At 42.4% G+C, this 124,272-nt stretch overlaps 1 protein-coding gene across 3 annotated transcripts; it reads left to right on the top strand.

Moving 5' to 3' along the window:
* Positions 1–4,894: 4,894 nt before the first annotated feature.
* On the top strand, positions 4,895–85,813 carry ctif (CBP80/20-dependent translation initiation factor). Of its 3 annotated transcripts, XM_023792071.2 has the most exons (14): positions 4,895–5,018; positions 18,677–18,918; positions 22,042–22,113; positions 29,172–29,294; positions 32,710–32,783; positions 34,655–34,759; positions 36,300–36,375; positions 52,354–52,430; positions 57,149–57,217; positions 60,357–60,954; positions 62,355–62,654; positions 70,113–70,268; positions 81,831–81,884; positions 83,672–85,813. In XM_023792071.2, the coding sequence occupies exons 2-14, from the start codon at positions 18,739–18,741 to the stop codon at positions 83,885–83,887; spliced, it is 2,100 nt and encodes a 699-aa protein (XP_023647839.2). In that variant the 5' UTR covers positions 4,895–5,018; positions 18,677–18,738; the 3' UTR covers positions 83,888–85,813. The 3 variants fall into 3 exon arrangements, with proteins under 3 accessions (XP_023647839.2, XP_023647840.2, XP_023647841.2); XM_023792072.2 differs by lacking the exon at positions 57,149–57,217; XM_023792073.2 differs by lacking the exons at positions 4,895–5,018; positions 18,677–18,918; positions 22,042–22,113 and adding an exon at positions 27,889–27,979.
* The last annotated feature ends 38,459 nt before the right edge of the window (positions 85,814–124,272 follow it).

The following is a 124,272-nucleotide window of genomic DNA, read 5'->3' as shown; positions in this document are numbered from 1 at the left end:
ATCAACAAAGAAACAAATAACCCTAAAATTAAAGAAAACAAAAAGTGAGACCTCAGAAAAACACAAATAACGAGAAAACAATTGTGATTAATATTTTGCTGGTTTCTTAGTTTTTGGCTTGTCTTGTCTCACATTTGTGTTAACTGTTTTTGCCTTTTCTTATTGTTTTTGTATTTTCATCATTTTTGTGTTGTCTAAGTGTGTTGTGGTTTTCATTCCAGCACCACGGTAAAAAGGTTGCATAACTGCAATCTTGCCAAAATCTACACTTACCATTTGCCTGAGACTAAACTCTCCATAGATTAATGATTTACATCTGTTTTTTTTTTGTCCGACATGATGTTTATGATAATATGCTATTAATATGCTACAAATTGAATATGCTTTTATAGGTAACAGTATTTCAATTAAAATTATTTCAAATATGTATTTACTTTTGAGTATTTTGTAATTTGTATTTTGCTGGACAGAAAAAATGTCGTTCATAACAAAATACTTTATGAGAATGTATTTTCTGTAGACATATTTATTATATTTAAAATGCTTAATGGGAGGTGGCACGATGGTGCAGTGGTGAGCACTGTCGCCTTACACGTCTGGCATCTGTGTGTTCTAGTTAATTTCAACAGGTTTGCTAAGGCAGTGGCATCTTGTGGATTTATATCTGGATGTATGTCCTGTATCGGGTGGGTGGCACTGCTGTCTCACAGCAAGAAGGTCCTGGGTTTGATCCCTGAGTGGAGTTCGCATGGTCTCCCTGTGTTTGTGTGGGTTTTCACTGGGGTCTCTGGTTTCCTCCCGCAGCCCAAAAGTGTGCAGGGTTGGCTGATTGTCGTGTCTAAACTGGCCTGGTGTGTTGGTGCCTGATGCTCCCAGGATAGGCTCTGGGTCCCCGGCAACCCCAGTGGGGATTAAGTGGTCACAATAATGGATGGATGTCCTATATGGAACATGTCATTAGTGATAAATCTGGCTAGCTACTTTTGTTCCTAAGGACAAAATTAATTTCTATCATATTTTATCATCACTAAGCCTATATAAAAGGGAGAGCCGACTGGTAAACTGAATGTTGCATATTGCATATATTTTTTGATCATATATCTAAAAGACTGTTTCTTTGAGTTTGCACATGTTGGCCACCCCACATCCAGTTAATATGCTTAGCGCACCAAGATGGTGTCCCACAATGAATAACTGTTCTTTTTGCCGCTATTCTCCTCTCTGCTCTTGCATCCAGTGGATCCAGGGTCGGTCCTGTGGCGGAGCTGGCCTTCCTGATCAGTTTTAACTAAAGCTTTTTCCCCAGCATGCTACACCTTGGAGAAGCACATGGCCACTATGGACAGCTATAGCTTAAAGGGCAGATGGCTGCACCATTTATGAGACCTAAACCTCCTCAGAAAGTAGAGTCTGCTCTGGCATTTCTTGTAGAGCTGTGCTGTGTTGTCTGCCCAGTCTAATCTGCTATTGATGTGGACCCCCAGGTGCTGTACCACCTCCACTCTCCCCCCCCTGGATGATGATGCTCTCAGGGGTCCCTCTCATGCCTGCCATCCACCACCATCTACTTTGTCTTGTTGATGTTGAGCTGCAGGTCGCTCTCCCTGCACCACCAGACAAGGTCCTCCTCTACTCCCCAGCACTCTGACTCATCTTCGCTGCTGATGTATCCTACAAACGAGAAGTCATCAGAGAACTTCTGTAGATGGAAAGAGCTGGTGTTGTACTGGAGGTTTGACATGAAGAGGGTAAACTGGAAGGGAGATGCCAAAACTGCTGACTGATGGAGCGACTTGCAGTACTGCAGTACTGACCACAAAACTATCTCAGTACTGTTGAATAGCAGAGCACAGGAACAATCGCTGTTTTATTATTATAAGACTGTGGTTAGGCTTGGATATTAATTGGCAGATATGTTGTATATTCACCAACAAAAGTGCATAAATGCTAAGGTTTTGTGTCATACAGTACTATCGGTTGCAATGTAGGTAATAGTAAATCATGAGAACCTCAGGTCCTGTGACCAGGGGCGCTGCTAAGGATTTTGGGCCCCATGAAAAGAATCTTGACAGGGCCCCCAACACAGCTGAGACTTTTTTCTCTGGGCCCCCTCTCAGTCATGGGCCACGAGAATCGTCATCGTTTACCCCCCCTTTACAGCGCCCCTGCCTGTGACTCTGCATAGGACAAAGGAGTATGGAAAATGGATGGAAGGATGGATGAATGGATGGATAAATGAATTAATGAATGAATGCAGATTCTGCATTTAAGGGTTAGCTAGGATTATTTTCGCATGTTCTTAGTGAGTGGTTCATGTCGGCAATTTTTTTCAGAAATGTACAGATAAACCAGTCACCATATCTTGACCATGTAACCTACTATCTGTGGCAATATTATCTTTATTCTTGTAACTAAATATAGAAACAAACCGTGACCTGTTATTCATAAAAATCACTACCAGATTTTCTAAATATCGAGATATCAACTAAATGGTTGTATCCCTCTGCAAGGATGCCATTACATGCCTACACACTCCAAGACGTCATTTTCCATATGTGTTTTCACTATAATTTCCCTTTACCTTCCTATTTGTGATTCTATCATTAGCCACTAGGTGTCAACGCAAACCCATCATTCATACTCTATTACACATAGCCCTCGATTTACGGTAATTCGGTTTACGTTTGTTCCCCATATAATTTTGATAGCAGAATTTGGATTTACAGAGTGATTTCCTTGATATAATGTATTGAAAATTGTATAAACCTTATTGTATCCTAGACGGGTAAATATTATTGTATTGTGTTACATTGTATCATACATAAATATCCGGGAATCAACTAGACCTATGCCGTTCAGTTCCGAGAAACCTTCTTTCGCCATCTACTGGTGTAATGATATAAAGCGGTCTGAAGGAGTCTGTAGGGCAATATAATAGAAATACACAATATTTTGAATTGTATGTGAAAGGGACCCCAACAGCGGGATTTTGTGGTTGGCTGGAAACATTTTATATACATTTTCTTTTTTTATCATGTATTATATTGCAAAGATTTTTGGATTTCAAAATTCATAACGCAAATAAAGGGAAGGCTGTATTATCATTATATGAGTTTAAGATTTGCATTATAAACATTGCACCTGGACCTGATGAGAACAGGTTGTTGACTGGAAGATCTCATGGACAGACCTCTGATGGATAGAACCACACCACATGGAGTTGCTGGTCCAGGCAGTTTATGAAGTCCTCCCCAGCCCTTCCAGCCTGCACTATTGGGGGGGGTAGTTGAGACACCCCAGTGCCCTCTTTGCTATGGAAGGAGGCCCTGAAACATATCTTGAGCAGCTGTCCAAAGGCCCTGGGAGAAGGTTGATATTGCAGGCAGCATGACCAGGTACATCAGACCATCTGCAGTACCATTACCACCTGCCAGAGGTCCAAACCCTAAAAGCTAGGTGTCAGGGTCGGTGCTCATTTGGCCCTGCCCCTTTTGTTTCGTTCCTGTTTGGCCAGCAGGTGTCGCTGGCCATCCTGGTCCCTTTGTCTTGCAGCCTTTAGCCCCTGGTGTGTTCACCTGGTCCTCAGGCCACTATGTAGCTCAATGGGTTGAGTGAGTGACTATAAAGCTGTCATTCCTCTAGTTGTGGGTTCTGGGCTGGCTTGAGGTTTGCCTCACATTTTGTTTAATTTAGGGGGTTTTATTTTGTCCTTCACTTTTGGTTTTTCCGTAGTGTCTGTTATGGTTTCTTTGTGTTCCTGTTCGGTTTACTCTCTGTGTGCCCTGTTTTATTATGATTCTGCCTGGTCTTTATGTTTGCTTCCTGGTTTAATTCTGTTCTTGTAATTATGTTCCTAGTCTTCCTCAGTGTTAGCCCTCAGTGTTTCAGGTTTCTTAGTTTCTGTGCTTGTTATTTGTAATTTACTCCACCTGTTGCTTGTTGTTCTGTACCATTGCTGATTGGTTATTTTTTGTCAAGTTCTATACCTGCCCCTTGTTAGCCTTTATTAACTGTGTATTTAAGTGCCTGTTCTGATTCTGTTCTGTAATCAGTCATTGCATATGTTAATGTGTGTTGTTGCTTTGCCCCCGTGTTCCCTGTGTCGAGCTGGTCCTTATAGGTGTTACTTTGTTTCTTTAAATTTGTCCCTTATTTTACCTGCTTGTTTTTTGACCCATCGTAGGTCCTTTATTTTATGCTTTTCCTGGTGTGTTCAGTTTAACACCATTGTCTTGGATCTGCTCTGTGGATCATCATTTTTTCCCTGCCTGCATCATGCCCTGCTGTGACACCAGGAATTGCTTCATCAGACCCAGAGAGAAGCCTGCAGCACTATCCATAGCACCATCGGGGCTTCTGAACATGCTACAGGATTGGCAGCTGATGGTAGACTTGGGCAGGCAACATAAAGTTCCCTCAGCATGTTGCCAAGATGACTCTCAGACCTGACATCTTACTGGTAGCAGAACTGACAGAGAGCGTGGTCATATGGCAGCGCACCATGCCAGGGGACGAGCATGCTGAGGAGGCCTTTGATAACGTGATTGCTGATGTGTCCTAGCTCAGTAGCTGGATCACAGAAAAAGCCATTTATTCCATTAATGAATCTGCGTATGCTTTGAAAATGGTTAAAAAATATAAAAGCATTTAATAAATGCTAGTGGTTTGATTTTGTATACAAAAATAAAATTGATCTAGATGGAAAAATTATGTTGGATAGTGTTTTACGTTAACATGCGTAAAATCCGTCTCAGAGTTTTTCCTAGAACTTTCCCAAACCCAGAGCGTTTTCTTGTGCGCCCAGAGAACTACACACCCCAGAATTCCTCCTTTCGCGTGTCCCGATCGTGTCAGCCAATTGGAGCAAACGTCACATTCCTACATTCCGGCTCTACGTGGGTCACGAGCGCAGCCCTTTTTCTCTCTCCAGCACGTTTGCGGTCCGATGACATTGCAATGAGGGATTTAAAACAATCGTAGAATTCCTGATTCATTGTCAGTCTGAGCCGATTCACTGGGTGAGCGTTTACATTTTTATATTCAGCTGGAGTCTGGGAGAATTTCATCGGGTGGGAGTGCCTTCGCCGGTTCTCGGTGTTTAGTATGTGTCGCTAGTTAGCTCGTTAGCAGGCTAGGATGCCTTTGCCTGGATTTTAGGCAACTTGTAATTTCGCTTCACTACCTTATGGTCTGGGTGTATTTAGCTTGCTCTAAGATGGCTAAGAGGATCGATGGCTTAGCCGGCTGCATTCCCCCGTTTAGAAAGAGAGATCGGTGAAACAGTGTGCATTGATGATAAACGAAATAATTTGTAACTAGCTAGTTATGACTTTGCATGTTGACATTAATTTGATCGGGCAGTTCAGCCTTGCTTCTGTTTGATATGGAAGACCCCAGCTGCACAATAAATCTACTATAAGTAGGTAGCTGAGAAATAACTAATGTCTGTCATGCAGTGATTTTTTTAAGCTTACATTTTTTTATGACGTACTGACTGCTTTGTTTGTCATGTCGCAGCACAGGATTAAGAGTTTGTTAGCTAGATAAGTAGCCTGTTAGCTAGCGGTAGCCACGGTTGCATCACCTTTAACTATTCAGATACAGGACAAAATAAAGGGCGTGGGAGCGGTGCAGGGCAGACCGGAGGGCGATACGGGCGTGCAGGATCATCTTCGGCGCATCTGTAACGCGGACGGATTGGAAACACGTAGCAAATGAGAGTAACAGCAACATTTCCCTCGTGTAATATTAAAGTACTCGTCCTTTGAATTCATAGGGAGCTAGTTGCGTTTCCAGATGCCAGTTAGTTGTGTCATTTGTGCCAGGCCATAGCATAGGGCCATTGACTAAGATGTGTCGCCTGTGCATACATGCCTTTTGTGGAAAAGATCGCGTATAAACGGGGAATGCAGTCAGTCAGGTGGCTAGATGGCTGAGAAGCAGCTAACAATGGCTTTACTTCACATAGCAGCAGGCAGTCAAGACAAAGCTGACATCATATGCAAAGGCGAGCGTATCAGTAAATATCCAAGGAGCTGATGCTATTACCATTTGTATTAATTGATTACACTGAGTATTTCATTGGAAATTGTAGTTTTGCTGTACATTATTATTTTCTACCATCTTAATTTTCCAGATATTTACCCGAGATGCTCTTTTTTATAGTTGGGAAATAGTCGTTTTAAGGCTTTTCTTGTCGCTCGGTAATTTGATTTAAAAACATTTAACCTGTATGCCAAAGACAGTATACCATTATTAGGATATGTCCTCGAAATTGCATGGCAGACTAAGTGGACAGGATGTTGCTGTGAAAACGGAACAGCATTTTTAGTTATCTGAAATAATCAATATCTTTTAAGGGAAAATCACATTTTAACGCTGGAAATCTATGGAGTGTAAAATGCGCAAATGAATAATACTCTGCTGACGGTCTGAATTTTTCTTATTCCATTATCAACATTATATTGCTGCTTGTCTTTGACTTCTGAACGATTCTTATTGCGATGTTTATATTTAATATGGATATTTCCCATGTAATAGCATGGCTGATGGCAGACATCCTCGCCATGTATGCAATCACATTTTATTACTGTAATTTGCACGCCAGCAAGTACAGTAAGTTTAGGTGTCAATTACCGATACTCTGAACGTGATAGCAACTTGTGAAATAATCATATTTTGAACATAAAATGTCAACACATTTGCCTGTATTTAAGCTGCGCCACTAGTGCAGCTGTATCATTAATTTTAATTATTTAATAGAAACTCAGCCAGAATAGCTGGAGCGCTACTTTTGCTCCTTATGTCGCGTAATGTTACATAATAACAGTAATAAAAATATGGACGCATAGCATAAGTATGTCATGATGTGTCTACTACAGGCATTTCCTGATTTGTTGGTATTGTATAATGTTTGTAGAATATCTTAATTAAAATGCAGATCATTGTTAAATCTGTGGCTGATTTGATCCAGTTCCCCTATAGGGTCATTATACTAGTACCTGCTTGGGTAACCAGGCATTGATTGAAAGCTCACTGAAAACCCACCCACCACTGAGAAGTCTCCTGAACTGTCAATTGGCTAGATTTTCCATTAGTTAATCATATTTTTCAAGGTTTTTTTTTGTTTTTGTTTTTTTTTTTATGTTATTTAGTTATTTCACAAATGATTTTGCAGCATCTTCTGCTACAGTTACGTACTTGTCTTGGTTATGCTCATCAGTAACTTTTTATAGTATGTTGCTGTGTATGTATTGTCACTGGTATTGCACTGACAGTGTAAAGGCCACTGAATTGGATCCCATCAATGTATAGCTGGGGGGGAGGGGTGGTCCGTGTGGGACAATGGGGTGGCTTTGTACATCAGGCACATTTAGAATAACTGTGCCGTGCTCAAAACGTGTCCCTACAAAATCTCATCCTTACAAAATTCAGCGGCAGGTCAAGCTGAGAATACAGTTTGCCTATTGTCATCCTCAGCCCTTTAAGCGAGGGTGTAATCACAGCTAATGCCTCTGGAATCTTCCTGTGTTCCAGTGCCAGCCCATGTTTTGGTGCAGCCCTTGCATCTCTTTGGAAGCCGTATTTTGTGGTTGTGTGTGATGACAGCATACCGTTTGTCATTACTCAGGGTGACACCCACTGCATTAAAATATCTGTACATGACAACTCAGACAGACAGGGTTAATTCTACAGATTGAAATATTCATAAATGCAAAAAGTAGTTTATTTTTTCATTCTCTGTTATGTTTGTGAAATAAAGAATACACTGTAGTATTATTTTAAGGATATGGTGTGTATCACTGGATTTCTGGCACTCACAAAAGCATACTGCCATGTTCCTTTTGAGGGTCAGGCAGGTGGGATTGCATCAATGGTGTCAGTAGCTGAGATCTGGACAGTGAACTAATATGCAAAGTTAGTTTTTACTTTTATATTGTCATGCGAAGAGCTCTAATTGCGTCAGTTGGCATGCAGTCAGCATTAATCATGCCCATATACCACTCAAAGTCCCAGCAGAGCTGCTGGTACCATCTTCTAATACTGCATTTGTCTTATTCTCTGCTTTTTAGTATAACATTAGTGAAGCTGCCAAACAACAGCACGATTTTGGAGTATTCGATATACACAATTCCGCATGAGGTCCTTTGCGGCCGCTCGTCTTACACAACTGCAGGAAGAGTCCCCGTAGCTAATGAAATATCTTGTGATGGCGTGAACAGCTGATGTAATCAAAGAAGCGCATTGGTGGACATAATAGGTTGTTCTGCAGTGCTGTTCCTACTGCACTGGAAAGTATATTTACTTTTCAAATAAGTGTGTCGAGATTATTGCAATCATTCTTCAGCTATTGATGGTGCCGATTATTGTCATCTGTAAGATAAAGAACAGACCGGTGTTGCTGAATGCATTGTTGTGATTATTATTAATAATTCATAGCTTTGAATCCCAGCAGACCAAACATTACTCTGTATGATATTGTTTCAGTTATTAATTATATACTGCATCATTCATATACTTGGTAGGGCAGTAATATTATATAGCTCATGCATAATAATCACCAGGTTTTCGGTACTATATGTACATTTATTTATGCCCACAATTTAAGCAGATTAGTAGTGCGCTTAAAATATTAATGAGGCATTATATGACACTCAACAGTTAGTAATCAGTATAAATTCGCCATATCCTTATGTTTAATAAACCCGTCAGACTTTAAACTGCAAAAAGTACCACCACACCACCAACATCTTTATACCTTGTTTATCCCCAAGAGCTACTCTTTTAAAAATGTCCTGGCTGCTGAGCTGTCCCTTTCTTCACTGCCATATCACACTAAAGTGTACCAAACCAGAGTATACACCAAAACAATATTATGTGGTGTGCACTGCTAGCCGAATTTAAAAAACATAACGATACTCCAAGTTTATACAGGTTACTAACTCTTGGGTTTCACAAAACGCATCTCATTAATATTTTAGCCATACTACTCCATTTAACAAATTGTGCCTGTATATAAACGTCTGCATAGTGCCGAAAAGCTGGTGTCCAGCCAAATGTTTTGCCCGTCATCCGAAGCCCTGGTGATTATTGCGCATGCGCAATGTAATAGGAATGTGATATCGCTCAGCCCTAATACTCGTACATAGCGTTTCATGCATTTCTAAGGAACTTAGTAACCACATGCTTCTGTCTGTGTGCATCACTGACCTTTAAGCTTAGGTTGACTACTTTTGGATCTGGTAAAATCCTATGCACCCCAAGCAAGCAAGGACAGGGCCCTCAAACTTGAAAACTGTTGCAGAATCGCTGGATATATGGCTGACCATGTGCTCTGACCCCAAACTAAAGTCTCACCTGTGTATGTCTGTGTGTCTCATATAGAAGAAGATGCCAGTACAGTTCCGATAAGTACTTTTGAGGAAAAAACAAGATGTAAAAGACTTAAAATCCCGATAGTATACAGTACTATGCTACACTGATCTATTTTTGTTTGTTTAAAGCAATTTTTCACTGAGATACTAAGGACGTCTACTGAGATGTCCTGCCTGATTCCTGATTCAGAGAGAGAGATTGTGATAATTGTGCAGTATACTGCATGCTCTTTAATTATTTGTCCAGAGGGGGTGCATCTGCAAAAACGTACAGCACTTCAAGTTTAATTTATCACTTAAAATCAAGACACCCCGAACATCATGCAGAGTACGAGAAAGACACGGCGGCGGCTACGGCAACAGCAGCAGCGAAAAGGAAAGTAGCTCCTCCCAGTCCTAGGACACCCACTCCATCTGTGGCTGACTTCTTAGAAAAGGCAAAAAAGTATTTTTGCTTTTTGATTTATTTCTCTGAAAAGCAACACAAAATAGTAAAAAGCAAATTTTTACTATTTAATTATTGTAATGGTGAAAAAATTGGCAAAATAAATGGAAAAAAATGCGAAACACCGCGTTCGGTATTCGGCCTTCGGCCAAGCATTTCATTATTATTCGGCTTCGGCTTCGGCCAAGAATTTCATTTCGGTGCATCCCTAGTTTGTGTATTTTTCTTTAAATTTTAGGTGTATTTTGAGCCATGAAGGTTTGCTTGACAGACTATCTGGATGTTATATAACTGCATGGTTATACATTTAAATACTGCTGAACATGAGAAAAGCAAACGATCATATAAGTAGTTAACAAACTGTCTTCTACAGTTCTACAGTCCTTCTCCACTCTATCACTCAGCAACGTATAACAGCCTAACTCTGTGTGTGACTCAGTCTAGCTGCAATGCACACAGTCTAACTCTGTGTGTGACTCAGCCTAACTGCACTGCACAGTGCCTAACTGTGTACGTGACTCAGCCTAACTGCAATGCACACAGCCTAACTGTGTACGTGACTCAGCCTAACTGCCGTGCACTCTGCCTAACTGTGTACGTGACTCAGCCTAACTGCCGTGCACACTGCCTAACTGTGTACGTGACTCAGCCTAACTGCCGTGCACACTGCCTAACTGTGTACGTGACTCAGCCTAACTGCCGTGCACACTGCCTAACTGTGTACGTGACTCAGCCTAACTGCCGTGCACACTGCCTAACTGTGTACGTGACTCAGCCTAACTGCCGTGCACAATGCCTAACTGTGTACGTGACTCAGCCTAACTGCCGTGCACAATGCCTAACTGTGTACGTGACTCAGCCTAACTGCCGTGCACGCTGCCTAACTGTGTACGTGACTCAGCCTAACTGCCGTGCACAATGCCTAACTGTGTACGTGACTCAGCCTAACTGCCGTGCACACTGCCTAACTGTTTACGTGACTCAATCGAAGTTAGCAGGTTTGTTGTGGGAAGCGAGTCTCTCCTGGCGTGACCCCCTTTCACATACAAAACCCGTCAATGTATCAGGTAAAAACAACATGGAATAGGTAACAAATTTTCATTCCCATCTAGTCTTCCATAATGGTAAAGTAACGGGTGAAGCGCCCCGTCCCCCAACGGGGTTGTCTGTTATGGTTTCGCATTCACACTGGAGCCGTGTCAGAAAGTTACCGCTAATGTTACTATGGTTGCTTCAATAGTAGTATGCCTAAAATATTGATTGTTGCAAATTAGTAGGTAGATTAGTAATAAATTGTGAATGTAAGTTAATGTCCATATAGTACCGAAAAGCTGGCGCCGTCATCTGTATGGGTAAAATGGGCTAAGAAAATGGGTTTACAAATTTGGACTTTTTAGTGTAAGCTAAAATTCCTTTCAGGTGGATGCAACACTTGACATTTCTAAACTATTGAGGTATGACCACCGGACAATCAAAGATTTTGATGCAAATAGCCATTGTAGTTGCAAAAAACATAAGGAGAAGAAAAAGTGCAAATTAATTCTTTTCAAGTCTCTTGCAGTAAAACATGAATCTGCTAGGAACCAATTATCCTCCAGTGACATGTTGCAGAACTGTAACCTGCCTCATTATAATACCTTGCTACATTATGAGCGTTATTGTACACTTTGGGACAAATATAGAGGTAGCTCAATCTGCTTAAAATTTTAACCATATCTTATGTACATGAGGTAGAACATTGTGGTGAAAATCACAAGCATCAATGTCTTGTGGACCCCCCCTTAAGGGGTGCCTACTGGTATGGGCTGCTGTCATTATGGTTGAGCTAGCTGGACATTTTTGGGTTGAAGATGGACTGAAAAATCAGCTTCCTGACGTACTGCCATGGTCTGCAAGGTTACTCTCTTCTTCCTGTACCACTGTATGAAGTCAAAGGCCATGAAGTTTATGTAGGACAATGATCCATCACAGGCATCCAAGCACTCCACTGCTTACCTGACCAGCAAATGGTCCGAAAGATGGCCGAATAATGACCCGGCCCCCCTTGTCACCTGAAAGTCCTGGTTGAGAACATGTGGGTCCTTCTCAAATATGAGATTTACAGTGAGGGACGACAATACACCTCTTTGATCATGAACAGATGTAGAAACTGACAGACAGTGTGGATGGAAGCAGTGGTGGATTAACTAGTTCAGGACCCTCTAGGCTACACTCTGTGGGTCCCTCTTCTGCCCCTCGTATTATAATGACTATATAATAATTTCTACGAAGTCACAGAAAATGTGATCGCTCTCATTTGATACAGCGTCACATCGGAGGAACAACAAACCCGCAAGCTTACACTTCCACATGAGTCACATGCAGCAACCAGAAATGGCTTAACAGAGACCTCATTGAATAAACACATCTCAGTAGCAGTAACCTTAAAACATTACACTCTGATCCAGTGCATGTCAACTGCATCCACAATCTGCGCTCAATACACAACTACCATAGATAGCAAAGACCATAGATAACTGTACAGAGAGGGGCAAATTCCACAAGAATACAAAAACAAGTTCTTACTATCCTTCGTGCTTTCCTGGCATGAAATTTATTGATCAGGCTTGTAAAATCCATTTTACGGAGGAAACAGACTATGCATACCAGAAAATACACAACTGTGTAAAAAAGATCCCCAAAAGGGAGGCATTTAGAATTGGTCTCTCCATTTAGTTTTAACCAATCACCAACTTGCAAACAAGCAAATAGCCAATGAAGGATCAATTTTAAAAATAGTAATTGATCAATCAATCAATTAATTAATTAGTGACTAAGTTTTGTAACTGCAAATTGTAAAAAATGAAATAATGGTTTCGATATTGGTATTGGTGAGTCATCCCTAGTTAGAACGCAAATTATTATAATCAAACCTGGTTATATGTAGACATTCATACAATTAATAAACACACTTGAAGAAAGTAACAAAACATTGTTATATGAGCAGAAATCATAAAAGTAATGCCTAAAACCAAGCAATGTGTCTATGTAACTTCAAATGAAAGTTTTGCTTTTCCTATTGTAGACTTTACCATAAGCAGTAAAACCTTACAGCCTCACACACAGCGACTCATTCTTGTTGGAATGAGTAGTGGTAGCTAATATGTTTGCCCACAATTGCTGGTAAACGATGCTGATTGAAAGGTTTAGCTAGTCTATCGGAAACAAACCTATTTACCCAGAAATCAAGCCTTCTTTAAACAGCATTTTTTCTGATTAAAGGCAGACATTAAATGAAATTTTTATCTGCTGAACTGATCTTCCATCTATCCATGCACCAACCAGTTCTCCAGTTGAAGATTGTGGTGTCAATTTGTCTGTCTGTCTGTCTGTCGGTCGGTCACAGTGATTACAGTGTCAGGTTTTCTAGATGAAGTAAAAAAGACAAAAACCAAAATGTCAATGCTAGGAAAATTTAAAAAATATTCCTTCACATGAGAAGCTGGTCAAGTATTGCTGAAAAACAGTTGGTAATTAGTACATATAAATGCACATGTATACAATTTATAACAATAATTGGAGGGAGGACAAAAATACACAGTACTGTAGATCCATTAACTCATTAGGTTATACGAGTGAATTTTAGGATTTAAAGCTTGTTACATAGATGTTAGACATGGATATCGGTATGGAAAACTCAGTTGCAATTTTTTCTTAAACACCCATGCTGTAAGGTTGACCAGCCAATTATATTATTAGTTCATGTTAAACTCAGTCTGATAGCTAGATGTAAACAAAAAAAAGGAAAACATGACTGGACACAACTTTATGTTGCATTTCTCTCTCTGTCCTAGACTTGTCTGGTCCTAGGTAATATGGTATACTGTGGTAATTTTAAATCTTAGTAATAAAATTTGCCGTGCACATTGGGGGCAGGGGAGTCCCGTGATAACAATTGTTCATAATAGCATTGCTTTCGAAATCCGTCAAAATACACTTTACTGCGGTATGAAGAAGTAGATACTGCCCAACCGTACTCTGTCATATAAAATCAGCTTTTTGTTGTTTTTTCTTCTACCTAAACAGCTGAATTGTCACGACTCTGTTCGGGATACGTACTTCGAAGATGGATGGAGAAACTGTTTTAGCGTAGTTTGCAGGGCTGTGGAGTCGGTAGATAAATGCTCCGACTCTGACTCCTCAGTTTCTAAATCTTCCGACTCCGACTCCCAGACTCCGACTCCTCTGTATGTATATACTATGCTAATGTATTTTCTACATCCATTGAAGGAAAGGAAGGCAACATACATGTCATTTCACCACAGAACTACTGGCTAGGAAGCCAACACTCTACTATAATGCCAGATTAAAGACAAACACAATGAAAACAAGGTTTGAAGGGTAGCGCATAGCGAAGGGGAGCCGACGGAGCTGAGAACACACCAGATGATTTTTCAGGAGTTTGACGCGTGATGACTCGTTGAACGGCCGAAAAATCGGCAGTGCATCTGTAAATGTATGGGGGGCTTTAGGCTAGGTTCACAGTTCCCTGTAACAGTGGAACACGACACAATGGAAAGCGGTGCCGCACCTTACCTGTGCATTACATCCCATATAGTGACGCATACAGTCAATGAAAAGCATGCTTCATGGTTACTTGACATGTTCGTTGTGTGGTAACATTATGCACTGCATGCATTGGGCTTTATTCTTACAGCAGAGAAGTAGTTCATTATGACTGTTTGTGAATTGGGACATTTCAACTTACTTTTTTAATTCCCATTTAAATTTAGTAGGAGTCGGAGTCGGTTAACTTTTTGCTGACTCCGACTCCAGGTACCCAAAATTGTCTCCGACTCCGACTCTGACTCCACAGCCCTGGTAGTTTGTTATAGAGCCATCAGTGGCTGCCTATCTCTGACTTTGCCTGAAAATGCAATTTCATTACTAGGGTTGACCCAAAATTTAAAGCCTATAATATAAAGGAAAGCATGTGTATGGCACCTCCCTGAGTGATAGAGGCATTCAGATTTCTTTCAATGAGGGGTTTGTGAAAAATTTTGTGGTTCTGAGTGTACCTTACCTATTTGCGTTGCACGTTACACAGAAAACTTAATTTCTTGTGGGCACAGACTAAATCACTCACATCGTACTGGTCTAAAAACCTGGGTGTACTGCTGCCAGTCTCACCCTGGCTGTAAAGTGTGCTGGTGCACACTCTGGCCTAGCTGTGTTCAGCAATTAATGCACGTCACACAGGGAGGCACCACACAGGAGAGGATGGGTCCTAATTTAGTGGTCTAGTGGTGTGCCTGACGTCATTTACAGTCTCCTTAAAGATCTGGTCTGCTTGTTAGCATCTCAGAACTCCGATTTCTGTCCTGTTCCAAATGCTGTTGAACGTCTGATTTCCTGCCTGAGAATCTTATTATCAGATACTGATTGTTGCCGGTGGGTTCATTGTAGAAATGAACAAGCAATGAGAATATTTTTGGCTCAGGTTTTGTCAAAGGTGTTTCTCTGCTGGGTAATGGGATAAGACTTTCATTCATGATTTATTAACCGTCAGAGAGACAAAGTGTGGCTGTATCCGGCACATTCTGTCAAGGGCAGAGACTGCAGGGACTGAGGGATTCGATTCCACTGTTTTGCTGCAGTCACGTTTGCGTTACAGTGGTGGCCCTGGTTGGATCGACGCAACTAAAAATCAAAAGAAGTGGTCACTACATGAAATAATGCTTGAAACTATTGACTGTCATATCAATAAGACAATTTATGGTGAAGCAGCCAATGGTGATGGACAAGATTTATATGTAAACCCAAGAGCAATGTTGCACTCCTAGCTGATCTTTGTTCTTACAGCTCGGACACATGCTTTAAGCTGAGATTCAATTTCAATTTCAATTTCAATTTCAAAAAACTTTATTTGTCCCTGAGGGGCAATTTAAAAGGCATAGAGGAGCAATGCACACAAATAACAGTAGTAACATTAAACGCAACCGATGACACACAGACACACAATAAACTATGAACATAATAAATGACTAAAAGTACAGAGGCAATAGTATGCATGATGGAGAAAGTGGGGGGGGAAAAAAAAGTGAGAGACTCAGATCTGAGGAGGTCTGGATTGTAGGGGGGAGGGGCAGATGGGAGTGTGAGGTGATAATGGTGGGTTTGGGAGGGTGTCAGGAGTTCAAAAGAAGGACAGCTTTAGGAACAAAGGTGGCCCTCCTCCTCTGTGTCCTGCAACCAGGACAACGGAGCCGGCGTTTGGAGGGGAGCCACTCAAAGGCAGAGTTCAGCAGGTGTGAAGGGTCTTTAATGGTTTAGAGTGCTAGCCTGTGTGTCTGCTGGTCACAGATGTGTGATAAGGATCTCAAGGGCAGACCAATAATCTTAGAACACACGTTGACAGTGCTCTGTAGCCGATTTCTGTGCTGCGTGCTGGTGGAATGGAACCAGCAGATGATGGAGAATGAGATGACATTCTCTATGAAGGAGTAGTAAAAGGACCGTAAAATGTCTTTCCTGACTCCAAAGGAATTCAGTTTCCTAAGGAGGTATTGCCGCTGATGACACTTCCTGAGAATCTCCTCTGTGTTGGAGGAGAATTTCAGCAGATGGTCAAAGATGGTGCCCAGATATTTATACTCCTGGACTAGCTCCACTGGTTTACCATGGATGAAGGTGGTAACTGCCGCAGCCAGGTCCCTCTGTTTGTTGGTGTAAGTCACCACCATCTCCTTGGTTTTACTGACGTTTAGTTCCAGACATGAGGTGTCACACCAGTCCACAAACTTCTGCAGAGCCTGACCATGGTTGTGTGAGGGGCCTGACAGCAGAGTCAGGAGGACTGTGTCGTCAGCGTACTTCACCAGATGGCAGTTGGGCTGTGTGGTTCTGCAGTCATCCGTGTATAAGATGAAGAGCAGAGGAGACAGCACGCATCCTTGTGGTGACCCGGTAGAGGTATAACGAAGGTCAGAGAGAGTATTGTTTACCAGAACTCTCTGTGATCTGTTGGTCAGAAAGTCCAATATCCACAGGATTAACTGATTGTCCAGATGAAAGTTGAATGAGAGTTTAGCAGCCAGGATGTGGGGTTGTAGAGTGTTGAAAGCTGAGGAAAAGTCAGCAAACAAGAGTCTAACTGATGAGTTAGGCTGCTCCAGATGTTTATGCATGGTGTCTATAATGAATGATTTTGCGTCTTCAACACCTCTGTCTGTGCGATATGCAAATTGAAGAGGGTCCATATGCGGGTTAGTTGTTCTGAAGATGTGCTGTTTTACGACCCTCTCCATGGCTTTCATCACTAGAGAGGTGAGAGCCACGGGCCGAAGATCATTCAGAGCTTTGGTTATACTTTTTTTGGGAATGGGGATGACTGTGGAATGTTTCCAGAGGCGGGGTACTATGCCGCTGTCCGTAGAGCTCTGGAACAAGGTCTGGAATACGCCACCTAGTTGCTGAGCACAGTGCCGCAGGACTCCACTGCAGATGTGGTCAGGGCCGGGTGCGCTTCTCTCTGTGGACGTAGTGAATGCCCTTAAGAGGACTAGAGTGTTGAAGATGAGTGCGGAGTTGTCTGATTTAAGTGAGGATCTTAAACTGTTTCCCTTACCTTAAACTGTTTCAAACAGCCACTCACCATAGAAGAAAATCACATAGGGAGGTAAACGGATGAGTTTAAACTGCTTGTAGCTGTGAAGAGAAGGAAGATGTGTTTCACGATCTGAGGAAGAAGGTTATGCGCATGTTTTGGAGAAGTTTCACGCTGTTGGAGTGAAGCACAGAATTAGCGTTCATGCTCTGTAACTGGGACGGATTACGAGTGATGACTGCTTTTTTTCTCCCCTCTGAAACTACATTGATACCTTTGCGCTGTTCTTTAGTATTGTGACGAAATGTCGCATTGGATTGAATCTTGGCGAGGGCCACGCGGTAGCATGGGACCCGGGTTCGAGTCTCTGCTCTGTCTCTGGGTTCTCTGGTTTCCCCCCACAATCCAAAAACATGCTGATGTTATTTAAAATTGCCAAATTGTAGATAGGCTTGGATGTGTGCGTCCCCTGTGGTAGGTCAGCATGCCTTGCACCTATATAATATTTCCAGGACGGCCTCCGGGCCCTGCGACCTTGCATAGGAAATGCTGATATGGAAAATGGACGAATGAATATTGGCTGGTATTGCTTACGCTGGAGAGGCTGCCTTTAGTGGAATAAATGTCTTATTTTTGATTGTGAAAGCAGGAGTGAATCAGTTCATTCGTATGAGAATAATGAAAGTTGAAATGGTTGCTTGGGATAAGAGAGTTCACCAGTTAACAGGTGAATATGCTCTGTCTGCTGCCTGCAGCGCATGCCAAGCCTCCGTATGTACATTAGGAAGATGGTTGCCGCAACTGCAAATCTTCTTTGGCTTCCCAGCTCTCAGTTGGTGATTATAAAGAGGATTAGCAACTGGCCCTTTCAGACACAAACTGTCAGCCAGCTGTCATGTGATCAGCTGCACCAATATGCATGCCTGAGGAGTACATACTGGGTTATCTGATCAGTAAAGTTCTAACTAAGGCTAAAATATGTGGTCGGCCTACATATAAGGGCATCAGGTACCGTATCGTACCAGAGTTAAATTCAAAGCAGTTTGTTTTAGGTCAGGGTTTAAATGGTTAAAATCTTTACTACTAGCACAAATGTTTCTGTGTTATTAATTCATCTACCTGTGTTTTTATGTGTTGATTTTTATTTTTGCAATGTTTGTCTGGCTGCTAATATCACAAATAACTTGCAGCCATGAAATGAATGCATCCCTTACCTGTCTGATGCCTTCTGACGTGCTTGTTCCCAGCTAACTCTCTGTCCTCTCCCCGTAGGTCACATCTCGTGCCAGCCTCCCCACCCCCTCCCCCCTCCCGGGTGCCAGCGGCAGGTTGCTATGGAGAACTCCTCGGTGGCGTCTGCGTCCTCGGAGGCTGGCAGCACGCGCTCCCAGGAGATCGAGGAGCTAGAGCGCTTTATCGACAGCTACGTGCTGGAATACCAGGTTCAGGGCCTGCTGAGCGACAAGACCGAGGCGGATGTGGATGGGGAGAAGGCCCAGTCTCATGTGTCACAGGTGGGTGTAAGCTTGCGACTCATTCACTCTCCCAGAAAGGGTTTGATTACCTAGTCTCATGTGTCACAGGTGGATGTGAGCTCATGACCTGTTTGCATACCCCGTAAAGGTTTGATCACTCATCTAATTTACAGTAGAATTTGAGGTCAAAATCCACTCACTCTTGCAGTAAGGTTTTGATTGCTTATCCAGTTTTCAGGTTGGTGTGAGCTCAAGACCCACTCACTCATACAGCAAAGGTTTGATTATTCACTCAGTTTTCGGGTGGGTATAAGTTCAAGATCCACTCATTTACCCAGTAAGGGTTTGATTACTCACCTAGTCCCATGTGTTGCAGGTTGGGTGTGAGCTCATGACCCATTCCCTCACCCGTTAAGGGTTGATTACTCATCCAGTTTACAGGTGGATGTGAGCTCAAGACGCACTCACTCATTTAGTAAGGGTTTAATTACTCATTCAATTTTCAGGTGGGTGTGAGCTTGCAACCCACTCACTAGCCCAGTAAGGGTTTCATTGCTTAGCTCAAATTTGGTCTGTAACTTGAACTGAACATAGAGGGAATGTGTGACATACAGCTTGAATGGAGTGTTGTGTGGCTCTATGCCTGTGATCAGATGGTTGTTGGTTCAAATCCCATGGTTGACAGTGATTTTATTGTTGGGCACTTGAGCAAGGCCCTTAATGCCAGTTAGTCCAGGGACTGTCTGATCTTCACTTCTATGTTGCATTGGACAAAAACATCTGATAAATCTGTAAGAACTACGAACATGCAGCCTTTGAGTTAATAACAGAGATAGCTGATAGCACTGAATCCACAGCAGGCATTCCTTAGTCAGAGGTTAAGCCTCTGTGTCTGTGATCAGAAGGTCGCCATTTTAAGCCCGGCCTCAGCAGAATAGTCACATCTGTGAGCCCTAGAGCAAGACCCTTAACCCCCAACTCCACGGGGCCCCTGCAGGCGGCTGCCCTTCGTTGCCAAGCTCGCCCCCACCTATATATGTATCTATGTGTCATGGGGAGCAAAATGGGGTAGGGTGGGAAGAGAATTTCCCCATGGATCAATAACGTTTCATTTCAGTTTTCATTTCAAATTTTTAAAGATGCCTTTATCCTCGGTGGCATATGCAGCTTTTGGGGAGAAGCTGTGTGTTTGTGCTCCGTGGTGGAAAATGGGTAGAGCTGCTAGGAGGGAAGAAGGTGCAACACTGCCCCAGACGATATGGGATGTGCCAATTTGGGATGTGCCGATTTGGGATGTGGCAAAGAATTGAACCTGCAGTGGAGTCCAGCCTTACAGACATGCATATTGTGATATTTTTCTTAATAATGTCCAGAAGTTGTCAAAAATGCCCCATGACCATAATACACAGGGTTTCCGATGTAATGGGGTTTAATTGGAAGCTCAGCCTAGCTGCACTTACACGTGGTCGACTTCCTTACAGCATGAATGTTTGCAACGTGCTATTTGCCTGTCTTGGACAAAATTGTCTGATAAATATGTAAATGTAATAGCTGGAAGAATCTTTACTGTTTTATGAAATGCATGTTGGATAATAAAAATAGCTACAGGTTATTCATACAGATAACCAGTTTGTGAGACTTTGTTCCAACTGGTATGGTGACCGGAACCAGACAGACTGGACTGAGACAGATGAGTTAAATATGGCAAAGAGGCCTCAGTATCCATCAGTGGGTCGAATCTATTGAAAGGTTTATTCATTCCGAGACAGCTGTTCTGCTTCTATTTTAGGGGATTTTTTTTATTTGGACTGCTGGAAACTGTGTGTGTTCTTAAATAATTATCGCTGAATTAAGGCATTATGATGTTTTGATGATCCTTATGGGAGGGGGAGTGAGCAGGGTGGGGGTGTGTTTTTAATAGTGCCACCTGCCTGCCAGCCCTAGAATCGTTGTAAATATTTTATTTTGCCAGCCAGTAATCTCGACTAGGCTTTTTTTTTGTGCTCATGCTTTTTAGACGCTTGAATTTCCTCCCTCAATTCCCTTGTCTGCACTTTTTGCTTTCTTGTGGCACTGACCTCATCCTCGTCCCACCCTGCCCTCAGCCTGGTGCCCTCAGCCTGGTGCCCTCAGTCTGGTGCCCTCAAAGTCTCCCTGCCACGTGGCTCTGTTGTGGTTCCTCACAGATGTGTTTGAGACAAGCCTCTCAATGCTGTAGTGAATAGTTATACCTCTTAAACCCGACAATGGCTGGAATGTTCTAACAGGTTAATGATACACAATTCCTACAATGAAACTGGCTGCTATGCTGTTTGTTTTTTTTTTTTGTTTTTTTTTTTTTAAGAATGTGCCCTGAGTAGTGACGACAGGAACATGTGACATGTCTACACTCGAAAACCAGGTTGTCTGCATAGTTTCTCATGGTATATCTTGATGGTAGTCTTGTTTTTGACAAACATCAAATCAAAAAAGCCGTACTGTTTTTAAATATGTTATTTTCTTGCATTTATTTTGACCGCCTGGTCTCTGACATCTGTATCTCCCTGAAGAATTCACACAAGTGTGTGCCTGTGTACTGCACATTCTCCCCTTTGAAAGTCTGGTAGTTTGTAATTAGTAATTCACATAAATCCCAGGTTTATTATTCTGTGATGGCTTTAAGTCTGATTTATTAGTATGTGTGTTGGAACTAGCATAGCCAAGATCTCAGCCAAGACTGATTAATACTGTGTTTAAAGCATAAAATTATACCACAATTACACCAGAATAAACCCGCATTTAGAAACGACCTATTATGTTGTCCTTAAATTACTGTTTGTATAATTAATTAAACTATTAATATTGCTACACACTATAATTTGTAAAGTCAACTTGGATGAAATATCAAAATGTTTGACACTGCTTATTATCATAATGCAGGGGTAACCTTTACAAATTGTAGGGATTTATATGATATGTGAATTACGGAAATAAATACTTACTTTGGCTCTTGTATTAAAAAAAAATAAAAAAATGCTTTTTTGTGGTTTTTTTTTTCCCCCAAGTTGATTTTTTACACAGAATCCGGTTTGGGCTGCTCTTTCCAAATTGTTGTAAATGACAAGAAGCCTAACTTATCTGTCACTGTCACCCCCTCCCCCCCCACCTCCCCATTTCTCACAGTGGACTGAATACTGCAGTGACAAGATAGATGGGAGCTGGTCGTCGTCTCGAGGGAGGGGATCTACCAAGCCAGTAAGTCCCATTGCTGTGTCCGGGTCGCTGCCCACAGAGCAGATGGCGGGAGATGACCGCCTCCCCTTCATGCCTGCATGCAACTTTCTGAAGATTTCCGTTCTATACCTAACACCACAGGAATCACTCTCATCAGTAGTCCTAACACCACAGGAATCACTCTCATCAGTAGTAAACTTAATGTCTGCATGGACTGTTCATATACTGAACATGAAATAAAGTATAAATATATTATTAATATTTTATGTATGTAAACATGTATCTGTGAGTGTGTGTATTCCTAAAAGCAGGTGACTAGCAGGAAACTCATTCGAATCAGCTAACATAAATGTTATTAGAAAGCATTCAGTTTGGAAGATGTTTCATTTTATCTCAAAATAAGTTCTGATTTCAAGTGACAGACTAAACGTGTTAGTTGCCTTTCTATCCATTGTGAGCTTGCCCTTGGCTTTGCATTTGACTGGTTGCTAGGAGACCAAACTCCCATACAGTCTGGAATGATACTGGCCAGGGCTGGCAAAGCCCTAATTACTGTCTCCCGTCACCCTCAGGGCAGTTAATCATTCAGGCTGTACGAGTCTCCATTCCGACCCGCTGTTTCCCCTGTTTGTTTGGAGGCTTGTGTTTACTGTGGACCGGCTTAGCGCCGCACATACAGGAAGTGTCTTCCCAAGTCCCGCCCCTTCCTGTCACCTGTGTGCTGGCAGCGCTCTGGGCGTGTGAGGCCTCCTCTCGCGTCTCACCCAGCCACATTCCTCCGATTCCTCTACGGATTTTGTTGTTGACGTGCCACTGGGATGGAGAGCTTCCTCGGCTGTTTATTAAAACCCCTGTTAAAAACTCTTTATCAAGACTGCTGAGCTCATTTGGCAACAAAAAATCAAGCTGGAACATTTTATGCTATATAAACATTGTTTGATAAGCAACCAATACAAACTGGTGTCTCTTCTGATACTGAAGGAATGTATTTACGAGTGTCAAATTGAAAGAGATGCAAATGTTGTCTGGTGACCCAGGTGATGAATAATGTAATGCGTCCTTCAGCCTCTCAGGCAGTGCTGTCCTGACACGCCCCATTTCAAAGCTTGTTTGTGTCCTAATTTTATACCGACGTGGTTACATTCTTAAAAACTAAAAGTTTAGTTTTTATAAATTTTACTGATTGGCTGTATTTCTTCTGCTTTTCATACGCCGATTACTTTGATAGCTTTCATCCAGCTTTCTAAATATAATGGCACTAAACCTGCGTTCCTGCTTCCGTCGCATTTCTGCTTCCGTTATGTAGAGGTGATTTGACAACATTGTGAGGTCAGACTGCCACCTGAAGCTCTGGTAAAAGAGAGACAACTTTGTCAGACTGTGGTAATATTTATGTTGTGTTGACAGTTGTGGGGGGGGGTTGTGCACCTGTTTCCTGTGTCCCATGGAAATATAGTTATCAGAAGCCAGCAGGCGGTGCAAAAGGCTGCTTCTAAATCCCGCTGTCTAAAACCGCTCTACTGCTGGGTATTTAATTGAGCATTTCACTATACCGATTCCCCATTCGTGAAAGTGCGATGTCCGAAATTTCCCTTAACCTGGAGAATCAGTGTTCAGAATGTCTTTTTCCTGAGTGCTATTTTCAGCTGTGTAAGCTTCTGTTTTTGTTCTGCTTGCCTTACTTCTCTTTCCCCTCCATGTGATTATATTCTGAGTTTTTTAATGAATTGGTTTACTATTGATTACCTTCTTCCACTGAATTAGGGATGCACGATATTGGATTTTTGCAACTAAGATATAAGACAAGATTCCTTTTATCATCATTACACAGAGTACAATGAAATTGAGTATATTTGAGTAACAAATATCACTTCAAAATAGAAAAATGGTAAAGCTACAAATTAAACTGATTGAAAGTACTAAAAAGAAAATGTTATGCAAATATAAAACATGCTAGTATATTTTTGTGGTTATGTATACAAATAGAACGTGTATTGTTGTAATCTAAACAGCAGCTGAGGTACTGCCCTATCGGATATTGCAAAATGAGGTCCAGGTTACTGTACAAACATGCAAACAGAAGCATAGATGTAAACATGAAAACGAAAGTTGGTGCAGTGTTCTGTAGACGCAGTAATTGTTGTGGTGTTGATGGTCCGTATTTCAATATTTTCAAGCTAATTTTGGCAGCTACTGATACCATTACATAAACACATATTTGTCTTTATGCCGTTCAGTGGCAGTGTTAATAAATGAGTATTGTTTTACCCCTTGTCACATTACTGTTACTTTAGAAGCATTGCAAATAGCATGTTATCTGTTTCAGAAAATACTTTAAAATACTTCCATACAGCTGACATGAAACTTGTTGCATTACGGTGTTGGCCTGGCTCATCGGTAGAAATTTTCGTTTCAGCCGATGTCGATAATGAACTATTTAAGCTTTTGTTGCCCGATACCGATGCCGTGCCAATATCATGGTGCGTCCCCAGTTTTTATGCTTTGTCATTTATTTCTGTAGTCTTCATAAACACAGAATACAGTATTTCACTTTCACTTTCTTCATAAACACAGAATATAGTGTATTTCACTTTCACTGTCTTCATAAACACAGAATACAGTATTTCACTTTCACTTTCTTCATAAACACAGAATACAGTGTCGCTGGCATGGTAGCTCAGCAGGTAGCACTGTTTTGTCACACCTCCAGGGTCGGGAGGCGTTTGTGTGGAGCTCGCATGCTTTCTCCATGTTACACGATTTTCCTCCTGCAATCCAGAGACACGCACTTAGGTTAACTGGCGCCGCTGTATTGCCTGTCATGTATAACTGTGTATGGCTGTCATTTCATCCTGGCTGCACGCTGGACTTACACCCTCTGCTGCCCAGAATAGGCTCCTAGACCTGTAGAATTTTCTTTCGTCACTAGTTACAGATTTAACCACTATTTCTGCAAATCACAAAATGCCCTTCTTAGTCTGCATGTTTTTTGGGGTTCAATCTGTTGATATGAAATGGGCAGGTTCCCCCCCCCCCCCATAATATATAATGAGAACAGTGTTTCTGATTTACTATGGAACAGTCCTGGGTCATATACAGAGTGAGGAGTGTGTCTGATTGGTCTCTCTCCATGGAGTGTGTCTGATTGGTCTCTCTCCATGGAGTGTGTCTGATTGGTCTCTCTCTGCTAGCACTGCTTTTTCCAGTCCTCTGTGCATGACTTTGCATTGATATTGTCTGGAGCAGGGGTGTCAAACTCCAGTCCTGGGGGGCCGGAGCCCTGTGTAGCTTAGTTCTTTCCCTGTTCCACCATAAATGATTCAGCTCTAGAGCTGTGTGGTAATTAGCACGAGGAGTTGAATCAGGTGTGTTAAATGAGGGGTAACCCAAAACTGTGCAGGGCTCCGGCCCCCCCAGGACTGGAGTTTGACACCTGAGGTCTAGACGTTTTTATGTACAGGTCATGATCTGGATAGCTAAACAGCGCAGGATTTACACACAGGAAAAGTTCCTGGTTTACAGTAGATCCCAGGACAGGTGATGAGTTAATTCCTTCACTTCACCTTCTCATTGTCCATAATATACATTGGCAGTGTCTTTCCTCTTGTGGCCCCTAAATGTAACCCGGGGCCCTGATACCCAGTCACACATTCTGTTGTGACCCTTCCCATGACCCATTGCTGTTTTGTTTTCCGCTGTGTTTCCGCTGTGCTGAAACCAAAACACCCGTCCTTTTGGTTGATGTTCCTCTCCACCATTCTGTTAAAGCAACTCTACTCCTCTGCACAAGTAACGTGACTATTCTGTCTGTCCGTCTTTATGGAGCATTGTTCTATTGATATTTGAATTGTAATCTTGAGCCCTGATTAAACGTTACTTAAGTATTTACATTTTTATTTAATTAACATAAAAATAGCTAATGGTCTGTTCATATCTATTAATAAATATTAAAAAGCACAATACAGAACAAGAACCACCACATTGATTTATTAAATGCTTAATTTGGAATTAAATGTATTTTTTTTACATATCTTATATAACAATATACACTTTTTTCTGGTTAAAATGTCTTGGTTTGAAGCAAACTGTAATAGACCGAAAATTGGGAGCAAACCTTTTGTGGTGACGTGGGCATTTTTGTTCTGTCATCTGTTCAGAAATCGATCTTTTCCGATAGTGGAAGCTGTAGCTCAGTTTTAGATAGAGGCATAAAGATGCATTGAGAGAGCTCAGTTTCACCAAGTAGCTCCGACGCTAATTCGACACGCTAATTCAACCAAAACAGGGCTGACGATGACCGATCACTCACCGGCACAATGGGTAATCATCACCTCTAACAGATGTCCTGACAGCTTCCCACGGATACACAATATTTTGCTTAACATATCGATATTGGCCGATATTCATTAAAAATCAATATAGCTGCGTTGGTCGGATGTATCAGTCTTGGCCGATTTATTTAAACTTTACCAATATTCAAAATTAGCAGCAGCAGACCAAAATACACAACTGCTAAAACAATGGAGATGAGAGCACTGGATGGTCAGACATTTTCCGTATTGGAGGAAGAGGGATTTCATCAGCTCATTCACCACTTAGAAGAGATCATCAAGTACCAGCCCACAAAATGTTTATAATTCATTATTTGGCTTAAACTTGGTCGACTTTTGTTTTCCTCAGAGTATAAAACAGCGTACCGTCCTGTGTGTATAGGTGTGTGTGTGTGTGTGTATTCCACCTCTAGTTGGCCTAGGTGAAAGTAGGCAGTTATGTATAAATAACATTATGTTTCTTTTGTACAGTTCACTACTTGGCTTTTTGACAGTTTGCACTGGCTTTTTCTCACGGTTTAATAATAATGAAAACGAATGTTCGGAGATTCTGCTTTCTTTGTATTCCATTAACTTTGTGTAATTAAGTTCTCATGGTCCATATTTGTGAATTCTTTTCAGTGAAGTAAAAGGTTTGAATTTTGGCAATGAAAATAATTGATTAATCGATTCAAGAAAATGAAAGATTTCTAATGTATCGAATTGTTCCCTGAAGATTCATAACTGAATCGAATTGGGGCAGATGGTTTACACTCCTATGTTCAGAAGATAATGTTGCATTTTTAGATACTGATTTTTTGGGGCAAAGACAGGAGGACATTGTAACTGAATCCACCAGAGCGGCATCTGACATGTTATGGAATCCTGTTGGCTTGCCGGTTTATAATACGTAATGTAAATGTTCATTTTTTGCATCTTGGTTGTGAATCAGGCCTGTGGTTTGTACAGGGCATTATGATTGTGATGATTATGCTATGCGGGCAGTGTGGAGCTCAGCAGGTCGGCTCTCTGTGCCTGTGTTCAGAATGTCTCCGGCCCAAATCCCATGTTTACCTTAGTGGACACATCTCTGGTGGCCTTTTGATCAAGGCCCTTAACACTCCAAAACAACACTCCAGGGGACCTGGGTGGACAGCTGACACTGCTCTGACCCCAAGCTTCACTCTTGCCTCTATATCTTAGAAAGGTGAGCAGGATGGGACATGAGAAAATGAGCACTCTGCATTGTAGCTGTTCTCATGCTTGTATAAATGGCAGTTAAAGCTTCCCTTGTTTGACGTGACGCGCGTATCGTGTGCAAGGCAGGACGGGGTCGCTGAGCGGCCGACCTTTGCCCTCCAGTGCCATGCTGGCTTACCTTTACCTTCCTGGATAAACACACCTGCTCCCTAGACACTGCCAAGCCGCGCCCCGCTTATGTGGCACCCCCCCTCCGCAAACAGGCCTCCTCCCCCGTCGCTGGTGTGCCCAGTGCCTTTCAAGGAAGTGAGCCATCCGAAGGGCTTTCCTGTTTTCCCCCTATCCTCCGCTCTACCATGGCCCAGTCAGAGCGTCAGGTAAACCATTTGGGGGTGGGGGGGGGGGTGCTCCTGGCGTGTTCAGCTGCCGCTACACTCCGCTGTGTGTTACTGTGTTACTGCCGCTTTCCTGTTTTATCGCTGGATACGTGCGGTGCTTTTGTCACGCAGGTCACTGTGTCTACGGCTCGGGTTTCAGGTCACGGCAGAGCCGTTACCACGTCTGCTGTCCTGACGCCCTGCCGATTACGGGCTGCTCGCGTCTGTGTTCCGTTTGTAAGGAAGTGACATAATCCCACCGAGGGTACAAATACGCTTGTTTATTTAACAGACGCTTTTGTCCGAAGCGAGGACCAGAGCACAGGGTTAGATGGTGACCCAGGAGCAATTGGGGTTAAGGGCCTCGCTTTACAGCCCAACGGTGATATAACTCTGCCCGTAACGGGATTTGAACCAACGGCCTTCCAATCACCAGTACAGAGCCCTAACTTGCAGGTCCGCACATCACCCCCAGTTAGTAGTAGCAGTTACACTGTTTCACCTGCTGGTTTCTTGTTTAGGATGTCTATCATTTGTCGAAACCATAACGCTGTCTTTCAGTAAAAATGCTTTGCCCTTTGTTTTGTATGTGAATGCAGATGCATGCAGTTTTTAAAAAGCTGAATTACATTTGGATTAATTTTAATCTATGGAAAAAATTATAAAAGTTATGGCCTGAGGTTCTAGGTTAATTTTCTTTTTTTGGGTGGTGGGTGTCTGAAATTGTGAAGAAGCTTAACAGGTGATGGACTACGCTGGTATTTCTGTACTGCTGAGTTTGTGTAAGCCGCAGTTTCAGTAAAACACTCTGTTTGAAATCCAAATTGCCTATGCTGAGCTCATTGAACAGCTGGAATGGAACTCTATGTCATGAGCAATATAGCTGAATTTTTAAATTTTTTACTATCTTAATATGCACTGTTTTAAAGCTTCTTTGTCCTGTTAAATAAGGTGAATTTGTTCAGTCTGTTTTCATTTGCTTTGTTATGGTAACTTGATAAGTCCCTATAGGCTGATTGAAATTTCTCATAATATGATGGTTAATTATAGACTTCCTGCTGAATAACTGAATAACATTGTGTGCCGGGTTCATATAACTTGCTAATTAAATTGTTAGTGCTCTACGACTTTTCATTTGTTTGTTTGTTCGTTTGTTCTTTCTCTTGATTTATTTATAACTGTGTTGTTTCAGGATGACTGGGAGCACAGCAGCAATGGCAGCACTGGATCACGACCCAGTTCAGGGTCCCGGCCCGGGTCTGGATCTAGGTCAGGCAGTCGAGGGCGGAGCAATCAATTCCGAGGCCCTGCAAAGGTAATACATGGCAAATCCGGCACAGTCATCCTCAGCTGAAATTCTACTCTGTCTGCGTTGCCTAGTACTGATACCTGTCTGTAAACAGCCTGTACTGGGATTCAGATGCTTGCAGATTTTAAAGTGAATATTTTAAATGCTGCAGTGTCCTGGTGGGAGAGAACTCATTAGACTGTCATTATTGTTGAGAGTCTCATTGAGTTTGATGCTCATTCTTCTTCTAATCTGTTCCTTTCTGAATGTTTCTTCCTTGTTTATTTTCAAATTAACGTATCTTGATATAAGAAACCTGTAGTTTTACCAGAAGGCAGCTTAATAGCTTGATCCAAGGTACTTCTGTGCAGCTGATTTCTCTTACCTTTAGAACAGCAGAGTGGCAACTTGTGCTGCTGTGTGCCTGACAGGAGCGTGAGCCGCAGTACAGCCGTTACTATGCTCTCTGCCTCCTGCCACATACATACTGTGGAACCCTTTGTTCAAATGGTGCTATTGATACCATTGTCAGACACAGTTAGTTGCCTTATTGAGCAGCTGACGTCACGCACACAAACACATAGACACAGGCGCGCACACAAACACATAGACACAGGCGCGCACACATAGACACAGGCGCGCGCAAACACACACACACACATAGACACAGGCGCGCGCGCGCACACACACATGGACACAAGCGCACACACACAAACACATAGACACAGGCACACGCACACACACATGGACACAAGCGCGCACACACACACACATACACATAGACACAGGCGCGCACACATAGACACAGGCACACGCACACACACACATGGACACAAGCGCGCACACACACACACATACACATAGACACAGGCGCGCACACATAGACACAGGCGCACGCACACACACATGGACACAAGCGCGCACACACACACAAACACATAGACACAGGCACACGCGCACACACACATGGACACAAGCGCGCACAAACACATAGACACAGGCGCGCACACACACACATTGACACAAGCGCGCACACACACACAAACACAGACACAGGCGCGCACACACACACATGGACACAAGCGCGCGCACACACACACACATGGACACAGGCGCGCGCACACACACACACACATGGACACAAGCGCACACACACACACAAACACATAGACACAGGCGCACGCACACACACACACATGGACACAGGCGCGCGCACACACACACACACATGGACACAAGCGCACACACACACACAAACACATAGACACAGGCACACGCGCACACACACATGGACACAAGCGCGCACAAACACATAGACACAGGCGCGCACACACACACATGGACACAAGCGCGCACACACACACAAACACAGACACAGGCGCGCACACACACACATGGACACAAGCGCGCGCACACACACACATGGACACAGGCGCGCGCACACACACACACACATGGACACAAGCGCACACACACACACACACAAACACATAGACACAGGCGCACGCACACACACACACACATGGACACAGGCGCGCGCACACACACACACACATGGACACAAGCGCACACACACACACACATGGACACAAGCGCGCACACACACACACACATGGACACAAGCGCGCACACACACATAGACACAGGCGCACGCACACACACACACACATGGACACAAGCGCACACACACACACAAACACATAGACACAGGCGCACGCACACACACACATGGACACAAGCGCGCACACACACACACACACATGGACACAAGCGCGCACACACACACACACACATGGACACAAGCGCGCACACACACACACACACATGGACACAAGCGCGCACACACACACAAACACATGGACACAGGCGCGCACACACACATAGACACAGGCGCACGCACACACACATGGACACAAGCGCGCACACACACACAAACACATGGACACAGGCGCGCGGGCACACACACACACGGACACAGGCACACGCACACACACACATGGACACAAGCGCGCACACACACACACATACACATAGACACAGGCGCGCACACATAGACACAGGCGCACGCACACACACATGGACACAAGCGCGCACACACACACAAACACATAGACACAGGCACACGCGCACACACACATGGACACAAGCGCGCACAAACACATAGACACAGGCGCGCACACACACACATTGACACAAGCGCGCACACACACACAAACACAGACACAGGCGCGCACACACACACATGGACACAAGCGCGCGCACACACACACACATGGACACAGGCGCGCGCACACACACACACACATGGACACAAGCGCACACACACACACAAACACATAGACACAGGCGCACGCACACACACACACATGGACACAGGCGCACGCACACACACACACATGGACACAGGCGCGCGCACACACACACACACATGGACACAAGCGCACACACACACACAAACACATAGACACAGGCACACGCGCACACACACATGGACACAAGCGCGCACAAACACATAGACACAGGCGCGCACACACACACATGGACACAAGCGCGCACACACACACAAACACAGACACAGGCGCGCACACACACACATGGACACAAGCGCGCGCACACACACACATGGACACAGGCGCGCGCACACACACACACACATGGACACAAGCGCACACACACACACACACAAACACATAGACACAGGCGCACGCACACACACACACACATGGACACAGGCGCGCGCACACACACACACACATGGACACAAGCGCACACACACACACACATGGACACAAGCGCGCACACACACACACACATGGACACAAGCGCGCACACACACATAGACACAGGCGCACGCACACACACAAACACATGGACACAAGCGCACACACACACACAAACACATAGACACAGGCGCACGCACACACACACATGGACACAAGCGCGCACACACACACACACATGGACACAAGCGCGCACACACACACACATGGACACAAGCGCGCACACACACACACACACATGGACACAAGCGCGCACACACACACAAACACATGGACACAGGCGCGCACACACACATAGACACAGGCGCACGCACACACACATGGACACAAGCGCGCACACACACACAAACACATGGACACAGGCGCGCGGGCACACACACACACGGACACACACACAGCATGAATTGGGCCACTTCGATTTTTTTAGCCAGACACAAATGCAAAGCACAAAAAAAATGATATGTAGTTATAGTCACTAAATTTAACAAAAAAACAAACTAAAATATTTTCATACCCACTGATTGAGGTGAATTTTTTAAGATCCTAAATAACGGGGGAAATTTCCATGGAGGTCACTTGTATTTGAATGCCGCCATCTGTTACTCTAAGCTCTTCATTTCTTTGCGTTGCCATTTCTTACGCCTCTCGTCCGTCTGTTGCAGAATGGAAACAGGGAGGGCTCCTTTGATATACTGGGAACTGACATTTGGGCTGCCAACACTTTGGATTCTCACGGGTAAGATGCCTGTGCATGTCATCAGTGTTTCATTCGCAAACTGATGGACCACGAGTATCATGGATATGATCCTATGATCCAGGCCCGGGCCTGATCCTTTGCGGTTTAATATTGTGTAACTCAGGTATAGGAGTATATTTTTTATTTTGTATGTGTTGGACTGCGTTCAGCAATTGTGTGACAAGAGATGTTGTCACTTTCAGCATCATTTTCATTGTTTCCTGAAAAGTATATGCCGGAAGCACCGTGGATATTTCAAATCAAATCACCTTTATTGTCACATCAGTAGAACAAGTGAACTAGTGAGTGAAAATCTTGGGTCACGAGTTTCCTATCAGCAGTGCAGTACGTTAAATAAATGCAAACTGTACATGAAACAGCTGTACAGCAGTATACACTCTATGTATATGCGCAAGGAATCTGTGTAAGACACAGTACAACACAAGACAATGCAATATAAACGCAATACACCATAGTGCAGACAGACACTGTAGGTAAACACCACCCTTAGTGCACCAGAGGCATTCACTAGTGCGGTGGGGTGGTGACCTGGGGGGGGCTGCAGTTCCAGCAGCAGTTACTATATATTCTCTGTTGTTCTGTTGCAAGAAATCGGACTTTCCAGTCAGACAGCTGCTGCAGATGTACTGTGTGAAGTTTCATTTTGCATCCTTTGTAGTTCAGTACCAGCACAGACCTTTTCTTGTCGCTGGGATTGCAGGCAGGTGCTTGTGTCTCCTTCTCCTGCTTACTCCGCTAACCTCAGGATTATTAGCGTTATAGAGTATTAGAAATTGTGCTATAGACAGTTTTCAGTAGCTAATATGCAGCAGACACCTGTATCGGTCTCTGGGAGGGGCGTGTGGCCCAGGGGATTAGGATGTTATCCCTGTCATCAGAAGATCACTGGTTCAAATCCTGCGGTTGGAGTGATGTCACCACTGGGCTATTTAACCCCCAGTTGCTCCAGAGGCGCCTGTCCCTGCTTTTTCAAAATGTATGTCACTCCGGATAAAACCATTGCTAAATAAATAATCCCTGCCTAAGGCATGTCAGTGGAACGGCTAAAGGAGGTTTCCCTGCCTGCGCAGTTACATAGTACAAATACAGTGGCCTTTGCTGACTTGATATCTATGCTTCTATGTCTGTTACACTGCTTAGCGTAGGTACAGTGTATGCTAAGCTGTGACTTGTTGCTCCTAAGACTCACACCTGTTGTCTCTGTTGCAGAGCAGCCAGGAGTCAGAGTGAATTATCTGGAAATTAATTCCCTCCTACAGCTTTGCTGAATGTCAGTGTACAATGTGCCAGATTGTGTGACCCCCGTCATAATAAACACACACAGTTACACACTCCATGATACACTCTATACTTGATAATCAGTATTGTGGGTGGATCCGTGGAATTACGTTTTAACATGATGATCTTCAGATCAAATAACAGATTAAATTTAATTTCTTGGTGAAGAATGGAAGGGAAAAAGACATAATCCCAGTGAGAGGTGCTATATCTGTGGGTGCCTGAGTATTCATTAGCTCTGTTCTCTGTTGTACTGGATTTACTGGTTTTGAAACTGAATTTGGTTCATATCTACCAGGAATTATTTCTTCTTCTTCTTCTTTGAAAGTAATGTGACCAGATTAACTATTCCCCCCACTTATCTAATTGCATGAATATTATTAGCCTAAGTTTATATATTAGCTTGTTTTTCTTTAACAATTCAGCCGTACGTTTTCGCATAAGCATTTACAACGACTCGGGTACTCAGTACTCAGTACTCAGCTCCAGTCTGGCTCCTCCTTATTGCTTTAGTTCAGGACTTGGGGAAATGTGTAACGAACCTCGCAGTGTGTTCTTCATGTTCTTTGCAGAGGAGCGACCTGGGACCTTCAGCCAGAGAAGCTTGATATCTCGCAGTTTCACCGGAAGCCATTCAGGGGGACGCCGAAGCCCCTCCCACACTTTGACCGAGAAGGGTGAGTGTCATGCAGAGGAAACCCACTCAAGTCATTATGCACAAATGCACATTATGCACAAATGCACAACGCACATTATGGAATGCACGCATAAAGAAATTTACATTATCATTGGGATTAATAGTATTGGTATTGTTTTTGAATTTTGTCATCATTATGGGTCGAGTCCGTTCCCTTTGCCTCCTGAGGCTTCAGGATGAAGTACTCATAGTACTCATGATATGTCAGTGATGCTGTTGCCTCACACGTCCTGGATTTGAATCCTGCCCCTACTCTGTTTGTCTGGTGTGTGATTCCTCTGTGTGTTTTGTGGGGTTCCTCTTGCAGTCCAAAGACTAGTATTGGTATCAGATCCGATATAGTGCTCATGTACTCATACTCATCCTGCTGGCAATGCAGTGATACCTGTAACCGATACCACGTGATGATGTATTATCGATATCATTGACAAACAAAATAAACGGGGACACAAAATTTCTGTAGTGTAGAAGTACTTCAAAATGCCAAAAACTGAAAGCATATTGGGGCTGCAAACTGTACTCTACTAAAATATCAAAAGAAGGTACAACACAAGTACATACAACACAAGTACATACAACACAAGTACATACAACACAAGTACATACAACACAAGTAATCTAATTAAACATCTAAAAACTGAGGGGTACGATGAAATTGTCTCCAGCAGCACTTTGAAGCAAATGAACCGTGAGCAAACCACTAGCATGGAGAGAGAAAATATCAAACGCAAACGATTACCCTCATGCAGTGAAAATAACCAACTCTTACCCAGTATATTGTTCATAATGATGAAGAATCATTTCATAATGGTGGTGCGTGGAGAGCGTAATACCTACTGAGGTGGTACACATTGAAAACCCTTGTTAAGCACTACTTTAGACTATTTATGCAACATGCTGTATTTTTTAAAATTATTATTATAATGTAATAATAATTACATTATTATTACATTATAATAATAGTTTTTTAAAATACGACGTTTTAATGCCTGGCGTTTCATCAATTACCCACATATCGCTTTTTCGTACTTTACATTTTTATCTAGCTAAAACTAAAAAGTACAGTAAAATGTCCTGGTTCATGCCATGTGCGAGTGTGCTTGTGAGCGTTTGTGTGTTTGTTTGCTTGTGAGTGTTTGTGTGTTTGTGTGTGCTAGGTTAGACATTTGATATTGGATTGAATTTAAATATCACATTATGTTTTTTAGCACTTATTGGTATTATTATCGGCATTGGTATCGGTTAGTGCCAGACACTGAGCACTGGTACTCATATTTGGTCTGGAAAAAATGGTATTAATGCATCCCTACCAAACACATGTACTGCGGTGAATTGGCTTCCTTGAAATGTGCGTGTATGAGTGTCCTACAGTGGCCTGCTGTCCCATCCAGGGTGTTTCTGGTCCAGGTCTGTGTGCCCTTAGGTGCCTGGGATAGGTTCCATGGCCTACTGTCGCATACGTGGTTAGAAAATGCACGTAGGAACTCTTGTCTACTGAATGCCTTTTTTTCTTGCTTTAGGATGATGAAAGGGAAATTCGATGATGACGATGGTATTGACCTGAATGACATGGAGAAGTTCCTTCCTGGCTTCCCAGTAAGTATCACTTTTTTTCCCCCTCCAACCCCCCCTTAGAAACCAGTGTTGTTAAATCTTTCTCGGTAATATGCACTTTACCGCCACCTTCTGGCTGAATTTAACATGGTGGCAAAGAAACTCCACGATTTGTATAAGAAACGTGGCTTTGAAACCTGCGGTGGGTGGAGTACTTTATATTTATGCTGTCAGCCACTGCTCAGTTAATCCCAGTGGGAAATGAATGAACGCTCACCCTCATTTGGTTACAAATGCAGTCATCTCCAAAATATACCGCTATATGTCATGAAGTCAGAGCCAATGTGTGGCAATTGCACAACCTGCTGGACAAAGTGTGATCCTGCAGCCCCGATTTCTTCCTGGGTCTTTCTTTTTGTGTGTTTAGCTCTTAGAATTTGATAATTCTTTATCATCTGTATAAATTTTGTCCAACTCTTCATCAGTTAAGCTTATTTGCTTTTTAAAAACATTTCTATATCGATAGAATTAAATTGTGGTTCTTGGTTTCAAGCAGTTTGAGATAAGTTAATCTGTGAAACTTGAAAAGTTACAAGCTGTTCACTTTATCTGGAACAGTCCTCTGCAAAAGCTGGTTCTTTGCTTTATAGCTTTGGATTCAGACTGAATGGTTAAAAGCATTCATATTTCTTATCATTATAATTGTATGTAATGAGGGTTTTGTTAATGTGATGCTTGCCAGTGCTAATGTTAGTGGTGCATAACTAAAGATTAGTAAAGTTTTTAATGATTGGTGGAAGCTTTTCAAATGTAACCTTGGCGAGACACAACCACGATGCAGACCACCAGTTGCAGCCGAATGAGTTAAGCATTTTGAAGTAGTGCAACCGGTTTGTACATCAGTCACTTGCAGGTACAATGAAAGCTGGAAAAATGCAGCAAAGTATACAAATTGAAAGTAGGAGAAGAGCGCCCTCTGGAGTAATGCAGTTGAAATGCATCATTGATTTGGCTGTGAGGCACAATGGCAGCATAAATAGTATGGATCCTTATAACAGAATTTTGTGTGTCTTACTAAAGGTTTGTTTTAATTTTAAGTTCTCACATTCAAAGCACAGCCTTTCATGCATTCTCCTTCTGATCACTCATTCCGGACAGGATCGCAGAGTTTATCCCAGATACAGGGCAAGGGGGGGGGGAGGGCAGCCCGGAAATCACTTGGCTGCAAGTTTTTGGCTGCTGGAGGAAATTAAAGTATTTGGCGGAAGCGCACCTGACTTGGGGGCAATGTGTAAACTCCCCAAAACAGAGTGGGGGTGGGATTCGAACCTCCAACCCAGGAGAGGTGATATTCTAGCACTACCTACCAAGCCCGGTTAGGCTGCAATTCAATCACTTAGACACTCTATTGCCGGAATGTTCTGTTTCCGTTTGTGTGGGATTTGTTTTGCTGTACTCCACTATGCTCTTAGAACTTTTACGTGCAGGTCCAGTGAATCATTGATTTTGTCTCCGCTATAAACCCGTATACCTTACCCATGTACTCCAAGCACCTGGATTAGACACCAGTTCGCCATAAACCTGTCTGAGTTAAAAGTGGTAACTGATACTAGATCAGCGGATTGTTGTTATTTTTTCCCCCCGAGACATTTTGTTTTCGCATTGCATTTGTGGAAATGGACGTGTGTGTGAGGAACAGCCGACTGTAATTCTACGCTGTAGTCACTGAAAACTGTAATTTCAGTCAGCAAATCGAAATGAAAAGTTACAGAGCATCGCAAAGTACAGCACACGGATGTTTATTTATAGAGCTGTCCTTAATCTAGCAAGCATGTGGTCAGTCTGGCGCAGTCTGTCCCGCTGTGCAGTGAATGGACTCAAACCTCAGCATCCTCCCAGAATGTTTGAGCTGCAGATTCACTGGTCGCAGTGGCTCGTTCATCCCAAGGCCAAATTCAGCAAATGTTTATTTTGAAATTTTTTTGGTAGCAGTTTTTATTCAGCCCGTAAGCCTGGTGACCACGCAGCTGCTTTCCAAATCATGTGTTACTTGTAAAGAAGACTCACTCTACCGTGTGTGTGTGTGTGTGTGTGTGTGTGTGTGTGTGTGTGTGTACGCGCGCGCGCAGTGCCGTGACAAAGTATTTGCTGATTGCATCTTTTTTTCTTTTCTTATTCATAACACTTAATTGTTTCTGATCTCCAAACAAATTTCAGATAATACAAAGGGCAACCTGAGAAAATGCAATGCAGTTTTCTAGTCATTCAACCAATGAACCAAATCTAAATGATAATGGAATAATTTTAACTAGACACACCCAGGCTGGATTGCTGCCAGTCCTGTAGCACCTACACATCATTAAAATAGCACCATTCCAGCAACGTGGGGTTGCATAAGGGGTCTCGAGAAGCAGCACACTGTACCTCAAAGAACTTGCTGAAGACCTGAGAAAGAAAGTTATGGAAATATAGCAGTTGAGAAATGGCTATAATGCACTCTGTAAAACCACTGGACTCCAGTGAAGCACTGTGATTGCCATCATCTCCAGATGTAAAAAAAAACTTGGAGCACTGGCAGATTTGCCCAGTCCATGCGAGAGCTGCAAGTAAAATCCACTACTAAACGAGGAACATGAAGGCTCATCTAACATTTACTAAAAAACACCTAGATTACCCCCAACATTGGCAGAATGCTCTGTGGCCCGATGAGTCAAACGTGGAGCTATTTGGAAGACATGGATCGTGGTACAACTGGTGTAAAGCTAACATAGGTCCCACAGAGAACATCATGGCCACAGTCAGACATGGCGGCGGGAGCGTGATGCTGTGGGGCCTGGGTGACTTTCCGTAAATGAGGGACACGTGAATTCAGCCGTGTACCAGAACGTCCTGAAGGAGAACGTCCTACTCAAGCGCAGTTGGGTTATGCAGCGGTACAATAATCCAAAGCACAAAAACAAATCTACCTCTGAATGGCAGGAAGAAAAACAAAGGTAAGCGTTTGCAGTGGCCTAGTCAAAGTCCTGACTTGAACCCTAGTGAGATGTTTTGGTGGGACTTTAAATGGGCAGTTCATAGTCAAACCCTCCAATGTGGCTGAATTAAAACAATTCTGAAGAGAATTATGGGCCAAAATTACTACACAGCGATGCTGATCTTCTCTTACCGCAAACGTTTGATTGTAGTTGTTGCTGGTAAAGGTGGCACAAAACCAAGTTTTAAGTTTAGGGGGCAATTACTTTGACACATGGATGATTATGGGTGTTGGTTAATTACTTTCCTTCATTGAATCAAATCCTCATTTAAAAACTGTGTTGTGTTTACTCAGGTTGTCCTTTGTATTATACAAAACTTGTTTGGAGATCAGAAAGAATTAAGCTAAAACATATGGAATGAGGCAGGGGGCAAATACTTTGTCACGGCTTGTATGTATAAGAAAATGATGCTTAAATGATCTTTATGTTGGTGTAAAAGTATAGTAAGCCTGTCAAAGTGTGTTATACATTTCGAAACCTCCGCGTATTTGCAGCAGTCATGTAAACACATTGTATTGCTAATCGATACCTCATTGATTTTAAACCAATGTAATTAATTAAGGGAGCTGGTAGTATAATTTAGCAAATAGATGGAACAGCTGGAGTGCCCCTGAGGAGAGGTTTGGGCCTGAAGCGGTGCTCATCTAACCATCCAACAGCTATTTGGAAAACAGAAGACATTCTTGTTAGTTTTTTATTAATACTCTTCATTTACCTATGTTCTATTTGTTAATTGTTATATGTTCTAATTGTTAACAATGTAAAAAAAAAAAAAATTTCTGAGCAAATATACAGTTACTACCCAGATCAATAGCTTTAACCATTTTTTCGACTCCCTAGGACTTTAGCACAGTACAGTGCAAATATCCTTTTCAGGTTTGACCGTTGGTGTCAGCGGCGTGGTCCCGATGACTCCCTCCCTCCAGAAACTCCCCCGGTAATGAGTGTAGGTGACGTGATGTGGTCCGCTGTGCAGCACCTCCACGGGTAGCTTCAGAATATCGTAGAGCACATGAAAGGAAGCTCATTGGTCTCCTTTAAGAGTGTTTGCAGTGTGTCTGCAGGTTCCTTGTAATCTCAGTGAATTGCTCCCGTTTTTCATAGAAATAAATTATGTGGGTTAAAAAGACATTGGGATGCCCACGAATTGAGCCTGAATGCCTCTGAGAAGACACTTTGGCTTCATTACTTTCTCTTTCTAGAACTTTCCTCAGTCAGCGAGATGTTGTGACTTTTCGACTTTTGGTGCATGGTATGTGTTTTTTTTTTTTCGGGAGAACTTTTTGACCTTTTCCCTCTTCATGAACTCATGCACTTACATAACTAACAGCATATACTATAAATCAGGCCAATATTTTGAATATTAATGATGCTGCATTGAATCCATAACTGCTTGTTGCAGCCTAGAAACCTTCTACAGCACGGGTGTCAAACTCCAGTCCTGGGGGGGCCGGAGCCCTGCACAGTCTTTGGTTTACCCTCCTTTAACACACCTGATTCAACTCCTTGTGCTAATTGCCACACAGCTCTTGATCTCAATCATTTGTGGTGGAACAGCGAAAGAACTAAGCTACACAGGGCTCCGGCCCTGCAGGACTGGAGTTTGACACCCCTGTTGTACAGTATAGAATGGTGTTTCCCAACCCGGTCCTCGGGGACCTATGGACGGCCCACGTTTTTGCTCTCTCCCAGCTCTCTGCCAGACAGTCCACATTTTTGGGAGCTGGGAGGGAGCAAAAACGTGGACTGTCTGCGGGTCTCCGAGGACTGGGTTGGGAAACACTGGTATAGAATATCAGTAACTTGTTTTTTGGAATAATTAACACCTTCCTGATTTGGGAATACTTCCTGAGAAATAGCCTTCAAAAAGAAAGCAGTACCTTCTACCAGCTCATCACTGTGACCCGGTTCAGCATGGAGCTGAAGGAGACCTGTGTGCTGCCCCCTACAGGGTCACGTTTGGAGGTGCTGCTGCATCATGCGGCCAATATCCAGATGCCAGATATGACCGGCAGACAAGGGAGCTGAAGGGTTAATAGCTGCAAGGATGGATATATTTCTGATTTTGCTGACATCATTCACCATTTGGATGTGTTTTTCCTGTTAATATTAAGTTTGGCGACCTTCTGTTGTGCTATCACAGTAGCTAGGCTTATATTATTCATTGTGTGATTGACACCCCTTGAAGAAACACATCTGAAACACAGCCCCATTTCTGTGCACTATGATTGCGGCCCGATTTCATCTCTGCGGTCCTCTCCCTCTCCTGCCTGGTAGCTCATCCAGCTCAGTTGGGTCAGTTCTGCCGACCAGTTCCCATCTTTGAACATCCGTCCGGTGCCTCCCCGCGAGAACTTTCCAGGCACGGTTAATTGATGCTCTTTGCTCCGATATTCTCTGTCATTATCTATGATTCAGACGCGTATGACTCTGCTTTTAGCTGGGGGCTGCTATCGAATCCCTCTCTTAATAGAAAGGAGAGGAAGGACAGAGAAGTTGGCGCCGTATGAATGCGACTCCGCATCCGGAGAGCTGCAAGCTTAGGTGTAAGAACTGTAGGATGTCGAAGTAAGTCATTTATTTGTGGAGCACATTTCTAGACAAAAGTGTACACCAAAGTGCCTTACAAAGCATAATGCAGATCCCTTGCATACAAAGCAAAATACACACAAGAATAGAAGATCTAAGTTGAACTGCAACAAGAATAGTGATAGAAAAATGAAATCTCAGAGCTACATCATACCGGACTGATTGCCTGTCTGTAGTATTATGTCTTAGGAGCAAATGTAAAGGCAGTGGCTGATTTGGCTTGTTTGACGTGGAATTGAGGAAGCGGCATCACCCTTCAGTTTTAGTCGAGACCTTGGAAATGTCTGACAGAAGCTGTGGATTCCATCTCAAGGATCTCAAAGCTATATGAGGTTTGATTAGATCTGATGTGTACTGTAAGTCGGGGCCAAACCCATGCGTAGACTTAAAAACATAAAGTAAACCTTTAAACTTTAAAAATTTCTCTAGTGAACAGGTAGCTATCGTACCGATAAGTTGAGCTGCAGCATTTTGAACAATGGATCTTAAGTGGAAAAAGCAGCTTCTGACCACATAATTAACTTGTTTGTCAAAGCTGAAGTATACTCTACACCAGGGGATCTCAAAGTCCAGACCACCGTCCGGATGTGGACCAAGCAGAAAGTTAATGCAGACCCAGCCGATAAGGCACCTTATCAGTCGATATGGTAACGTAAAAAGGCTTGAAGTGGGAAAGTAGGTTGTGGTACAAAAATACAATGAAGGACCACCAAACTTTGCATGCACATAACTCGTCATAATCCCCCCCCCCACCCCGACAGACAGTCAACAATCAGAGCGCTCTAAAAAGTTCCTGTTTTTCTTATATGTTTATGTCCACAGCAAAGGTTATTGTTAATTCATTAACATTCATGAAACGCTGTTTTGTTCGTGAAAATTCTTCCGAACCTCTGACTTTGAACGAAAATCGGTTGCAGACCTTTGAACAGAGTCTTTGAGAAGCCCTGCTCTTCATCTGTGCTCTAAGTGGGCCGGCAGCATGCAGCTGTACCATAGCTCTGTGAGGGAGAACGGCATTAAAATATGCACATTTTTTAAACTTTTCTCCTATTTATAAATTAATGAAAAACATTGTAAGTATCACAGATCCCGATATACATGAGCTCTGCATTCTCTAGGCCTTGCTAACAGAGCCCAGGGTTTTCTTCTTGTTAATGGCGTGAATGAGCCCTACAGAAAGCTGCTCATTTATAGACAGTGTGAGAAACTTCTCACTCGCACGGCCAGTGACTGTAATCTTGGCCACAGCCAGATGCTTCTCCCGTTAAAAGATCTGAAACCAGCGCTCACAACTGGGCAGAGTTTTAGTTTTTTTGTTTTTTTTTTTGAAGTAAGTGTATTATACCCTTATAGTCCATGCCTGCCTTCATGGGTGTGGGGGGCTGATCTGGTATGATGGTGCTTGGTTCTGCAGGCCTATCGAGTCACAGAGGATGCGTCCGATGTTGGGTGGCGAGAGGGGAAAAAAGGAACAAAAAGAAACCCGGTCCAACTTTCTGGTCCCTGGGCCTACGTGCACAAGAGCAGGAGTCTCCTCAGGTCGCGCCCCCCATGCCGAGCCCCCCCAACACCTTCCCTTCCCCCCTGAGCTAGACAAACATGACTCTGCTCTCTGGGACGGTGCTAAGCAAGGCAGGGCTAGGTGACTCCTGGAGTCTTTGGTGGTTGCCCACCCCCCCCCCCCCCCCACCCCTGCAACCGCCACCTCACTTCACCTCTACCCCTCCCCCTTCCCACGCGCCACAGAACAATTAAGAGGTCAGCAAACCGCAATGCCGGCCCCCTACACCCTTTTCCTGCCATTGTGAGCGCTGTGACTGAGCGCTAAAGAACGTACGCATGGTGGAATGAGGAACACGCCGTCTTGACGGACGCCTCCCCCCTCCGCCCCCAGCGCCGCGTGAATATAGCCGCCGCGTGACATCTTTATGATCTCATCCAAAATAACGAACTTCTGCCTGATGAAAGAAGCCCCTTTCGGCTATTTTAACACACGGCCAGTTACGACAGGCGGTCAGCGCTTCTGCTGTGTACCGGCGGTATATAAGACAGTTGGAATACATTAACGTTCTGCGTAACAGAATATTTCTTTGGTATGAGTCCCAGCTCCTGAGGCATAAATATTCTTGCTTTATTACGAGTACTTTCCCCCATGCAGACTGTGGAATGGATTAAAGATTGCCTGTGTCTAGTTTGATTTTCAAGCATATGTGTATTCTAGAAGTCCCAGATATTTGGAGTACTTTTATAAAATGATGCATCCTCAGGTTAATGTCGTTTTTGAGTTGTGTGTACTGAAGGAAGTCTTGGTTACATCCACTGTCAAACAGTATTGGACTACAAACTATAGAAAACACAACATTTGCAATTATAATAAATGAATAGGAGAATGAGGTAACCATGGTTGATTTAAACAATGAAAAATGCTGTCTGCTCATTGGCTGGGGCATTTTACGTGTTCGGGAACCTTCATGAAACGTGGAGGTGCATGAAACCTCGGACACAGGGCACATGTGCTTTGCTGGTATGTGAGAGTAAGCCATTGTCCCTGTGCTGAGCATATTCCAAATATTTTTTGTGTTTCAGAATGCTCGACAGTGATCAGAAGTTTGAATTTGTTCCTTTTGTCGTTTTTATACAATCCAGCTGCACGGTACTTTGTACTTTGGTGGGGGGGGGGGGGCTGTAAAACAGTGTTATGCTGTTGCCATCTTTGCCTGAGTTGCCTGGCAACATAGAAAATGGAGAGCTGGTAGTGGAAAGACTGAGGAATCTTCCGGTTTTGGAGTCTGAAGTCGAGCAGCTCGTTTGAACAGGAATTTACCTCTAACCGGCATCAGTCTGAATACCCCTGAGAATAATGAGAGATACAGTCTCATGGATTTGTGATTTGAGTTTGGGCTTCGTATACAGAAAATGCTGAATAAATCATTTGTGAGTGACTGTGAAATCAGGTGAGAGTGTCTGTGTCTGTAGCGCAGGTAGTGGCCCGCAACAGAAATAAATGAGGGACCAGCCGCAGATGGCGAGTCGATTAGCTTGCTCATTGTCATAAAAAATGTTAAAAGGCTCATATGCACTACAGAATGTCTCTCTCCAATCCGCACGTTACTGGCTGGAATAAAGCAGTTCTCTGTGTCCCTTGGGCAGCAACATAACAATTTGTTTGTTGTTTTTGCTCTTAATACCGGAGCTTTTCCAGCATGATTGATGTAACGTTTTTCATTGTACTTTTTGATTTCTGTACATATTTGTTTCTTTGTTAAATTTCAATGTTAATATGAGCTTTTGGATACTGATTCCTAGTTGCACATTAGTAACATTTTAATGTTGGAATTATCTGTAGATTTGTTGTATCAGTATGGTCCAGTATGATATTGCTGACTAAGCTGCTTGGGATGGCGCAAACTGGACGACTTTGCTGAACCTCCTACGTTTTAGGGGTCTACCTTGGTGGACGTTAATCTTTATAAGCTTTTCTTAAATGCTTTAATTCCCTATGATAGGCCATTGAGAGCCTTATTCCCAGAAGGGATCTGCAGTCTCCACACACACTGCTGGAACCTGATTTAAGCCCAGAACAATTATGACACACTATTATTAAAGTTTTATTTACACATGCAAGTATAGAAAAACTGAAAATGTGGAAATATGAGAAAGTCCAGGGTTTTCTGACAGACTATCACTTACCTGAAGAGTTTTCTAGTCCTGAGAAAATATATATATATACTGGTATAATGTGATATATACACACACATATTAAATGTCATATACATTTTGTTTATTTTAGTTAAATGCAGTGCCAGACAGGCATAGATATGCTGGTGATGAACAATGGACAGAATATTTTGCGAATGCATGGAGGCCAACAGGATAATGACATGGAGGGGGTTAAAGGAAGTGACCTCGAGCATCTGACTGCCACTTCCTCTTTCTGAAGCGCATCTTTCAGCTCCCCCTGACTCAAGGCCTGCTAACTCTCCAGCCTTCCTTGGAGTTTGCCTCCCGCTCCCCTGCATATTCCATGGAATTCCCCCTGCCCCCTGGGCCTGGTCAAGCCTGGAGCCCAGGAACGTGGCATTCTGCAGGTCTTTCCAATTTAACAGACTTCCTGAAGGATAAAAAAGTAACCCTACTGGCTCATGTATTTGCCTCAAGACCATAGCTTTCTAATAATAATGGAGAACTGCTTTCTCAGTTATATGTCGGTTTGGATAAACGTGTCTGCTAAAGAACTTATTGTAATATCAGTTGTTTTGGAGACTCGTTTGTTGCGTATCCGTAGCAGGAGCCCTGAGTTTAACGTTAGCTTTTAAGCTAAGCTAATTTACTGGCGTCCTTTCAGGTCAACATCTCCCATTAGCGCCTGACCTTCTGGAAGGCAGCCCACTTGGATGTGGGAAGGTCTGACTCGCGGTGCCGTACGTGAGCTTCCTCATCAGCCTTCCACACAGACCCTGTCACGTCCACAGTCGGGTCAGGCTTCGGCTTAATTTCTGGTGAAAGGTCACTGAGGATGTTTGATAATCAGCTCTTTATACATCTAGGTTGTCTTAGTGCTTCGTCTTCTGGGGGATCATAATAAGCGGATGTTTGGAACATTAAAAAAAGAACATTTCCTTTTATGGGAAAGAAATATGTTGTTTTGGCTTCCATATACTCATAAACAGGAGTCACCACCATGATGAATTCTGTCGGATATTTCGATCAGAATGCAAGTCTTACCGTGGACAAAGCGTTTCAAAACCTAGGCTGCATAGCTTTTTTTTTTTTTTTCCCCTCCACCAAAACATTTCACCACGGACACAAACGAGTCTTGCCATGGTCACGTTTTTTGTGTGTATGGACTGGTTGACAGTCCCTGCGCACAAACACAATTATAGTTTAAAAGAATCACATTACACTGATCTTCTGTAGTGGAGGAAAACACACACTTATGATCTGCTGCATGAAGTGGTTTGAGTTTGCTTTTCAGTGTACACACGAGACCCCAACGCTGTCCGCGTTTTCTGGAAGTTATGCTTTTCTTATAGACACACAGGCAGATGTTTTTTTTTTTTTTTACTTTGTCTTTCATAAGAGTGAATACGCTTACAACTGTCGTTCTGTTTTATTTATATCGCACGTCGTCCAGCCCTATAATATACTACAGCCATTTTTCAAATTCAACACAAAATACCCCGCCTCGTGTTATAATGTCATTCGGCACCGGTGCCAGTTTTTATGCCAGTGGAAAACCAACACCCTGAAGTGCCACATTTTTGGTACCTGCTTGAAGTACCAAAAGTACGGTACCTAGTGTGGTGGATAAGTGCCCTTTAATTTAGCTGTGAATTGGACAGCTTTATAGCGCTGTATATCTCGTACGTGCTGTACGTCCTCTGCTATGTTCCAAGCTTCTTCTGTTACTTCTGGGTCAAAGATCAGTGGAGTATGCACTGACCGCCTAGACCAGTTTGAGTTCGATACATGCAGGAGTAATCAACTCCAAATCGCATTACCTGGATGTCTTAGTCCGACTTCAAAAAATTAAATTTAGTACAATTTCAGTCGGACTAACATGTTTACATGTACTTTCAAAGTCCGGTTTTAGTCGGACTAACACAATAATTAAATTGTCTAAGTGCATGTAAACGTACTGAGTCGTGCACACTGCCCTCAAACACCACATGGTGGACACACACACACACACACACACACACACACACACACACACGCACACACACACACACACACACCTCATTATTTACAGCTATTAACATAAAATATTATGCATAACATTAATGTGCATGATAGCAACACAATACTTCACACAGCTATTTATATTAGTTAGACTTGGCATCAGTCCAGTATGCCACATTGCCTGACGGGAGCTCCCAGTGCTACAGTATTATATGGTTATTATGTACTGTATCGTGTACGATTATGTGGTTAAGAGACACGGATAAATTTAAACCATAAACAGTGACACCAAACATGTCATTAACTTGTGTTCCTCCCACATTAAAAACTAATTAGTTACACAACGTAAAGGTGTTAATGATCTCCCTCATTGTTCATGGCTTATATCATCACTTAAATCAGATTTTCCTTGAAAATGGCAAAATCTTCAGCAATAGATAAATTGGGCATGTATCATTGTTCCAGATTTTTAAACAATTTTTAACACAAATTATCCTTCTGTAAAAAGTAATTGACTAATGTGAGCCCTGCATTAAACCATTGGCGTTTGTTTTTGAAGGGGCTTCATGATGAATGCATTTTTTTAATATTGCACCACTATTTTTATCCGATATAGACTGTCAGTGCATTTTCCGTGAGCGAGGAAGTAAATTATCTAATCTTTCAGCGCCTGTGAGCTGTTAAAGATCTGCAAGTTCGGCACTCTCGTAACGCAGAGAGGCACTCTGCCAGGATTGCATTCTTTAAGCTGCCAACCCGCTTTGCTTTCATCAGTCCGTCCATATGTTGGGGTGTTAGCTATTGTTTCAATTATGTTTCAAACAGCTTTACGGCTGATTAAATGTATGCCAGTTGACTAATCTTAATAGTGCTATAATTCTTTATGTTTCAATGGATTGATCCAAAGGAAATGATTTTGTAGCCAAAACAGTTTAACATTTCTTTAGTATCAGTAGCTTTGTAAATATGCAGTCAGTGGCCACTTTATTAATTACCCCCACATGTTACAGTGCTGGACCCCCACTTTTGTCCTGAACCATTTCAAGGGTTGATGAGTCGTGCATTTAGGGAAGCCTTTCCGCACACCGCTGTTGTACTGAGCCATTATTTTTACACTTGTAATCTTCTGGTTCGCTTTAACGAGTCTGGCTATTCTCCTCCATGCTCTCTCATTAACAAGCAACAGAATTGCTGCTGAATGAATATTCCTGTTTATCACACCATTCTTTGTAAGCACGTGAAAAAAAAAAATCTCAGGAGGGTGTCTGTTTTTGAGATGCTGTAACCACCACGTCTGGCACCGACAATCTAGCACATTTAAAATAGGATTCTGCGTCTTCGCTTTTCTTCGCTTAGCCACACAATAACCGGCCCTGTTGACCCTGCCTGTGTGCTGCATATATTCAGCCACATGATTTCTCTGTTTGGAGAGACAGGCTGTTTTCTAATAAACTGGACACTGAATGTGAATAATGCAATTAGCTTAATATCTTTAGACAGTATAATTTGGTCTAATAGTGCGTTATTGCACTTAATTGCACCTAATGGTTTTAGGTTGGGTTTTACAATTGCAATTATGCCATCTTCCCCCCTGGGAATTTTTATGCCGGGTGCCTTAGGAAGTAAGTAGCTTTGGTTAATATCCCAGGCACTTTGGGGTGTCAACTAACAAGCTGCCTGTACCACAATGTACTGAAAAAGGGAACAAAGCTTCTGCTCAAATGCATGTAAATATTTTCTCAGTTTTAATGATGAATAAATATATACGGAATTCAGATTAATGAACTTGTTGCAATTATGCAGCTAAATATTATCTTGAATAGATTAACAAACAGCTAAATCAAACACTTCAGTCTTTCCCCCACTCTTCTTATTCAATTACATATTTTTCTTTGTCTATTGATCTTCAGATGTTTATATAAAATGGATGCCATGCCGTGATATTAGTATCATCCGGTAAATGGTTAACGGGTCGTATCATGTAAAGATTACAAGTATTGCTGAAATCGTTAAACTTTATTTAACGATTGTTATATTCACCCAGTATTTTTTTATTGAATGTGTTTTCACTGGGCTGTTTGTTTTTTTGTTTGCCAGTGTGTAATAGATTTTGATTGGAGCAAGTACTTCGCTTGATTTTGTTTCCACCAATGGGATTTGCTGCCACGAACATCGTGTACAAGTGGCAGCGGGGTTCCAGAAGATGTCTTTTGAACTGCAGTGTCTACAAAGGGGTAAACGGTACGCGGTCCGCCCCGCGCTGCTTGTTCTCTTGGCAGGATACGTGGCTGGCGTTAGTCTCCTGTCTCTCTGCCGTCGAGTCTCACTCAGCCTGCATGCTGGGGTGGCGCCGTGTGTCAAAAATGCTTATTAAGATGCCACTGAGGGCAGGAACTGTATTACATGGGTCCGGTTCCACATCTGTGTCCAATCTGCACTGACCAATCAGGGCAGCCCTTCTGCAGTTACTGAACACTCCTGGAAAAACTGAGTAAGACTGAGAGTGTGTTATGGAGGGAGAAAAAGACCATTTGCCACGCCAGCATATCCTCATCCTAGATTTTGTTTTGTAGCTTTAATCCTCTTCGTAAAAAGGTAAAAAACGTCTCTTAATAAAATCCTTAAAGGAACTTTTTATTAGTGTAGCAAAGGCACCGTTTTACATTTTTTTCCACCAGATTGTTTGTTGAAGTCCAAAGTGCCCCCTGGTGTTTCTGGTAGGATTATTGTTTTATATACATTTTTTTTTCTTTTTTAATATCCACCGTGAAAATGGTGGCAAGATGAAACTGGGTAGGGCTAAAACAATGTGGAGAATGGGAGGCCAAACGAAACAGCAGCAGGTCATGTGGCTTGGCGTCCATGTAAGTTTGAAACAACTACAAAAGTTTGCCCTGAGCAACTGTAACTTTGGCCACATGGGATTTTCTGTCAGGTAGAATTTAGACCAATAACATGATTATTGCCTTTTTAAACCCTGGATCTTTTTTCTGTTGGTATAAGTCTGATAGACATGAAATTTGGTTGTTCAGGTAGAAAAATTCTGAAAATAGGCCAGTCAAGTGTCATATTAAAAGTTTACTTTTATCATTCACACCTGACCCTGCAGTGTCAAAAAAAGGGTACACGCCTGCTACAGTTTTGTACCCCAAAGGTACAAACAACATTAATGTACCCCCAAAGGTACATATGTGTTCCTCAGAGTCCATTTCTGTACCATAAAAGGTACATTTACCTGCAGCTAGGGTACAACTGGCAGGCCCCTGAGGGCACAACTTCAGAGACAAATATTTGTACCCTCAAAAGTAAAAATTGGTACTTTTTTTCTGACAGTGTAGCAGACATTCTAAGCGTCAACTTCTGAATATCTAAGATGTAAATATCATATCATGCTTGATTTCAGTAGACTGGCCCACACTATATTTCTTTGTATCTGTGCACTTTTGTGAACAATAAAATTGTCATTCAGTGCTAAAAGGCAGCTTTCCAGTGTAGTTTCTTCATGAGCCATGCAGGAATAGCCAGTGCAGTAGCTGCGCTTGGTGTCTTTTTGTCCGCAGTGATAAACAGGAAGTTGAAGTCTCACGTTACGTTCCGGCCTGATCGGTGATTTCGTGAATCGATGTTCTGAAGGAGATTCTGCATTCAGACGTCACACAGAAGCAGGATCTACAGGTCTGGGGCCTGGTCAAGGTTCACAGTCAGGAGCATAGTGTGATTCGGCATTTTTGATCATGAAAACTGAGGACAAAATCCCCCACAACGTAAAGTGGGTTTTATAACAGTTTCCTGTCCAGATTTGTCAGACTGGAAATGGCGATGACTTACTACCAGTAGTAGTGAACAAAATATGCATTTGTGACCATGGCAACCAGAGCTAGTGGTTAACCAATCCTGAATCTGACCCTTTGGGCTAAATTGAAAAGTGCTCTGTGCTTTGAAGGCCATATATGCTTCTTTCAAAATTGAGTTTTGATTTTTTATTTTTTTTTGCTGAACTCAAAGCTTGTAAATGCTTATTTTCTTTATTTTTCCTGACCATGCCACGTGCTTTCTTGAAAAGGAGACTTTGCTGGGCTTCTTTTGAAAGACCAAGAGGGGAAACAAATCACATTTGTGTTTTTTTTCTCTTTTATGGTGAGACCAGAGGTGTCAGACTACCTACAAGATTTCGAGATTGTCTTGGCAGCGGCACAAGGGAAATGAGTTTTCTGGCGGCACACTTGGTTAGACATATTAGGGGCAGTCAGCTAGCATGTCCTGTCTGTGCCATCCTGAAAAACCTTTTGTTAACAGGTTTCTTTTTTGGTTGCCTTTCAAAACCCTCTTGGAAATTCAGATATTACCCTCAGCCATGCAATAGAACTAGATGTTTTCTGGTCCTCTTTCCTGTTGTTTCATTTTCAGTAGTTTGATGTATTTCCTTTCTTGATGAATCATCCAGTTGCTTCTTTATCTGACTGCATTCTAAATAAATTCAGCATCATTATTTGCAGAGTACAAACATAGTATAGGTGAAATTACTTCTGCAGTATTCCTTCTGTAAAATGCGTTCCAGGCTCATCAGTATGTGTTAGATACCGCCTCTCCGTTAGTGGCTGCTTGCTATCATGATTTTGTGCCAGTGAGGCATCAGGTGATTTAATTTCCTTTCACTCCACATCGCAGCCTGGACGCAGATGACCAGACAGCTTCTACTGTCATGTCTTTTCAGGTCTACCCTCCGCTCCCGAATGAGGCTGAGATTGCACACGCGAAGAAGCTGTTTCGCCGGAGGAGGACCGGCCGCCGGTGAGTGCGGTGATTACCGTGGGATCTGTGGCTCAACTGTTGTCCTGTTTTTTTTTGTTTTTTTTTTAATAGGACAACAGCTGTTGCAAGAGAAGAAAAGTAGTGTGTGTGCACCTGTCCCTAGGTTAGGACACTGTGCCAATGATCAGAAGGTTGTTGGGTCAAATCCCATTACTGGCAATAATAATAAATCTTCGAGGCAAGACTGAAGCTGAATTGTTTCTCAGAGAATGTGTTGTATGGATGCACATAGGGCAGCATGAGGCTCTGCAGATCAGGACTATGATAGGATGGGGACCAGTTCCAGTCTTGTGGTTGGCAGAGTGATTTCACCATTGAACCCCTGAGAAAGGCCTTTAAACCCCAAATGCTCCAGGCACCAGCTGATTCTGCTCAATCAATTGTACATAGCTTTGAATTAAACCGTCGGTTAAATAAAAAGGAGAAAAATGAAGCTGGCCAGATTCTGGGCTGCTAGTGAAAGAGTTAATACTCCATGACACAACAAAGTTCTTCTCTGGGGTCAGAGTTATGCTCTCAGGTTCTAGAATGTGTCATTTTTAAATGAGGCACACTTTTTTTGATAATGACACCAGCATAACCAGGAGGCATTTTCTATTAGCTTTACTGGTGTGTTTCACTTAAAAGTTACAGTTAATAAGCTTCTAAGCATGGATAATGCTTTCATTTAGTTTAAAAAATCCCCATTTATTGCTTATATTTCTGTAAATTACCTGCAGTCATTATGCTAAATTATGAATATCAAATTGATTTCATCCACCGTTTACGCAAAATTTAATGAAAGCACAAGAAGTTTTAGTTCAAAACACAATGAGTCCCCCTTTTTAACAGAAATACCTCATTTGGATATTCAGGTTAACACTTGGAATTTACCAGAGGTTTTGTCTGATAGTTTCCTGCCTCGACATTCGATACACAAGATCCCGGTGTGTGACAGTCTTCTTTCCATCCCGGCAAGTTGTTTTCCCACATTTCTCTCATAGGACTGAGTTACATTTATTAAATCTCCTGATGCTTTTTTCCACAGCAACTAGAAGCTGAGGAAGGGTTACAAAGTTGTTGTGCCCCCTGGGATTTAAACCCACAACCTTCAGCGTAGTTAGTACAGTGTGCTACTTGTTGAGCGACGGGAGCGCCAGTTGGGTTTTGATGCCGCGTCGGGAGCGGACAGTTTTAGCCGAGCCCGGCTCTCGCTGCACCCTGCAATCATAAAGCCCGTTTCAGGGTTTATTCCTGCTCTCTCTCTGCTCTCTGTCATCCAGATTTTTTATTTTTTTTTTCTCCACCAAAAATTATAGCCCTTCCTTATGAGGGAGAGCCGCCTCGCTGTAGGGTCAGGCCAGGAGTGGAGTCCGTTAGCCGAGCTGTCTAATTACTCCGCCACAGGCCCAGGAGTGATGGCAGGTTCAGCCAAGGGGTGGCTCCATAATCCAGGCCCGTCATTAGTCAGGCGGCCTGGCGCTCCCCTCCAGAGAATTAACACTTCAGACATCCTGGCTGCGGCGAATCGGATCCACGGGATTTGTCGGTCTGTCGCACTCCTGCCCCTCCCCTAAGCCAGGAAAAGTCCCTCTTTGTACTGGTGTGTGGGGCTGAAGAGCAGGATTGATTCTAGGATTTTTTCTTTGGCAGGAGGTGCGGTATAAGGCATACAGAGGGGGCAAAATTTTCATTAGCCAATGATATGCGTTGAATCAGTGAGTGACGGGCGAAGGGAGACTCCAGGGGCCAATTAGCTTTCAGCTGAGGCTAGTGCTCCTGTGTCCCCTCCCCTTTATAGCGCCCTGCTCAGGCGTACACCTCCCACTCCTGGCCCCTTTTCCCCCGACCGTGTTCCAGGAACCGGCCCATGTGGTGAGTCTGCCGCACCCGGGCCCCTCCCCTTCTGTGGCCGCCATTCCCGCAGCATCGCGTGCGGTGTGTGACATCTCGTCCGGCGACGCCGCCCCAGGGTAATACGAAACATGCGTCGGGCTCAGACAAACTATTAAGCGGCGTGTTGGCATTCCATAAATTAAGACGCAGTCAACAGACGGCAGTTAATTTCATTGCTTTGTACCCCTGGGCTAAGCAAAGGGAGCAGAACATGCAATAAAATGCAGAGCTACTGTGACGGCTGCACGTTAACCTTCTGCAGTTGGTGCAGGAGACCAGAGGAGGGCCTAGTGTGGTGCAGACCACGGCTTTACCCTTTTCCGCGTCGTCCTCGCCGCTGCCGCGTCAAGTTCCGTTACAGCTGGAGAGTTGACTGTTTCTGATGACCTGGGGACCAGCCCCCAGCATCTGACTGCCCCCAGTGGGCAGAAGAGTCATTATCCCCCTGCTTCATTAGACGTCTTGATGCAGGAGGAGCCCCAGTGCTGAATTTCTGAATTTGGACCTGCCTTATATTTTATGTGGTCATTAGAAATGTGCTCCTTTATTTTCGTTTAATAAATCACGCTCTGGATGTTCCCAGTGGCTGCTCTCTGGACTTGGCTGACTTCACAGTGCACTGCTCTGAGCTTTCTCATGTTCCTGGCTCCTCGAAGGTCTTCAGATGCTCTTACGGGGGGCTAGGAAGGCGCCTCGCCATCGTTTTGAGATCACTCTACCTCTGCTGTTCCCCGTATGACTGATACTCGTTTCTTATAATCTCAGGCCAAAGTGTTTTATTTCCTTTTCCTTTCTTTCCCGTGGGACAGAGCGTTTTCTCTGGCGGAACACCTTAAAGAGAATCGCATGATGTAATTCTTGATCTTGCACCTCTGTCATTCATTTAAAAGAAAATGGCTATAAAGCTTTGTCCAAAAACCATTAAGCTCAAAAGTTCAAGTTGCCAGCTAGATTTAAACCAGTTCAAAAAGGCTGTTCAATGTTGTTTGTTATGCTCTTTGGTTTATTTATCTAAAAATGTGAATAATTACTGGAATAAAAGACATAATTTCTATGGGAGAATATTGCTGGTGCCAGAATTAGGCCGTATTACTGCCATACTAAGAGCTTCATGCACATTTAAGCCCTAGTCTCATGCACACATTAGCGAAGGAAATACAGGCAAACTCCTGCTTCACCAGTGGCTGCTGGCCACTAGCTGGAACGCAAACACAAACCTGGCATCAGGCGATCTAGAGCAGAGCTCTCTCCCAGTTTGGGATGTGATAAAACTTTGTCTGAAATTCATTATTAAATCGGCATGTACGTCCTCAAACTAGGTAGTTATAATATTAAAATGTTCTTAAAATGTTCTCATCAGTTAGGTAGGAGTTCTGATGTTTTTTTTGTTTTTGCCTGTTTGTTTTTTGGTTTTTTTGAATTTGCGGCTCTTAAGTCTTTCGAATTAAAGTGCCTGCTTTTTGACAGGTGTTTTTTTGTGTCGTGTTTGAAGGGGCCTTGGATCCTGTTGCCTGCTTCAGTCGAGAAAAAGCACCCTGTGGGCGTCAGGTCAAATGAAGCCATTCGCTCTTTCAGTTTCCGACACCTTAAAGTGTCAGCCTGTATTAATATCAAAGATCCTTGTCTTTGATACACAGGCGTGTACCTAAACACACACGTGGGCTGCGAAGTCACAGGGTAGTTATGGGACAACACAGAGGTTTGGAAGAAAAACATAACGTCAAGCGACAAGCTTTTTTCCCCTATTTTTTAGCTTGAAAATTCGAGTGGCAGTTGAGAGCCAATAGGGGGCAGTCTGCTCTCTGGGCACATGGATTCTAGGCATTCTGGCATTTGGAATGCTTTGAAATTAAGCTTGATTGTGCTGGTGGAATGTGCTTCTCTCTGCCTTTATTCCAGAAAGTCTTTTCTGTTCCTGAATGTCATTCTCTATACCACTGGATACTCTTTCAGTTGAACCAGCTCTCTACCTCCGGTTTAATTTCTGTGATACCATACTTTATGCACAAAAATATTCATGTGTATGTTGTTCCTTTAAAGTAAATACAGGTGGTAACATCTATGCCAGTTCCTCTATCTGTATCTAGTTTCTGCAACCAGATTTGTAAAAGTTAAATCATCCCTTGCTTATACTGTTCTTCTGTAACTGGCACATATTTAGAAATAATGGTTAAACCACCAAGTTTACATGAATCATTCTACTCACCCTCGATGTCCTGTTGTTCCGCAAACAGGAACTGTTTTCCTTATGTTGTGATTTCTGACCGATGTTACATTCACTGTTAGCGTGACCAAAGGTTTTTCTTTTTAATACCTGGAAAATATTTCTGTTTTGCAGGCAAAAGTATATGGAGTTATGCTAACTTGCTAGGACACATTGTAAAAGATTTGGAATGAGGTTTGCACCTGAAATGTCTCCTGAAACAGCTGTCAGTGTAGTTCTCCTTATTTTCAGTTTTTATTTTTTTTATTTTTATTTTTCAAAACATTGCTCATGACAGATAAGGGTTATTTGAATGACGATCTTGTTCTGTGAAGAGTAAATTACAAAAATAGAACTTAAAGAAATCTTTATGATAATGTTATGTATATGCATGTTGCTTTGTTTAGAAGCCTGGGGTTGTCATGGCGACTGTCAGTGTGTTGTCACATCCCACCCTGAGTTGCCATTGCATTCCCACAATCCCCTTCATTTGAATGTTAGTTGTTTTGCCCTATTTTGTGTCCCTTCCATTCCATCTCCTGCGTGTCCTCCCTGCCCTCCTCTGCCTGTGTGTCCTTCTCCTGTCCATACCAGTCGCTTTACAGTTTCATGCTTTTAGACACACACATACCTCCCTGGAGCAGTTAATCGTGGTGCTGCCCTTTGACGGTAGACGGCAAGTGACCAGGTCAGTAAAAGCTCTTAACAGGGCAATGGGTCATTATGGTGAATCATTAAGACTTTACTTGATTCAGATTAATCTTAATATCAAACAATTTACAATCATTATTGTCCGAGTGCTGAGAATGTGTTCTTAAATCAGATGCAAATTCTGTTCTGGAAATCCTTTCAGTCTACATTGAAATTAAGGCATTTTCAACCTTAGATGATGGGTAAACTGCTGCATTAAAATAATCATTAACTGATCAGTGATGATTAGGGCACCTTGGAAAACTCTTATTATAAACGTGGATAAGAAATGACGAGCACACGACTGCAGGAGTGTGTGAGAGTCTCACTTCGGCGAATGGTGAGCGATTCGCTCGTCGCTCTCGCACGGTTGTGGGAACGCGGAGACGTGCACGAGGACCCACGCTCACACCTCGCTGTCTGCCACGTCTGAGTCCTTTCCTCATAGCGCACATCCGAATGTAATTAACGCCCAGTGGAGCGTACAGAGGCCAGAGCCCCAGCCCGCATGCTGGATGGTCACCGAAATGTGACAGCCACGCTAAGTCTGTCTTCCCAATAGTTTTATCACCTTCGTATAACCTAAGCGCTTCTTAAAATTAGGTTGATTTTTGTGTTTGTTATGTTTTTATTTACGGCACCCAGAGGATGCAAACTGTAGGGCTGTCTGCTTGCATGTGTGAAATAACACTATAGTCGTTGGTTTTGCCACAGTGCAAAGTTTTAAAAAGAGTTTTAAAACGCAACATACTACACAAATAAAATCTCTGAATAGTAGAGGGAAGCTTGGTGATTCGGATGCTTGGTTCTGTTTTAGGGTCATATTTTTTTTACCCTCTTTTCACAGTTTGACCCCTTAAATATCTGGGCAAAGCCTGTGAGTCATTTGCTGGAGTCATGCAGAGGAGATGGGCTCTGATATGTGCAGCATGTGCCTTTGACAGCATCCTGCCCTGCCATGGTAGCTCCTGGCTAGAGGGATCTGTGATGGCCAGACACTGGACCAGGCTATTGACAGGGCAGTTATTACACATTGGCAGCTTTGGCACCTGCGATACGGCCCCGTCCCCCTGCCTGTGTCACCCGGCATGAGAACAACATGCTAAATACCTCTGGATGCACAGATGGTTCTGTAATTGACAACTATGTTAGGCGAAATCTCCGCTAACTGTAGAGTGGCCAGTAAAAACGAATTTATCCACCAGCAGCCAGGTTTGGGCAGGGATATTGTAAAATGCTTTGAGACAATGTAATTTTGTGAAAATGTGCTATACAAATAATAAAAAAAATACATTTCCCCTCTAATTTCTGATATAAAAATGATTAGGGCATGCAAACTTAATTGTTCCACTAGAGAGAGTATTCAAAATTCAAATTTCAGGAGCATGAAGAATCGTCTTTCCCCATCACTGTTATTGAAAAGCTCTTTTGGAAATAAGATTATTTATTCTGAACTTCAAGCGACCGGTAACCACACAGTGTTATTACGTCAGCATTCTCGTTTGCCTCCTGTTTTTATCAGTTATATCCAGTTTCCTTAAATATTTTACGGTGAAAGTTTTTATTTTTCGCCCACTTAAGAGCACAGTAAGAGTCTTGGATATCGACTGAAGCATCTGCCCAAAAGATGTTACCCAAGACTCTGGCGGGGTCACGGAAGGTCGACGCTCGTGAAGCTGGTGAATGCCATGGTCAGGCCTTATTGCTTTGATGTCTTATTCAGAGCTTGTCAGAGATGCTCCTTTTCTGCTGGGCTGTTTCGCTTGAAGGCGGACTGAGGTCCTCAAGGTTGTATCCATGGGCAAGCAGAGTGCTGGGTTCCAGTGAAATGTGTTCAGTTCCAGCAGGAAGTTGCACCAGCTGCTCGGTGATCTACAGACAGTTGCATTTCACAGTAGTAGGAAATGGAATGTCAATGTACTTGAGAATCTGAAACTCAAACCCTGTATACATTTTCACACCGTGATGCCACTGCATATCTGCAAGGGTAAATTACATTATAATTCAACCTGAAATCCAAAGCTCTACGTCGCTGTACTGGCAAGCCTAGAAAATCGGACGGTAGCAACAGCGTCCTGCCTGTACAGCAGGGAACAACATTTGCATCTTCCTGAGTAAGGCTGAGTGTTTAATAACGTGCCAGAGAGAGAAACATGTGGGCTGGTTGTCTTTGACAGTATGTACTTCTTGTTTTTCCCAAATAAGACTCTCCTTAAATGTAAAATATAATAGTAAGATATTTTTAAAGTTTGTCTTTTCACTCCAGTAATCTGCATTTAAACTACTCTTACATCAGTGGAAAATATCTCGAGGAAAGTAAGGAAAATTGTTTGGATCTTGTGTTAAGTTGAGCCAGTGATGATAGCTGGCAGAGTCAAGGAGAGGCAGAGCTGAAATGGCGCAGGGAGTCATAGCAGGCCGGGTAGAATCCAGGGACCACGGCGACATGGAATCCATTGCTTCATTCAGCTGGCGTATATTCCTTTATGAATATATGAAAGATGTGCATTCTGTCTTCCAAAGCACCCGAATACATTGGACTTTGTGCCCATTTATACTCCCGGCTTTTATCTCATGTCTAGTAAAATGTGGATTTGTCTGTTTTTTTTGATGCGGCATTAGAGCTCAACATCATCTCCTTTTTGTTGCCGTTCACAGTTATAACCCAACTTAGAAAATTACTGCCACTTTTTGACACTCCAGCCAAATAACACAAAGAATGATCTTTTTCAGTACATCACCATCTTACTGTCAAAGCCCTGAATGGGGCTCCTCATTATTTTGTAATGTAAAGTCGTAAATCCAGCCTGGTTTGGCCACATTTGTTCCTATTCAGTTTTTTTTTTCCTTGACATTGCATTGGGGAAAAATGACGCTGGTGTGTGATGTCTTTGCGAGAGTGAGAATGTTTTTTTGAGTTTGCTCTCTGTGAAAGGTTAGGTCTTTCTCATCATTTTAGGGTAAGATCAAGCTAATGAACAATAAAGTCATTTCTTCATAGCCCTTTTTTGATCATTTTTATTAAGGGTGCCAGTAGAAAGGGAAAGCTGTAAAGTAGTTTTTTTCAGCCAGCATGACTTTTCTCAGGCTAAGGATTATTAGGTTTTCTTGGTAACTCAGATTTGTTCTGGTTTCAGGAGACAGCAGCGATTGCAAGGAGTTGGGAAGTCCCAGAATCCTCAGCAGCAACAGCTGCCACAGCAGCTGCAACAACAACCACAACAACAACCACAACAACAACAACATCCACAACAACATCCACAACAACAACAACATCCACAACAACAACAACAACAACCACAGCAACAACAACAACCACAGCAACAACAACAAGTACACCAACAGCAGCAGAATGCCGAGCATTCGGCAGCCAACACCAAACATGTCCGCGAACATGGCCGCCAGTTCCAGAACCAGAGTCCACACCCATCTGGGCGCCACCACTGCTACAGCCAGAACTGGCGCTGGAACCATAACCAGAAGTACCCAGTGGCGGCGCTAGGGGGGGCCACTGATGACAAGGGAGCTCTCAGAGACACCAAAGAGACTGACAATGTGAGGGTGGAGGAACCGCCCCCACCCCGGGGAGAGCCAGTGGCCGAGCGTAGCCATGGCGACCGGCAGGGCCGCGCCCCACCCGCGGAGGACAAACACACAGAAAGCTACTCAGCAGGGCCCAAAGTCAGCCTACTGCAGTCATCCAAGGAGAGGCTGAGGCGCAGGCTCAAGGAGAAGGTATCGCTGTGCTTGTGTGAGCACTCTGCCTGACCCCTCTACCTCACTCTGCCTGACCGCTCCACCTCACTCTGCCTGACCCCTCTACCTCACTCTGCCTGACCGCTCCACCTCACTCTGCCTGACCCCTCCACCTCACTCTGCCTGACCGCTCCACCTCACTCTGCCTGACCGCTCCACCTCACTCTGCCTGACCCCTCCACCTCACTCTGCCTGACCGCTCCACCTCACTCTGCCTGACCGCTCCACCTCACTCTGCCTGACCGCTCCACCTCACTCTGCCTGACCCCTCCACCTCACTCTGCCTGACCGTTCCACCTCACTCTGCCTGACCCCTCCACCTCACTCTGCCTGACCGCTCCACCTCACTCTGCCTGACCCCTCCACCTCACTCTGCCTGACCCCTCCACCTCACTCTGCCTGACCCCTCTACCTCACTCTGCCTGACCGCTCCACCTCACTCTGCCTGACCCCTCCACCTCACTCTGCCTGACCCCTCTACCTCACTCTGCCTGACCCCTCCACCTCACTCTGCCTGACCCCTCCACCTCACTCTGCCTGACCGCTCCACCTCACTCTGCCTGACCGCTCCACCTCACTCTGCAGGCTCATTGCTGCAGTATCTTTAATGTTATTTATTCTGTTCTGTTGTGTTGTATCACTATTCATATGAGTGATACTTGCACTAGGACTTCCTACTACCTTATTTTGTCGTGCGTGTAGACAATGACAGTAAAGTTGACTTGGAGTTATACATATATGATGTACACATAGTCAGCATTAAATTAGAATAAAAATTCAGAATTAAAATTAGTGTCAAGGGGCAAGTACGTTTTCAATTTTAAGGGAAATATTTATTATTCACCTGTGTGTTTTATTAAGTTGAATACAGATGACTGTTAATCCCCAGGATTTCTTAGAGGAGACTATTCATGTTTTAGATCTGTTAGTATCTACTGCAGTGTCAGTGTTATTTAAAATTTAATGTTGTTTTTTTTTGAAGTTTCTGAACTTTTATAAGCATGAGGTAGGAAGCACGTTGCTGAAATAGGAGGCTGGTGTCTTCTGCTATACATGCTCCATGGTCATTATCATTTTAGCGTTTCATAATTTGTATCCCACATCATTCGGAAATAGACAGCAAAGTTAAACAGACTACTTAGAAAGATTTATAGACTACTAAATGTATTCATTACAGAAATCTAACCCATAGTTTGCTGTTTGATAATGGGAGTTGCTAAATCTGTATTTCGTACAGATTTTATTTGGTCTTAGGATCAAACTTGCTCAGGTACAAGTAATATTTAGCCATTGTTTGAAAAAAAAGTATGACGGTTAAACAGCAGTGATTTGAATATCTGTTGCTTGTAAGCACTAAGGAGGTGAGCGTTCTGTTTCAGGATGAGATCCCGGTGAAAACCACCAATCGGCAGAGGAACCGCATGGACAAGCTGATGGAGATCCTCAACAGCATGCGGAATAACAGCAGCGAGGTGGACAGCCAGCTGACAACCTTCATGGAGGAAGCCCAGAACTCCACCAACTCCGAGGAGATGCTGTCTGAGATCGTGAGCACCATCTACAACAAGGCCGTGAGCGACCGCAGCTTCGCCTCTACTGCTGCCAAGCTGTGTGATAAGATGGCACTCTTCATAGTTGAAGGCACCAAGTTTCGTTCCCTGCTGCTCAACATGCTACAGGTAGGACATCCAAAAAAGGTCCAGAGTGTAGCATCAACAGCATGATTCAGATCAAGTCAATCACTTGGCTTAATGGTTAGGGACGCGCGCTTGTAATTGAAAGATTGCTGACCAGCAAGGCACCACTGAGGTACCCTGAGCCCCCAAGCCCTGCTCCCCGGGCGCTGAATTAGCTGCCCCCTGCTATGTCACATTGCCACATATGAGTTAAATGCAGAGAACACATTTTCGTTGTTGTGTGCTGTGGTGTGTCAACAATAAATCACTCATTTCTAATTCAGTTTGGAGAGCATTTCCTAAACAGTATTTTGTTCTGCATAATTCATAACCCAGTATAAAGGTTAACCTTAAAAAAAAAAAAAAAAACATGAACAATTGTGCTTGGTGGACCACAAGATGTGGATGAGTTCCTCACTCTCAAATCCCATTAAGAACAGGATGCTGTGGCTTCTTAATAAAACAAGGGCAGTATCCATTCTTGAATTCCATCCAAACCTGAATAGAGTTCAGATGGTTTTAAAACAATATATATTAAAAACAAATAAATTATATTACATTGTCACGTTTTGGCACCCAATAGTGTTACGGAAGCAACCTAACGTCTTGTCTGTGGTTTTCAAATAGAAGCTTCAAATCAATTACAGTTGCATGTCTTTTGAAGTTAGTTCCTGAGATCAGAGGGTCATGTGAGAGGGCATCTCAACAGGGAGCCTGATAATACTGACAAGAGGAATCCTGAGACCTTCTGGGAATCTAAAGACGGGTGAAAGGTTCCCTAGGCGATGGCAAGTTGAGTAGAGCTGAGGATGAAGACTGGTCACCATGACCACTGAGGAATGAGGAAAGGTCTTAAGTTTAACCCATCATGAAATCAGAGATGATTGCAATGCCATATGCTTTTATTATTTATTTTTTGCTTTTATTAGTTATTTTATTTTATTTATTTTTTTTGCTGCGATCCTATAATCAAAGCTTGGTTACATTTTTTTGTTCTTTTTTGTGAGACATTTTCAGAATAAACGATTCTCTGTACTGATCTCAACTGAAATATATGTACAAAGAACCAATTTGTAGAATTAATGTGACCAAAATTCTGTTGAGATGCATCATTATTGGATAAAGGAGAGATTCAGTATACCTCTTAATAGTGAATCACATTTTCTCATTTCTGTGATCTAAAGGCTGATTTTTATTTCTGTGTCGAGTCTACGTAGTCCTTATGCTGTCGTCTAAATTTCTTGTCATAGGAAACAAACCTTAGCAAGCTTTGCAGTTTTAATGCTTGGTCCTTTTCTAGATAACCTAGTCTACAGTATGTTTAAAAATCAGTTTGAAGTTTACTGCCACTGCTTTTGGATGAGTTCTGCATGCACTCTCTGAGCATAGTTTTCATCCTTGCTCTTCAAATCATTTATAGATTGGTTTGTGAGTAATTTATCGCGATATCCGAAAATTTCCCATGTCGTGTAGCCCTAGTGTGAACGGCTGCAACCGTGGCAAAAACAGCGGGCTAGCAGTGAGTTACACGTCTGGGGAGGGCGAACGTCAGGCTACCGCATAGATTCTGCACCGAGATAAATCAGTATAAATCAGCCTTTACTCCCTTACAACGCAGAGGCTTGGGAAAATAAAGTCCCTGGGCAGGGAGATGAAGAGACGAAGTTTGTTGAAAGGTGAAATTGCAGGCTGACCCCCAGGTAATCTGCCCGCTCACCTCAGATGACAGCACAAATTGATCGTTAACCTTATCGTGCTCTGTATTTGGAGGAGAGCAGGGTGGTGAGAAATGGTTTTCACTGGCGCAAAGGACAACTAGACAAAGTAGCTTGTCTGGCGGTGAATGCATTACTCAGTGCAGCTGAGCCTGGGTAATGGACTAGTAAATACCTGAAAGGCTAAAATTGTTAAATGCATCTTTTCCCCTTCAATTTCAACACTTTGCTGTGTTCTGTAATGTTATTGCAAGATGAAAGTTACTCTCAACCAATGAGGGAGTTACAACAAATGCAGTAATGAACGGGAATTTAGTATAAGAATGAAAAATTACTTATGAAGTCTCAAATGTTTTAAGTGACAGAAGCTAAAGGTTTTTATTTATTTCAAGTAATTGAACATGCTAAGTGCTAAATTCATTAGCTACATATTAAATAAATTACAGTTCAGTTAATTTAGCCGAATGCAGATATCTCTCATGAGTAAACGTTGTTCTAATTAATGTAATTGCAGTACAGTATATGCTCTATTATCATGTAATGCACAAGCAGCCTGCAAATGATGCCAAGTAGACTGTTTGTTTAGTATTTGAAATTGGTCAAATGATTAGAAGAAACAATGGAAATTTCTCTAACTAAAGTAAGGATATATTACTTTAGTTAGAGAAGCAATTAGTTCTGTCAAGCGCTTAAGTGCTTAATTGCTAAAAGGCATGCACCAATCTAGTAAATTGACATAGGTTGACTTTTTAAAGTAATATTCCTGTTGTTATTTCGAGTCATTTTATTTTACTCTGTATTTGTGTTTATATATATATATATTTTTATATATATATATATATATATATATATATATATATATATATATATATATATACACTCACCTAAAGGATTATTAGGAACACCTGTTCAATTTCTCATTAATGCAATTATCTAATCAACCAATCACATGGCAGTTGCTTCAATGCATTTAGGGGTGTGGTCCTGGTCAAGACAATCTCCTGAACTCCAAACTGAATATCAGAATGGGAAAGAAAGGTGATTTAAGCAATTTTGAGCGTGGCATGGTTGTTGGTGCCAGACGGGCCGGTCTGAGTATTTCACAATCTGCTCAGTTACTGGGATTTTCACGCACAACCATTTCTAGGATTTACAAAGAATGGTGTGCAAAGGGAAAAACATCCAGTATGCGGCAGTCCTGTGGGCGAAAATGCCTTGTTGATGCTAGAGGTCAGAGGAGAATGGGCCGACTGATTCAAGCTGATAGAAGAGCAACTTTGACTGAAATAACCACTCGTTACAACCGAGGTATGCAGCAAAGCATTTGTGAAGCCACAACACGCACAACCTTGAGGCGGATGGGCTACAACAGCAGAAGACCCCACCGGGTACCACTCATCTCCACTACAAATAGGAAAAAGAGGCTACAATTTGCACGAGCTCACCAAAATTGGACAGTTGAAGACTGGAAAAATGTTGCCTGGTCTGATGAGTCTCGATTTCTGTTGAGACATTCAAATGGTATAGTCAGAATTTGGCGTAAACAGAATGAGAACATGGATCCATCATGCCTTGTTACCACTGTGCAGGCTGGTGGTGGTGGTTTAATGGTGTGGGGGATGTTTTCTTGGCACACTTTAGGCCCCTTAGTGCCAATTGGGCATCGTTTAAATGCCACGGCCTACCTGAGCATTGTTTCTGACCATGTCCATCCCTTTATGACCACCATGTACCCATCCTCTGATGGCTACTTCCAGCAGGATAATGCACCATGTCACAAAGCTCGAATCATTTCAAATTGGTTTCTTGAACATGACAATGAGTTCACTGTACTAAAATGGCCCCCACAGTCACCAGATCTCAACCCAATAGAGCATCTTTGGGATGTGGTGGAACGGGAGCTTCGTGCCCTGGATGTGCATCCCACAAATCTCCATCAACTGCAAGATGCTATCCTATCAATATGGGCCAACATTTCTAAAGAATGCTTTCAGCACCTTGTTGAATCAATGCCACATAGAATTAAGGCAGTTCTGAAGATGAAAGGGGGTCAAACACCGTATTAGTATGGTGTTCCTAATAATCCTTTAGGTGTGTGTGTGTGTGTGTGTGTGTGTGTGTGTGTGTGTGTATGTATGTGTATATATATATATATATATATATATATATAGCATAATTAGCATTGCAATTAGGGTTTGTCATTATATCATAGTTCATATAAATGTTAAGTATTTTCGAGGGTACGAATGCTATTTTAAGATCACTTAGAAATCCAGCGTTATGCATTTAAAGATGATTTCTGAAACTTAGGCATTAACTTTGGAGAGGTGTCTTACAAATCCCCTTTACATGTTGGTGGTAATTCTTTGATCCAGGCTATTTGAAATGCATGTCATATTTATTAGTATCATTACTGTTATTGACCATTGAGAAAGTCACTGAAACACTGAAGCTATCCCCCGGCACGCCCACCCAGACCACTCAGAGGCCAGCAGATCAGGGGGCCTTTTCGAAGCTGCCCGCCGCGGTGCCTGTGTCCTTCTGTACACGCGACAGGTGACAAGACCCCATGCAGCGCAGCTAATTGCTGCAGTGCTATGTCCCTTGCTGCTGGCAGTAGGCAGCGTGTTGATGCTTGACAGGTTTTAACACTGTGCTTTCCTCTCTCTCGCTCTCTACCTCTGCCCCCCCCACTGTCTGTCACGTTTTACCGCTTGTTCTCTTTCACCCCCTCCCCCCCAAATCAGCGCTCCCAGTGACACACATGCATGCATGATCCTGACCTGCCTCCTTTGTGCTCGGCTACTCTGTCAGTCTAAGGGGGCTGGACGCACACCGTTAGCGGTCTCTCGCAGGAAGTGGCCGCGAGGCTTGTCTGTGACCGTCGTGTCACATTCTGAGTCGGCCCTCTGTCTCCAGTGGCCTCCAGCTGTTCCTGTCACTGTCTAGCACCAATACACGCAGCCAGGCGGCGAATCCGAAGGGCCGAATTCGCTGCATAAACACAAAACTACACTAAGTGGATGCCGTGATTTCCTCAGTATTAGTGTCTCCAGGTAAAGACCAGCATATCAAAGGCATTAAGTGAAGATTAGACTTTTACCAGGACCTAGATTGGTCTGCTGTATTGTAATGAAGTTAAACTTTGTCTGTGTGCATTGGATAGGAGTGTAAAATGTAGCCATTTTTACTTGGTATGGAAGTAGTGAATGGTAAATTTATTCTACTGTCTACTCAAGAGTCCCTGAATCTCAGGGAAATGGATAGATGTAGCCATGTCTTCTGGAGCAGAGTGCAGGGAAGCAAGGAAGGGGAAAAAAAAGATGTGAGCGATGAAAATCCTGGAGAGAGTGTAATTGGAATAGACTTACAGCAGAAACATCTGAGGCTGAAACTGGTTATAGCTGGTTACAGCAGAAAAACTGGGAACTGAGAGAGTGCTCATCAGCTTTGAATGACGTCTGAGACCAAACTGAGTTCCTGGCCCCAGCCAATCAGGGAACAGGGCTTCATAGGCCAGAGAACTGCAGTCAGTACTCACTGACTGTTAGGTGTAATGCACAGTAAATAGTAGATAGACACTTAGATAATGTAGATGTATGGATTGCAATGGTTTCTCCTTCTCATGCAAGAGGTGATTGCATGTTTTTATAATAAAGGAAGCGCTTGTGGACAATTGTAAGGAACACGAGGTTCCATTAAATAAGCCAGAGCATTTAAAAAATCCCTGTATTTCAGCAGGAGTAATTTGCATTCAGTCTGGAACTGTTCAAGCTGCCAGGACCTCAATATTATGCTCAAAGTTCAATAATAATATGAGGATGTTCTTCAGATGATGGGGAAACCGTAACCACTGTGTTTTGCTGAAAGAACTGCTGTACTGCTCTGCGAACCGGATTGTAAGAATGTCTTAAAGCCTTTTTTTGGCTCTGCACCACTGCAGCCATGATGTGTGATTGAACCTTATTTCTTTGATTAACTCTTTTTTGCCAAGTTGATTGTGTAACCTGTATTCCAGAGTGCAGGTTCAAGTGAAAGCAGAAGGTTCTCTTCAATACCCTTCAAGACCACTCTTTAGGGAGAGAAATTAATACAGCAACAAAATGCAGCTTTTACTTTCTCCATATATTTCAGGGATATACCCCTAATACCCCTAGGTGCTGATTGCTCATATCTGGATATTGGACTTTTCACTTATCTTTTCACATGAAACAGTATTAATTCATGGAGGAGCATTAGAAAACTATGCTGTGGACTGTGTAAAAAAAAAAAAAAGATTGAGTATAGATGCGGGTGAGAAAATCCTTCAGAACGTGGGATTATGCAGCATTCTGATCACATTACTTGAGAAAATAAGCTTAATGTCTGACTGGCTTCAGCCGTTGCTTCTACCCTCTGTGTGAGTGTGTGCGTGCGTACGTGCATGCTTGCTTGTGTTGCGGGGGTCATGTATGTATTAAACCTGCTATTTTGGTGTTGTGGGGACAATTTTTTTGGTCAACTCAATTTTTTAAAAATCTGTGACTCCGATCAAAAAAATAAAAATGCCACAATCTCGTATTTTGTTTGGTTACTGGTGGTTAAGTTTAGGGTTGGGTTAGGGTTAGGGTTAGGGCTGTCATGGTTAGGGTTAGGGTTATGCCCGTAGGTGTGACTGGAGAGTTCCCACAATGATAGGAATATATGCACTGGTGTGTGTGCTTGCTACAGTTACTCCAGTTTCCTCCCACAGCCCAAAGACTTGCAGTTAGGAAAGCTGGCATCTCTAAATTGCCCATTTGCCCAGACTGTGTGTGCCCTGTGATGGACTGACATTCCATTCAGGGTGTCCCCCAGCCACACGCCCTGTGCTGCGTGGGATTGGCTCCAGGCCCCCCATGTGACCCTGAAAGGAATAAGCCATTGGAAGATGGACGGGCTTCCTAAGTTTGCTATGTGCTGCTTACCCCATGGACACTGCTGTTTCCTCAGACATTCAAGTCCCACTTCCACCATGTGCAGTTCGCATGATTTCCCAGTGGCACGCACAGTTCCTCCCAGACTCCTGACATGTGGTTAGACCAATTTCCATCTCTAAATCTGCCATAGTGTGTATGTGCCCTGCAATGGGCTCGCATCCTGTCCAGCCCAGCCTTTTGCCCTGTGCTGCCTGGGAAAGGCTCCAGATTCAGGATATGTGGTTGGAAAATGGCAGGGTGGGTGTTTGCCCCCATACCATTCCCACGTCATAATTTATCATTAACAAAAGGTGAAACGGTCCTGTTTTTCGGGCAGGGGTCGTAGAAGTACCACATGAGAGGAGAGTGCTATGAGTTTGCTCCTTATTTAACTTGTTTAAAATAATAACAAATAATAGTCAAAGACATAGTGTGAAACAAATGTGCCCTTGTGAATTCTGAGAGGGGAGCCAAAATAATCATGCCTTTCCAGTAGGTATGTGATTTTGGGCTTTATGACCATTAAGTAGAAGGACCCAAACACGGCCGGCTTTGAAACTGTAACGTATTCTCTTAAAATATGTGAAATGTTTCTCTGAAAGTTAATCACTCTGGGGTTTAAAGTTCACTGCCGCTTTTATGAAAATGCTGAAGTACTCGAGGATTGAATAGCGGAGGGCTTTCCAGTTCTTTTTGCCGCAGATTATCGTGGACCTTCACATAGGCAACAGCAAGCAGTTTTTTTATGATCAGGCTCCAGTGAATAACCTCTATTTTGTTGTGTTGTTTATTTATTTATTTTTTAATAGAGAGATTTCACCCGACGGGAGGAGCTCCAGCAAACGGACGTTGAGCGATGGCTGGGCTTCATCACCTTCCTCTGTGAGGTTTTCGGGATCATGAGGAGCAGTGCCGGCGAACCCTTCAGGGTCCTGGTGTGCCCGATCTACACCTGTCTCAGGGAGGTCAGTGATCTCTAATCCCATCTACACCTGTCTCAGGGAGTTCACTGACCTCTAATCCCATCTACACCTGTCTCAGGGAGGTCACTGACCTCTAATCCCATCTATACCTGTCTGAGGGAGGTCACTGACCTCTAATCCAATCTACATCTATCTGAGGGAGGTCAGTGACCTCTAATCCCATCTACACCTGTCTGAGGGAGGTCAGTGACCTCTAATCCCATCTACACCTGTCTCAGGGAGGTCAGTGACCTCTAATCCCATCTACACCTGTCTGAGGGAGGTCAGTGACCTCTAATCCCATCTACACCTGTCTCAGGGAGGTCAGTGACCTCTAATCCCATCTACACCTGTCTCATGGAGGTCAGTGACCTCTAATCCCATCTACATCTGTCTGAGGGAGGTCATTGACCTCTAATCCCATCTACACCTGTCTGAGGGAGGTCAGTGACCTCTAATCCCATCTACACCTGTCTGAGGGAGGTCAGTGACCTCTAATCCCATCTACACCTGTCTGAGGGAGGTCAGTGACCTCTAATCCCATCTACACCTGTCTGAGGGAGGTCAGTGACCTCTAATCCCATCTACACCTGTCTCATGGAGGTCAGTGACCTCTAATCCCATCTACACCTGTTTGAGGGAGGTCAGTGACCTCTAATCCCATCTACACCTGTCTCAGGGAGGTCAGTGACCTCTAATCCCATCTACACCTGTCTCAGGGAGGTCAGTGACCTCTAATCCCATCTACACCTGTCTCATGGAGGTCAGTGACCTCTAATCCCATCTACACCTGTCTCATGGAGGTCAGTGACCTCTAATCCCATCTACACCTGTCTGAGGGAGGTCAGTGACCTCTAATCCAATCTACATCTATCTGAGGGAGGTCAGTGACCTCTAATCCCATCTACACCTGTCTGAGGGAGGTCAGTGACCTCTAATCCCATCTACACCTGTCTGAGGGAGGTCAGTGACCTCTAATCCCATCTATACCTGTCTGAGGGAGGTCAGTGACCTCTAATCCCATCTACACCTGTCTGAGGGTGGTCAGTGACCTCTAATCACATCTACACCTGTCTGAGGGTGGTCAGTGACCTCTAATCCCATCTACACCTGTCTGAGGGAGGTTAGTGACCTCTAATCCCATCTACACCTGTCTGAGGGAGGTTAGTGACCTCTAATCCTGTCTACACCTGTGTACATATCTGTCTCTACACTGCCACAGATATGACATCGCTGTCATACATGGGGACCCATCGACAAGCCACAGACGTAAAATCCTGTCTCGGGGGTGGGGGGTGAAGTTGAGATAAGCAAATGATTAATTTGGTGTCTGCTGTGAACCGCTTGTTTGTTTTTTGGTTGAGTTTTTCTTTTGTGTAAAGAGTAAATGAGTAATTTATCAAATGGGGTCAAGCGACAGAACTGAATGACGAATTAACTGAATGACAGCTTCCAAGCTTATGTGAAAGGAGGCTTGATTTCAGTACACCAGCTTTGATATAAAGGTCTGAATAACATGTGATTAATATGATCAAGCTGTTTTAATCTTTAATCGGTGTGTAAATATGAAAGGTGACTAATTGAGTACCACTCAAATGGGTAAGTTTACTTTGTTTCAGGAAAACAAAAATACATTACAGGTTTCTAATGTTAAAAGATAAATATGCAATTGTTAATAACATGCAGTTAGTAAAATGCTAGTAGCTTTTGGGTGACGTGCTTGGTGTTTTAAGAATTTTATAACTGAGAGCTGGTCTCTCCTGTATATTTTTTTCTGTAGATCCATTAGGGTCTGTTGTTAGCCATATCTGCAGTGCTTTAATTACGGACTTCCTGCTGCACACAGACCCATTGTGTGTATGTATGTTACACAAGAGCTTTTCCTAGTACTACATGTGTTTTTTCCTATGTGCCTCTAGTTCGGAAGTCTGTCCCTCTATAGTGTGAAGCCTTAAGCACACATGCTGGCCCGCATGCAGAGGACGGCTGTTTCCTTTTAGTCTTAAAGGGATGTTTACCACTGCACTCCTCAAACCTGCATCTACATAGTCTTAAAGGGATGTTTACCACTGCACTCCTTAAACCTGCATATACATGGTCTTAAAGGGATGTTTACCACTGCACTCCTCAAACCTGCATATACATAGTCTTAAAGGGATGTTTACCACTGCACTCCTCAAACCTGCATATACATAGTCTTAAAGGGATGTTTACCACTGCACTCCTTAAACCTGCATCTACATAGTCTTAAAGGGATGTTTACCACTGCACTCCTTAAACCTGCATCTACATACATTTTAATTCATTTTTGCAGCTGCTTTCATCCAAAGCGACATACATTTTTCTAGAATGCCGGGACAGCCAGTTGAAGTTAAAGGTCTTGCTCAAGGCTCCAACGATGAAATCACAGACTTGGGATGTGAACCAGTAACCTTCCGATCACAGGCAAAATTCTAATTAGTGTAGCCACACACTCTCATGTACCTCCATACAGCCCATTCTTTGAGAAATGCTTCAGTTTCAGTCCCTGGTCATTTGGATTTATAACTATTGCAGTTATAAATCTAAGCCTGGCAGAAAGAGGTTACAGATGTAAAATCCTAGAGTGGGGGGGGTACCAGTAAAGACTGGAATGATGGTAAAAGTAGGAGTATGTTGTAATGAAGTGGTCCGAAGAGACAGCACTCGGGTGGTCGAGAGAGTTTAGTCTCTGAGCACCCCCCCCCACCCCCCCAGCTACCGCAGACATATACAGACTGAGCAGAGACGTTTAAAAATGGCATAATGGATTGAGCAGAAAGAGGTTAATTGGGTAATCGGAGAGCAAAATCATCTGTGGCAGATCAGGCATCTGTTGTGAGGCAGCCTTCAGTGATTTGCATGGCTGGCCTCTGTCCTCCTGAATGTGGCTTGTGAGCTGGGGACCATGCCGAGCCAGGGGCGGGGCCACTGGCCCCAGATGAAAGCTGATTGGCCCTGGGAGTGCCCTCTCCTCTGTCAATCACCGATTCAAAATATATTATTGGCTAATGCTAAGGTTGATCCCTCTGTATGAATTATGGCTCCTATTATCCCTCCCCCCCCACCCCACTTAAAAAATTCTAGAATCGCCCTCCTGTGCAGAGCAGTCGATCTCTGGGGAATCTGGCTGACGTGACTCATGTATTTACATCTGGCTTTCAGTGGTGACATCCTGTAACTGGCCCCTCGTGTACACAAATAGGAGCGAGATCTGTGTGGTCCGCACTTGGCGTGGCTCAAATGCGCCACTGGGGAACCGGCGAGCATTTTACTCCTTTGAAGTGTCTAGCATTTTCTGGGCTTTGGGGATGCGTGAAAGGCCTTTCCCTTTTCACTCCATGCTTGCTCTGTCTGTTACTTTTACCGATGTAATATGTGGACCCTTTAAGGCGCCCACGACATGACAGACCTGCCCACGCCTCTCGCTTCAGAACATCCTGGCTACGTCGTACAGACGAGTCACTGCTTTCGCGGCCACCTCCCTTTACCGGCTGCGTTGCGTTTTTGTTTTTTGTTTTTTTGACTTTTTAAAATACCGCCCCCTCAGCTCTGAGGCATGCGGCGACCCCCACAAACAAACGCCCGCGTGAAACACCCACGCTCTCCAAGATTACAGGGAATTTAGAAGTACGAGCTCGACGATCCTCCGCATTCCCGTGCACGTTGCCGCTGCACGCTGAAGGAACCCTGAAATGAGAGGGTGAAAAGGGAATGACACCCAGTGCCTCACGACGCTGAAGTAAGCACATGGAGACCATCCAGCGCCTCTGCGGGACGTAGCAGACGAGGCACCCCCCTGCTGTGCTGGTATGCTTTGTAGTCGTAGTGTGTAAATACATAAATGTATGTTAAAGAAACACACACACACACTGCAGTGGAATTTTGGGTGCAGACTCAGGAAAAGGGCCATTGTTTGAGTACTTGACACTAAATCCTTTAGATCGTTTCCTTGCAGCAGATTCGCTCTCGATAATGAAGTCCCCCGCAGGACTGTGAAACATAATCCCTTTTACATTTATTCTTAAGCAAAAATAAAATGTATGTATTTTGTCAATCATGAATGCTGTTGCACCCCCCAACACACACACACACACGTATGTCAAATAATAGTTTGACACTTATCACTGTTTGACCCAAGTTCTACACGGACGTGGCGATGGCTGTATCACTGCTGCCGGCCACCCAGGCATCAAGTGACCACCTTGCTGCCTGGCTCTCATTTCATTGGCTGGCAGTTTCAATCCCCCATAATGCACCTCCACAACTCAAACCACAGGCTTTATTCCCCACAGCCTGGAGACCCCAAAGCCACACCTCTTCCACCTCTATCCAGTTACTGGGATGCTAATTAAAGCCATTACAGTGGTCTACAGTACTGTTCCTGACATTCTCTTCATGCTTAAGTCTTTAGCTGTGGGAGAGGGGAGACTTCTTAGGAGATTATCAGTGGTCATATGACCTGTATCGCCCTGTCAGTGACAGAGGTGCGTAGTTCAAACCAAGGTTTTGTTTCAACCAACCAGCTGAGTACTCTGTGACTGTGACTCTTTATACTCAGCAGGTGTGGTTGAAACAAAATCTTGGACTGGATTTTGGCTTTCTGGAGCTGAACTGTCCATCTCTGCTCGGTGACGGTGGTTGCAACTCCAGTTCATGGAATCAATGGAGATAAAAAGCAATAAGGGCGACAGGAAGGTCAAAGATGAGGATGCATCACACTTGTCACACTTCTCTGCAGAACACTCCGTGTAGACCGGGGTGGGGGTGGGGGGAGGGGATGTCGACGCAACAGTGGGGGAGAATATGCTGCTCCAAAGAGCTGCAAACATTATTACCGAAACATCATTAATAATAATTTTAGGCATTGCTATGAGTATTAATACTGCCATGTATTTATCACTCTTTAATGCGTAAGGATTGAGCAGTCCTACCTAGCATTAAATATAAATAAATTGAGATTATTTAAAAATCAAATGAACACATAATAAACACATCAGGATGTTTTTACCCACTGCCAAACACACTTCCTATTACTTGTATAAAGTCTTCTTTCTGTTATTCTGGTGCTGACTGTTATATGAGAGTAGTGGACGTCTCGTATAATAAATTATAATTTAATTAATAATTAAACTGAACCTCAGGGACGATTTATTTTTGTATGCCATATTATGGGATGTGGTGGGGGGGCGGGGTTTGGCTGGTGAGGTGCTGATTTTACTGTGTCTGTGAAATACCAGTTGCGGGTGGAAACAATAAACGATCTGACTGCATTAGTCACAGACATTGATTTTTTTTATTTTACACACTTGCCCACTATACAGCTTCTCTAGTTGGCGGTATTATGTACTTTTATCTAGATGTGGGTATTAACTAATCTTGCATGTGGTTTAATTGGTAAAGGTGTTTTCCCTGGCTAGGATTTACAACTCAAATCCCGGTTTGGACTGTGCCATTAAACAGTTGTGACTGGTCTGTCCCAGGGGAAATAAATACTCCTGACTGCAGAGCATGAGAGCATTTGGATCTGGTATCACGGCCACAAATCCAGTGACAGCTCACCAGCCATTTGTCCCTTCGACGCGTATCTGTCTCTCACCCCGAGGCCTGTAGCGTAGGCAGGATTCACGGGGCCGCGGATCCGATTGCCTCAGCTGGCAGGAGTGCAATCAGGGCACACAGCAGACCCTAAAAGCTACTAATGGCCGCGTTGAAAAATGCTCAAACGTTTGTACAGCCGAAGAAATCAAACGTAAGAAAAGCGAACCCCCTTGAAATGAGCAGATCTCATGTTTGTTGCGCAAAATATCAGTATGTATTAAAAAATAAAACATATGGTGGAAAAGACCAGAAACTATGACTAATTTGGTTTCTGAAGAAGGAATTATGACCAAGTGGTGAGTGTGAGGAGAAAAAAGGACACAGAAGCTGCTTTGCACCAGCTACTTGATTTTTCGACTAAAAGTGCGAAATACAAAAAACAGCTAACGCCATTCTAACGTCATTCTAACGTCACTGAGCCACGACACTGCATATCTTACAAGGAACGTAGGCACTAACTGTGCTGTTAGCTTGGAATGTCTCTGGTTAGATGTTTTCACAGATAAAGATCTGGACAGTTATTGCCCGTATTATATATAGTTTTTACTTGACTTCAAAACTATGAATGAAGTCATTCATGACAAAATAAAGTAAATGACAAACGGAAAAAAGCCCAGTAAACTGTTTAATGTAAAACAAACCAAAAAAAAAGTTTTCTCATAATAATATTTGTAATGCATATTGAGGTTTTCTCATCAAATTCCATGTCTGCATGCAGTAAATATTTTGTAGCAGAGTCTTCATGGGTGAAGCCACTCAGTATGTGTGATAATGAAAGTATTATAAAACCCAGACGGGAAGCTATCAGAATTTGGAGTCATAACAAATTACACTGTAATTCTTAATGGCGGTGTTGCTTATGACGGTTAGATTGCATAGACAGATATTGTCTGTGTCTATTATTGAATTTGATTATATTCCATGACAGAATTGCCCTCATAGAACAAAGAAGAATGCCTTCACCCCCTGCCCCACCCACGAGACAGTTCTGCGATAAGTGTCTGCTGTTGCTTTATAAAGTCGATAGCTATCTGTCCATAGACGCCAAGGTTCCACAAACATGTCATCACAAAGGGAGGATAGATAGGATTCCCATGACAAGTGCACATCACCTGCTCCTCCCAGTGCTTACTGGGTGTGTACGCCTGTGCAATATCTTTCCACATTTTTTGTTCCACTGTTTTTTGTTTTTTTTTTTCCGTCTTTTTTACCCTGTAATTAGCAGGGATGTTAATATAATTTGCTTTATTAAAACTATTAGTAGGCAATATAGAGATATTTATGAAGTTGTCCGACCATCAGAGACAGGCAGTTTAATTCCTCTGGCCGAAACCTGGATCAGCCACAAACCCATGTTTACTTACACGTGCAAATCGTGTAAATAAAACATTCAGAAAACGTTCAGAAAACATGCTAATTACACAAACTGTAGTAATTAGTCACTTTTACGGTTTCATAGGGATCGAATGTTCAGTCCATGATAACCCTAATTGTACAGTTTTATTTCTCCAGATATTCATTTCATAGCCTCTTATGGTACCAAGTTATGGACGTGGTTGCGTAAATTTTAAACCAGCTAACCCAATGTTGGTGGGGGGTGTGGCCAGGTCAGATTCCTTTGTTTACGCTGAGTTATCAAGCATGTATTCTTGTTTTTCTCATTCCCAGAAAACACACCCAATGACTTGGTTTTTTTATTCATTTTCTGTGACCGACACCCAGAATATTTATGTGTTTATACGACTTCTGACAGCTACCTTTTGTTCTTTCATCTTCATTGTATTTTAAACCTTTTCTTCACTCCCATCTCCAGCTATTGACCCAATGTTAAGCTTGTACCCAACATTGGTTGGGCTTTTATTTGTTACTTATTTGTAAATAGCTAGCTGATGTCAAACAGCTATTTACTTCACTCAGCCCTGTTCATGTATTCATGTTAATCTCCAAAGCTCTTGAGTTTCTTTGCCGATTCAATGGGCAGTTCAAAATATGTTCATGTTGCAACTTTTCACTTTTCCTCCAAATTCAAAATGAATGTAAGCTGTTCCAGAAAAATTGTGTGTAAGCAAAAGATGAAGGTCACTGGTCTAGATCCATTTGGTGAAGGAAAGTTAATGAACCAGCCTGCCAGATACACAATTCTAATTGATATGCCAGATGTACATCTCAGTGATGCGGGATCTAATCTGCTTAATGTACTTTTAAGGCGATATTCGATTTTTCGATTATTTTAATTGCATATATTTTGTTGCATGTATGTTTTGTCCAGTAGCCCAGGCTGGTGCATGTTGGTTTAGCATCTGCTGAATTTCTGGCTGAATTGTCTTTCAGCGAATAAATGTTTTCACGTGCAAACAAAGCTTGTTAATTAATATTGCTAATATTTGGCCTCCATATGAATGCGGAGATGCTCAGCAGCAGTCATAGCTGGTTTTATTCTGCTTTCCCAAGCTGAGCTGGAGCGAGCTGGGAACGCTGCTTATGTTATTTAAACTTCATTTCCACTTAGTTACAGTTTTTCACATGTTTTGAGGTATTTAGTATGAGGTAATGACAACGGATGGCTGTGTTCGCGTCTATTCTCAAAAAATTCATGGGTGTATTAGAAGGTCACTGCAAATACTGGGGTAACTTCAGGAGAGTTTTTTAAGTGGTTACGCTGACAGACACACTTTGACAGACATAATGTCATAGTTTTTCACTAGCATTAAAATGCCATTTTCTTTAATTGCCCAAGACTTTTGCACAGTACTGTATATATACAATATCCATTATGTTATATATAAATAACTGTTATATGTAATTAATGAGTGTAATATGCAGCTCTGGGTAAATTTGGTCAAAAGGACTTAAATGTGATGCAACTCAGTTACACCATGTTAATAAGTCATAACTATTAAGCGGTTGTATCAAAGACCAGGGTCCCCCACGGCCTGTCGAAGAGCCTTCTTTCATTTCAATGACATAGTGTTTCCAGATTTTCACCTAGGGCATCAATTAAAATGATTATTAAAACTGTGGGATGTTGCCTTAGAATACTTCTCTTGCAGTTAAATGAAACAAGGAACTGGCTTTGCTAAATTGAAGAAATCTCCAGAAACAAAGCACAAGATGTAAACATTGTTTCTTTAGCTAACAGCGGATTTATGGCAGCACAGGTTTACAATTATTCTCAAATATCAATGAGATGAACTACATGCATTCATTTCTTTTTGCATTTGTTGCATTTCAGAAACTTTTGGGGAGGCATGCTGCAGTGTAAGGTAGTGAGCAGCAGCACATGCCCTGACAGACTCCTGGTGCACTGCTCATCAGCACCAGGCTCAGCGCTCAGGGAGGCTGCAGTGTCAGGCAGTGAGCAGCAGCACGTGCCCTGACAGACTCCTGGTGCACTGCTCATCAGCACCAGGCTCAGCGCTCAGGGAGGCTGCAGTGTCAGGCAGTGAGCAGCAGCACGTGCCCTGACAGACTCCTGGTGCACTGCTCATCAGCACCAGACTCAGCGCTCAGGGAGGCTGCAGTGTCAGGCAGTGAGCAGCAGCACGTGCCCTGACAGACTCCTGGTGCACTGCTCATCAGCACCAGGCTCAGCGCTCAGGGAGGCTGCAGTGTCAGGCAGTGAGCAGCAGCACGTGCCCTGACAGACTCCTGGTGCACTGCTCATCAGCACCAGACTCAGCGCTCAGGGAGGCTGCAGTGTCAGGCAGTGAGCAGCAGCACGTGCCCTGACAGACTCCTGGTGCACTGCTCATCAGCACCAGACTCAGCGCTCAGGGAGGCTGCAGTGTCAGGCAGTGAGCAGCAGCACATGCCCTGACAGACTCCTGGTGCACTGCTCATCAGCACCAGGCTCAGCGCTCAGGGAGGCTGCAGTGTCAGGCAGTGAGCAGTAGCACATGCCCTGACGGACTCCTGGTGCACTGCTCATCAGCACCAGACTCAGCGCTCAGGGAGGCTGCAGTGTCAGCCAGTGAGCAGTAGCACATGCCCTGACGGACTCCTGGTGCATTGCTCATCAGCACCAGACTCAGCGCTCAGGGAGGCTGCAGTGTGAGGCAGTGAGCAGTAGCACATGCCCTGATGGACTCCCGGTACACTGCTCATCAGCACCAGGCTCAGCGCTCAGGGAGACTGCAGTGTGAGGCAGTGAGCAGTAGCACATGCCCTGATGGACTCCTGGTGCACTGCTCATCAGCGCTCAAGGAGACTGCAGTGTCAAGCAGTGAGCGGTAGCACATGCCCTGACGGATTCCCGATGCACCGCTCATCAGCGCTCAGGGAGGCTGCAGTGTCAAGCAGTGAGTGGCAGCACATGCCCTGACAGACTCCTGGTACATTGCTCATCAGCGCTCTGGGAGGTTGCAGTGTTAAGCAGTGAGTGGTAGCGCATGCCCTGACAGACTACCGGTGCACTGCTCATCAGCACCAGGCTCAGTGATCAGGGAGGCTGCAGTGTCAGGCAGTGTGCAGTAGCACATGCCCTGACAGATTCCCTGTACATTGCTCATCAGCGCTCAGGGAGGCTGCAGTGTCAGGCAGTGAGCGATAGCACATGCCCTGACGGATTCCCAGCAGACTGCTCATCAGTGCCAGGCTCAGTGCTCAGGGAGGTTACAGTGTCAAGCAGTGAGCGGTAGCACATGCCCTGACTGACTCCCGGCAGTCTGCTCATCAGCGCTCAGGGAGGCTGCAGTGTCAGGCAGTGAGCGATAGCACATGCCGTGACGAACTCCCAGCACACTGCTCATCAGCGCCAGGCTTATCACTGGGCCGAGCTGCTGACTGCTGCTTTTTTGGGGCTGAGAGGGAGTGGTTGGTCCCCTCCTGTCGAGACCACGCCGCTTGGTACCTCGGAATCGGCAGAGTGCCACTGCACATATCCCAACGTTGTTTATCGAGTGGAGCGCAAATTTAAAAAAAATGTATAAATGCAAATAAAATCCCTGCATTTACACTGATGCTTTTCACTGTACTTCTGACACAAAGATGTGCTGTTTTTGTGGCAAAGCACTGCTTGGTTTAGATGAAATTACATGTTTGTTTGTTTTATTTCCACCTCCACTTGCCAATTTGCGGCCTCCTCATCCTGGCGAGGTGCATGTGACCCTCGTGTTTGACTGCTAAATTACTTTAGCCTGGTCTGAAGCCCTGCCCGCCATCTGTTTGGGAGCAGGTGAATCGCTGTAGATCTTGGAGGCAAAGCTGTTCAGCTGTCTTGGTCACCCCGTGGGACTTGTCACGATGAGAGCCCCCCCAAACCCCCCCCCCCCCCCCCCCCGTGCTTGCCAGGCCTCCTTTAGGAATTGGGGGGGGCTCACACTGTCAAAGGTACGGGAGATTCCTTGGGAGGGGACGGAGAGCCGCTGTGCGAGCAGATGGAGTGTGGAAACATTGTGTAACGGCGGTGGTGTAAATCCACGACATTTTCTTGCGCGATCTGATGAGGTTTGGGGATTATATTTCGTGATTAGTAGATTTGACTTATAGAAACAACGCAGCGGATTAATAATAAAGGGCAGATTTTGTGTATTTCTCCAGACTGAGCATAAATATAAATGTGCCATCCATCCATCCATCCATCCATCCATCCATCTATCAATATATATATAGGGGTAAATGTGCAAATATCCTTTAAACTGTAATTGTCCTACTGTCTGAAGAACCTTTTGCACAGTACAAACCACATTATTACAGCATGTTCATTGCTTATAGTCATATGCATGCACACACACACACACACACACACACACAAGTATGTATATACAAATATTTTAATTCGTCTGAATAGACATAATATGCCTTGGTATTGCTTCACTTAAAAACATATTATTGTAAGCTTTTTCACATTTATATTATAGGCTTTTATTTTGCTCTTTACCTGTTTCAAGCACATGTGGCACTTGTGAGTCAGACAAAGGTGTACTTTTTGTTTTCTGTGCCCTGTAGTTGTTGGAATCTTCAGAAGTAAAGGAAGATGCGGTGCTGTGCTGCTCTATGGAGGTAGGTGAAGCTGCCCATCTCCTGGCTCCCCTTCCATGTCCGTGCTCTTTTCACACATTTCTCCTAACAACAAACACTGTCTAAATGAGTAAATAGCCTTCATTTAGTATAGAGTATATAATAATATTGATTTAGTATTTAGTATAAAATAGCATGAGATTTTAATAGGGGTGAAGCAGCGCACAAAAGAGAGCAAGTGCTGAGCTGAGCATGTCTCATATGTTTGCAGCAACATGTCCAGGTTCGGTATAACAGAGCCAACAGACAGCTTTGGTCAACTACTATCTCTCCATTGTTGGTGTAATTTATTGGGAAAACAAAATGTTCCCAAACTGGCAATTCACAACCACAATTAGCATAAAGTTTTCTATGTTGAATGTATACTTGTGAATTTAGGTTATGTCTGTGCAGTGTGTTCGTTTGTTTCATTGTGCATACCGAACTGAAAACGGTGTACTAAACGATACATGATGAACACGTGTACCATTGCAGTAACTCCAGCTAATTATACTAATTCAGATAGACGTCAGGCAGTGTATGTTTAACCCTACACATACTGTATTTTTTAAGTTTAATATATATGAATTTTAGATTCAGAAATAAAACAAGTGTGGTTTTAGTTTTTAAATGTAATCTCAACACAGATGGTCCATTGGGATAAATAACCAAATAAAGTCTTTCGGATGGGTTACAGCATAAATATTTAAAGACCTCTTTTGTCAGTAAATGAATGAACCAGCCTTGAGATGTATCAGTAATATTGTACACAGACATGCATAAGTTGTCCAAAGAAAAGAAAAGAAAAAAAAATAGGTCAAGGTCCTAAATGTGCTCGATTTATGAGCTAAGCTCCGTAATGGTCTGTGCTTATCTACAGTACAGAGATTGGTGAGTTACTGCTGACAATTAGCCGGTAGATTCTTGAAGGCTGTTGTAATAAGGTCACCAGTGCATGATAAAAGCAGACCTCACACCCGTGAAGACCATAGTTGTGTTAAAATGTCCTTCACAGTAGCTCAGGCTGCTGCCCATTGCAGCAAACGCAACCCTGAAGTGCGCATCGCTTTGGTCTTACTGCCTAGAATCCTTCTCTTTTGTCCTCCCGGCTCAAACACGTAGGTTCACTGCACAGGGAGTAGACCTGCCACGCAAAGGGGCTGTTTCAATAACCCTTTTTAAAAGCACAAAGCCTGCTGTACTCTTTTTTTATCCTTCTTAATTTGTCTGTGCTATCGCCAGGATGTTATTAAGAGTGTTAAGGTTCTGCAGATCCGAGTCCAACGTTACACCCTTTGTAGGCATTCAGAGCGTGTATCAGCACTGGGTAAAGTTCAGCTAAGTCATTTCACTTTATTCCCCAGTGATGTAACTCCCTGTCTTGCTTAAAATTGGTTTTCGTATATATTTTTCAATACTTACATATAATTTCAAATTAGGTTCTTACAGCTGGGTTAATACGCACACTCATGAATAAATATTAGAGCTGTTTATTTGTTATCCTGTGTGGTATGTGATTTTGAGATGCGTGCATTGCGAGTTTGCGGCCCACCTTCTCCATTTTGCAGAAGGTCTTCTGGGTCGGACCCTGAATGGCCGCAAAGTGGTGAAATATGTCAGGGACCTTTGTCTGGCTTCGCTATTTCATCTGCCTCAGCTCCACTCATTTCAAACAGGCTCTGTCCCCCTGGGCAGATTTAAAGCCCAGTCGCCATGGCTCCAGACTCTGATCCTCCCTCTTGCCCTGTCATTTCTTTGCTGCCCCCCCCTCCCCCGCCCCGATCTGGCAGCTGCAGAGCACCGGTCGCCTCCTAGAGGAGCAGCTGCCGGAGATGATGACGGAGCTTCTGGCGGCAGCCCGGGACAAGATGCTGTGCCCGTGCGAGTCGCAGCTGACGCGCTCCCTGCTCATGGAGGTCATCGAGCTGCATGCCCACCAGTGGAGCCCCCTGGAGGCTCTCACCACACAGTACTACAACAGGACCATCCAGAAGCTCACAGCCTGAGACTCCCGGAGGGTGATCGCCGTGCCGTCGCCACGGCGACATCATCCGAAAGCCCGCTGCTTCTTTGGGGCGGGGAGGGGGAGGGGGCAGCTGGGCCAGGGTGAGGGGGTCAGGGGACGTAGACAGACTTGTCACTGCCGACACTGCCTGTGACGAAAGGGGTTTGTGTGCCGCCCACGCAGAAGCCGGAGGGCGACAAAGGAAACACGTGACGGAGAGGTGTCCCAGCACGACTGGGAATAGGGCTTTTTCAGAGGAAAGGGAGAGCAGGGCGGGGGGGCGGGATTTGGCTTTTCTTCTTCTCTTTTGTGTTCGTGTGCCAAGTCCCCCCCCCCCCCCCCGCACCAAAAAGCAAACACTTGCTCTCAGCTCCACAGAGGTCACATTTAGCCCTCCGAGGTGTCTTCTGTGAGGTCAAATGAACAGACTTTTCGGAGTGCAGTCATGAGTCATTCCTGGATCTGCCCCGCTGCGCCTTTATGTGGCTGCTGCCTGCTGGCCAACTCAGTGGCAGATGGCCACTGGGACGTCAAGAGCCGGCACACTCCTGGGTCCCGGCCCGCACCCCATTGGCTGCGGGGGCTGGGGGGCGGGGCAGCGAGGCCCCTGCATTGAGGGCTCTGTCGTTTTCCCTCCTTTTCTGTTCGTGTCGTCCTCCATTGAGCTGAGCTTGCTCCTACGACATTATTTTATTATTCTTTTAAATCATGTTTAAAGATATTTTAGGGTATAATTGCACAGCTCTGATTTGATTTGCACTGTTTCAAGACAGTTGTTTTAAATGCGGAGAGCAGCACGTCTTAGAACATTTCTCCAAGACTGCAGTAAAAGCTTCAGTAGCTGGAGAATTGGATGTAATCGAAGGGATGCTTTTGGAGTAATAACAGAGAATGTATTTAAAGAACATGGGAGAGGCTATTGACCTACACAGTGTGAAGTATGTCCTTATTTACTAAGCAACATATGTGTTGAAGCCTTGTAGTATATGATAGGAAATCTGACATTCCCTTGCAAATTCAAGCTTTTAAAAATAAAATACAAATCAGAAGTTGAAGAAAGCAGGCGTTCATCGCCAGGCTTTCACCATTCTGCAGTGGTTATATTTTTGCAAGTTTTTTTTTTTTTTTTTTTTGTGAGACGTCTCCTGATTTTGCAGCTCTGTATGATTGGTGTATTTGCAGATGCTAAAATATTTTAAGCATCGTGTCAGTCGCTAATGCTGGCTTCTGCAAATATGTATAATATTGTATTGACAGGCCCAGCCAAGGGCAATATGGTATATAATCTCATAAACAGTATTCATGAAATATTAAGAGTAAGCAGAGCGAGGTCGAAGAATACTGGTGCAGGAATCGCTTATGTCTTTAGGTAATTTTCGAATGTAGGGCTTACATTTTAAGTCTTTTAAAAAAGACTGAAGTGTTTTGGATAAACACCAGTCTTCAGACACTACTTATGTGTAAGCTCTTTTTTTTTTAATTATTCTCTGTGGGCAATCTTGTGTTTTAATTTTAGTCTTGCACCAATAATCTAGCTCTTGTGCTATTTTTTTATTTAAGCTTTTATTTAATGTCATATTGTTTTTAATGGGTTCCATGATGTAAGTTATACATTTATAATATACTTGGCTGTTTAGTACACGTGTGAGCCTTCTGTGTGCAAGCTTGTGGTTCTGTTGGTCAGTTCACATGTACGGATCTGGTCTTCTCTTTCATCCAGACTCAGATTCCGTCTTAAGAACTGTGCTCCTTGATGCCCCTGGTCCTGCATAGTCATGTGACCATCATTGAATTAAAAGCCCTCAGTCTGGCCACATCTAAGGCATTTAAACATCCATTTGCATGACTACTGTGAATTTATTAGGCTAGATATTGGCCAGAGGTAATGGTCATGAATACGTTGAAAAATTAAAAGATTTCAATAGTGCCAGTGTGTCATCTTCTCCCATCATCTCTCAGCTTCTGCTGCATTACGAAAGTGGGCAATGTACCCCCAGCCAGTTTGGTAAGATGAAGGAAGTGATCAATGGTCAGCAGCATTAATTGTTCTTTCGTGCTTTATCTGTACTGTAATTTGAGTTCTGTACTGTTCTTCGGAGAACTACATTCAAAAAGCTGTGGTTCTCCCACACACACTCTTTGTGGCTTGTTTATAACCAGTAGTTGGAGTGTTGTACACTTTTTAATTAGGGTGCTTTTCTACTGCTCTAGGTACTGAACTTTCGGTACTTCAGAATGGTACCAAAGTTAATGGTACTTGTGTTTTTCTTCTGGCATGAAAATCTGGTACTGCCGCAGGATGACATCATCACAACACAAGGCGGGGGATTTGTACTGAATTTGAAAATGGTTACTATGTTACAGGGCTGGCCGATGTGCGATATTAATATTGTTGTGCACATGTAATTCTCACATCACAAGGACCACGTTAGTCAGGTGGTCTAAGATCTAGCTTTTTCCTACCTTCATCTTATACAAATATTATACCACTGTATATGGTATTTTCAAAATGTTATTTTGCAAAACATTTCCGGTATTTTGAAGTCTTGCTGACAAGATTCCGCGGTTTAAGTCTCACTAAAACATTTTAATCTGTCCAAAGAAACAATTTAGCAAGCTTTGCAACTTCAGCATTTGTCCATGCATCCATTGTAATAATTTATTTTTTAATTTTGTTCAGTATTGTTTTCTGACTTCACAACTACGCCTTTTCAAGGTGCAGGTTGTATTTTGTGTGTTTCAGAGGCAGGTTATTTGCATGACCAATTACAATGAACACGTTTACAAGTAGCACCCTAAAGTACTGAAGGACTGCCCTTGCTGGTTTGCTACTTTGGTGCTGGACCAGAAATCAAAGAAAAAAGGAACATTTTTGATACCAAAGGTTTGGTACCTGGTGCAGTGGAAAAAATACCCTTAGACTGCTGTTTGGCTATGCTGCTGTTATTTACATTAGAATGGAAAAGCACACAGAACGAGCTTAGCTCAGCACTTCATGTCCAAGAGGTATCCAGGTCATCCTCTTAGCCTTCTCTGTGTGAATCTCCTTTCAGAACCTGTGGGTAGCCTTGATCTGAGACCTCGGCAGGGTTATGTGCTGCAGGGTGGGTCCCTTCGGCCAGAAAGCCCGCCTCCCTCCAGCCATCTCCAGGCACCCACAGATGTCCTTCAAACCACTGCAAATGGATCAGAATCTCTCCTTTTATGAATTTAAGGGAGCCTGATATGTGTTGTTGATGAAATGTTGGGTGTGAAGCAGCGAGACTCGAACATTTATTCCTGTAAAGTGTCTTTACTTTCCAGATAAAGTAAATGTGTTAATTGAAATAAATTTCTAATCAATAAATGGGCCAAAAAAAAACAAAGGATTGAGGAAGGAGTAGTTTACAGTGCGGTAATAAATTAGAAAAACAGTGAAATATTTCATAGGAGGTGTGTATTTTTACAAGAGGGACTGAAATATAGGAAAACATTACAGTGGGAGAAGAAAAATGAAAATAGTGAGTCAAATAAAATCTTATTCCATATCATGCGTAATAACCATGAAACAAACTATTAAATTGTGGGAGAACATCACAAATCAGGGCTGTAGTGAAGATTCAGTGGTTTGATCTCAAAAAAACAGAAACAACAATTGATTTGACATAAGAACATAATGCATAAATATTTTCAAAAAATCTAGCACTGTTTCGGAGAGTCGTGCATGATTCTATAAAAAAATATCTGCATTAAAGTGTTACCAAGGAAACGGCTCATCTCAAATATACTCTGGGATTTGTCTGGAGTTTCAAAAAGTTATTTTTTTGTTTCATATTTGTGATGATTCATTTAAAGAGCTCATACCCAGCTAATATGGGAGATTTCACAGCACACGTCGAAAGTGAACTGATACTATGGTAGTTTAACCATAAAATTGATACAAGCGCAGGAAAACTGATCTTGCCAAGGTCCATGGCAAATATTTTGCACTTTACCAGAATAATAGTCTGCAGTTTGTTACCTGCAGGCATAACTTGGGAAAATCATTATGAAATTAATATGTAAAGTAACAGCAGTGTTACTTTATATGTGGAGAAAAATCATTTGTTTTATTTCTATTTTTTTCATTCTTTCAAATGCCATTATTCTGCATTTAACTGTAGATTCTTTTTTTGCTCTGAGTGTAGTTGCAAGCAAAAAAGTAATGTGAATATGTGCAAAAGACACTGCTTTGGTAACCCTAAAAATAAAAAAGTACAACTGTGCCTGATGCCTGTCGTCAGACTGCAGTGAAGATCACGCAAGATAAACGTCAAATCAACCTAAAACGGGACCACATAGGACTGAGTGGAAAATGGAGCTGGTAACCGTGCGTATCCTCATTCTGTGTACTAGATGCTGCCATATGTGCTTTGCATTAAAGCAGGTTTAGAAACAATGACATCCGAAAGATTTATTTCCTAAGCTTTAAATTATTATGACTATTTAATACTTGAAATAATAAAAATAACAGCTTTTGCGTTGAACTGATTCATTCACGGGTTGTTTCAATTTCTTCTTGAAAATGGGGCCAAATTCACATGCTTGACGAAGGTCTTTGATTTAATTACCCATTGAGCCTTACATACATAGCCTGTTTACTATGGTTATACTTTAAAGCTATATGTAAGGCAAACTGGTTAAAACTGGCTAAGGTATGCTGTTTCAATTGGGTAAACGCCCTTGCTAGCTCCGCGATGTGGACTTCGGCGCAGATCCTGATGTTGATCTAAGCTCAGCCTTTATGTCCAGCGAAAGGGAACTGAACAGTCATATTCTGACATCCTGGACTGGCAGTTAGGAAATGATGTCATGACCTGTGTGCTTCCTGAATTAACTGCTTAATGATTCCACTAGTTAGGTCTGCTGAGTAAGCCTGAACTTTATCCTGCAGAGACGAATCCTAGCTGCTGCATCCATTCTGTCTTTTAACGGATCCCTTCTTGGGATTCACTGTTGCTGACATGGGTCTGATTCTCTCTTACCTCCTTGTGGTGCCAGAATAAAGAAGCTTGTGGTTGTTATTCTTCCTTATCATTTCCTGCTCACACCTAACCAGCAGCGAAAATGAGCGCTACTTCCTGGTTTATAATTGCAAAAAAGGGTTTGGGCTTTCCTGTATCTGAATACCAATAACCTGTCATTGTTAAGTTGTAATCTCTTATGATTTGTTTTAAAAGGCTTGTACGTAATATCATGTATATGAAGTCACGTGTCCATTTGCACACTGATTAAAGTACATGGAGGAGTTTGTGAATGCAAACTGTAAGCTTTTTTCCAGAAGAATCTGACAAATACCCTTCTTTGTTAAAGTGACATTTTAGTCGTAAATATTCTTTTGTTGTTAAAAATGCTACTTTTTGCATAATATTCTGTAGTTCAACTTGTTCTTGTGAAGCAGTTGGCAGATTTAACAGGAGGTTGGAAGTGTGGGGATTCCTGGGGGCAGGGAGCAGCACCTGATGTCATCGTTGTGACAATTTAATTCCTGTCAGGCCGCTGTCACTGTACTACCCTGTTTGCGTGATGTGACCCTGTTGCCAAGCAACATGAAGTTCAGCAACACTTCGCAACTTCCTTTAGCAAACCCTGACTATACTCTCAGGTTTTTATTTAATCCATGTGTTTGTGGTTTATTGCGTTAACTTTATAATCATCCATAGGTCGTCATTCATATTTATGACTTTCAAACATTCAGATAAGTAATATCTTTTAAACAATAATTTATTGTTTGGTTGAAATTAGATTCTTCAGGAAATCAACCATTAGTGATTTTTTTTTTATTTACAATCATTGTCTCTGCAAAACCTTTTTTTCCTATTTACAGACTGTGATGTTACTGAATTAAGAATTGTACCATATATTCAATCTGATTCATTTACACCAATAAGCACTAAGAGCTTAAAGTATTGTTACCCTTAAGTTTCTATGAAATGCTCTGTAACTTAAATGATTCCACAAAAACATTGATTGGAGTTTATAAATGATGAAGAGTTTCCTTTGTACATAATTTAATTCCTAATTTCATTCTGGGAGTCAATGTGTTTTTCTCTTCTTCCTTAATGATTGTTTTTGTGTTTTGTCAACACCTACTGTATGATCTACATATAGGCTATAACACAAATACTCTCCTATAGTGGTTTTGGAGAAATTCAGCATAGGAACTTCATTTTAGACGTTGATTGGTTTAGATCATTGATTGGTCCGCTCCTTGCAATCTGGAAAGGTAGAGTTATGAAGATGCATAGGCCGATTATGGCTTCTGAGTTAGTGAATTACTGTGCAGATGATTTAAAAACAGCAAAATTGAGTGGGCATGAAGTTCATTGAATGGAACACAGCTGGTCATTTTAAAAATCCCAACAATTAAAGAAACATTAAAATTGTTTCATACAGTCTTCCCTAACCTCTGCCCTATTGTCCTTGGATGTTTCCAATGAAGTACATTGTGCCTAACATTGTAACTATGATGTTTTTAATATAGGCTGAAGACGTTTGTTGCACAAAGGCCGTTCTGTTCTGCTGGGCAGTTTATTTAGGAAAAAATAAATGTTGTTGCATCTGTTCCAGGATGAATTAATGAAAATATGAAAAAGCTACCTTGAAGTACCATTCAGGTACTTTTGTCTTCAATTACCAAGTCCCCTTTTCAAGAATACTGGGGATTAGGTGATAAAGAACAGCCCCAAAGATTGAGATGTCATTAGCTTTTTTTAATCTACTCATTGTAATATTTGTGTATTAACATCCCACCCTATCTACTTCTATTTCATTTATACTCTTTTTTTTTTTGGTACCACTTTACAATAAGGCTCCCTTTTGCCACTTGTAAATGTTAGTAACTCATTAATAAAAAGAAAACTGTGTTATAACTTGTTTAAAATTGTCTATTAATAATTGACAAAGTGTTGCAACCTAATTAACAACCAGATTATAAACCATTCATAAACTCCTTATATGGGTAGCCTTATTGTAAAGTGGCACCCTTTAAAAAAAAAAAAAAATTTAAAAAGGGAAAGATCTTGAAAATGTCCGTGGGTCTCCAGCCTCCGTGTTTGTCATTCCAGTGTTTGTTGAAGCATCTATTATAAAGTTCTCATAGCACGCCGGCCTGAATCTCCGTGATTGGTTTTTGGGTCTCGGCTTTTGAGTCCGTCGTTCGTCGTGTTGCCCGCAGGTCTTGGTGAACATGTACGTTTCTAATGCCAATTAAAGGAGACCTGATGGCAGAGGGCTATCCCAAGGTGACCTCACGCCGTATGTCAGCACTTGTGCAAAATCCTATGACTTTGTAACACGGCTCGGAGGCACTGATAGAGAGACCCGGGCTATATTGACACATCTGCATGTGTTCCCCGGTTGTGTTTTTCTCCCTTGGGTCAATGTATTCAAACAAAAACAGCTGCGCTTTGAATTCGCAGCACGCTGTCACGCACATCAAAGTACAAGGTGACCTCTTGTCTATACATTAGTTTGGCGTGCGACCAGTGATCAAAGATACAAATAATAAGACCATTCACCGCCTTCTGTTGGTATATTAATATCATTACACGGCACCTCATGTAGTGCAAATATGCGACACTTCAGTCCAAATCCAGATACCACTCAAGGTGTCTCAGTGCAAACAGGAAAATATTGCAAATGTTTGATCTGCTTCAGTCCTGAATGTAGATATACCTGTCTTATCTACAGGCCGGTTTGAAATGCAGTTTTCCATGACTAGTCTGAATTTAATTTATTATTTTGTTTTAATTTCATTTAGTAGTTCAGTAGTCAAACTTAACTATTCACATCACGGGGGAACATTACCAAAGGACGTGATAAGTCGTGGCTACACCCATTTTTTGTAAAATTCAGCTGATTTGGTTGGTATCTTAATTTGCTCAAATTTTGAAGCAGTTCTAGTAATGGCTTTGTTTGTCGTTAGTGTTCTTTCGTAAATAGCAGCAGGTGATGTGGTCCTTGACCAGAGGAAACCCATAAGATGAATGAAAATGACATGTCTAACAATGGCTGTCTGTGCACAGTGAAAGCAAGCCATTGTTTAAGAAGGACGACAAGTACGCTTGCTAAGGACAGTACAGTGATATACTGTATAATATAACTCATGTTGTCTTCGTCTTGTGCTTGGAGAATACAGATGGTAATTTTACATGTATAATCATATTTTTGTGTGTGTGTTTTGGGCAATATCTAAATTTATTTAATTATCTAAGTAAAATATCCTCCCTGTTTTGCTGAAATATTTTATACAACTAAAAATATCTTCCATATTCTCCAGTTATTCAACACGCAACATACAGTATCCAACCCACAATATCATATTGCAACTTGCTTAGATGAATGAAATTCATTTGAATAGCCCCGTTTTTTGTTAAATTACATTTATTCTCTCCAGTTTTATTTTGCTTTCCTGAAACAATAATAGCATGATTTAAATACCTCAGTATAATAAGCAAACGTTACATGTTTTGCACATTTTATTTAGACTTGTATGCATCTTGTAAATGAATTTTGATATATGCAGTTTTTCATTTTGTGTTGTTTTTTTGGTTACTATATGGGCTGAAACTTAGCGCTATACTGCAAGGACTGTTGTGACCGTCGTCACAACCTTGGTATATTAAAATCTAGCCACTATAATATGAAGAACCGCGTCTTGTGTATTCTTGTGTATCCTTGCGTATCCTTGTGTATTCTTGCGTATCCTTGTGTATTCTTGCGTATCCTTGTGTATTCTTGTGTTTTCTTGTGTTATGTGATTGTGGGGCTCTCCAAATCAGACCAGGAGTCATTGGCTTTCCTGAATCTGCTGCTTCTCTTCCATGTCTCTTATGGCTTTCTGTTTACAAGACCAGTCAAAGGTTGGGACACGCCCACCAATAGAAAGGTTTATTTGTTGTCTACATTTTATAATAATTAAAAACTATAAAATAAAATGTATGGAATTATGCACTGACCAAAAAAGTATTTAAAAAAAAAAAAATGTATTGGGTGCTTGCGTTGTAAGTTGAGACTCAGAAGGTCGCTGGTTCATACCCTGGACTGGCAGATTGATCCCACCATTGGGCCCTTGAGCAAGGCCCTTAACCCCAAATACTCCAGGGACAGGCTGACCCTAGTGTCTCCTCTACACCAGTTTCATGAGGTGGCCTCCTGGGATGCTTTTCCAGCCGTCCTGAAGGAGCTCCCACATATATGCTGAGCTCCCATTGGCCGCTATTCCTTCACTTTCTGGCCAAACTCCTCCTAAACTATCTGTACTGTTTAGGTCAGGTGGCCAGGTTACGTGATGCGACACTATCACTCTCCTTTATTGGCTGCTTGCCGCGTCCAGACCTTTGACTGGTACTGTGTCTCTTTGTGTCATGAGATTTGTCCTTGTGTCTAGCTGCAAATTGCCTGTCAATTTTTTTAGCCAGTCTGCATATTAGGCAGTAAACACACTTTGTCATTAATTAGAGGGATAACAGTAAATTATCTGCCTCATATGTGACTCCTGTGCGAGTTCAGATCTTTCCTTCATCTTATAATTAAGTTGACGGCCTTTTACAGAATACTGATTAGAGTCTGCTATCTGGATAAATTAGCTTTCAAAAGACTCTGATGTGGAATTCAAATATATTATCGATATACAAAGCAATGCACAGTGCATCAAATTTCAGCCAAAATGCAGTCAACAGTTGATTTAAACCTAAATATTAAACAGTTAATGTAGAGCAAGAAACACAAATTATCTGGATCTGAACTGCGAGATTGTTTCTTATTTACCTAGATCTTCAGTTGGTGTATCCTGATGCCAGAAGGCTTCAGCGTCATGCCCTCTCTACCATCGTGATGCGGAGATGCTGAGCGGAAAAGCCCACATAAGCTCTTTGCACTTGCAGGGAGAGCATGTGAGTCAGACTGTCTGTCTCCTGTGTTGCTCCACATCCCCTTTGCGGAGCTCTGAACAGCCTCTTCCTGCCTGTAGACCCATCGTCTGGAGCCATGTGCTCACCACAGTGTCCCACCCAGCGAGCCACTGAACCGCATACATACATCACATGCATCAGTCCAGGATTCATCTGCAACCTTTCATGCGCTGGGAAGAAGAAAGCTGAGCTATGCAGTTATTCTGGGATTAATAAAATACCTATCAATCTGTTTATCTGATGGATGGATGGATGGATGGATGGATCTACCTACTCTGTCTGTCTGTCTGTCTGTCTGTCTGTTTGTCCTTTTGTCATCTATTTCTATACATGCCATAGTAGTGTTTCATGCCTAGATAAATCAATCTGAATCTATCAATCTATCTAATCCATCGATCACCTATATCAATAACAACCAAAGGGGCCTTTCATGCCCGGCGAAGGTCAATACTTTACCCTTTAGGTTGTCCGCACTGGGTGACTGGCTGCAGGGTCACGGCTGACTGATGGGTTTCCCAGCTGTTTCGGAGGGGGGGGGGGCTGGAGCGTGCGTGGGCAGCCGCTCGAATCATGTCGTGCCAGTCGGTGTCAGACTGTGCGACAAACAGCTCAGAGCTGTGTCATAGCGCTGGGCACCTTCCCCCCGCTGTCAATTACTGTGAGAACATCAGCAGACTTATCTCTTCAGCTTTCTTGTCACCGATCTAATCAGCCTGCCACGAGTCACTAAGGGAACTCCATAAACAAGTTCTGCCCATGAAGAGCGTGGGAGTTCTTGTTTACCTTTGCGTTTCATTAAAAATGACTCGTTGGTGACACCTTTGCCAAGTGTTGCGTCCTCCCTGCTTTGAAAGAAGCCATCTGTGACATTTTCATACCTGCGATGTGACAGACGCGTGACATGCTGGTCCTGCTGGTTTTTATTTAAAGCTGGGGGAAAAATTATGGCCAATTAACTACTGTTCATTATTGGATGTATTATTAAATGTAAAAATATATATATGTGATTAAAAATAGATTATTTTAAAACATATCTTAGTACCTCTAATAACTTTATACATGGCTGACACATTTAAATCAATATATTTATAGTGATCCAAAAGACATAATTAATTAGAAGGTCAAATGGACTGAAATCCAGAGTGTTCCCTGGACCAGGGTTATGAACCACGTAATTAGAATTAATTTAACTACAGCCTTGCGTTGCCAGAATAGAGGAGGCCAGACCAAAATGGGTGTTTTGTGCAACATCTAAGTCCAGAAACACAGACAAGACCACCCAAAAATGCTGCCCAATATCTTCTGCCTCCCCCCCATGTAAAAATGTGGATCAGCTGGCATTGTTTTGCACTCTTAGCTTGTGTGCGAGCAGTCCAAAGAGCTATTTTCTTAAGTTTCTTCTTCTGCCAATAATTCACTGAATAAGTAAGAAAGGAAGTATTTAGTTACTTCTCCAGTTTTTTCTTCTCGCTACGGTATGATGCAAAAGGCCTCTGACCGCATGAACTGCCATGCTGTAAATAATTACCTCCTGTCTCTTAGTAACCACATTGCTGAACAGAAAAATCTGCCCGCGTATCCAAATCTCAAAAAAAAAAAAAAGAAATCTGTTCCTTTGTTACAGCTCTACAGAAAAAAAATCCAAGCCCGTATTACCGTGGTAACTGCAGCTTTGGGGGTTTTGTGATCCAATGTCCAGTTTGCATTTCTTGAATATTCATTTGCATTTTCCCCTGGACTCAATATTCCTGTCTTTTTGTTGAAGTAGATGCGTAGTCTAGCTTTGGTGTCAGCGGGGAAATCTTTCCTCCTAGTTTGGCATCATTCCTAAGAACAAAAAGCAGCTTAGGTCTCCGTCTCCCCAGAGCCTTGCATGAAAAGCAGCTGTTTGCCAGGCTACACGCTGGTGTGTGTGTGTGTGTGTGTGTGCTCTGTTATCCTGAGACACCCCAGCCTAGTGTTTTCTCACACACATGTTGTAGGGCAAGCAGTTTACAGTGTATTATTTATTTATTCATTCTTAGTATCTGTGAAATGATTCCCCACATACCATCGTTTGGTGTTACCTTTCCCAATAAAATGTTTAATTGCATCTATAAATGCAGAGGTGTGCCTGCCGAACTGCCAGCAGAGAGACTGACCGTTCTACCAATTCATGTACACCCTCGGTACTAATTCCAAGCACTCCGTGAAATAGACTAAAGGTTAATAGAAACCTGCATGACAGAGAAAACTTCTGCTCTATAAGGCGTCATGCCTATGATGAGCTGAGCCTGTAATTGGGGGAAAAAAAGTGATGATTGGTGAATGATATCGCCTCTGCTGCCGTGTAAGTTCTCAGAGTAAATATGCCTCAGTTGAGTAATACACACTCGTAATTGAAATGCAGTGCTGATGGAATGCTTATGAAAATAACGTCAGATGAGGTAATATAATATGTTCTCCATTCGTTTTCCAGTGCTAACACCCTACTGGCAGCTTCTATTCGGTGGCTTAACAACAGTGAGTGTTATTGTACTGTGTCACAGGCTTGTTAATTTGAGTCTGCTCTGCCTTTACCCTTTGCATTGTTAACCTAGGCCACATACCCAGTTGGGACCCACCCGCAAAGTCAAGAATGATTGTCTCTGCAGGCTCGCTCCTGCCACGGGGCTGTAACAATAATACATTCACGCAGCTCCCAGAATGCTTTTCTCTTTGACACTTACAGGCTCGATGGAGACAATGGTACCAGGCTGGCCTACAGATCTCCATCTGTAACTATAACATTGTTGGCCCTTCACAGTAGAGACATTGTTGGAGCTGATGTTCAAATGAGATGTAGCGTGGTTGGGATTCCTACGTGAGTTTATTTTATGAACATAATGATACCTCTGATTTCTTTGTTCACATTTTGTCTTTTGTTAACGTTTCAGCTTTTCTCCCCCCTTTCTTCTAAGAACAAAGACTCAGTGGTGTGAGATCATTAAAGCAGAGCTCTGCCTAATTCACCAAGGATATACTGACCTTAATGATCGCAGCTGGACGAAAGCCCCGCTTTTATTGATTTTAGTTTGTGTTTTTTTTTTTCTTCCTGATTTTGATGCTCTTTGCTTTTTATAAGTTACAATCAAGAGAACACCTGTACATTTAGAGGACTTGTGTTTAGTGCTGAAAGTCCAGAAAGTTCTGCAATATACAGTGTGAAACAGTGATATTCACTCCTGGTTATTGTACCCTTATTATTTATTTATTTAAACAACTATTCCTTTTCAGTAATTTGATCTAAGAATGCAAATATAGGCCTAATATTCAACATACTGTTTACTGCTAGATAGTTCAACGTGATGGATTTGCTTTCGGACAGACTTACAGAAACACCCAAAGATATAGTCATGGACGTTTTGTTAGGCATTGTGTGTTTGATTGACAGCAGCTTCCTTGTTCTCCTTACATCTCCACTCCCTTGGAGTCTCGCTTTCGGAATTTCAGAGTGCGTCTTGGGGTCAGGATGGGGGGGGCGGGGGGGCAGGGGGGATGGGGGTCATTCCAGGCAAAGGTGGGTGTCCGCATTGCTAAGCTTCAAGCTTTATATGCTGCAATAAGACGGATTGCAGGACAAATACCAAGGTAAGCCATGTACTCTCATACTCTCATCCTATAGCATTCTGGGATCAGTGAGAGGATGTCACAGTCTCTGTGGTGTGCTACATTGTATATTACATTATATGTTACACGTATCTTACACAACTCTAACAGTGTGACAAATATGAAAATTAGTGAAACGATAATGCAAGAAAAAAAAAAAACAGAAGAAGTACAAATTGTGCTATTAGAAAATTTGTGCTCTCTGCGAAAGATTCCTAAAAGGAAAGTAAACTTTTCTGTCAGGAAAAGTTCTGTGCAGTTTTGCAAAAAAAAAGTAATTACAGATATGTCTAATGGGGACCACAGAAATCATTATGTTTCTGAAATATTCACATATTTATATGTATTGTAAATTTTTGAGTGTTTCAGTTTTGATCGTACTGCCATGTTACTGCCAGACACTAAATGATTCACATAATACAACTGATTTAGCATTTTTTTTCAGCGCTAAAGTTGCTAACTCAGTGCCGCATAATCGGCAGCCTATTTAGACCAGGATTAGTAGCCCTGCTCCACCTCAACTGGGAAATGCTTGCTAAGTCAACACACTATGCAGATAGAGGCCAAAAGAAAGAAAACAGAGGCTTTTGGAATGCCTTCCAGCAGGTAGAGGCACTCTTCCTACATCTCCAAGTCACCCAGAGCATCACTACTTGTTCCTACCGTTTGTGTCCCCAAGTAACATCCGTTGTTAGTTTTTCTTCTAGCTTGGTATTGATGAGGCATCTGAGTTGATACATGAAGCTCACTGTGCACACTCCTCACTTTGCCGTGGTACAGTTAGTGTTGTAGTCAAGACCGCCTAAACCGAGACCAAGACATTGCCGAGACCGGAGGGTATCGAGACCAAGACCAAGACTGGTCGAGACCAAGACCAAGACCGAAAACAGACTAGGGCTAGAATCGACATCACATTACCCAGATCAACTGTAGAGAAAAAAGGCATTGCTGTAAAGTGTCATTACTCGTTAAATCAAATTCATGTTATCTTTTCAATTATATTGTCCGTATGTCCATATGTCTCTCATTTAAAATCTCCCAGATTTGTCATAGTTACGAGACCTTATGGAAAATAATATTCTCAGCAATCCTCTCCTATAACCATTTTATCAGACCTCGTCAAGGGAAAGAGATGGGGATGTACCAGAAAGATGTTCATATTAAGTCTCTTATACCAGGGACAGAGGCCTCGGGTAAGCTATGAATACAGCTATATACCTTTGCTTTGAATTGAAGAGAATGAGCCTCCAGATTGACTTGCACCTCCAAGACCGTGCTTTCTAATCAATGTAAAATACCTAATTTATTTGAATTATAACTATGCTATAGACTTCGCGGACATTTTCGGACATTTTTTTGCCGATGTATGATACGATGTGTATGATGTGTGTGGACTGTGAAGCACTGGCAGTGTCCGTGGAGAAAATGTATAAAATGTAACGTTTTTGAAATGGATGCATCTGACTGGTTGCATTTGAATTGAGGCACGTAATAAATAATGATACTGTTCTGTGAGGATGTGCAGTTTTCTCTTTTTTTCCCCATCCCATCGAGACCGCTATGTCTGAGACCAAGACAAGACCGAGACTAAATAGAGTCGAGACCAAGACAAGACCGAGACCAAATAGAGTCGAGACCAGGACAAGACCGAGACCACAAAAAATTGGTCTCGAGACCGGTCTCGAGACCGGTCTCGAGACCAAGACCGGTTTCGAGAACTACAACACTAGGTACAGTACACATTATCTGACTTTTTCCACAGATCAACAGCCTTTTCGCAAACATCAGGATAATTATGATAAAAATTTTGCGGTAAACTCTCAAAGTGTGGGAAAAGTAAATCTTTAATGGCAATGGGATACTAATTTTTTTAAATGTCTTGTTTCATGTATGCAGATTAATTGCTTTATATATGTAATTTCTGTCAGAATTGTAGTTTTGGTTGGACTCCTGTAGGAAATAATACCGTATTTTTTTCATTTGCACCAAGGAATCCTTTAGGTTTTCTATCTTCCTCTTCAGTGAGTCACAGAGACAGAGGTGAGCTTGTGGTCAGAGTGCAGGGTGAGGGATTTTCCTGGTACCCCTGCAGTATTTTTCTGTACCAAGGACCTTGTTCAAGGGCTCAACAGCAATATGATCATGCTGTTGGTCATGGGATTCAAACCTGCAACCTTCCAGTCCAAACCCACAGACCCTTACTCTACTGTGCAATTAGACTTAAAACAGTCCTAATAAGTCAAAGCATTGCAAAATGTTAACTTATAAATATTATTTATTGTTAAAATTAAGTGTTATACCAAGGCTAGATTTCCAATAAAATGTTTTTAAATATATGGTGAAAATATCCGTTTTTCATCTGTTGGCGGGTACATTAATGTCAACATCTGTTGACAAGAGTGAACAAAATGCTGCCCTGGGGGACGTTTCATTGAGCAGCATAGTTCTCTAAGATAATCATCCTTTAATAAATAAGGAAAACAGTTCAAGAGTTAATTACTGGAATTACACCACATGAAACTGCCCTGTTTCCTAGACTCGACCAAAGTCTTTGATTGCGTCCTCATTACTCTGGCAATCTCAGCCTCAGCCCTGGGTCACTGCTCCCAAAGCGAGATGGGGCTCCCCGTTCAAACCCCGTCACATGTTCTGAATTTGTGAAAACGCCATTATGTCATGCGAGAGCTTGACCACAGTACCCTGGAGGCTGACCACGGAAGTTATTTTATTCACAGACATTTATGAGCCAAATGTGGTTATTTGTTGTTTTTAAGTTAGTTGTTCTATTCTGTCTTTCTTTGCAGCCCTCCTGCACAGTCCAAACATAATGTGCATTTTTATTTCAATCTTTAATGCATACTAAACTGCACTAACGGGGGGCCATTCTGTGAGCTTTGTGCAAGGTTACGCAGAGCTGTGAGTCCAAAAATACATCTTCCATACACAGGAAAACGATCATATGAGTCCACGTTCCGGAATGGGTACAGGCCCAGAATTTTGCTAATCCTGTATTTGTGATAGCAGAAGCAGCACAACATGTTCTGACATTCGCAGATGTCCCAGTCTGTCAGCTCAGTCACTGTTATTCTTACCAAAATTGACAAATATAGCCAAAACTCAGACAGTACTCAAGCCTCGCAGAAATTAGGAGCCATTTATTAGAACTTTCATCTCACGTATTATCTAACGTATGGTTATTATTCATTTAAATATAAAATTAGACATTATATATTGAAATGACATTGTTTTATTTGCTTAGATTACAATTATCAATAAGGAAACTGAAAATTCTCCATGTTTATTATATTATATTATATTATATTATTAGTCCAGATATTCTTATATTATTAGTACTGTTATTCATGCTTGATTCTTTCACATGTGCTTGATTCTTTCACACACTGCTTCAGTTGGAATATTTCAGTAATGTAGAAAGATATCCTTAAAAGGATATCTTGCAAAAAAAACAACCAGATAATGGTTTGGTGGCAAAAATTTTTTTTTTGTAATTTAGACAGGTTGGCAGCACAACAGATATAATATCCTATAATGTCCAATAGATCAAAAGATTCTTGCCTTATAGCTTAGTGCAATACATGTTCCCCCTCTCTGCCTGCGTGTAAACTAAACAATACGCTGGTTAAAATAGCGAGGAGAACTCTCTTTACATCACATCTACTTCACTGTTTTCCAGATATGGAACAAATCTATTGACAATTGATTAATGAGACGTTGCACCATATTATGACTAAACAAGGGTACATACAAAATACATTTTTCTTTGGTTCAGTGGATTTGATATAATTCATACAAATTGGTTTCTGGGAGGCTCTGTGTGTGGGGTGATATCTTAAATCATGCAAATTGGGTGGAGGCGGAGTATTCAGACACACAATAATGTCCCCATCAGACAGTGTCAGACATATGTGAATATTAATGAAGACATCATCTAAATACATCTGCAAACCAGATTTGAAAATTCCCTGTATATATATTATTTCCTTCTGTTTCAAAAATATATACTATACCTTATTTCATTAAGCAAATTATTCAGGCATCCTTCAAACAACAATATAGCATTTCACTCTGAAGTTCACATTTTTACTTTTGGCGTCCTCATCCTTCACCCTTGCGTCCTTGATTGGTTGTTTACTATTATTAATTTTATTCATCATTAAATGTCATTAAAATCTGTTGCATAATTGTTTATAAATAGTTGCTTAGTATGTTATGTGTGTGTGTTTTTTTTTTTCTTCTTAATTTTGCCACCAAGCCAACAGACATGGAAGTTTAAGATACCGTCCAAGTATCCTGGATAAAGAATTACAACGATACAGAATAAATCATCAACTGTTTATTACTAGTGTCCCCAGAGCAGTGCTGGCAGTAATTGTTCAGTGACGCGATGATCCATCTTCCTTAGAGCCCCATGACAGCCGCTGTGCCTCCCAAACAGAGCGGTTACTCCCAGCAATCAGATGGTCCCATAGTGTCTGCTGCTCATGTAGGAAGAGGCAAATTCACTTCGGTAAAACAGCAACGCTGCATTATTTAGTCAGGGGCCAATTATTATCTGACATGGGTCACTATAAAAATCAACGATAAAGTACAGATCTATGCTAAGAATGCAATTTTGCAACCTAGTTGTCTTTGTCTGTAAATATGGGATCTTGACTATACTTCATGGAGAATTAACTGGTAGTTTTTCTTTGGACAAAATGTGAAATTGCTACACAAGTATGTGCTGTAGTACTCTGTCAGAAAAAATGGTGCAGCCCTGGTACAGTTTTGTACCCTGAGGTGCAAACAACATTAATGTACCCCCCAATGGTACAGAAATGCCCCTCAGGGTCCATTTCTGTACATATTACCTACAGCTAAGGTACATTTGGCAGACCCTTGAGGGTACAGCCCCAGTGACAAGCAATTCAACAACTCAAAGCTACAAATGAGTCCTTTTTTCTGACAGTGTATACGAGTTCATTATGGCACCGACCCAGGCCACACAATAGGAGTACAGCCCCAAAGACACGCTACAGGAACCAGGGCTGAACCAGGCCAAGGTCCATAGCTTAGTTGACAACACTACACTAAACAAACCTCAGCATGGAATTAAATAATGGACATAGCTTAATAAAAATTGTGTTTTTATTTGTATACAATGTAGTCAGTATCATTTTCATAAATTTACATCTACATTTGTACCCCCCCCCCCATTTGATCTTAAACCACATAACATAAAACATTAGATTAGAATATACCATAACCCAGCTAGCTAAGTTTCATAGCCCTGTTGACAAGGGAGAATTGTGAATAAGAGGAAAAAAAATAGATTTTTTTTTATTGGACAGTCCTCATTCTTTTCCAAAGTGTTTATGAATGGGTCTGCTATTAGGATTATCCCACATTGTTTAAAAAAAGTATAAGACCCAAGAGAAATGACTCACTCGCAGTAATTTTTAAGAAGTCTTTGCTCTTGGCAGGAGATTGGATTGTTTTGCTGGACTGACAGTGACATTGTCATTTGTTTCAACACCACAGATTCTCAAAGGAAGAATACAACTGTAATCCTGTGGAGGGAAAATATGCAGACTTCTCTTGCAAAATTCTTGTAATTTTTAGCGATTCTGTTATTAATACTGTTCACCTATAGTTGACGCAAATCTTTAGACCTGTATTAGATATACATATTTGGTTATTTTTAATCATCCAGAGACAGAAAAATAAGGTCACAGAAGCTTTATTTATTAGGTATGAAAAGAGGATACATTCATTTTTCTTTCTTCACATTTGTCAGTTTTTACAGATGTGCCAAAAAAAAATTCCTGTTAGGTGGAGCCCAGGATTAAGTTAATTCTAAGTCCTCGGTCTTTCCGTCTTATAGCCTATCCAATTTCCCACCTTTTCGAGTGCATTTTGAATTGCGCCGTGGCACAGGAATCGTGAATAAAGTAAGACAACAGACCTGAACTGATGCTAAGAATCGTGAACAGTCAGGCAGTAATGGTAGCCCGATACATATATGCCGATCACATGATGTGGAAAAGTCATATAGCACAACAGCCTCTTTGTCTCACGCATAATTAGACGTTTTAAATAATTCAGAAGAGTTGTGTGCAGCCCTGCCACAGATCTGGAACACTACCAGGCGGAATCTGGGACACGCAACGTGCGGTGCATCTCCTGCGGGCTGCTTGGAAGAATGGGACTGGCTTGCCAAGCTGTTTATAGAATCCTCCAGGGGGAGGAGGGGCTGGGGATTGGGGGGGTGGGGGGGGTGCTAGAGGAAGTGACTCAGAATCTGGCCTCTCACTGAAAGCTGGGGAAGTGAGGATTCATCTCAAGGCACTGCCGCCATTATGCAAAGCAGAAATTCTGCATGCTCGCAAGCGCAGGGAGCAGTGCAGGGACATCTCTGCACCTAAAATACAATTGCGTTTAAAAAGAAAATGCACTAAACACACTTATACAAGCTGCACTCTGTCCAAGAATAGAAGGCTTCCTTGAATGATGTTACTTAAACATAAGTACTTTTTGGATATTTGTACAACAGCAGCCCTGCACTCACCATTTATATAAGCTGTTTCACTCTGTACACAGCATTAATTTTACACCAGTTGAATGAATAAATGTAGCTGTGAATGTACTACAAACCATTAAGGTAATCCATAAGATCGTATTTTTATAATTTTTTTCGAGGATTCAGGAAAGCCAGTCTAAATTATCCTCATCCTGGTCTTAACTGAACTTCACTTCAGCAAGTTGTCTGTTGCATAATAATAAATGCATATTTTTATTTTTTGAAAAAAAAGTGAGCTAGATTCTAACAGTAGGATTAATCACTTTTATTTTCTTAACTGGGGGGTGCAGTGGTTAGCACTGTTGCCTCACACCTCTGAGTCCAGGCTTTGATTCTCCGCCATGGCTTCATGTGTGTGGACTTTGTATGTTTTCCCCATTTTGTCATGGGTTTTCCTCTGGGCACTCCAGCCAGCCCCCCCGGGTTGTTCCTTGCCTTGCGCCAGTAGCCCCCAGACCCCCTCTGACTCTGAACAGGGCAGGTGCTTTCATACAATTGATGAACTTTCTTAACAACCAAGTGGCAAATTTAAATGCAGTTATATTAGAAATTATCAGCTCTGGAGTCGTGGTTCTGTTTACATAAAATAATACACGACTGCATTTTTTCCCCATAGTTAAATGTCTAGTTTTACAGTTGTCTGATAGATTACATTTCTCCTATTCTTTCACCTGCAAAGCGCCAATAATTTGTGGGATGCAGATGAATCAGGCAAATGATATATCCCCATTTGTGGTTTTGACTTCTGGGCCAAGTTTATCAGTAACGAAACTGAAATATCAAACATAAATGCAGACAGAAGGATTGTTTTCTATCCGTTTGCCTCACAGACTCCTTGCATTTGAGGTGGCAGCCAGCGACTTTGTTTCCGTTTGATGTTTAATATCGCTTATCAATGTCCGGGAGGTAATTTATTTCTCTCTGACATCCTCATCTGTCATCCAGCTGCAGTATTTGCTCTTGCTGTCATGCTGATTTGCAGCTGATCTGAAACTGCGTGCAGTAATGAAAGTGCAGGTCATATGCACTGCATGCCCAATATACGCCAATCACTGTTTCCCTGCCCCTTTAAAACTGCAAATATCCTTTTAATACTTTCAAACAGTATGTGCATTAAGTGGCTTAATTGAATGTATTGTAGCCCTTGTTCTATGCATGCATTTGTTATAATGCATGTTACACAGCTTATTTAGTGAAAAGATTTGATGTTTAATAAGTATATATGCAAACTATTATTATGTCAAGAAAATTCAGTAACACTTTTCATTAACTGCACCTTTATAATGCATTCATTATGTATTCATATAACATTCAGTGCCCCTTCAAAATGTATTTATAATGTAATGTATAATGTAATAATCATATTACATTCATAACAATATGTAAATATACCTTAGCATGTCTTAAAGCACTGCATTCATTTCAATGAACAGGACATGACAGCTGTAATATACATTAATAACAAGCATTAAAATAGCTTAATTATATAATGTGTGTCATTAATGTATATTAAAGTTGTTAAGGTATGTTAGGATGTTAAGGTATACATACATGCTGCTTATGAATGCATTATGAAGGGTTGAAGGTGCACTGAATGTTCTAGAATTCATTATAAAGGCATTTTGAAGGTGCTGTAAAGCATTACAGTAGATTCTAGTAATGTTGGAAAACTCGTAGAATTCTCAGTTTCATGGTTCCAATATAATATTTTGTAAAATATTCTTTTTTTTTTTTTTAATCTGTCTTAGCAACAAAATGCTTCAGTTGGAATTTTTTGTTGTCTATGTCTTGGGCGACATGGTACCAATGTGGTTAGCACTGTTAACTCGCCACTCTGTGACCAGGGTTCGAGTCGCCCCCTGAGCTCCATGTGTGTGGAGTTTGCATGTTCTCCCTGTGTCATTGTGGGGTTTCCTTCATCCCGTGTTGTTTTCCTGCCTCACACCTATAGCTTCTGGGATAGGCTCCAGACCCCATTGACTCAGGTGCAGGTGCAAAAAATGAAGGGATGAGTTCAATCTCCTTAACTGTGGGTGGCTTAAATGCATGTATTAATTTATTACGTCTAAGACACCAATTCAGCTAGAGGCTTGGCTTGCATAGTGTTGAGCTGAGATTTAAAACCATTGATATAACCTCCTTCTCTTTAGTTCATACATACAGAAAATCAAGACGTCTTGATCTGGATCCCTGCAGGACGTCATACTGGAAAGTTGCTTGTTCACTGTAATATCTTTCTCTGTGTGCTGCGGAGTTTTCTGGAATGTTTTTTCTTACCCCAGTAAAATCTTATAGAAACTAGATACAGTGTTGCCTGCAGTCTTCCTGGGGCTATAACTGACAAAAAAAGCACTGTATGTCTACAGAAAGAAACAGTGCATTTGCACTGACCATAGTGGCCTTCGTACCAGACTCAAAGGGATATAATTACTTTAAATGGTGGACTGAAGCTGAGCATGTTGAACACTCTAGTAATTATCTAGATTTGTTCTTTTAGGAGGTAATAGTATACTTAAAGGAAGAAAAAAACACTTTAGAACACAAAAAAAAGAATTTCTTTACGGTTACACTACACAAAATTAAAAATTTCCCCAATTTTTCTAAAAAATACATTAAGATAGAGATCAATGTTGTAGTTAAAATATAATGAAATCCATTCATTTTCAGTTATGCGTTTACTGTTACAGTGACATTTGCCTGTGCAGAGCAGCATGGCCTGTTTCACCTGAAACCTTAGCTTTTTACTTCTGCCAGCTTGCATTTTAATACTATCAGAAAATTCAGGGTGGGACGATTGAGATTTTAATTCATGTGCTTAACCTTTTTAAAATATAGTTACAACGCTCCATTGACAGGCAATTTCCATTGGTGGGTGATACTGGGTAGTACAAACAGTGTGCATCTTAGTAAATATCAGAATATATATATTATACTTACATACTGTGCAATAGGAACAAAGGGGTGTAGATATTGTAACGTTTATGTAAAAACTTCCCCAAAGCCTCTCAGAGAAATCGGTATGGTATTACGATGTAAAGATTTTCCAAGGCCTTATACACAGGAATGTCTTCCTACACAGAGTAAAAAGAATAGATAGAAGAAGTAAAGCTGGACACATTTTCTACAATCTCTGGACCAGCTTTTCCCAGATAACTGTGCTTATCAGTCTGTGTCCACCCCACTGCACACACAGTGAGACCCCCAGGACACTGCAGCATTGTAGCAGTCAAAGCCCTGGTATCCTTTCCAAGCCTGGACTCCGAGGTGTGATGTGACAGTACCAACTCAACTCAACTCAACTCAACCAAGCTAATTTCAATTCAATTCAGTTCGTATAGTGCATTTTTACAACATTACATTGTCTCAAAGTACATTATATTTTCCCTGCCTCACGCCCGCAGTGAGCAAGCCAAAGGCAACAGTGGCAAGTGAGACCCTCGAGGCACTTTAGGATTCCAGCATTTAAAGCCTTGATACCACTGCACATACAATGAGACCCTCGGGGCATTGCAGCATTCTGGCAGCCAAAGCTCTGGTACCACTGCACACACAGTGAGACTCTGGGGGAACAGCAGGATTCCACCACTCAAAGCCCTGATACCACTGCACACACAGTGAGACTCTGGGGGCACAGCAGGATTCCAGCACCCAAAGCCCTGGTACCACTGCACACACAGTGAGAGACTGGGGGCACAGCAGGATTCCAGCATTCAAAGCCCTGGTACCACTGCACACACAGTGAGACTCTGGGGGCACAGCAGGATTCCAGCATTCAAAGCCCTGATACCACTGCACACACAGTGAGACTCTGGGGGCACAGCAGGATTCCAGCACCCAAAGCCCTGGTACCACTGCACACACAGTGAGACCCTGGGGACACAGCAGCATTCCAGCACCCAAAGCCCTGGTACCACTGCACACACAGGGAGACCCTGGGGACACAGCAGCATTCCAGCACCCAAAGCCCTGGTACCACTGCACACACAGGGAGACCCTGGGGACACAGCAGCATTCCAGCACCCAAAGCCCTGGTACCACTGCACACACAGGGAGACCCTGGGGGCACAGCAGGATTCCAGCACCCAAAGCCCTGGTACCACTGCACACACAGGGAGACCCTGGGGACACAGCAGGATTCCAGCATTCAAAGCCCTGATACCACTGCACACACAGTGAGACTCTGGGGACACAGCAGCATTCCAGCACCCAAAGCCCTGGTACCACTGCACACACAGGGAGACTCTGGGGACACAGCAGCATTCCAGCACCCAAAGCCCTGGTACCACTGCACACACAGGGAGACTCTGGGGACACAGCAGCATTCCAGCACCCAAAGCCCTGGTACCACTGCACACACAGGGAGACCCTGGGGACACAGCAGGATTCCAGCACCCAAAGCCCTGGTACCACTGCACACACAGGGAGACCCTGGGGACACAGCAGGATTCCAGCATTCAAAGCCCTGATACCACTGCACACACAGTGAGACTCTGGGGACACAGCAGCATTCCAGCACCCAAAGCCCTGGTACCACTGCACACACAGGGAGACTCTGGGGACACAGCAGCATTCCAGCACCCAAAGCCCTGGTACCACTGCACACACAGGGAGACTCTGGGGACACAGCAGCATTCCAGCACCCAAAGCCCTGGTACCACTGCACCCCGCAGCCACAGTTTTTGTCATCCTGTTTTAAATCCCATAAGTCGCTTGAGCTCAAACGTCCAAAATTAGGTGGTAATTGGAGCCAGATGTGACTCTGGAACTTGTGTTCTCTGTGACAAGCAGCTCTCCTGCTGTTTCTCAACTTGAACATTTTGCTTACCCGGCTATTTTTTCACAGACTGACGACATACTCGTGTGCGAAAAGTTTTTTCTGCTAAACATCGTTTGTTGTGTTTCCTTAATATTAGTATTGGTTATCGTTGACGATATTTTTAATGTATTTCTGAATTTGTCTGAGTCTGCAATGTCATTACTCCAGTAAAAGTACAATTTCAACTATCTAATAGAATTAGCCTGTTATATGCTATAAATGCTATAAAATTTTGGACACGTTGTTTTAAAACCTGTATATATATTGCAGAGTCAAATGGAGTGAATTCCTTAAACTGTGTTAATGTTCTTGAATGCTCACCAGTAGTATCATATTCTGATGTCACAGGTGTGCTGTGGTTTGATATAAAATCAAGGTACGAGCACAAAAGAATTGAATGTTCTTACACAAGGGTCACATTACTAATAATGGCTGGGTTATGGCTGGGCAATTAAAACTGTTTCGGTGCTTGTGGTGATTTAACAGCAATGTTTGTCTACAACGCTGTGATTTTACAATAGTCATGCCTCCTGGCTAGGGGTCTCGTTCTCACAGTAATGATGGCTGTAGGGCCACGTTCCCAAGTCTAGGAACAGAAGAGAGTTATCAGTGCTTGTGTACAGTGGCGGACTGAGCGGAAAGTCTTAATTAAATACAAATGTTTATCTGCATTACAGCCCCTGAAACCCACCCCCCCTGGCCTGGTGACAGGATAAACCACTAAAGACTGATACAAGGTCTTGGTTTCATTACATTTCATTACAGGAAACCTCCCACATTCTCCCTGACTCTGGCCATGGCGGACAGTCAAAGGCAGAGGAGGAGAGGGGAGCAGGCAGCAGGAAATGGTTTCACTACTGCCCTTTGATCTCCCACAGTTAATATGCCTGCTTTACTTAATACAGACAAGCCATTCATTGGACACACTTTAATAACTTTGTTTTTACAGACCTTTAAGAACAAAATAGAAATTGCCTTTAAAAAATGCGCACTGGGTAATGACAGGAACACTAATGTGACCTTTAAATCTTTTTAGTTTTTGCTCTTTTTTCATTAACTTACCAGATAGTCCACCTTCCGTCGATGTCCCCTTTGAGATGGCCTGATATTTAAGGTTTTTAATAAGCTGAGGGACAGAACATGAGCAACTTCAAAGAGGCTCTATGTGGCTTTTATACGTCAAGCTGCAATTGGCCAGACTTCTGTAAGGATCTTTCACGAGCAATTACAGCCTTGCAAGGCAGAGGTGACTGCCTCGCCGCGAGAAACATGCATGTTCACATGTGTTTCGTTTTGTACCTGCGTAGAGCAGTAGTTGCCATGTGATTATTACTAATCATGCCGACTGAAGGAAGCAAGCCGGCAGAAGTTATTATATGACACACTTCTGTGATCTATGCCCTAAAACAGGGATATGTACCTTAAAAATTAATTGTTGAGCAATTTTTTCCCCTTAAAAACATTAACATAAGGCGCTATGTAATAGTAAATTAAGAAATCTAACACGTAGAATTCCCTCCTTTTTTCTTTCAGAATCCCTCGAAACAAAATAAAAATGTCTGGTTGTGTTGCCTGGGTGGGTGGTGCTGCAGCTTCACACTCTCATTCCTGGGGGTTCAGTTCCTGCACAGGGACACAGTTTGCATGTCCAGAAGTACCAGTGGCAGCTGACGATAAAACTTTTTTGGGGGGTGCAGTTTTGGAAGAAACAAATAAACTGAAGCAGAATTTTGAGCTCAACAAATAATAATAATAATAATAGCGATGACATCTAAAAACATCACAACACACAATTACTTGCTGGCTGCTGAATTTGCAGATCAGGTTTGCCCAGTCCAAGGTCCTCTGTCCTCGTTTTTCCTTCCAATGCACAGCTTGCGAAATGCTGCTTTTGTAAGGAAATAACCAGTCAGCTAGCTACCTCAGGAGCAGGAGCATAGGCAGCATTTGATGTTCGCACCGGGGGGTGAACGCATATATCTGATGCAAATATAACCTATTATTTCATCTCTTTATAGCTAGGGTGCCCACCCCAGCCACGTTTTTCCAGGTCGATTGCAAGATGGCAACCGGTCTATCAGCAAAAAATACCGAGGGGGACCTCTGCGATTCGGTATTGTTTTTGTGATGTAGCTCTCAGTATATATATATAAAAAAAATGTTGGGCACCCCTGGCCTACAGGGTAGGAACAAATTGCTTATGCAAAGGTGCAAAGTAGCAGTGTAGAACAGTTCTAGCCTCACAACATCATCGATTCACTGATGGTGAACAAGTGAATTCGAACAAGTCGCCAAAACAAACAACTGCTAAATCCGCACATGAAACCTGTTCGCTAACCAGGCCAAACGGTTCAAACCCGAACACAGGAGAAGTCGTCTCTGAGCAGGAGTGACAATTCCAATTCACTGTCAATCAAAGTGGGAGTATCTCTCTGTGCCCTGTGGATAACCTACTAAAAAGAAAAACTAATTAGACAGCAGCCTTGGGTCACTTGCTTACCAAAAGCTGAAGCACTTGCATAGACTCTCATTCGGCCAGCGCCCTGCATTCAGGAAGTATACGTTTTCACACTGTAATTAACCAAATACAGTTTGGAACCAGTTTTTAATAAATGCTGACAGACTACCAGTCACATTGTATGAGTAAACCAATTTTATTATCTAATAATTATTAAATTAATTTATTTTTGACATGTTTAAGAATAATTTTTGTCTAGATATTTCACATTAAATGCTTTCAAACAGCCACTGACAAATGTTTCAGGTGACCTGGTGCAAATTTGTGTGTGATTCTTCCTAAGGACTGACATCACCTCCAAGGATTTTCCCTGCCTCGTGCCCAGAACTTCCTGGGCTCACTGCGACCCTGCATTGGCTTAGTGCTTATGGAAGACAGATGAGTATATTCATGCATCCGTTCTTTTCTAAGATGCTTATCCAAGTTGGTTACATGCCTTATACACTGTGCTTCTTGGCATAGCCTCCAGGCTTGATGTGATCCTGTCCTAGATAAGCAGTTATGGATGGATGATGGATGGATGGATGATGGATGCATAGTAGGTACCAGAATTATTGGTTACCCGAAGGCTAGATTTGAAACTTGAGTTCCCTATGCTATGTGAAAGTGCTGTGTGAAATGACTTTGATTGTCCCAAAAGCTAAAACTTGAAAATAAATACCTGTGACAACTGGAAAAAACCACAGAATTAGAACAAAGAGTTAATCTGCCAAGCATCGGCCTTTATTGTTAATTGTATCCATCCTCATATAGCACTAATGAAAAAGACCATCAGCATAGATTCATAAGCCTGAGCAAAGTCATGCAACTAGAACTTAATTTCATTCTTATCTTTCACCATAATGGAAAATGTCTATAAGTATATAAAGGCACAGATAAAATTACTTAGTTAAAAATCTGCCTGCATATTTGGCTGGAGTCTTGCTGTGGCTGCTAAAAATGAAAGTGCAATTTTGCAACAGGGATGTTATGATGGGTGAGAAGCTGCATGTCTCCTTGGACATTGGGTCGGAGCCCAAAGGGTGAATCAGCAGGGCGCTTATCTCAGAGGAAACTGTGCTCCGCCCTACTGCTTCAATTCATGACTGAAGAACAGAATAAAAACAAACACAGCCACTTGTATCACTTATAAACTGACAACTAGGCGAACCAGATATGTTAAGCATTCAAAGAGCACTTGTGTAAAGCTTTAAGCAACGAGTCACTAATTAAAACCAACTGAATTGTCATCATGAATTTACAATCAACTTGTGAAACCTGTTGCTGAATAAAGATGCCCAGTCCTCATCATTCTGGCATTCAACACAGCAAAGATATACATGATTTTACATAACCATTAGTAATACATAACAGTAATAATATTGTGTTTTGGTATCCAATGTTTGGATAATTATTGCATTTCCCATTCTTAATTTACATTCTTTGACCCTGCGGACAAAGGGCAGAGAGGATTAAGACATTTGCATTTTCAGAGTTATTATGAATTTAATTATGCACAGGCTTGTCTAGAATGTGTAGCATGTCCTGTTTAATGGGAGCATTGCACAAAAATGAAACATTTTTCATCCATTTTTATTGGATTTACTGGATTTGTATTATATGTGGTTCAGCTTCCATCCGTCCTAATAAGCTACCCAGAGAACCTTCCATTTTTTAATATATTTAACTTAATTTCAAACTTATGTAACTTTTGTAATAATAACTTGTATAGTTTAACTTTTAATAATTTTATGTTTTCATTTCAGCTTGTTTTTTTGTATCATTTCCAATGTCTAATATTGTTTCCAATACAAACTGGCAGTGTTTCATTTAGATGGCATTATCAACGTCAGTCATAAGTTTATTGTTCTACAGTGCAGCAAGTGTCTGAATATGGCAATAGTACTGCTGGTGGAACTGACCTTTGGCTCTTAATATGTTTGTTGGTACCTTGAGACCCTGTCTGCGTTTATTATTCTAAGTCTAGTGAAGAAGACTTCTAATCTCAGGATGAAGACTGTTATCGTACATTGGCCTGAAATGTTCTCGTCAAACATCTGGTTTAAACCAGTACAGAAAAGTGAACAAATTGAAGGATGTGTTTCAATGCACTAATTATTTGGAATAATTAAGTTGTAATTGGCTTAAATAGTAATTTTTGGGTCCTTAATACATAGTCAGCTACAATTAAATTAATTGTATTATGGAATTTCACTGGGAAAAGTGTGGGTTAGGAACTAGGAACTTGAGAATAAGTTTTTTATGTAGGGAGATGGGGGTAGCATTTATTATCCAGTGCCAGGTGAAGTGAGAAGCTACATTCATTCAATTATCCGCATGTTAAAAAGCAGAATAGCCAGATTTTTTGCCCCAAAACACTCACTCAGTCCTTGATCTGCAAGTGCCAATTGTGTCCCATTTCATGAATCAATGGCCAATTTTATTTTTGCTTCTTTTGCCTTGTGTTGACATTTGTGAACATTTTTTTTGTTCTTACCCATAATTTTGTTAAACCCTGATCAACAGTCTGAGCTGTGGACAGTCTTGACCCAATGAGTTGTGTTTCCTGCACATAAAATCAATGACTTCCATTTCTATGGTAATGAACTGTAAAATTACTTACAGCATGTTAACCGATACATCAGACGTGTGCTACATCAAGAAATCGAGGTAAAGGTTAGCTTGAATAACGATGTAGTTATTCTCTGCCGTTGTCTCTGTTTGTTTAGAATTCAGGATGAAAGGAACATGGAAGTACGTCAGAAAACCACCCCCCACCCCCCGCATCCGTTGAAAGACATTCCAGGAAGTACGGATCCAATTAGAGGGCTTCTCACGCCAGTGCCATCTACACATTTCATTGGCATTCCTCTCAGGCTTCTCAGGAACATGGTGGGGAAGGACCCAGGCTGCCTATGTGAAAACCAACTGCTGCAAAATGCAAAATCAAAAACAGGAAAACATACTAGTTACTTTGCATGAAGTTATTTGCTGCTTGGTTAGGGGTTGGTGATATGTCACGCCATATTGACAGTGACCAGTGCTCACTGACCTCAAGCTAATTTTAACTGAGCTTACGCGTGTGCAAAAGCTCCCATGTGAAACATTTTACACAGTGAAAATTTGTACCTGTTTTCTACATGTAATAGACGCTTGAAATTACAAGTAAATCAACAATATCAAATAAAAGATAAAACGAAGAAGTTTTAAGTTTAGATTTTCTATTCTGTTTTTTTTTTTTTTTTACAGTAGTCGGAGAAAGAAAAGAAATATACCCAGTTTTTTATGCAATATATCTAACTGCAGTTCCACTATAGACAATCTTTCTAGGCCTTGAAAATTACTGAACTCCTGCCCTCTGCTCCTTTGACTGTTCTGCCTCAATAACATCTGCATTTCATTGAACAACTTAAGGGGGAAAGTGTTTTTATTTTGAAATATTTCCTATAAAAGAAGCATTTCAGATATAAATACAATAATGAAAGGCATTTCAACATTTTGAAAACAAACCATGACTTCAGTGCTTTTAAACAAACATGCATAGCAGTGTTACTTAATATACAGTTTTAAAGAAAATAAATGGCTAAAATTAAAGTAAAATCTAAGCAAAACCTAAGCAAAACGTTTGCCTATTGTTTAACTTGATGAGCCGGTTATACCATGATTCTGATTCATTCTTGCTGTGACACCTCTGTGGACATTAATTTTATTTTCCCTCTATACACACCAGCTACGCCCCAAAAGCTGAAGTACATGTGCTTATTTTTGCGCGCCCAGTTTTCTTTGCTATTTTTTCACTTAATCCTGGTTCCTCAGCTGAAATATCTTTCACCTTATGTCTTTCAGATCAGATGTCATGGGTTTGGCAGTCATGCTAAGCATGTATTAGCAGAGAGTTTCTTGAATTGTGAAGGAATTGTTATTGTAGGTTCAGCTGACTTATATGTTATGTTATATAACCTGTCATTATAACTATGCTGGTCTATAAACTGTAAATATATAAACTATAGTGATTTCCTGAAATATGGAGCCCACTTTTCATTTGACATATAAGTGAGTTTAACCGATTCTTTTTGGTTCTTACAGCCGTGTTTCTCAACCCGGCCCTCAGAGACCCCCAGATGGTCCACATTTTTGCTCCCTGCCAGACAGTCCACATTTTTGCTCCCTGCCAAAATATGGACTGTCCAGGGGTCCCCGAGGAGCAGTTTGAGAAAAACTCACTGAGATGTTGGACTGAGATCACTGGGTTGTTGGACACTTACGATGCCACGTTTGTGAGCTGCTCTGACAGGGTTTTATTCTAGTCTGGTTGCTTCAATTGTCCATTCATTCCCCTCAAGCACAATGTCATTGCTGTTTTGGCAGGGAAGCTGCAGTCGATCATTAGTGATCATCACCAGCTCTGTGGAAATACATGACATCAACATGCAGAGACACTCCAGAGTCCTACTGAGTATTGTCATAATCATCTGGATATCTGGATATTTGCTTTGACAGAACTAGCTACTTCGACTTATGCTCAGAAAATACTGAAGTCTACAGTGACAACCAGAAGGATCACATGCCATGGCAACCAGGTGCAAGATGCGGCTCAGAGAGCTAAGCCTCTGTGCCTGTGATCGGAAGTTCACTGGTTTGAGCCCAGGCCTTGACAACATAGTTATGTCTGTGGGCCCCTGAGCGTGGCCGTTAACCCACAGCTCCATTGGTGCTATTGTAGGTGGCTTCCTTTTGCTGCCAAGCTTGCTCTCACCTACATGTGTGTCATGGAGGGCAGGATGGGGGAGGTGAAATGTTTATTTCAATAAAGTGTATTTATTAGTATTCAGTGCGCTGCATAGAGTGATGTGAAATAACGTTTCCCAGACTGTGGTGCTGCATAATACATAGACTGATGTGAAATAACGTTTCCCAAACTGTGGTGCTGCATAACACATAGAGTGACGTGAAATAACGTTTCCCAGACTGTGGTGCTGCATAACACATAGAGTGACGTGAAAGTACATTTCCCAGCCTGCGGTGCTGCATATATACATAGAGTGATGTGAAATAACGTTTCCCATACTGCAGTGCTGCATATATACATGCAGTGCATGGATAGACAGGACAAGTGCAGAGGGGGGAAAAAACCACGTTAACAACAATGCACTAGTGAACAGTCATGGAATGTTTAGAATGAGCAGTGATTGAAGCAGAACAGCATGTAAGTGTCAGTAGTAAGTAAGTATCAAAGATAAATAATGAGTATTGGTGACAGAGCAATAACGATGCAAATTGCATTACAGACAGGCCCTGGATGGCCTGAATGCCTGGCTTACAGACGACTCCAACGAAATACAATGGTTTGTAACAACAAATGCACGCAGTGCTTTGTGATGCTCATGAAAACATTGTGCGGCTTTAGTAGGGCGTGGGCTTGAGGCACAGTGCGTACTGTATGTACTTACTTGTATTATTGCTGCATAATCATTATTGTCATTATGCGTTAGGAGCCATCCATCTCCTAAACATCAAATAAGAATTCCAAGCTAAAATTGCCATATATACATATGTATGTATGATATGCATTATACATCTGCGTCTGTGTGTGTGCGTGTGCGTGTATGTATATATATATAGAGCAAGGAGCTCCATAATCTCTGCACCTCTTCCCGACTATATTTATGCTGCACACTTTCCATCTTGCACTTTACACACATATAACACTATTAAGTGCAACCTGCAGTTGTTGCACTGCGAGGACTGGTTCTGAGTGTTGTATTACTACATGTATTTTTCCAACTTACCCACATATTTGACGTAAAGACAGACTTAGGGGTCTGTACAGCTCTAGAGCAGCAGACGTGAAGCAGACCTTAGTGTGAAGAGCCTACAGCTCCACTTGATCACATGTGATTCTCCATTTGCTGTTCTCACTATACGAATTGCTTCCTTTTGCTTCTAATCTGCTGAGAGTCTAAGACTGCATGAGTGACTGTGTATATATGTCAGCGGCCCGTGATGGACTCGATTCCCCTGCTGTGTATGTCTGTACCTAACTGACTGATCGATGCATTGATATTTAAAGCAAGTAATCATTTCTGAAGGCTTGAAATAAATAATAGTATATTTTAAGAAGAGCTGCGTGATGAAGGGCATATGTAAGGATCAGGTTATTGTACCAGCACTGCAACATAGATACGACAAGGTTCATTTGCTCTTTTTAAGATGCCTCCTTTTTTAAAATAACTTTTTAGATGATTATGCACCTGGTTTGTCGGCAATGTGACACTCTCCATCTTCACACATGCTGATATAGGTCCAGTGCGAAACCTCTGTGTCACACTCATGGTGGGTCACAAACGACAAAAGAATGTGAACCATCTGAGATCGGAGCCAATTATTTTCTTTTTATATAATGATGTGAAAAATAGAATTCGAAAATGGTGAGTTCGATCACCGCAAATGCCCTGGTGATAGAGAAATAAGGACTCAGGTTTGAAGATTCCACTTTAACCTGAATATTATTTGCAAACACCCAACTCGTCTGCTTTTACGTGCGAACATATCGGATTTTTATCCCAAGGCAAGGACAGGACATGGCCGTCTATGTATGAGCGGGATGGAGCAAGCTTGTGTCCTTATAATGGGGAGGGTGTTTGCTTGACTCCCTGCTGCACTCCTGTCAGACACTTTAATTAGACAAAAGATGTGGATTAAAGGAAGCCCCCAAGGAAACTTCAATATCTCTTTGTGGAAAATTGATTTATGGTGTATTAGCAGGAGCAGCAAGTAGCCTTAGCTGCCACATACCCCTTACTCCGGTGCCCTGGTGGTCCCCATCCTAACTGAAGCACAAAGCAATGTGAGGCGGGACCCCAATACCACCCGGGTGGTGAGTTTGATAGGGGATAGAAAATTACCGGCTGCCATATCCTTCAGAACCTGAGCCTTCAATGAGAAAGACAAGAACTCTTAGAGATGGGATTTTCCTCTGGACCTTGGTTCATTTTGTGTGTTAATGGAAGTTTTAGTGCAAATCAGTAGGTGATAAGTTCATAGCCACACGTTCCCACATATATGTATTACCTGCTTCGCAAAAGATTCTGCGAAATAAATAAAATGTAAAAAATTTAATACATTCCAAATATAAAAGCAGTTTGGCTTCCTGTATAATATCAATATTCCCTCCTTAATTCCATATTTAATCATACTTTTATGAGAAAGCCTCGCCCATGTATATAATCTCTTCATAAAAGAAATGTTTCTTTTTTTATATAGGTTACCATATGTACCATATACCATATAAGAGACGTACACCATGCATTTTGTACATGATTTGTGTTTTGTGTTACTTTGGCCTCTGTGGCATTTGAAAACAGGATCCACGCTACTTTCTGTGGTTGAAAAAAAATTATATTCTGGCAGGACTGACAGGTTCTATGCAAATTGACTAGAGCTCATTCTCGAAATATAGCTGGACATTAAATGAAAAAAGCTGCTGTCTTACTTTCTCCCAGCCCCTAAAATGCCTTTACACATGCGCTTGCTGAGAGGAAGCATTTTTCCCCCACTTTTTATCTTGTTTATCTTCTAAATAGGAGAGCCTCTGTTTGTGCTGGGCTGCTGGGCTGCTGGGCTGGGATTGTTTCTGCTCTGGGGGGGGGCACGCAGTCTGACTGGCACCAAGGGTGCCCACTGGCCTGCCTGCCTGGCCCCCGCCCCGACTCCAAGACAAACAAACGCAGACAGGGTGCTCCCTAATGCCATTACCGCACCGTTTATGCCAGCTTGATTGAATTCTGCTTTGCTAGAGCAGAACATTCATAAGCTGCCGGGCCAGAATAGACGAGTAGCGCTGAAAATCGGTCTTACCTGGATTCATCACATCTCTAAAGGAAATCTTTCTAGTAATTGATTAGTAATAATTTATAAAGTAACTGATACATCTGTAAAATACTAATATTGAATTAGTATTTCTATCATGATCAGATTGATCCGGGATCAGCTCCGAACCCCCTGCAACCCTGAATAGGACAAGCAGTTTCATTTTGACATTGAACTGTGAATGCAATTAAAAAAACTAAAAATGTTACTTTGGATAGTTATGGTTAAGGTTAGGGGTTAAGTTCGTCATTGTTGGGGTTAGAGTTTTCCCCATAGAAATGAATAGAAAGTCCCCACAAATAATTACAAAACTGTGTGTGTGTGTGTGTGTGTGTGTGTGTGTGTGTGTGTGTGTGTGTGTGTGTGTGTGCGTGTGTGTGTGTGTGCGTGCGCACCATGCGCTGATGAACTGGCATCCCATGCAGGGTGTCCCCCAGTCTTGGCCTCAATGCTGCCTGGGATTGGTTCCAGGCCCCCTGCCCTACCACGGCCCCAGCCAGGATAAGCAGATGAAAGATGAACAGATTCACCAGAGTTTACCCAAGTTATGTATTTTTTGCACAATGTTTATGCATGTTTACTTTTAAAGTTATCCATTTCCTGCAACTGCTCATCCAAGGTAGATCCAGAAAATTCAGTGACTAAGCCTGATGTCTTTGAACTGAGGGGGTCACCCCATAAAAACACCGTACTCACAGAAATCACCACTGTTATACTAAAATACCAAGAAATCCAGTACACAGCTCTCTATTTTACTGGGACAACTCCCCGTTTCACACTGCTGTAGTAACTTCATTAGGAAGCCTGGCTTTGGGCTTCAGCGCCATGATATGGTTCTTTTTTAATGTATGATCATGATCTGCCACTGCAGACTTTACAAATGCATGTTGTATTTCAAATGTACCTTTCATTACTCTAGTAACTTGAAAATTTAGCATTTTGTTCAAATCATGAAAAAAAAAATTTGCAGGATACAATACTTCTTTGCAATACCCTTATTTTCAAAGTATATCAAATAAGTATAATTTACAGTGTTGTGCAGACCGTGTTCAGTATGGCATAAAAAAGTAACACATTTATTCACATAACGTGGAAGCAGTACTTACTAAACCCGCACTGACCTGCCATGTTTATGTAGGTTGTCCATGTATAAACAGCTATTCCAGTACTGAGAGAGAATCATACACTAGCTGAATTAGTACTGAGATAATTTATGATAGTTTGTAAAAATGAACCTCGTCTTGCCTTTTGTTCCAGTACACTTACATAGAAGTACATTAAAAACTATATCAATAGCCGTCTTCCTCACTAAAATTTGCAATAAATTATATTAATTTTTTTTGCATGCAATAAAATCGAATTGTCTAAGGAATTTGCAGTCTCAGGGAAAAACGAGCGCAGATCCATGAGGGACATTTAGTTACTTTTCCACAAATACTTTCGGCGTGTCCGAAATGGCGGCCATTTATTTTTTCTTGACCTTATATACTGAACAACAGACAGGAAGTCATTGTGGTATTGCCAGTGCATGAACTTTAAAAGCACACTGATTCCATTCATTATTGCTGTTGCTTTTTCATAGGAAGGCATCTGTGCGGTCCAGTTCCCTAATCCCCATGCTTTCTTTTAATAAGCGTTCCCAGAGTAAACTGGTGCACGAAAACAGATTAACCGCAACTTCAGTAAGGGAAATCCGACTGCAGTGTTTGGCCCCAGCTAATTAAAACCCCACCCTCTCTCCTGCGACCATTTCCTGGAATGTGCCCACATCAGTGTGTTGACACAAAAACTGCCATTTGAAATAGCCCAGAACACTTAAACTCGCGTTCAAAACATGTGGTTTGTGTGACTTCGTATGGAATAGTCCATCATACTGGCATGCATGACAGACAGTAACTGGCAGGATTTCCTCCAGGAGCAGTGGGGCTTTCTAATTCTAAGCCAGCAGGCCGGCGGCGGATTATTAAGAGCAAGCTGAGTGCCAGTGTCTCTCCTCTCTGTCTGCCGTCTTCTTCGGCTTCAGCGTCTTCCACCCCCACGACCTCTGCTGAAACTGAACAGAAACACATAAAACTGCTTAATCTCCCCCTGGCAGAATGCAGGGGGGGGGATGGGATGGCCTTTGTGTCTCCTGTAGATGCATGCTTCGCCACAATCACCCGGAGCAGCTCCTCCTCTCATTTGACCCCCAAAAACACACACGGCCCATTCTGAGCGGCTAATCCCCCACCCCCACGGCCAAACCGGTGATGACCCACAGATTATTTTAATGGCCTGTTTGTTGAGGGTCAGGGCACCCACCCAGAAGGCTTTGAATTGACACCATTGTCATTCCTAGTGGGAGGTGTTGATGTGTGTGTGTGTGTGGGGGGGGGGGGGGCTCTGCCTGCTATAGTGCTAGTGCCTTCAGGTAGTGGTCTTCCCTTCCACCACATCCAGAATGCAGCAGAAAACTATCGCACCATCTTCCTAAGAATGACTTTCAATATCATGACACTCTGTGTCGGATTTCTTTCAGATTTTCCTGCATGGTTTTACTTTAATACGTGGCCCACAAAGAGTAAATGGATGGACGTCTGCATGGACAGCAATTTTGGGTACAGCTACCATAGAAGTCCCTCTGGAAGGCTGGCGTCCTTAGACTCGGTGCCTGTAATTCTTGGGAAATATGGCGGGTTTTCCTTCTTAAGATCCGGCCGCTCTGGCCGCTGAGGGCTTTCATCTTGGACATCCTATTTGGATGATTCACGAGCGTCAGTACAAACAGCACCGTGCCCCAGTCGAGGTTCACTCGGACGACCTGGAATGGCTCATGGCTCCTGTTTGTTTGTGTTGTCTTGTGCTTTTTCAAACATGTTCGTCTATGATCAACAGATCCGACCACAGGCACGGCTCAGCCGCGGAGAACCTCGTTTGTCATGCGATCTTTCATTTGGGATGAGCGTGAATGACCTGTGGAGCCGGGGTGGACTCAGATTGCATGCTGCCACGCTGTGTCTGCTCGTGCTATTAAAGCCTGCAGAAAAAAGTCCATTTTATATTTACATCTACCTTACATTTACATTATATTTACATTCGCTCCTTACTCATGCACCATGCACTTTATTGGAGCTGTGTTGCATATATCTGGTTTCCCTTTTTTTCTCTTTATTCCAATAAAACTTTACTGCTCCTTATTCATTACATACTTATTATAGTGTTGCTTTATGTCTTATTACATTTCATTAATTCTTACTATTGATCACCTTGCATTTCACTGCAGGTTCCAGTTGGTCTGTATACCTTGCGTGTCACAATTAAGACCTTCGGATCTTTGTGTTTAATTTGCAGATGCCTCTGTCCAGTGTGGAGTACAAAAGAGGCAGATCATACATCTCAACGATATTTGGCAACAGAAACAAGAAAGATGGCTTTAAGGTACTGACCCCCAACTACTTTTGCAAAGTAAAATGCAGATTGGACAATACAAATACAAATAATGTATATATAATTAAAAATATAAACAGCATCAGTGCAAAAATAAAATCAGCAGGGACAGCAAAATTTAATATAGGATTGTAAATATAGCAATAAGGTAAATATTTGTGTCGATATTGATGAAGACAATGGAAGGAATTCAAAAACCACAGTGTCTAGTTATGTGGTTGGAGGATTTGCAAAAATATGTTAAAAACATGCTATGCTTTCAACAGAGATGGAGAATGAAGGTCACGTGAGCATCTGGGTGGACTGTCGCTCAGTCCGTGTCCTGGTGCTGACTTCAAAACAAAGATCTCATGCTGAGATTAGAGTTACACTAGTGCAGCATTTGTGGCACAATCCTGATGTTGCCTTGCAGCTCACCGTCCATAAAAAAAGAGACGAAGTTCATGCACTGAATCCATAGAGCTCTCCTGCTGAGTCTCCCTGAAATGTAATTAGGGTTATAAGAAATCCTGAATTTAAAACACGATAATGTTACACCACTGATACCCGTATTTTCTGTCTCAGGGTTTAAAATCCTGAACAGTAATATAGTATATTTCCATTGATTTTGGGAGAATAGATTTCAAGTGATGGCTTAAAATTAGTATGCATTTTTTACTGTATATAACTATAGATTTCTGTTGACTTAAACATGATGTTTTTCAAGTGAGTAACATATCGACACCCTTGGCTTTTATTTCATTTTAATGGTGTTGGCTGCTGTAGTTGCACAGCTGGATAGTCTGGGGCTGGAATCACCAGGGACAGGATCGTGCCATAACGTTAGTGCCAGTGAATTAACCTGCAATGCAAATGAGATATGACCTACCAAGCAGGTACACTTCAGAATATTGATACCTCTTTGTTATGGGGTTAGCAGAAAATTATTGTAAACCATGATCATTTCATCATGAATTACATGGAAAATCGTATCCTTTGTGACTGAAATTCGAAACAGTGTTTAATGAGTTTAGATTTTTGAAACTGTTTCAGAGCATTCTAAAAATGTGCTTAAATTCTTAATCCCTTGAACAAACAATCACATTATTGCCCCCAGGACAGTGCATCATACTCTAGGTATGGATACTGCGTGGGGAGATTTCAGGCTCCTCCTCTCGCTGTCATTGCCTGAATATTATGGAAATCTTTTTTTTCCTAACCCAAGATCCAAGACAATAAAGGGATCAAAACCCAGGATTTCATTCCACATAAACTGCTCGTTTTTTCAAAATGAACTGTGGATCTCCAAATTAAATATTCATTCTCCATTCCCACACTTAATATTTGACTAAAAATATAGTTTCAGATGCTTTGTATAATTTTTTGGCAGCCATTTTGTAATTGTGGGATGTCTGGAAAAAAATCAAAGCTAGAATACTCCTGGAAAATAAATAGCATTCATATGAAATTCCAATGTAAATTTAGTGTAATATTTCTATTGTAGTGGGTTAAAACAATATGGCATTTGAAAATCACTTTAAAGATGTTTTTAAAATCCGGTCATATGCCTTTTCTCATAAAACATTAGCTTATTTCTATAGTCTTTTATATAAAAAATATTTGCAGTGCCTGTATAAAAATATTTGCCCACTACAAGGCC

Source organism: Paramormyrops kingsleyae, chromosome 7 (assembly GCF_048594095.1).
Source record: "Paramormyrops kingsleyae isolate MSU_618 chromosome 7, PKINGS_0.4, whole genome shotgun sequence".
Taxonomy (NCBI): Eukaryota; Metazoa; Chordata; class Actinopteri; order Osteoglossiformes; family Mormyridae; genus Paramormyrops; species Paramormyrops kingsleyae.
This window is presented reverse-complemented; position numbering and strand designations above follow the sequence as displayed.

Excerpts from the sequence above, each read along its gene's own strand:
- ctif (XM_023792071.2), top strand. The coding sequence starts at position 18,739 with ATGGAGAACTCCTCGGTGGCGTCTGCGTCCTCGGAGGCTGGCAGCACG. Across the intron at positions 52,431-57,148 it reads CGGAGGAGGACCGGCCGCCG|ACACACACATACCTCCCTGG; the intron begins GTGAGTGCGGTG and ends TCATGCTTTTAG. Across the intron at positions 70,269-81,830 it reads TCTACACCTGTCTCAGGGAG|TTGTTGGAATCTTCAGAAGT; the intron begins GTCAGTGATCTC and ends TGTGCCCTGTAG.